Source organism: Pongo abelii, chromosome 11, assembly GCF_028885655.2.
Source record: "Pongo abelii isolate AG06213 chromosome 11, NHGRI_mPonAbe1-v2.0_pri, whole genome shotgun sequence".
Lineage (NCBI taxonomy): Eukaryota > Metazoa > Chordata > Mammalia > Primates > Hominidae > Pongo > Pongo abelii.
The window spans coordinates 67,441,502-67,585,680 of record NC_071996.2 but is presented as its reverse complement, the minus strand read 5'-3'; the positions used below and the strand labels follow the sequence as shown (position 1 = coordinate 67,585,680).

General features: G+C 37.3%; 1 protein-coding gene across 1 annotated transcript; it reads left to right on the top strand.

The window, feature by feature from the left end:
- The first annotated feature begins 83,207 nt into the window (after positions 1 to 83,207).
- On the top strand, positions 83,208 to 143,887 carry SLC38A11 (solute carrier family 38 member 11). Its single transcript, XM_002812531.5, has 12 exons — positions 83,208 to 83,565; positions 84,073 to 84,187; positions 86,033 to 86,107; positions 95,618 to 95,752; positions 96,709 to 96,774; positions 101,807 to 101,913; positions 103,930 to 104,009; positions 125,479 to 125,549; positions 126,180 to 126,341; positions 129,691 to 129,803; positions 132,663 to 132,794; positions 142,937 to 143,887. The coding sequence occupies exons 1-12, from the start codon at positions 83,527 to 83,529 to the stop codon at positions 143,228 to 143,230; spliced, it is 1,389 nt and encodes a 462-aa protein (XP_002812577.2). The 5' UTR covers positions 83,208 to 83,526; the 3' UTR covers positions 143,231 to 143,887.
- The last annotated feature ends 292 nt before the right edge of the window (positions 143,888 to 144,179 follow it).

Here is a 144,179-nt window from a genome sequence, read left to right as displayed (position 1 = left end):
AATTATCAGCAGAGTAAACAGACAACCCACAGAGTGGGAGAAAATATTCACAAACTATGCATCTGACAAAGGACAAATATCCAGAATTTATAAGGAACTCAAACAAATCAGCAAGAAAAAAACAAATAATCCCATCAAAAACTGAGCTAAGGACATGAATAGACAGTTCTCAAAAGAAGATATATAAATGGGCAACAAACATATAAAAATGCTCAATATCACTAATTATCAGGAAAATGCAAATCAAAACCACAATGAGATACCACGTTACTCCTGAAAGAATGACCATTAAAAAAAAAAAAAAGTTGGCATGGGTGTGGTGAAAAAGGTACATTTTTACAATGTTGGTGGGAATGTAAACTAGTACAACCACTACGGTAAACCGTCTGAAGATTCCTTAAAAAATTAAAAGTAGAACTACGTTTTGATCCAGTGATCCCACTACTAGGTATCTACCCAGAGGAAAAGAAGTCATTATATGAAAAAGACACTTGCACATGTATGTTTATAGCAGCACAATTCACAATTGCAAAAATATGGAACCCATCAATCAATGAGTGGATACAGAAAATGTGATTTATATACCCATGGAATACTACTCAGCCATTAAAAGGAAGGAAATAATGGCATTTGCAGCAACCTGGATGGAATTGGATACCATTATTCTAAGTGAAGTAACTCAGAAATGGAAAACCAAACGTCGTATGTTCTCACTTAAGTGGGAGCTAAGCTATGAGGAGGTAAAGTCATAAGAATTATACAATGGAATCTGGGAACTTGGGGGGAAGGGTGGGGTAAAGTATAAAAGACTACATACTGGGTATAGGGTACACTGCTCAAGTGATGGGTGCGTCAAAATCTCGGAAATCACTGTTAAAGAACTTATGCATGTAACCAAACACCACCTGTTCCCCTAAAACCTACTGAAATAAAAAAAAAGAAGAAATCTATAATTAAAAAATTATTTTTATATTAAATTACTCTTATACAATAGAAAGGTTTTTGAAAATCCTTTAAAAAATATATTTAGCAATATATTGTGCCCTGCTTACTGAAGTTCTCTCAAAAAAGAAATATAAAAGTTCAAATAATGTAAACAAGTAATAAATAACATTGCAAAAATTATTATTTTTAGCTACATGCTAAAAATGTTGACCAGTAAATAGGGAACTCTGGAAAATTCACACCCTCTGTCTTTGCTGTGACATTCACATGAGACTACATAAGAAAAAGGAAAAAAAAAATTAAAAACAAATAAGTAATTAAAAATAGGCTATGTTCAGTTTGATAGTTTGATTTAATATAGATCAGAGAAAAAGAAACTTTTATTTTTTTTCCCTTTTTACTCCATAGATATTTATATTTTTAAAAAATGGTAGTCAGTCAAATTGGGTTGACTTGATGTAAAGCCAGAAGCTGGAAACTTTAGCCTTCCACAGGGTAATAGGAAGGAAATGAGTCCAAAATCTACATTTTCAATTAATAGCTCTAGCAATCATTAATGAATCACGCTTTTTAAACCATCTGCACACAAGTAGGCACCAAAAAGAAATAATCCACAGAATGTAATGAATAAGACTAATCCATCTTCTTACCTAGCATAGTAATTCTCTGAAATATTTTTGCTGACATGCCAAATAATAAAAATTCATTTAAATCATTTTTTTGTAAGCCACTGTTGTATAGTCCTAGAGATAAAATTTGTGCACTGGTATAATGACCTACATTCTAATATCTTCAAATCTTGGCTCCAAGCTTCTGGGTTTCTTCAAAATGCAATTAAAATTTAAACAAACTTCTGGGAATAAGCCCTTTTGCTTTTCAGTTTCTGCAAAAGACTGTGGTATGAACAGTCTAATATTCAATGTGCATTCATTTTACAACTTATAATAGCTAAATGCAATTAACTCTAGTAAGCATGGTGAAGTGTTCTCCCACAAGAAACAAATCTCATCCTACAGATCAAGGGATGTAAAATGAACACCAACACTATACAGAAATGTGCTGATTCGATTTTTAAAAAGTTTAATGGCATTTTATTACAATATTAATCCTTACTTCTTTTATTGCCTTTAAATATTTAACTGTCTCCCATCATCATCTTTCCAAGTTCATTGAGCTTGGCCTCAGCACAGGTGGCCCACTCTGTTAGCTCCCAGTTGAATAACTAATGAATAAAGACCATAGGAACAATGATCTGAGGAGTATGTTGAGTTGCTGAATAACCAAAGTGCAATCAGGAGCCAGTCTCAACCTCTCTATGTGCCTATTTCACTCCTAATTCTCTCTGAGCTATTACATAAGGAAGAAATGTGCATTTAGAACACTGTGTTCAGAGCAATCCAGGCCAGGCCACTGTCTTCAAAAACTCTGCACATCATATCTCTCTCTCTGCTGGTCTATCAATCATTATGTTATCTATCTATCCATCTAACATAGCTACCATCAGGGTTTCAATATTTCACACAATTTGCTAGAATGCCTATTATATGACAAGCATTGGAGATACTGAGGTAAATAAAAGTTTCTGCCATACATGACCACTGTGTAATGTGGAAAATCCATGTAAAAAATCTATGATACAATACGATGTAGTATGTATTCGGAAGGTGTAAATATAGTCTTTATTGTCTAGAAAGTATCTTTCTTCTCAACCTTAAAAAAAAAAAAACACATCGTCTATGAAGTCGTCTTTATAAAATAAAAAAGAAAAGTTCTCTCATCTAATGACCCATTCACCTCTCAGCAAGATTTTAATCACTAAACTAAATACATTTATATTCATGGCTGTATTACTTCTGCTCTTGGTTGTTTCATTCTATGTATATTTGAATTATCTAGGTTTTTAAAAAATTATCTAGGGTTTTTGTTTTATTTGGTAGTCTCTTACTATGTATATGTAAAGTATAATATGACAGTTAAGAACTGAGTCAGTCTTGAAGATATATTATCTGGTTTGAATTCCAGCTTGACCACTTACTACTTCTGTTATTTTGGGAAAGTTATGGAGCCTTTCTCTGACTCCATGCTCATCTGAAAGTTTGAATAATAACAATTCCTAGCTCATGAGGGTGGGTATTAATCATGTTTTTAAATAGAGTGGGTATTAATCATGTTTTTAAATTTTTCTGTACTTGATGATGCTTTGATATCCTCAGCCTTGTATACCTGAGAAGGGACTGCCTCTCCCAGACTTGGCTAATTCTTAGGGATGGCAAACAACCTGCCTGTGAGTACATCCTTGATGTGCAAACCACCTAATCTGAGTCCATACCCCCACCCACTTCCTTTTATCAGGCTCCTGAAGTCCTGGACACTCTTCCCTTGCCCTACGTCACCCAGGGCCAGGTACCAAACAACTAGGGACCACAACTATAGGCCAGAGCCCAAGGAAATTATTCAAACTATCCAATCCGAAACATGCTCAGTTGGCTTACCCCACCTTGCCCATTTCTTCCCATGAAGACCATAATAAAATCTGTTCCTTTTGTCTCTTCTTCCTCCTGACTGACCTTGGTGCTTTCCCCTGCATCCTTGAATAGTGTACCTAGCATACGCCCTCCTCTTGGAACTGGGAGTAAAACACTAACTTGTTAGTGGCAGTTATCTCCCGGTCTATTGGCCTCACTATACTTGGATAGTAATAAAATCGACATTTTCAAATGTGTTGTTGTAAATATTCAATTAGTTTTTTGTTTTGTTTTGTTTTGTTTTGTTTTTTTCTGAGACAGAGTCTCACTCTGTCATCCTGGCTGGAGTGCAGTGGCGTGATCTCAGCTCACTGCAATCTCTGCCTCCCAGATTCAAGTGATTCTCTTGCCTCAGCCTCCCGAGTAGCTGGGAATACAGGCACGCACCACTACGCCTGGCTAATTTGTTTGTTTGTTTGTTTTAGTGGAGACGGGGTTTCTCCATGTAAGCTAGGCTGGTCTCAAACTCCTAACCTCAGGTGATCCGCCCACCTCGGCCTCCCAAACCAAAGTGCTGGGATTACAGGTGTGAGCCACTGCGCCCGGCCTATATTCAATGAGTTTTACATACGAATGTCTTAGAAGAGTGCCTCACATTACAAACACTCAAATATCATCTATTTTGTTTGATATTATTTCTATAGAAGTACATGCATATGGGGACTAAATAACCAACACTTTCATTCATTTATTCAACTTACATTAATTGAACAGTCCCTATTGCCAAGCCCTGTGTCAGTCATTGGGACAGTATTGGTGACCACACAACAAACGTTCTTACGTGCATGCTTATAATCTTGTTGATAATTGTAACAATTTAACCCTGCTTCCTCTTATTTCATGGTAGTGACAAAAACTTTTTTATTAATATTCCATGTATACTAACTATTTCTAAATCAAAGAGGGATTACATCTTTCCTCAATATTCTTCTCTTTGGACTCTCTGGGTTATTCTGTTACATTTACTTTTCAAAGTATTAATTTCTCTTATTCACTGTTACATCAATCATTATCTCTTCCACCATTTGAAGATAAAGAAGCCTAGAAGATATATATTATGGTGAATGATGACTATTAGAAATGGTTACATAATATCTTCTTATTAACATAGTCTAGTCACTGAAATTTCAAATGGCAGCATTATAATGTTGACTCATAAGGACTCAGTGAGTATACTCCAAACAATTTGGGGCCTATATTTGTTCCTGGTCAGTCCTTCTCCCTTGCTATGGTTTGCTTTTCATTCTTAAATGCCCTCTGCAGATCTATCTATGAATTTCTTATCTCTGCTTATCTGGTTATTAACATGTTAAGCATACTTTGAGGAATCTGTCACGTCCATGCCCAGTGTCACTAAATCTTTCAATGTCCACAGTTCTTGCTGAATGATCATCACACCCAATATTCCTGACACCTTTAGCCTCAAATTTAAAAATATGATGACCAAATGGTGACCAAACCAATTAGAACTTTTCTCTTCTCTCTCCCTCTCTCTCTTTTCCATCTCACAGATGTAACAACTGCAGCTAGTTGGTGCTGGGCAATAATGCTGTGTAGCTATCACACTGGTAGGTATGTTCATTTATTCAAAAATATTTTCTGAGCACATAAAGCAATAAGCAACACATGCACAATCCAAATCTTTTCTGGTGAGGGAGAATGGCAACAAGCAAACAATTGCATGAGTATCTATTTCAAAAGTCTAGGCTAGGCTTTTTTTTTTTTCTTTTTTTTAATCACCTCATAGCAAAGGAGGACTGTGAAGGAACATGAAAAGACTGACGATAGTATATGCTTGTGCATGCATTGAGTGTTTTGAGGAAAGAAAATATAGAGAAGGAATCCCTCAAGGAAGTAACACTAACCTGCAACTTAATAAATAATTAGTTGGCCATGAAAAAGGGGAGGAAATAAACAGTTCAGACAGGAGACCCAGTTCAAACAGGAGACCCTGCCTCCCTGAGGCAGAGAGGAGTTTGCAACATAGGTGTAATGGAAGGAGAAGCAGCATGCTGGAGCTTGGGGGTGATTGGAAAGAGTGAGGCTGGTCCCTGCTCAAATGGCAGGCAGGTGGCAGATCTGCTCTGTAAGCTCTGCTAAGGAATTGGGATGATGTATAGATAAAGAGAACCAGTAGGAAAAGAAAAAAAAAAAAAAGTGAAGCAAATATAAGAGATCATGGGACCTTGAACAATGCCTTGTTCCTTAAATCTTTCAACTCCAGTTCCCTAATATCTGTGAGCTCTTTCCTCTCCAAACTATCCTCCATGTTGCCACTAGTATTATCTTTGTAAATACAGATCTCACTATACTACTTCCTTGTTTAAAAAATTGTGATGACTATCCATGTCTTAAGGATACAGTCCTAGCACACAATATACTTTTCTAGGACCATTCTCTGACACCCTGTCCTCACACTCTGTACTTCAGTCATACCAGGCTATTATTTCCTGAAAAATGACACATTGCATCATGTCTCCTTGCTTTTGCTTGTGCCCCTTCACTGTTATGTCTTGTCCTCCTTGGGAATTCTCTGCAGACCTCAAAATTCACCTCGTCCATGAGGTCTTCCTGAACTATATTATCTGTACTCAAATGGCTCATTGTCCATGTTATTTATATAAAATATATCATTTTTAGTTGTATTTATATATTTATACCACCCAAATTAGGAGCATTTTGTGAGCATTCCATGCTCAATTCTTAACTGTGCCTAGTTCATACCGTAGGTTTTCAAAAATGTTTAGTGAGTGAAAAAAACATATAACCTCTTAGCTAAAATCAAAACATTTGAAAGTGCTCCCAAAATTGATTGTTTTACATATAATCAGGATTAATGTTTGTTTTTCCCAAAATTGCTTAAGTTTTACATATAATTATGATTAATGTTTGTTTTTCCCAAAATTGTTTAAGTTTTACATATAATTATGATTAATGTTTGTTTTTTTTCCACTAAGTCATCCAGCCACTAGACTTTAAGATGCAACAGAATAAAGAGAGGGCTAGGCCAGGCGTGGTGGTTCACGCCTGTAATCCCAGTACTTTGGGAGGCCAAGGCAGGTGGATCACAAGGTCAGGAGATCTAGACCAACCTGGCTAACACACGGTGAAACCCTGTCTCTACTAAAAATACAAAAAATTAGCCAGGTGTGGTGGTGGGCGCCTGTAGTCCCAGCTACTCCGGAGGCTGAGGCAGGAGAATGGCATGAACCCGGGAGGCAGAGCTTGCAGTGAACCGAGATCGTGCCACTGCACTCCAGCCTGGGTGACAGAGCAGACTCTGTCTCAAAAAAAAAAAAAAAGAAAAAAGAGAGAGAGAGAGGGCTAAATTATGTATGACAAATAGGAAACTTTTATTAGTTATGGATTTTTCTTACCAAAAATATGACTGTATAAATTCTTTGCATATCAAAAAAAAGGTAATATATGAAATATGTTAATGGATTTCCTCCCAAAAAAGGAGGTTCCAGGAAAGGAGTTAAGTGGAAGAACAGCAAAAGATAAAGAGTACCATTATTCTCCTTTTACATTTATTTAATAGAAGCAACAGAAAGTTATAGAGCTTTTTAAAGATGATGAAAAGCTACCTGCCCAAAATAATTTTAGGAAAGTTCTACCCATAGGAAGTAAAATGAAATAAATAGCCTCTACTGGGTCCAGAAGGCCTCTGATGTTCAGATTCTGATCCCTGTTAGAACTGAGAGGTCTTACCTCTGGACACTGTTCTGATCCACACAAAACTCTTAGACCTTGAATTTCAGCTATCTTTCTTGGATTGTTTGTCTATTTGTTAGATGATGGGGTTAAACTAGCAAAATCACTTATATTTCTTATAGTCTATAATTATGCATTTCAAATATTATCTTTTTATAAGAAGATCCAAATATAACCTTCTCCCACTGAAATGTTGATAAAACTGACTTTAGAATATTTTGATACTGTCTTTGATGTAACTATGATATTGTATTAGTCCATTCTCACACTGCTATAAAAAACTTCCCAAGACTGGGTAATTTACAAAGGAAAGAGGTTTAATTGACTCACAGTTCCACATGGCTGGGGAGGCCTCAGGAAACTTACAATCATGGCAGAAGGGGAAGCAAGCATGTCCATCTTATGTGGTGGCAGGAAAGAGAGAGAGAGAGAAAGTGTGTGTGTGCAAACGTAGGAGAAACTACCATTTATAAAACCATCAGATCTTATGAGAATTCTCTCACTATCACGAGAATAGTGTGTGGGAAACTGCCCCCATAATCTAATCACCTCCCACCAGGTCTTTCCTACAACACCTGGGGATTACAATTCAAAATGAGATTTGGGTGGTGACACAAAGCCTAACCGAATCAGATATTTTACGAGATTTCCACTTTTTAACATTGGTCTTCTTTGTCATCATCATTCCACACTCTGCTAGTGTCCACCGGTTATAATAAAAACAGATACACTGGCACTTACAGTATGCTCAAGCAAGCTGCTTCCTTAAGGTTGGCACCTGTGAGACTATGGGCCAGAATTCTACATCTTTTTGGAGAATTCCAACAGCAACATTTCCTTTAGGCTTAGCATCTGACTGACCCCGTTTTTCTCAATGCTGCTTACTGCTCCAGACAGTCTGCTGAAACAATGATTTCTGTTTCATCTTTGTGAAGTTTACTGTTAATGAGAGGTTGGGATGTGCATATGTGCCCCCACTTCCCACAGCCCTTGCAGATATCTTTAGATGATTTTTCACAGAGAATTGCACCAGACCTCACAGTTTTCCTTAGCAGAGGCTTCTTACAGCTGATAATAATCAATTATGGTTGGCATTTGTGATATAACTTGCCACGCTTTGCCAGATGGTCTGCCTCCTTTTACCTTTAGTTAAAACAATCAAAAATAATCAGAGAATAGATTTTTTTTGGATCATCATATAACAATGATTTCCACTGAACATGTCCAGAAATACAATGTAGGAAAAACTAAATCTAGTTTGAACTAGCTCTCCTGGTTTCATTCAGTGGGCATAATTGGAGGCTATGGGATATTAAGAAAGAAAAAAAGAAAAAGGCTATCTTCTTTTTGTTTTCTAACCATGACTCAGTACTAGAGGAAGACAAGACCCAATTGCCTGCGTTATTTAATTTTGTTATTATTGACTATATAATCTATGTGGAACTCATAAACCAAAGGCAGAGTGTCTAATATCTCGTAACGGCTTAGAAAGAGTTTTACAAGACTTGCTCCTTTAAAAAATAAATAACATAACATTTCTTGAACATTTATGTTTTCAGGTCATACGCTAAGCACTTTTGAGATTGTTAACAATCCTATAAGAGAGTGACCAATGTTCCCAGTTTGTCTGGGACTGAGAACAGAGGAGTTTCAGTGTAAAAACTGAAAATGTCCACAACAAACCAGGACCTGTTGGTCACTCTATCTGTACACTAAATATTTTCCCCTATTTCACAAATGAAAACAGTTGAGGTTCAGAGATATTCAGTAACTTATCCAAATACACACTATAAAAAAGTGACAGAGAAGGGATTCATGCTGTGTCCAGTTGTTCCTTAAACAGTATACTATATTCTCTTTCCATCAGAATCAACAAGATTCGTTGTTTTGTAAATTCATTTCTCTAATTTACACACATAGAAATATATAATAATATGAGTGTTATTTTAAAATCTGGAAATAAGAATAGCTAACATCAATGTGCCTTGACTTATTTAATTTTTATGATTCCTCAAAACAGATACTAATGTTATGCCCATTTTACATATAAAGAAACTAATGCATAGATAGGTTAAGTGTCTTTCCCTTGGAAACAAATTTTCAGCACCCAGATTTAACCAAGACAGTCTAGCTTCAGAACCTGTGTTGCTAAGAAAGCCCTTTTGAACTAGATGTTGATGAATGCTGCAAATTTCACGGAATTACTGAATTTGGATTTCACAAAAGATAAAGGGAGATGTCTAAATACTTTTTTATATGCCACTGTCATTTTTGAAGTCTTAATTTTGATTTGTCTTTTGGTTTGCTGATATACATTTTCATGTTACATCTCAAAATATATGGATGATATATTTTCAGACTTTTGCTACCTTTATTCATGATAGAATACCTTGGTTTTATGTAAAATCCTTGGGCTACAATCTTTCCCCCTCCATATTTTATAGAAAATTAGTACAAGTTGATGGTTTCATTACCTTCCTGCATATATAGCAGGGGAGTCATCAGGTATCACCGTGATTTTTTTTTCTGTTACAAATAAGCTGCTTTAATGACCTCAATGCTTTTGAAATATAATGCTACTCTATAGGAATTTTTTTTTTAATTGCCAAGATGTCCCTAGCTATAGGCTTCTTAGTACTATTTTTTGCCTGGAACACAGCTAACTCTTTCAACCAGCATTGTAAATCCAGGAAATTTTTCATCAATTGTATCTTTGGTGCTTCTGATCCAATCATTCTAGTATGTTCCTCAGAGCATGTGTAATTTTGAGATTGGCTTTCCATTTTTGGCATCTCATATCTATGATCTTCCTCCACATCTTTTTTATTATTGTGCTTTTTTCTCTACATTCTGAGAGAACTAATCATTGTTCACATTACCGGTTCAATTTTCTGCAGTGTCAAATCTGTCTTTTACTGTCCTCAACGTGAATTTTAATCTAGATATTGAATTTTTAGCTCTTTTTAATTACTTTTTACTTCAGAAATCTCACTTTTTATCTTATCCTTTCATCTCAGCTCCTAACAAAAATGTCATTGGCATTATACGAGGGATGTTAATCATTTTTCTAAAATTTAATTCTTAGGACTACTTTTTGAGCCCAGGTCTTTCTTTCCCAGGTAATTTCTTATAGTGTCCATCGTGAATTTTTTTTTCTTTTCAGTTCCTCAACATTGAGTAAGTCATCTCTATCCAGATTCTCAACATTTATTATAGTAAACATTTAGTGATAGCAAAGACTAAATTAAACTTTTCCCACCTTAATATGGCTTGGCTCTGTGTTCCCACCCAAATCTTGCCTTGAATTGTAATAATCCCCACGTATCAAGGATGGGACCAGGTGGAGATAATTGAATTATAGGGGCAGTTTCCCCCATGCTGTTCTCGTGATAGTGAGTTCTCACGAGATCTGATGGTTTTATAAGAGGCTTCCCCCTTCGCTCTGCACTCATTTCTCTCCTGCCGCTCTGTGAAAAGGTGACTTCTGCCATGATTGTAAGTTTCCTAGGCCTCCCCAGCCATGTGGATCTGCGAGTCAATTAAACTTATTTTCTTATAAATTACCCAGTCCCAGGTATTTCTTCACAGCAGAGTGAGAACAGACTAACAGACACCGTGTCCTGATACTATCTTCCTCTATGATCTACAATGTTATGACAAGTAAATAAACACATTTTTCGCAGCCGGGTGCAGTGGCTCATGCCTGTTATCCCAGCACTTTGGGAGGCCGAGGCGGGCGGATCACGAGGTCAGGAGATCGAGACCATCCTGGCTAACACGGTGAAACCCCGTCTCTATTAAAAATACAAAAAATTAGCTGGGCGTGGTGGCAGGCGCCTGTGGTCCCAGCTACTTGGGAGGCTGAGGCAGGAGAATGGCGTGAACCCAGGAGGCGGTGCTTGCAGTGAGCCGAGATCGCGCCACTGCACTCCAGCCTGGGCAACAAAGTGAGACTCCGTCTCAATAAATAAATAAATAAAATAAACACATTTTTCACCCCACTGTCAATGCTAGCATCTTTTCAATCTAGTGAGCTTCCTTTCTTCTGAAGTGAGACTTCTATTGCCTCCCACTCACTGGCTCTCTAATAGTCTTCACAGTGCAGTCAGGAACACAAGTCACAGAAAGAACTGATGCCATGACTCTAGGCATCTCTTCCATGGCACTTGACTTGTGCTGACCACATTTTCCAAGATATAACATGCTACTGCCGGTATCTACACCACTACCCTTCTTCTGCCTAATAACCCTTCAACCTCCTTTACAGTGGGTATGTGGGCCGGGGAGCAGGGGTGGATGGTGAAATAGGGGGATCAAGGCTGGGCCATTGAGGAAGAGACACCAAAATCATAATTTAGTCTTGTCTCCGGGTTTTTGTTGTTATTGTTTTGGCTCAATCTGTCTGAACTGTGTGTGTCTGGTGGGAAAGGGTGACAAGCAGATCTGAAGGAGGAAAAGAAATCGTTTTTCTACTCCTTTGAAGTAGACAAAATCAAAATAAAACAGCATAAGATTAGGAGTCTATTTCCTGCACTTTAAAATCCCTTTCCATAGTTCTTGCAGTACTGAAAATTCCTCCCAGATTTTGGCAATGGGTTAAATGTCAGTTTCATATTGCAACTCACTGTGAGAATTCCTCTTGATCTGTATCTTCATGGGTACTGAGAAGTCATGAGGGGCTACAGTGAAAACTAGCTACAGATATTTTAAACCCACTAGAGAATGTCTTCAGTTCAACCAGGATTGTATGCCTTATATTTTTAAAGGACTTCTTGTGTTAAATATAAAATACTTTTCACTTAACTTTCTTCATGATTTTTTATTAGTCTTTGAAGTTGAATAGACTAAGAGCTGACATTGCTTTTGATCTTCGGTGTTGCTGCACAGTGACTCTTTGAACATGCTGGGCTAGATAATTTACATATCAACCTAAATAGCATCAAAGATTCATAAAGCACTTTGAGTGTTATACAGACAGTTTATCAGACATAGCAGGATTGCTTTTGGTTTTGACACCTCTACTGAGTCTCCTCATATGTAATTGGGTTATCTGAAAATCATAATAATGACATTTGACTCTACTGGTATTTTTAATAGGACAGTCAAATCAAAGTAACTTCTACATTAAAATAGACTTTTCTCAATACTATTCCATTTGATGCAGCAATGTTAAACCAGTATGAACAAAGTCATTATAAGCAGACTTCAGGAGTCTGTTTTGCATTGTCAGGAGATGATCTAACATGACATTTCCATCTCTGTCATTACAAATAAAACATTTGCATTAACAATATTATACATTCAGATTTGAAACAAATTCAATTTAAAAATTCATCATAATTGGAGGTATTGTGCTATGAACGCCTGTAATTTCCTTGACATTCTCTACAATTCAGCCTAAATGGTACTTCTAAAATATTGTGACTTTTTCTAAGTCAACTGCATCTACAACACTGCCATTCTTATGATCATCTGATAAAATCTCACCTTCTTGGGAATCACATTCAAACATCTAACTTTGAATATCATGAATATCATGATATATGACTAAAAGATCCTGAATTTTTAATACCATTCTTGGATGATTCTCTCCCTGGTGAGACTGGACAACATTTTCTCCAACTTTCCATTTCACGAACACGAAGTTTCTATTAATTGAGTTCCCAGTACTTCAACTAAGAACATAACATAAATTGTGTCTATGATAATGAATTTAATTATCTTTTCCGTAAATTAAATTGATTGGTATAAAGGTAAATTTTTTTTAAAGAATGTGGAGAAAGGCACATAAATTAATTGTGGTCAGGAGGGCTATATCTTTCTAACAAATAAATGAAATGAAAATTCAAACAGTTTTTGTAATACACTTAATGGTACATATCTGTTGCCAGTAAAAATATTATGAGCATTATAAATTCAGAATTTTTCTAGCTACAACTTTAGAAAACTGAAAATTTTTATATGCATACTACAACACTAAACAGCCTAGGAGACTGAATAAATGAATTTTAAGCAGCATATTCAATGCAAATGTCCGGGTTTAGTTCAAAGAACTATTTGTTCGAAGCATTTCTCTGACTACATCTCTAGTTGATATGTGGCATGTGTGTACTATTTAGAAAATCTGAGGAATAAAAAATAATCACAAAATGAAAAATAAAATCATTGCAGAAGTTAATTACAGGACATAATTAAATGAAGAATTAAAAAAGGTAAGACTATATATGTAAACATAATTCCCATTACAATAATACCTTTGTATTATTAACTTACTTTATATGTATATTGATGGATCTGCAGAAAATTTTACATTTTCTGATTTTTTTGCAATGTTTTAAAGTGCTTCCTATGGTGAAGTAATAATTGGTATGGAGATGAAATGAAAAACTCCTGTGCATTTGTAAGTTTCAGACACGCTTCCCCCTTTTACCCAATATGCTTTTTGCTTATTTACCTCTGCTGCCCAGCTGTTGGGTACTCAGGAAATAAAAGTTAATTTTAAAACTTACCTAAGCAAAACATATTGGAAAAAAAGACCATCAAAATCATAAAGTATGTCCAAAGTGTTTTAGAATTATCTGCTACTATTTTGAATTATATATTTCAATATTTCTCAGAATAGGTATTGTTTCTACCATAAGACAATGGATAGCTTATCAAGGTTTCAAACACTAATTCCATGCAATGTTTTCTGTTTTAGTGGCTCATTTTATCAGCAAATCAGGACTATTTTCACCATTAAACAATAAAAAAGAAGATATTTTATGGTTTGTAGAGTTTTTATCATTACTTTATAAACACATTTTCATTAAGGTTTTATTCATACTTTCTTTCCAACCTCTGTCATCTAAAATATGACTGAGTTCTAAATTTTTGCCTTCATTCCACTTGGAAAATTCAGTAATTTATATGTTAAAATGTTGAATATAGTAAAAGAGTATTACTTTTTACATTAATCGTGGCTTTTTGTTTTCTGTATTTATGATGCTTTCACATTGTGAAGCCTTGCTGGAAGAGACTGTGCCTGGAGATGGCAAACAACTTGCCAGGGACATGCCTTTCTTTTTTTTTTTTTCTTTTTCTTTTTTTTTTTTGAGATGGAGTTTCGCTCTTGTTCCCCAGGCTGGAGTACAATGGCGTGATCTCAGCTCACCACAACATCTGCCTCCTGGGTTCAAGAGATTCTCCTCCCTCAGCCTCCTGAGTAGACTGGGATTACAGGTGTGCGCCACCATGCCCGGCTAATTTTGTATTTTTAGTAGAGATGGGGTTTCTCCATGTTGCTCAGGCTGGTCTTGAACTCCTGACCTCAGGTGATCTGCCCGCCTTGGCCTCGCAAAGTGCTGGGATTACAGGGGTGAGCCACCGCACCCGGCCGGGACATGCTTTTCATATGCAACCAATCCAGAGTTCACACCCCCAGCCACCTCATTATTGGTCTCTCACTGTCTGGGCCACTACCCCCTGTCTTGATCATCCCAGGGCTAGGCAACAGACAACTAGAGACAGCCTCTGCACTTCAGAGCCCACTGAAGTTATTCAAACTAGCCAATCCTGAACCTGCTTACCCTGCCCTACCTGTTCCTTCCTACAGAAACTACAATAATGGCTCTTGCTTTCATTTTTCCCTCATTCCCTCTGCCTCCTGACCAACCTGGTGCTTCCCTGCATGGTCCTGCATGGCATATGCCCCCTCTCTGGAACTGTGCGTAACAAACTATCTTTTCAATGTCAATTGTCTTCTGATGTGTTGGCCTCACCACACTTGAGTAACAATAAGACATACATTTTAAACCATATTTCATTCCCATGGAAGAAGTATTTTTTTAAATAAAAATTCTCTAGTTTTTGAGAGGAACATATGTGAAATCTCGAAAGATCTTTTAGGGGTCATTCTCCAACTTAATTCATTGCCATTAAAAACGTTAGCATTGTTGGTACTCCCTGTCAAAACAAGTGATTCCTTTTCTGTGGAAAGACATATCATGTCCCCACTCTAATTCAGTTCTCTAAACTAGAATTTCTCAACTAGTATGCAGCAAATGGTTATAGCCTGAGGAGACAGGATATATTCTTCAGCCCTCATGGCAAATAGATGAGACCTAGAGTGGCCAGGACTCCTGTGCTGGGCACATCTGGCTACAAATATCCTCCTCAGGCAGTCTCTTCTTGCTATGTAAATATTATTTGTTATGTGCACAGCATCTGGAAAAGATTGAAAGCACTACTTTAAGCCATTAATTCTTAGAGTGCTTAGACCATGGGGTTACTACTTTCAGGTGATTCCCCAGGCAGGTATAAAATGCAAGTAACGCCAGAGAATCCCAGGCATTTCCCATTTTCATTTTAAATATTAATCCACAATAATGTTTACTTACCAGCACAAATGCTCAGCCAGATTTTTTACATACAACTTAAAATCTCTCAAGAATCCTTGAAACTCTTTATCATGGCCAAAGAGCCCTCATGATATGGCTGTGGTTATCTTTGCAGCTGTCTCCTGGCAAGTCCCAGCATTTACCCTTCACTTGACCTATGTTAAATCTCTAACATTTCATAAACCATGTTATTTTTGTCTTTGCTGTCCCATTTGCCCAAATGAACTGCTTCGTTTATTGACCTTGCATAATCCTACGTATTATTGAAGATTCATTGTAAACATAATTATCAAAGCAAACACGTTATTGACAACACCATCCCCATACCCCATTATATACATTCCTGTCACTTCTCATCTCCATGTGTGATGGGTCATATTAGGTGTCAACTTGACTAGATCAAGGAATGCCTAGCTGGTTGATGAAGCATTGTTTCTGGGTGTGTCTGCAAGGGTGTTGACAGAGGAGATTATCATTTGAGTCAGTGGGCTGGAACAGAAAGACCCACCCTCAATGTGGATGGGCACCATCCAGTTGGCTGCCAGTACAGCTAGAACAAAACACGTGGAAGAAGGGGGATACGTAGCTTGCTTGCTGAGTCTGCTCCCTCTCTCTTCCCATGCTGGGCAGAACTCTTGGCTTCCTCTCCTACTGCCCTTGGATATCAGACTACATGTTTTAGGGCCTTTGGACTCTGGGGCTTGCACCAGCAACCTTCCAGGGGCTCAAGGGTCTTCCACCTCAGACTGAGGGCTGCACTGACAGCTTCCCTGGTTTTGAGGCTTTTAGACTTGGATTGAGCCACTCTACCAGCTTCTCTCTTTCCCCAGCTTTCAGAGGGCCTATTGAGGGACTCTGCTTTACAATCATGTGAGCCAATTCTTTCTAATAAACTCCCCTTATATATATATGAAATATATATGAATACACATATATGTTAAAATATACATATATATTATATATGTATGATACACACACACACACACATACACAGGGAACCTGATTAATTCATCATTTTCCTAACAAAGATGGTTTGCCCTTCCCTAAGATCCCAGAGAATCATGTGCAACTTTTATTATTGCATGAGTAACATTGTATTAAAGGTACTCATTTATAAATCTGTTGTCCTTTTCAGAAAGTGTGTTCCTTTATGGGCAGGGACTACATCTAACTTGTCATTTTTCTTAAAGTACTTTGCAAATGATGGGGTAGCATTATTTTTAGTTTTATCTGCTTAGCACTCCTTGCAGTCAATACCACTGCCATTCTTGCTCCCCTGCTCTTCCCTTTTGAACATGTGAAACTGTCATTTCTTTCCTTTCTCTGCTTTCATGTCCACAGGATTTAGTATTTCAGTAGGTATGTGACTCAAGATTACCTTCTGGGTCCTTTTCTGTAATATAAATATTGGTAAATTAGAAGTCCTTCCTTTCTTTTTAACTAGGCAGATATGATCCAGGAAGCTGCTAGAAGTTCTGGGTACGTACACAGAGATAAAGATAGTTTAAGAGGATGAAGCATAATGAGAGAAGTACAAATGAGAGTGTAAGACAAAGTGTGTTGCTGGCTTTCCAGGCCCTGGTTTGGGGTGTTCAGCTCTACCATGGACAATTCCTTTTTTGCTTAAGCTGGTTCAAGTTAGAGTTCTATCACTATCAAAATGGGCTAATAGAGATGGAAATCCACAAATGTAAGTTGAATGACAGAAGAAAGAAAGAACGAGAGAGACAGAGAGAGAGAAAGAAAGATAGAAAGAAAGGAAAGAAAGAAAGAGAGAAAGAGAGAAAAAGAAAGAAAGAGAAAGAAAGAAAGAAAGAAAGAAAGAAAGAAAGAAAGAAAGAAAGAAAGAAAGAAAGAAAGAAAGAAAGAAAAGAAAGAAAGAAAAAGAAAGAAAGGACGGAGGGAGGGAGGAGGGAAGGAAGGAAGTTTAAAACTTAAGTGTGTCAGGAAATTCCTTCAACCTCATTAAACTCACTCAAGATTCAAAGTTTGTGGACTTCTTTTTTTTTTGAGATGGAGTCTCGCTCTGTTGCCCATGCTGGAGTGCAGTGGCGCGATCTCGGTTCACTGCAAGCTCCGCCTCCCAGGTTCACTCCATTCTCCTGCCTTGGCCTCCCGCGTAGCTGGTACTACGGGCACCTGCCACCATGCCTGGCTAATTATTATTATTATTTTTTTTTTTTGAGATGGAGTCTCACTCTGTCACCCAGGCTGGAGTGCAGTGGCATGATCTTGGCTCACTACGTGATCCTCCTGGGCTCAAGTGATCCTTTCACCTCAGCCTCCCAAAGTGCTGGGATTATAGACGTGAGCCACTGCACCTGGCCTATTTTGGATATTTGTCCCCTCTAAATCTCATGTTGAAATGCAATCTCCAATGTTGGAGGTGAGGCCTAGTGGGAGGTGTTTGGATCCTGGGGGTGGAACCCTCATAAATGGTGTGGTGCCCTGCCCACATTAATGAGTGAGTTGTCCTCTATTACTTCACACAAGAGCTGGCCATTTAAAAGTGTGGCACTCCTCTTCTCTCTCTCTTGCTCCCTCTCTTGCCATATGACATGCCTGCTCCACTTCGCCTTCCACCATGACTGGAAGCTTCCCGAGACCTTATCAGAAGCAGATGCTGGTGCCATGCTTCTTGTACAGTCTGAAGAACCATGAGCCAAAATAAAGCTCTTTGATTTATAAGTTACTCAGCCTCAGATATTCCTTTACAGCAACACAACATGGACTAATAGAAGTGGCAATCATGTGTCAGACCTTCTCCAGAATTACATTTGGGAAAAAAAAAAAAAAACACATTGTTATAAATTCAGGGATCTACTATGTAAATCATACAATAATAATTAGAACAGAATTTTAAAACTCCATAGTAAGATATCTGTACATTTCTCAAGTTATTTATACATTCAAGACTTTCAGAATTAAAAAGAGACTGATACAACATGGCTATATTAATTTAGTCACTAGCTTCCAAAAATCTGTGACATTATTACAAGATGAGAAAATAAAAGTGAATTGCCAATTGTGCTGCCTAAATTGACCAACAATTTAAAAGGTTAAAAGATTAAATACACAAAGCTCTTAGTGTCTAAAGGACATTTTGCAGTTCTGAGAAAGATAATTATTCTATATTGGTTTTTGAAAGCTTTGAGTCTAGCAAACTATGTATGGGTTTTTCAGATATATACAAACAGTATGACCTATCTACACTTTGTTTAAAAAAAACTATATTCATTAAGTATTGGTCCTTCTTACTGACCACTCATTATATTTTATCATTATGTAAAATGCAGTAAGAGCAATATGCTAGGTGCCAGCCAGAGCTGCAGATCCAAAGTAATTTTTTAAATGGAAATTAATTCAGCAGTCTAGGGAAATACTATTACAAGCAATGCCCTGCTGAATCTCATTAAATCAATTTGGAAAGACATATAGTTGGAAAGGTAAAAATAAATCAATAAGATTAAAAAGGAAGTCTATGCTTTACAGAAAAGAAAGAGAAAGAGAGGAGTTATATTATCTGGTTGTTAAGTGACAGGATTTAAGTAGGACTGATTTGTCTCCCTTATAGGGGAAAGCAGTTTTGAGGACTAGAGCAAAATACTGTTTGCACATGGCCCAATTTGTACAAACTGCATTTCCCTCGGCAAGACTTCACTCCATCTTTAAAAATGGAGATGAGCTTCCACCAGAGGAGCTATTGCCTAGCAACAAGATGCTAAGAAGGCGAAGGCGAGCTGAGTTCTCTCTATAAAGAGCTCCCTCTCTCTCTCTCTACCACACTGCAATGATTTCCAGTGCAGACTGATGCCCTTGAAGGAGTCACCTTAACAACCAGAAAGCTATAGGAAAAGAATTTTGCTAAGATCACAATAAAGTCTAAGCTTCTTTTGTTTTTCAGCAGACATTCGATGCTCACTCCTCTCTGTGCTTAGCCCTACACAAAGCATTTTCACAAACGTGTTTTTATTTCCTTTAAGCCCCTAGCTGTCACCAGTATTGAGTCATATGACTGACTAGCTGACTAGCTATAGACCTAAGATCTATCTGGTCTTACCTGAGATTGTCAAATGTTTGCTGAGAAGCACTGATCTCCATCATCTTTGCTATTGCCTCAAATGTTAAACTCCTACCCCTACGCTAAAATAGGCAGGGTGGCAAATCCTCTTTTAACCTCTTTTTCACAGTTTGAACAGTTCTCTGCTCCTCCTATTCCCCACTCCCACCATTTTGATAAAGATTCTAAGTATTTATTGTTTGTTTTTTAATGGGCTTCTACTAAGCACATAGTACTAGGTACTAGAGAAAAAATTAGGAACAAGACATAGTTCCCATAGGAGCCTATAGAGGACCGTGGGAGTAAACAGGAGAAGCACAGAATGGCCAAGAAAATCGAGAAGCAGTGGAGAAGGCTGCCCAGAGATGGCACCTGTACCCTGAGACCTGCAGTACCCACAGAAGTCAGTCTTGCAAAAGGATGGGCGTGGCTGGAAAGTGGCCTGGGATGATGGTAGGGAAAATAACATTCTGGGCAGAGAGAACAAAGGCAGTGCTAAGTGACAGGGAGCCTGAAGCCTAGGGAATATGTTACTTTCTATGCTGTAATTCAATAGTAATAATTTTTTCACAATATCCAAATTGACTCACTACCTTTTTATTGCCACCTAGGATACAGCCAAAGAGCATTCACAAATATGACACCAAAGCTATTGTTATTTCATCAGTGTTTTATTCGAACTGCATTTAATCAAAATGTGCTTCTGTATGTTTCAAAATGGCATCAGGGCTTGGACTATGCTCAAAACAATAATTCTTAAGTATATACGACAATATAATAGCGTAATTACTAAGCAAATCTGTTGTCAAATTGTAACTACCCAAGAAAAATTAGAAAACATATTCTGGGCAAACCAGATACAACTCTTGCAAAAGTCTGTATTCACATGTTCTTACCTATTCTTAGATACAGGTCTGATTCTTTTTTTAATAGAACAGAGTAGGCAAATCAATAGACTAGGATTGTTTAAGGAGATACAAACAACGTGTGATTTAATTTTTGAAGAGGTGTTCTGAAAACACTACGCCCAAAATTTGAGCTTCGGGCTCTTCTGATTTGCTATTCAGGGGCTTCTACGCTGCCTCTCTGCTGCCCTCACGTGAAATGACAGTGTGTAGCAGTGCAGAAAATACCTTAAAAACAAACTCACGACGACCTCAACGTAGAACTACGAAAAGGGAGAGATGATGTGATGAGCACAAGCCTTTCTCACAGATTCCAGGAATCTGGATTTGTTGTGACTCAATCACTGTGCAGATGGGTTTCCACTGAATAATATTTTCAGGACTTGTTTCAAAGACAGGAGAGTTTTTTCAACATCAGAAGAGAGCTCAAAATGTATATTTAGAAAGAGGAAGGATGGAGAAGCAGGATTTAATTGGCTAATTAAGTCTCCAACTTGTACAATTACAGAACAATTATTGCCCAGCCAAGAACTAAACCTTCCTACATTTTTTTTACCTTAGAAGTGTTACACCATTCTCTTGCTAGTGGAATGATGCACATCAGGGACTTCATCTAACCTTCCTTGTTTACTGAAGCTAAATATACCTACTTCCTTTAAAAGTAAGCTTAAAAAGTCAACTTGTATTTCATACAAAATATAAAAGAAAATTTCCATTTTTCAGCTAACTCTTCTAGACTGCCCTTCAAATATGCCAATCCTTTCTTTTTTAAAAAATTCTCTTCCATGCATTCGAGATTGTAGTCACTAAGTAGTCTCACAGCTTCATACTCACACTTCTATAGACAATTTGCAAATGGCTTCCCAGCCTCTTATACATTCAACAAATTTTGAATGTCTCTTCACAATTTGAAAATAAAAAGATATTTCCTTCTGTCCTGAAACCTGCTTCCATCCTGATTTTCCTATATTCTCTATAGTCTCATTCATTTTTCCAGGCTTACCACTCAAAAGTTATTTTCTAATCTCTTTTTCCCTTTCCTCCGTATTCACTTTCCAGCTAGTCAATGCTGGGAACCTTGCCATGAATTTACAATACATTGGAGGTTCCTGGAAAAGTAGAGGCTTAATACAGATTTACAGCATGTGTGACTTGATGGATGAATGGAAAGGAACAGAGAGATATTTCATAAGTAATCATAACTTTGAACAAAGGCTAAGAGGGTAAGTATGCTATAACAGGGAAATGAAATCTAATTCAGGGCAAGAGTAGAAAAAGGATAGGCTTCCATGATGAAGTGATTTTAGACCAAAGTCTATAAGACAAGAAATTGGTAACTAATAAAAAGGAGGAGGAAAGCATTCCAGGCAGAGGGAATGGTCTGTTCTAAAATGCTGAGGTAAGAAGGAATTTGACATTATCATAAAACTGCCACATGGGCAGGGAGCATAAAGAATTGGCCAGAGTGGAGTGCTAGTCAAAGTTTTTCTTTCCCTTGTTAAAATGTTTATAATTTGTTCTGTTTCATTTTTTAATTGAATTTGAATGTCTTGTAACAGGAAATACAAATACCACAGGCCTCATCATATTCTATAGTTTTATAAGCAGATGGATCATTCGTTCATGCAAACTGCCTGTTTCCATAAGTATTCGAGGTTAAAATTATGTCTTAGGGTCCACGTGATGAGATTTTATCCTAAGAGCAAAGAAAGCCATGGAAGAGTTTTAACAGGGAAGTGACACATTCTGATTTGAGTTTATAAAATACAGTAAAATTCTTTCCGAACACAGTAGGTGTAGTCCAGATTTTTCACTACCATTAAATGTGGTGTTTTGTTATGGTGAGGTTAACGAAGTGACCTGGATGAGCCTACAAGAACAACAGGTTGTGAGTTATGGGAATCCAGAAGAGCTGTCCAAATTCCTCCCAGTCAGGGTCTGCATCCTGGCTTCAGCCTGGCACCACCTAGTGGCAACTGTTCATTCCAGGTTAAATATTGGTAGATGGTAGGGATGATTCTGGGCTTTGTGGCTGGGATTTCCAAGATCACAGCAGCAATACTGGGGATCTCTTGTTTTGTTGGTATTATGTAGGGAAATTGGACTGGAAGAACACTGGTGGAGTAGAACTTCCTCATCAATTTCCCAAGACAGAAATTCCTGAAATTTCCTCAATGGGGCTTGCCTTCCCCTCTTTGCTCCCCTACCCCCAATCTCCCAGCAAAGGATAAGAACTTTAGCTCACTCCTATTTGGAAATGGGAAAATGATGGGAAATAGCAACCAGTCACAAATCAAATTATATCCCAGTTATCTTAATTACTGGTGGTGTTATGGTCTTTTAAGGTAACAGTGTAGCTGTCATGAAGAACATGGATTGTAGGTGGAAGAGAGGCTGTTTAGTTAGCAAAGCATTAGGAAGCAATCGCAATAGCTCAAATGAGAAATGGAAGTTTTTTTAGACTAAGGTTGCAGCAGCAGAAATGAGTTTAAGATCCAGTTTTAAGATATTTAGGAAGCAAACCTAGCTTCATTCTATGATTGATTGGAAATTGGGGAATAGAAAAGGAAAGTGTTGAGGAAGAGCCATGATTGCCCAGGTTTCCAACATGAAAAAATAGGCAGATGGTGGCTTTGTTGGTTGAAACAGTTGAGAGGAAGAAACTTTGAGGAAAAAAATCATGAGCTCAGTTGTTTTGAGCATGTTGCATTTGAAGTCCTATAAGATGTTGTATATTCATTGGTTAAACAAATGGATGTGCATATCTAGAGCTGAAACACAGTGATGTGGCTGGAGACGCAAATTTGTTACCTATGGCTACAGAGATGGTAGCTAAAGTAGTTATATAAAGATGGATTTGAGGGGAAATAGGGTAGATTAAGAAAAAAAGCATGACTAGGACTCAAGAATGAGGAAAATGAAGAGAACACGGTATTATAGAAGTCAGAAGAAGAAAGTTTCTAAACAGAATGGGTAGCAAACTGTACTGAAAGCCAGTCAAAGGTCAGGCAAGTCAGGATAGAACCATCTGACTTATTGATCTGGACAGCATTGGTGACCTTAGCAGGCATAGTTGTGTGGAGGAAGTGAAAGTAAAAACCAGAACAGAGTAATTTTCTGATTTATTTTAAAAACCATCATTCTCAGCAAACTAACACAACAAGAGAAAACCAAACACTGCATGTTCTCACTCATAACTGGGAGTTGAACAGTGAGAACACATGGATACAGGAAGGGGAACATCACACACTGGGGCCTGTCGGGGGGTGGGGGGGTAGGGGAGGAATAGCATTAGGAGAAATAATACCTAATGCAGATGACAGGTTGATGGATGCAGCAAACCACCATGGCACGTGTATACCTATGTAACAAGCCTACACATTCTGCATATGTATCCCAGAACCTAAAGTATAATAAAAAAGGTTAAAAAAAATCATGAAATGCAAAATGTTTGATTGTATATAACTGAAGAGCTGTAAGCAGCAAGCCTAGATACTTCTTTCAAAAAGCTTAACTTTTGTTTTTAAAATGGCAGAGATTTCAGAATATTTAAAGGGTCCACAATGAGGGAGAAAGTCAGCATAGAGGATAGAGAAAAGATTCAAAGTGTAATAATATTCTTGAGAAAGTGAGAAAGGATGACATTCAGAACATAGGAGAGATAAGTCTTTGATTGGAGTAGGAAGAGTCTACTATTGCAGTCAGAGGAAAAAAGGGGTGCAGATGACCAGAGTCTCAGAGATGCTGTGCTTGGCAGTTCAGAGCATTCCTGTGTGATGGCGTCTGTTGATTCTTTACAATGTCTTCATTCCCACTGCCCTCAATATTTTGGGTTTAGACTATTTTCTTCACCTCTTATCTGCTCACCTTGCATCTGGACTCTCTTCCAAATCAAATCAAATCCACAAAATTCAGCACAGTTTGATAAATAAAACATCATCAAGAACTAATTTAATAATGTCGCATCTCCACTTAAACATCTTCAGTGACTACACAGAAGGATACTGAAGAAGAAGCACTGAATAATAAGACTTAGAAACAGGCCAAAATGGAATATGTGGCCTTAGCTGAGGTTTGGAGTCATCTAAATTCCTTCATCTTCTGTTCCTGTTTAGGCAAACTTTTTCTTCTTTATACATCCTTACTTCCCTGAGCTGATGACACGTATGTCATCAATCTTCAAGATTCACTTATTTTCTTATTTCTTTCATAAGTTACACTGATGACTCCTCATACATAGGGAAGTCCTGAAACACCCATTTGGTTCATTTCATGTATTAATTTATATTGGAATTGAATTTCCCATGGCTTTGCCCAAAGCCTTCAAAGACAGTCACCACATTTCTATTGTTTGTTATATATAAGAGAACCTAGAAGAGTACCTTTTTTATTTTTATTTTTTATTTTATTTTATTTTATTTTATTTTTTTTGAGACAGAGTCTCGCTCTGTTGCCCAGGCTGGAGTGCAGTGGCGCGAGCTCAGCTCACTACAAGCTCCGCCTCCCGGGTTTACGCCATTCTCCTGCCTCAGCCTCCCGAGTAGCCGGGACTACAGGCGCCCGCCATCACGCCTGGCTAATTTTTTGTATTTTTAGTAGAGACAGGGTTTCACCGTGTTAGCCAAGATGGTCTCAATCTCCTGACCTCGTGATCCGCTCGCCTCGGCCTCCCAAAGTGCTGGGATTAAAGGCGTGAGCCACCGCGCCCGGCCAGAAGAGTACCTTTTGTATTACACATGCATAAGAATACATGTAATATTTTGCAATAGTCACAAAGATAGGAAAACAGAGAACAAAACAAGAAGTCTTCAAGAAATTACTTCTGCAACAGCATTGTTTTAAACTTCACAGCCATATTTCTATAGGAATGTTCAATGCATATTTCCTGATTCACTCCATGCACCTTTTGAGTATGTTTCCTCTTTGAGAATCAGAAGAATTAAATTGAGTTTAGTCGTAGTTTGGTTCTAATAAATTGTTTGACCTTAGGCAAGTCACTTCCCCTCTGGGCCCCAGGGTTTTCACTTGCACTGAAGGGGAATTGTCTATGAAACTCTCATTTTTCCTCTAGTTTTGATTCCATATTTTTTTAATGATTCTGGTTGAATAGGCATTTTGTATTGTAGAGATGGTTTCCATAGCGTAATGGTCCTAGAATTTAGCATTTTTTTCTTTGCATTGACTATAAAAGTAAAAAAAAAAAAAAAAAAATGCTGAGTGATGCTTTCATTTTTGCCCTGAGCCATTTCGTCCTTATTGGGGAAATCCTATTTCCACCTTTAGACTATTGGACACGACATGGTGAAACCACAATACTCTCAACTCCTTGCTAAGAAGTGATGTTTGAAGGTGATTATACAGATAGTCCCACAGTATTACCTAACAGGAAAGAAATCTGCTTTTAGATTAGGCTCTAAGGAAAAAGCAATTCTTCCTACACAATCATAATAATGATAATGATAATATCCCTATCATTGGATAGCAAATAATGACTAAAAATGAAATCAATTATTTCATTGCTGCAACTTGTAACAATTTATATTTGTATAAGATAATCAGCTAACATTTTATAGAATTTTTTGAAAACAGCACCACTTTCAGTAAAATAAATTGATAAGACTCAGTTTAATCATTGAATGAATGAATGAAATCATGGAGAATTAGAAAGAGCTCAGCCCTATTCATCAATAAATATTGAAGCAAAGACCAGGATTAGTAATTCTGTGGTCAGAAATTAAAGCCCTCAACCAAGGCAGCAACATCGCAGCTGAGAGTGAGTGACACATACAGCAGCTCAGAAGCACCTGAAGGAAGAAAGTCAGTCTCAGAGTGACAAACATAACAATGGCCCCCTCAAAGATGTCCACAGCCTAATTCCTGGAAACTGAGACTGTGTTACCTTACATGACAAAAGAGACATAACCTTTTACTGCTTCAGATTTTTACTCTCTAAAACAGGACTAATGATTATTTCCTTATGCCCCATATTATTCAGAAGACAATAAATACATAGACGTCACTCATTTCCCTCTCTCTGATTACATGCCAGTGCCCCCCATCAGCTAAACCTAACTGTAAGCCGACATGCAAGGTTCCCTGTTGATGTAGTCCATAAAACCCATCTCCTGTGGCAGAAAAAAAGGGTGGAGAAGGATGGAGGATGAAGAATGGATCCTGGGGGCTGAGGGATAGTGGGTAAAAGAATTTATCTGGTACACGCCTTCAAGTAGGAAGTTCTTAAAGCAAAATGTATTAAAACGTGGTCTTTATATTTGCTCTTCCACCTGCCTAGCTCACTCTTTCACCTCCTTCAGGTCCTTTGGGTCACCTCTTTGGTAAACCTTTTCTCATCACCCTATTTGAAATAGCAACCTGCCTTACTCCTGCCCCTGACTCTCCATCCATCCCCATCCCTCGCTTTGAGTCAGATGGTAGCACTATCACCATTAGACTAAGCCTGTGCACTTCACTTACTTGTTTTACTTGCCTCTCTTCCATATTCCATATGCTCTAAGAGAACAGGAAATAGTTTTTCTCTTCTGGAACTTTACCATATCTTCATTGCCTGTATTAGCAATATCTAATATTTCCTTCATTCCTTCAATAAGCCTATATTGAGCATCCCTAGATGCTCATCAGATCATGGGGAAACTGATGCAAATGTCATCGTTGGGAAGAAAATGCCTGTATTAACTGTGTTTTTAAAATGGAAACCAGCTTATGCATGACACAACTGTAGTGATTTCTTTTTTTTTTTTTTTTTTTTTTTTTGAGACGGAATCTTGCTCTGTCGCCCAGGCTGGGGTGAAGCAGCACAATCTTGGCTCACTGCAACTTCCGCCTCTTGGGTTCAAGCGATTTTTTTTCCCCTTTCAAATTTCTCTTGGTATTTTTCACTACCTAAATGTTATCTCCTAAATCTCTCCTTTTCCAAACGTCACTTTCTTTTAGGCTCAAATATCCTTTTCCATTAGGTTTCTCCTCTTTTGTCTGAAGTAACTGCTCTCTCTGACCAATATCATGTTATTGGTACCACTAGGAGTATTAAACTCCCCCCATACATGTCAGATTTATTTGTGTACATATCTTAACAGCAAAAGTGAAACCCATGTTCTTTGAAAAAAAGGTATGTGATTTACGCTATTTCCATGCTCTACAGCACTGAGTGCACAGTTCCTTGCTTGTCATGTGTTGAGAGCATCAGGACTGGAGTTGGAATCCCTGCCTTCAACTCCTGCCTCCAGTCACTTGCTGTGAGACACTGGCAGGTCATTTAAGTTCTCAAAGCTACTAAGCTATTTCATGAGTTTGCTATAAGGGTTAAACAAGATGATATATTTAAATCATTAGCTAATATATACTCAATAAAATTATTTGTGATTAATATAGTGTGTTCAGTGTTTGTTAAACAAATGAGTTTATAGTAAGTTTTGGAAGAATGAAACAGTGCACAATGAAATCGTTCCATGTTCTTGCTTAATGATGTATGATGTGAACCAGAAAATGACTCAGTGTTAAGAGAATAGCCTCTTGAGTCAGACTTCTAGGGATCAAATCCATCCCTTACTACCTGTGTGAGCTTAACCAAGTATTGAACCTTTCTAGTCCTGAGTTTTCTCTTCTACTTAACTTAGAGAGAACAGAGGCTGGGCATAGTAAGTGATCAATAAACTAATTATAGACACTAAAAACCAAACTGAAAAAAAATTAATCTGACAGGCTGCCAGACATTCACAAATTTTAAGAATTTAGTTTGCACACCAATAAAGAGATATAATTAATCTTTTCAAAGATTCTTATTGCCAGGTTCTTTTCAAGATAGGACTAAACCACAGACATTTAGGAAAAAACATATTTCAAAACAAGCAACATTCCAAACAGAAAAAATATAACTTTAAAATTCCTTTTACGTGTTTGTTAAAAGTCTCAAAGCAGCTGTTATTAAAACTTTCAACTTTCTGTCATCCAACAGTGTTATTTCACAATCATTAATAATTAATCATAGGTCTCTGATTCATTCTTGTATACTCTAAAAATAGGACACCATGAATAGGCTTAGATCCTTAGCAACAGAATATTGAATATTCCACCAGCCTAACCTGGGTACCTAGTCACATTTTGCAAACAGATTTGTCTCAGGATTGCTAAGTTGGAAGGTATTTAATGGCAAAGCTAGACATGTTTTTTCTATTTGCCCTAAGTCAAACTGATCTCAATAAAGACCTCACCATTTCTTCTCTCTCTTTGCCTAGTGGTGGAAAGCAAAAAGGCTTTTGTAACCATCTTGAGCCCTGAAGATGAAGGCTACCAGGCATAAAGCCTACTAAACCACCAGCAATCTGGTTGGTTACTTGATGGGTGCTTGTTTGTTTGTTTGTTTGACAGAATCTTGCTCTGTCACCCAGGCTGGAGTGCAGTGGCATATCACCTCCTCCGCCTGCTGGGTTCAAGTGATTCTCCTACCTCAGCCTACCGAGTAGGTGGAGTTACAGGTGTGCACCACCATGCCCAGCTAATTTTTTTGTATTTTTAGTAGAGACAGGGTTCACTATGTTTGCCAAGCTGGTCTTGAACTCCTGGATTCAAGTGATCCACTTGCCTTAGCCTCCCAAAGTGCTAGGATTACAGGCGTGAGCCACTGCACCCAGCCTGATGGGTGTTTTTGATGTCCACCATGTGACAGGTATTTGAACATGTTCTGATGAATAAGGAAATGGCATGGATAAAGGCAGCATCTAATCTCTTAAAAAATTTTAAGGTTAATGTGTTCAATAAACAGTGTAAGACACTGTTATATACACTTTACAAATAAAAGTTCACTTAATCGTCACTGTAGCACCATGGGGTAACTGATGTAAGCGTTAAGTATCTATCCAAGAATTATACACCCAATAAGGGAAGGCTCCAGTATTCAAACCGAGGAAGTCTGGGTCCTATATCCTAGCCTAAGCCCTAGGCAACCCAGCAGATCAGTAAACCACAGATGTGGTTAACAAGTCTGTATATACCTCCTGGATTAACAGCAGGACACATATGAGGATGGACAAATGTGGATTTAGTATGAATGTGTATGTGTGTGTGTTCCTTAGGTTAGCATTCAAAATATTCAATTCACCAAGTAATATCCTATCCATGGGTTTCACTAATACGAAGTAATAATTAGGAGATAGTAGAGATGTGCATAAATGTATATATTGGAGCCTAATACAAAACAGCAGAGGCAACAAGTGAAGGTCTTTGACACTTTGTTCAAGTAGTCCTGGACTTACCCAAGAGTAAGAAAGCACATTCCCCTTTTCTCCCCCCATCAAAAACCAGTCCCTCTCTTCCTTTCTCAGATGGATAGATGGATATTGATAGATAGCCCCACTTCCTCATTCCCCTCAAATTCCTCTTTTATTCTTTGTCTCTCACCCAAACTAGATAACTTCAAGCTTGAACCATGAATGTCTCTCTGGACACTTGCAGTGTCCAATACAATAGGCATGGACTATATGTGGCCACTAAATTTAAATATAAACTAGTTAAAATAAGCAAGTTTAAAATTTAGTTCCTCAGTCCATTCTCCACATATGGCTGGTGGCTAATACTGGACAGCCCAGATATGGAACATGCTCATCATCACAGAAAGTTCTGCTCTGAAGAGTGATAGGAGCCACTGCTGGTTCTGTCCCCTGAAAGTGGCACTGATTCCTCTTTTTGAGTTCCTCTGTTTTTGTGTCATCACAGAACTACACAATTAAGTTTAAGAAAACCATCTACTATAAACATAGAAGTTATTTGGCAACATTTACTTTATCACACACTTCCCTCAGTCTGCCAACAATCTTTGATCAAAATCATTGGCAAGTTTCCATGCATTTTTCAAGTTTTTTTCTTACATGACATCCTTCCAAGTAGCTAAAAGAAGACAGCTTAATATATGTGAATTTTTTTAATCAAAGAAATACAACTACATAGCTTATTCCATTCTTTACCTAAAATTTTTTTATCTCACCTCATGAATTATTAAGAGACAATCATCTTTACCACATTGTTTTCTATCCTGATATGGGCTCACCTCACTTTATCCTCTCAGAATTATATCCAAGTGAATTAAAAAATTTCTCTATTCAGTTTCTGTAATATTATATCACTGATAGACTATCAGCAATTAAGCCATTGAGTCAGCAACTAAGGAAGTTTAGACAAGGAAAACATGATTTAATTATTTTGTTCTAAATATTAGAATAGCTCCTCCATAATCTCTTTTGCTAAAGCAAGGTGAATTATAATATCTATTAATTCATTTAGCCATTAGCTACTTAGTTATAATTTACTACAAGCCTGATACTGTAATAGAGGTGCCCCCAAAGTTCTTACAATATAATGGGCTCAAACTACTGAAATAAAAAAGTGGTGTTCATTGCCCTTCAACATCCCACAGGGTGATGGTGACTACCTAAATTTAAATCTCTGTTCACATTCTCCAAAACAAACCCACACTGATCCAAAAAGAGAACAAATGAAACTATCTATAATCCATGACTACAGTGTACTTGGGAAATAGACAGTGTGACACACTCCAGTTTACATGTGAGGAGAGACTCAGCAAAGTTGTGGGGCCACACCGGGGCCCATGAGGAGAGGGTGGTGGGACTCAGCAGCAGCAGAACCCAGATAAACAAAAAGTGACTCCCAGAAGGAGGAAATTCTGCCTGGAATGGAGAAATACTGAAAACAGGGATGCGACCTAGTGAATCAGAACCCTGGCTCCTGAAGAAGTGAAAGGAAGGGACAAAAACGTGTGCAGTGCCAGAGGTTGCAGCCTTAGGAAGATATGGCCTGGGAGGGACAGGGAGGTGGAGCCCTTGGAGACTTAGTGGTGAAGAGAAAGTAGAAGGAAGTGTTAGAAATGAAGGAAGATGAAGAAGAAAGCAAAGAGAATCAGAACTGGAAGATATACGTCAACTTTCCTCTGCAAAATGTCCCATCTATCAAAGAAACTGTACTTCACTGTACAGTAGGATAAGGCATTCTCAAACCAAGAATCCCACTAAACCACTCAAGTCTCTCATTCCTAAACATAGAGAGTCAAGGTGATAGAAGAAAAATTTAAATATGCAACAACTCAAGAATACAGTCCTCTTGAGAGTCCTTCTTTAGGAATCTGCTAGAGAGTTTCAACCCATCATTTACGAATGGGGAAACCAGCAAAAAGAAAGCCATCTGGTAGCACTGAATACATTTAATAAATATATTAAATTGTAGATCTAAGACTAGAAGAAAGTGGGAAAAGAGGTAAAAGAATAATATGTAATGTATATATTCTGACAAAGTAAAAAAATACACAACTACAAAATGGGAGCATAAAAGAGAGAGAGAAAAAGTGAAATATACATACTGAATATCATATAGTGATAAAAGAAAATCATTTTAAACTTACCAACGAAACAGTAGAAGCCTAAATAAGGCATAAAGAGACTAACAGCAATATAAAAGGTATTAGTAGAAAAGTAACCACTAGAAAAATACAAACTTTCCTAAATATCAAATTAAATACTGCACCCTCTCCCCATCTCAAAACAAAACAAAACAAAACAAAAAAAAAAACAAGAAAACAAACCACATGGAGAAACATAGTAACTACAACATATATAGTAAACATAAAAAACTATGACACATTGAGAACAAACATATTACTCATATTAATATATGTATATAAGCTTAACTTACCTGTTAAAGAGATTTTCAGATTGGGTCACAAAGTAAAACCCAACTCTATACTACATGCTATAGACACACTTAAAGAGATTCAAGAATGCTAAAAATACATGTATGGACAAGTTATACTAAGCAAATGTAGGCAGTAAAATGGCAGGGTTGATGATCTTGATATTGAACAAGGTATAAATCATGTCCAAAAGTATTAAATGAGACAAGGGGGACATGTTAAAATGAAAAAGATCATATTGTTCAGAAAGAAAATTGAGTTTTTTAAATAGCCATGAATACAACCACCACCTTTATAAAGCAGAAACCACAGGAGATTCCAAGAGAAATGGTCAAAAACAAACCAATATTATGAAAGTTCAATGTATCATTCCCTGGCCAAGAAAATCAAGTGGACAAAAAACAAGGAAGGGTATAAAATACTTATCACTTAGCGAATAAGGTAGATTTTATGAATATATTTTGAATTTTATTACCAATAATATTTTACATACCTCCTTCTCAAGGTCATACGGAATATTTGCATAAATTGACCATATATAATATCACCTAGAAATCTTCAATAATTTCCATAAAGTAGAAATAATTCAAACCACATTTTCTGATCAGAGTACAATATAAACAGAAATTAATAAGAAAAACAAATGAAAACAAAACAAAATAGCTTTTCCAGCTGAAAAATGTAAAAATTCTTTACTAAAAAACCCTTTGGTAAAAAGGGAAATACTAAATGAAATTGCAGATTTCTTTATGTAACAATGATAAAAATATTACATCTCAGAATATATGGGTTATAATCAAAGCCATGATCACAGGGAAATTTACAGTCTTAACACTTATATCAATAAGTGTTAACCTAAATACACACAATAGAAAATAAACAGAGGAAATTAAAAGAGAAAACATCAAAATGTTTTAAGAAACTATTTTTATGGCTGCATAGTATTCCATGGTGTATATGTGCCACATTTTCTTAATCCAGTCTATCATTGTTGGACATTTGGGTTGGTTCCAAGTCTTTGCTATTGTGAATAATGCGGCAATAAACATACGTGTGCATGTGTCTTTATAGCAGCATGATTTATAGTCCTTTGGGTATATACTCAGTAATGGGATGGCTGGGTCGAATGGAATTTCTAGTTCTAGATCCCTGAGGAATCGCCACACTGACTTCCACAAGGGTTGAACTAGTTTACAGTCCCACCAACAGTGTAAAAGTGTTCCTATTTCTCCACATCCTCTCTAGCACCTGTTGTTTCCTGACTTTTTAATGATTGCCATTCTAACTGGTGTGAGATGGTATCTCATTGTGGTTTTGATTTGCATTTCTCTGATGGCCAGTGATGGTGAGCATTTTTTCATGTGTTTTTTGGCTACATAAATGTCTTCTTTTGAGAAGTGTCTGTTCATGTCCTTCGCCCACTTTTTGATGGGGTTGTTTGTTTTTTTCTTGTAAATTTGTTGGAGTTCATTGTAGATTCTGGATATTAGCCCTTTGTCAGATGACTATGCAGCCATAAAAAATGATGAGTTCATGTCCTTTGTAGGGACATGGATGAAATTGGAAATCATCATTCTCAGTAAACTATCGCAAGAACAAAAAACCAAACACCGCATATTCTCACTCATAGGTGGGAATTGAACAATGAGAACACATGGACACCGGAAGGGGAACATCACACTTCGGGGACTGTTGTGGGTTGGGGGGAGGGGGGAGGGATAGCATTGGGAGATATACCTAATGCTAGATGATGAGTTGGTGGGTGCAGCGCACCAGCATGGCACATGTATACATATGTAACTTACCTGCACATTGGGCACATGTACCATAAAACCTAAAGTATCATAATAATAATAATAATAATAATAATAATAAAAGAAAAAAAAAGAAACTATTTTGTACAACTCCATGAAAATAATATAGCGATAAAATAGGAATTTCCCAGTAAATACAATTGATCAAAATTGATCCCATTAAATATAAGTAGCTTAAGTAGACTAATTTTCTTAGGAAAAAATCTATGAAAAAAAGTCACTTCACTAAAAGGTCAACAGGCCCAGATAGCTGCACATGGGAATTCTATCAAACCCTCAAATACCAGATAATCCTAATTCTGCTTAGGTTGTTCCAAAACATAGAAAAAGAAAGAACACTTCGAAACGTTAAGTATAACGTTGCTAATTAAACCTGATGAAGATGATACCAGAGAACCACGGATGGTTTCGGGATGAAACTCTTCCACCTCAGATCATCAGGCATTAGTTCGATTCTCATAAGGAGGGCGCAACCTAGATCCCTGACATGCGCAGTTCACAATAGGGTTCGTGCTCCTGTGAGAATCTATGCCAAGGCTGATCTGACAGGAGGCATCTGACAGGAGGCGGAGCTCAGGCGGTAAGTCAGCTGGACCCGGCTCACCTCCTGCTGTGCCGCCCAGTTCCTAACAGGCCACGGACCAGTACCGGTATGCAGCCAGGGGTTGGAGACTCCTGTTATTGAAAGATCAATCTAGTGATATATAATAATGTAACTGGCTATTTCAGTATCCTAGAGATCCCTGCTACTCAAAGTATGGGCGGCAGAACAACAGCATCAGCATCACCTGAGACCTTGTTAAAGCACCATCTCTCGGCCAGGTGCGGGGACTCACTCCTGTAATCCCAACACTTTGGGAGGCCAAGCCCCGCCCCACCCCCCACATTACTTGAGGTCAGGAGTTGAAGGCCAGCCTGGCCAACATGGTGAAAACCCGTCTCTACTAAAAACACAAAAATTAGCTGGGTGTGGTGGCACGCACCTGTAATCCCAGCTACTCAGGAAGCTGAGGCAGGTGAATCGCTTGAACCCCGGAGGCGGAGGCTGCAGTAAGCAGAAATAGCATCACTGCACTCCAGCTGGAGTCTCTGTCTCAAAAAAACAAAAACAAAACCTAGCATCTCTCAGGCCCAACCTCAGACCCATGGGATCAGGATCTCCAGTACAACATGATCTTCAGGGGATTCGTGTGCACATTAAAATATGAGAAGCAATAGCCTAGGTATCATAAGATAGCATCTGAAAAATAAAAGGTGGATGCAAGAGAAATTGTGCTTCAAAAAGTGATAAAGGTCAGAGAAGACAATAAGGTTTCAAGATCCCGTTACTGAGGGTATGTGAAAACTGGCCCCCCAAAAAACCAGATTCATAATGAGTTTGACTATAGTTACCGGCTTACAGCTACCTTGCTGCTTATTTTCAAAATAATTGAAATTGTTAAATCATAGTAATATTTCAATTTGGAAAAAAAATCAATAGAAATCCTGCTATTATTCCTCGAACTCTCAAAAATTCTAGATGGCTTGTTTTTAATGAAGCCATCCATCTGATTTTCCATTTTCTTTCTTACAATATGGTAGATTTAGAGTCTTTTCCCAAAGTTCCCTTTGTCACTAACCTGGGCATTTCTCCAAGCCCAAAGAGAGTAGTGAAAATTGGAGGCTCTTCCTACATACTTTTCTTTTTTAAGCAACTAGATCTGGTTTCCACATTAGAAAGCCTCAACCTTTCCCTATTTGTAGGTTTTCTTGTGTATGTGGTTTTTTTTTAAACGCAATCGCCTCTACATCCTGATCAAAACAGAAAGCTTTCAGAAGCTGAACTCATTAATGTGCGATTGAAGGTGTTGTTTTAAATACTTTATTAATTCCTTACCAAATATGCTTGGAGTTTTATAAATATCATGCTGGAATTATAGAGATATGAAAGCATCTTAAACACATCTTAAAAATGCCAGCAATCACTAATGTGGTATTGTCAATCTGGTTAATAATACAGAAATAATATGAAGAATGCATAATGAATTAAATAGAAATAGAAACTATATTCATGTTGAAAGTGAGCTCCTCTGTGTAACACAAATGCACAAACATTACTCTCAGAATGCATTACCTTCTTAAGAAAGTTAAAACTAAGAATATTTAGTTGATTTTAGTAATATTCACTCCAATAACACCCCAATAACAACAAAAAATTGATATCTGATATCTAACAAATATCTAATTAAAAATGAATGGTAAACAAAAATCAATGTTTAGAAGTATCTAAGCATTTTTTAAAATGCCTCTTAGAAGAAGAAAAACACACAGCCTAATAATTTTTTTAATTGACATTTCAAAAATTACATAGTCTCTCCCTTTGAGCTCTTAATCTCATAGTTAAAATTTCTAGTCTTTTTCTCTGAAGCTTGCCTATTGCTTCCACACTCATCTCAGGCCTCCCATGTCTATGTTCTTTTCTAATTCTATGTTCATAATCCAGAGAAATACATTTTCATGTGTATCTCTAATTGAAAACTTAATTTCCAAATTTTCTAGTTTTAAAACCTCAAATAAAAATAAGAGTGTATAAAATAAAAATCCCTGAGTGCATAGAGAGCATTCAGGGATTTTGCTGGTCTTTGTGATTTTTCTACATAATTTTATTACATATCTGAATAAAACAGGACACATGCTCTTTTCTCCCTGATGAGTTGAAATGCACAGAATCTTTCTTCATCCCATGCTCATAAATTTTTTTCTCAAAAGTGTATCTGTGCACATTCCTTTAGGATATATTGGTTCAGAGCAATTATGAAGACTACATGGAATATCTCACTTTCCCTTATGCTGATTGTTCAGATTTTAAATTGCTTTTTGGACTATGTTAATGTCTTTGCTTCACAAAAATCTTTGTGGTATGATCTTAGAGACGGAAACTAACAATTCAAACATCTGCATTAGACCTGCAGTCTTATTACAGAATGACAGAGACTATTCAGGAAATAGCTTTAAAATCACAGACAATTGTTACCAGAATAGACTTTGGTTCCAAATTATGCAAAATAATTAACTACACAATATGAAAATCTCAGTGGATTCCAGAAGTTATAATTGGTCAAGGCAAAGAAAAAAATAAATGAGGCAATATTTCCTGGATAGGAGTCTGGGACTTGCCTGTAAGATAATTAATTTTCAATTAAACAAAGGCAAAGCAGTGCTATTGAAATGAAACTAGGTGAATAAGAAAAGATTTCCAAGGTGTGCATTTATGGTAAAATAGTTTATGGTCTTGAAGAATGGGTCAATTATGAATGGGTCATTTTGTATGGTCCAAGATGTAGATATTTCATAAATAAATAATTTGTTATCAGTCTCAGTGGAATGGATCTATATAGAAGTCATTTTCACTCTCTCCTCTTATATCAAATGACATATTAATCTCTACAACTCTGTGCTTACAATGAAATATACATGGTTTTACTCCCATGTCAGAACAACATAAAACTTTCCTAGCAGGTTTAATTTCCTTGGTTCCCCCACTTTAAAGATTCTGTTTCAGTAAATTATGGTGATATAAATTCCTCATTTGGGTTGTTCTTATTTATTTTTCCTACAAAATTGCTTTGTGGAAATTGTCTGGTGTAGAGAGACTTTCAGCATGCTTCCTTAGTGGAAATAAGCATGCCCCTTTTCAGTTCTGCCATACATGCTTTTTAGGGCAGAAATGAACTTTGAACAAATTTCATTTCTAGCAAATGTAATATCCCTCAAAATATATTTTAGCACACCAAAAGAGTTATATTCAAATAAATGGCATTTTAAAATCTTGAAGATCAGATAATCTGCCTACTATTTAAACTATTCCATACACCTGAAAAAGAAAGTTCTCTAATTATTTCATAAAATTATGACAGTCCAAATTTTAAAATCCTGACAAAATACTTTGTAAATTTATAGATAAATTATCTTATGAATACAGATGCAAAATTATAAATGATGCAATAACAAGTCAATTTAGCAGTTACGTTAAAATAATAACATGATAACAAAATAGAATTTTCATTAGGAATAAAAATATTGTTCATCATTGGCATATACAATATACATATAACATAAATATAAGCAAAAAGTCATATGATTCTATAATTAGGCATCCAAAAGTCCATTGAAAAAATCCAACAGTTAGCCCTGTGTAAGAAACTCTAAGTAAAACATGACTAGAAGGAAAATAAGTACGCTAAAGAATATCTGATATAAACAAACTGGCAGGGCATAGTGGCTGTCATCCCAGCTACTCAGTAGGCTGAGATGGGAGTATCCCTTGAGGTCACGAGTTCAAGATCAAACTGTGCAAAATAACAAGACCCCTATCTCTAACATGATTTTTTTTTTTAATTAGCTGAGTGTGTTGGCATATACTTGTTGTCCCAGCTAATCAGGAGACTGAGGCAGGATGATTGCTTGAGCCCAGAAGTTTGAGGCTGCAGTGAGCTATGTTTGTGCCACTGCACTCCAGTCTGGGCAACAGAGCAAGACCCCTTCTCTAAAAAAAATAAAAAGTAGCAAAGGCAGAAAGGTAAAATACTGATATGGTTTGGCTGTGTCCCCACCCAAATCTCATCTTGAATTGTAACTCCCACAATTCTCAGCTGTCATGGGAGGAACCCAGTGGGAGGTGATTGAATTATGGGGGTGGGTCTTTCCTGGGCTGTTGTCCTGATAGTGAGTGAGTCTCACAAGATCTGATGGTTTTAAAAAGAGGAGTTCCCCTGCACAAACTCTATTTTTGTGCCTGCTGCCAACCATGTAGGAGGTGACATGTTCTTCCTTGCCTTCCACCATGATTGTGAGGCCTCCCCAGCCTTGTGGAACTGTAAGTCCATTAAACCTCTTTCTTTTGTAAACTGCCCAGTCTCAAAAGTATGTCTTCATCAGCAGCATGAAAACGGACTAATACAAATACTGAAGCCATTTTAGTTCAAATCCAGAACAATGTAGGAATACCCACTCAGACTATGGTTATTCAACATTCTTTTGGAGTTTCTAGCAATTGCAATACCATAAAAAATAAAATATTTGCTATGAATGTTGAAAAAGAAGAAACGAAATCATCTGTATTTGCCGATATAATTATAATGTGGCTAGAAAACTGAAGAGACTCTATTGAAAAACTAATAGAATTAATAAGAAATTTTAATAAGGGCTGTTTATGAGATAAATATACCAAAATCAGTAGTTTAACTTTTCAACAATACAGCTAGAAATGGAAATAAAATCAAAACATTCGTATAACAATAAAACGTTGACATTCCTGGAACATGCAGGGACTATACAAAGAAAACAATAATATATTATTAAATGGAGAGGCACAAAATGATACTGAATGGGAAGACACCATATTATATTCATATTTTAACCATTCCAAATTAATATACATATTTAATATAATTCCACAGCCATTAAAACTTGCTATGAAGCTGTCAGAATAGTATAGCACTGGCACATGAATAATTTAATCTAGAGAACAGAGCAGCGAATCTAGAATTACATCCAAGTACACATGAGAGCTTTATATATGACAAAATGAGCTTTTAATTCAGTATGTCTCCATTAAAAACCCCATGTGAAAATACAAATTTAGACTATTTATATATTTTTTTAAAGTCCAGTGAATTAAATATTTTTAAATAAACCTATAAAAATTCCAGAAGGAAGCCCTTGGTGAAGATCTTCTCACTTAAGAAAGACAGAAAACAAACCACCTATTTTATAAAAAATGGAAGTATATCTGGCTATGTAAACCATAAGCAGAAAGACAAACTAAAGACTGGAAAAAATATTTACAGTATATATAATATCCAAAAGTTGATCATTTTAAAATGGACATATGCAAAGGCTACGAATTGCCAATTCATAGTAGACGGTATGCAGACCCATCATTTGAAAAGATGCAAGTAGAATTCTTTTTTCTTCTTCCAACAAAATCTAGATGATTCAAATTAAACAAAAATGGCATCATTTTTAACCTTCAGATGAGCAGCAATAGAAAACAAAACATGAACTCAGTGCTGGCAAGAATACAGGGAAATTGACACTGTTATCATTCTAAATCACCATGAATATTTTAGAAAGAAATTAGCAATTATCTATTAAAATGAAAACTGCATATATACCTTTGACCCAGAAATTGTATTTTCAAAAATGTATCTGACAGAAAAAAAAGAAAGCATCAGCATATAGTGATACTTCTACAATGTTTACTGAAATACTATTTATAGTGACAAAAATAAAAACTGAAGACATTCAGATGTCTATTAGCAAAGAAACACATCTGAATAATGTATATTTTATTTTACTTTTTTCAGGCAAGGAAACTTACATACATTTATTTTTGTTTATATATGTTTGTGTGTGCCAAAAAGGATGATAGAAGGATGTTCAGTGCATACTAAATTGGTTACTCAGGAGGGTGAGGGGGTAAGGGGATACTACTAGTTTTTCCTATATTTGTCCGGGTAATTTCTCACTTGTTAAAAGGAACATATACTGCAGAATCATGAAAATTCATGCCTAGAATAGACTTTAAAAATGTCTTGTCCACTCATCTCATTTTGCAAACCAGTAAACTAAGCCCAATATTAAGATACCCAAGGTTACACATCCATGGCTCAAAATTAAGAGTTTTTGACTCTCAGATCAGCATTCTTCCAATTCAAAATACAAAATCAAATTCTGAAAATAAGTAGCAGCTAACTCTATAGTAAACTCCTACTTGAGCCTAATAATTTATGTACTGAATGCTTCCCTTTCAGTCTGTGTGGTTTACATGCACATGTATACATATTCTTTCCCTAAAAGTTTTGTCTAGCATATGATGTGTTTAAATTCAAATGAATTAATTTTTTAAATCAGTACCCCTTTAGGTAAATGAAGCTATCTCTGTTGTCAAAAGATCAAAGACAAACTACATATTTAAACATTATATATTCAAATTATTAACAACTGTTATGATACAGGCACCAAACAATCAGCCCTCAGACACTGGCCCAATCAAAATAGGCAACAGCCATTCTGGTGTAAACATCTGTGGGAAACAAAAATGTCAGCTTAGGCTGGGCTTGATGGCTCACGCCTGTAATCCCAGCACTTTGGGAGTCCGAGGCGGTCGGATCACCTGAGATTGGGAGTCCAAGACCAGCCTGACCAACATGGAGAAACCTTGTCTCTACTAAAAATACAAAATTAGCCAGGCATGGTGCCGCATGCCTGTAATCCCAGCTACTCGGGAGGCTGAGTCAGAAGAATTGCTTGATCCCGGGAGGCAGAGGTTGTGGAGAGCCAAGATCGTACCATTGCACTCCAGCCTGGGCAACAAGAGTGAAACTGTGCCTCAAAAAACAAACAAACAAACAAACAAAAACAAAAGTCAGCCCTGCCCAAAGCTTAAATATGCTGTCATATCTTCAAAAAGATTAGAATATCTTACCTGAAAATCTCATACTATACTAAACTCAATTTCCTACTAATGAACTGTTTGACAAATACATTTTCATTTTTACTATGGGCCTTGTTGTTAATGAATATGACATTATAATATTAATCTGACATAATACTGACATCATAGTTTAACTGATTTGTATAATAAATGGTTTTTTCACATATAGAACAAGAAATATATACATTGACTCCACAAGTGTTTACTGAATGCCTTCTACCTCAGGTATTTCCCTAAATGCTGGGTGTGCTTCAAAACAGATTTGATTCTTGCTTTCATGGAGTTCACGATCTATGAGTGAGACAGACATTAATCAAGTAAACAGGTGATAATACAATTATAAATTGTGAACAGAACAAGGTGCTATAAAGTAGAATCACAGTGTGAGGGGTGTTCAGTCTATAAATTAGATGGTCAGAAATGGCCTCTCTGCTGAACATGACATTTTCATCTGATCAGATTAAGAAGTCAACCTTGTGAAAGTAGGGAACAAGTTTTCCAGCTAGAGCAAGCTGTTTCTTACTAATGCGACTGGCTTGTTTTATCAAAATGAATCATAATGTTTAATTGGTACTTCATCAGTACTCAATACATATTTACTTATTGAATCTAATGATTAGATTCTGCATGCTATTCCATCTCTCTTATAAAAGGGCTTTGGGTACAATTAGGCACTTTAAGAAACAACAAAATATTTTGAAAGTAAGTTCCACATATTTATTTGTCACTAACACACTGACTGTAAAAGATATGAAGCATATATACAAAAATTAACATAACCAAATATATATGCAATTAACCTTTTATATAGCTGTGTCTTTGTGGTTTCCATCTTTTCTCCCCCCACCTCTGATAATGTTTACAATTTGTAATCTCCCTCTCAGTACTGCCTGTAACCATATGGAATGATACCCATCCGGAGGAAGGGGTTGTAAGGGTTTGCATTGGAAGGAGTAGAGTTTGAAAACCTTCCCCAGACATTCAGTTATGCCCTATTCTAGGGCATATCCTTCCCCTCTTCATTTAGGAATTATTCTGGTCTTTTTAGATGTCATACTTCCATAAATCTGCAGACTATATTCATTCATCTCCACTAGCGAAAAGTTCCACATTTTATATTAATTTTTTTTTTTTAGAGATAGGGTCTTGCTTTGTCACCCAGTCTGGAGTGCAGTGGTACAATCACAGCTCACTGTAACCTCAAACTCCTGGGGCCAAAAATGATCCTCCCACCTTAGCCTCCCAAGGAGTTGGGACTACAGGTGCACACTAACATGCCCGGCTAATTTTCTAACTTTTTATAGAGACAGGGTCTTCCTGTGTTGCCCAGGCTGGTCTCAAACTTCTCGCCTCGAGGGATCCTCCCACCTTGGACTCCCAAAGCACTGGGATTACAGGTGTGAGCCACCACACCCAGCTTACATTAATTTCTTCAAATAAAAACACATTTTTATAGGAAAAAAATTATCGTGGGGTTTTATTGATATAGGAGTTAAGAAGAAATTAGTTAGGCAGGTAGTGAGGGTACAGGAGTCCTTGGTAAGGTTTTCCTTTTCATTAAAAGCAGCCCTCAAATCATTTCTTTTCCTAACAAAGAGCAGACTGTAAAATGAAGTTGCAGACATAGGCAAGCAAGGCGGAAGCCTGCACAGGCAAATGCCTGAAGTTGTGCCAACAGGAAAATGCTATCTGGAACTGAGAGGTGACAGCGTGCTGGCAGTCCTCACAGCCCTCGCTCTCTCTCTGCGCCTCCTCGGCCTGGGCTCCCACTTTGGTGGCACTTGAGGAGCCCTTCAGCCCACCGCTGCACTGTGGGAGCCCCTTTCTGGGCTGGCCAAGGCCAGAGCCGGCTCCCTCAGCTTGCAAGGAGGTGTGGAGGGAGAGGCGCGACTGGGAACCGGGGCTGCGCACGGCGCTTGCGGGCCAGCTGGAGTTCTGGGTGGGCGTGAGCTTGGCGCGCCCCGCACTCGGAGCCGCCACGCAATGAGAGGCTTAGCACCTGGGCCAGCAGCTGCGGAGGGTGTACTGGGTCCCCCAGCAGTGCCAGCCCACCGGCGCTGCGCTGGATTTCTCACCGGGCCTTAGCTGCCTTCCCGCGGGGCAGGGCTCGGGACCTGCAGCCCGCCATGCCTGAGCCTCCCACCCCCTCCATGGGCTCCTGTGCGGCCCGAGCCTCCCTGACCAACGTCACCCCCTGCTCCACGGCGCCCAGTCCCATCAACCACCCAAGGGCTGAGGAGTGCAGGCCCACGGTGCGGGACTGGCAGGCAGCCCCACCTGCAGCCCTGGTACGGGATCCACTGGGTGAAGCCAGCTGGGCTCCTGAGTCTGGTGGGGACGTGGAGATCTTTTATGTCTAGCTCAGGGATTGTAAATACACCAATCAGCACCCTGTGTCTAGCTCAGGGTTTGTGAATACACCAATCGACACTCTCTATCTAGCAACTCTGGTGGGGCCTTGGAGAACCTTTATGTCTAGCCCAGGGATTGTAAACACACCAATCAGCACCCTGTGTCTAGCTCAGGGTTTGTGAATGCAGCAATCCACACTCTGTATCTAGCTACTCTGGTGGGGCCTTGGAGAACTTTTGTGTGACACTCTGTATCTAGCTAATCTGGTGGGGAGGTGGAGAACCTTTGTGTCTAGCTCAGGGATTGTAAAGGCACCAATCAGCGCCCTGTCAAAACAGACCACTGGGCTCTACCAATCATCAGGTTGTCGGTGGGGCCAAATAAGAGAATAAAAGCATGCTGCGGAGCCAGCAGTGGCAACCTGTTCAGGTCCCTTTCCACAGTGTGGAAGCTTTGTTCTTTTGCTCTTTGCAATAAATCTTGCTACTGCTCACTTTTTGGGTCCACACTGCTTTTATGAGCTATAACACTCACCACGAAGGTCTGCGGTTTCACTCCTGAAGCCAGTGGGCCCACCAGCCCACGAGGAGGAACAAACAACTCCAGACGTGCCGCCTTAAGAGCTGTAACACTCACCCGGAGGGTCTGCAGCTTCACTCCTGAGCCAGTGAGACCATGAACCCACCAGTAGGAAGAAACTCTGAACACATCTGAACATCAGAAGGAACAAACTCCAGACACGCCACCTTAAGAGCTGTAACACTCACCACGAGGGTCCGCGGCTTTATTCTTGAAGTCAGTGAGACCAAGAACCCACCAATTCCAGACACAGAACTACATGTTCAAAACGAGAGCTCTATCTTCCCTTCTCTTTGCCAGCCACATGTACAGTAAGGAGTAGACAAGATGGCGCTGAGCAAGTGGAAAGCTCATTTGCATAAGATTAGGGTGGGGCAACCAGCCTTCCCCGCGCCGTGTAAACTTCACACCTGATCAAACCAATTTGTGGCCCCCACGTAAATCAGACAGCGATTCCTCAAGCCTGCCTCCCTGCTGCTGCCGGCTTTTCCCTTTTGGTGTCTCTGTCTCTTGTCGCTGTGTCTCTCTCCCCTCCCCCTCTCACCTCTCTCTTCTGTCTCTCTCTCTCCTTTCTCCTCTCTCTCACAAGAGATTGCATTATCATCCAATGTCGTTCAGGAAGCGGATCGTTTATTGTGTACCTTTTACAAGTTCAGCACTGTGCTAGCCTCTGTGGGGATTCCCAAAGCAGAAAGTAGACAGGTGCCATAGGATGCGCAGAAGGGAGCGCTGGTGTAGGTGTGGTCCACAGATGACTGGAAGGGAAACGGAGCTTGCATCGGTGTCATTACCAACAGGTTTGTGATATGTATACATTTCTGGATGCGGTATGGTTAAACAGGGGCATTTAAAAGAGCCCCCACCCCAGACGGTGAAAATATAGACCCAAAAAAAAGTTCATTAAAAAGCAAATTTTCACTAGTGGCTCTGTAACTATGAATTTAAATTTTAAATTTCCCGATAACTTTTCAACCACAAAGACTGAGAGCCTGGCCAAATTATTTGGTTCTCTGCCCAAAGATTGGTAATAGAGTCACGTAGAATAATTTTTTCTCCTCTTTAAAGATGAATCAGAGGATGCTGGGTTTCACTGAACATTTCTGAAGATTTTCCACATCACAAAGCCCTCCAGGCACAGCTCAGCATTTTGTAGACCAGCATTAAATCTTAAAAGCAGTAAAATGCTGCCCTCTCGTGGCCGATGTACAAAACTGATGAAAACAGTATTGTTCCTTCCTGTTATTGAAAAGCAGCCAAGTGCAAAGCAGAGAGCAGTATTTAGATTTTTAATGAGTTTGCAAATAAAAAGACTAGAGTACCTTAATATGACGTGAGTAAACCTTTCAGGAAATAAAATTTTAAATCAGATCAGCTCAAAGTGTTCCAAAATGGGGCTTAATACTGTAATTACCACCGTGACTGCATATATGCAGATTTTCCCCCAAGGTGTTCAAACTTTGACTCAAAATCCAGTAATCTTGAACCCTGGTCTAATCCTTACCATCTAAAGGAAGTACACTTATTTAGAGTAATTGTTCAATAAAAAATCTATCAGGTCCTTCCTCATCCTGCCCCCAGCCGGATGTGTTCTGTTCCTGCTCTGAATTCCAATAAGACATAATGCTACATGTATATGGGTCTCTTTTTCTGTCGGCAAGTAATAGTTTTAGAACCTTTGTGGCCTCTAAGATAGGCATGACACATGGCGCATGCTTAAGAAATGTTTGAATAAATGAATGAATAAATAAATAGGAATTAAATGATGAATACATGTATAGCTATGATAAATATTCCCTATTTCCCTTATTTAAGTAAAAAAAAAAAAATACTATTTGTTGTGCAAATACCAATGCCTGCAAGTCTTGTTGCACTGGCTCAGAGGCCATGCAACATATCTTTGAAAACAGTCAGGAAGGCAAGAGTGGCTCCAAATCAAGCCTGGGTGCATTGCTGTACTTTGTGGACATCAGGAATGGGCACTCTGACTCTGCCTACTCCTGGATAGGCCCAACAAGGATTATACAGATTCTGACACATAAAAGCAAGGGAGAAGAATACCTGAGAAGCAGATTAAGGCAGGGTTCCTCACCTCACTGCCCACAGGAAATTCTCTTCAGTGGGCCACAGAGCTAAATGTACAAGCCAAATGCTTCCTGAAAGGTTGGTGCAGATGTAGTAAACAATAGCCTATGTAAGCACCACTGAACCACATCAGTCTAGAAGTTTCTGTTTCTGATTCAGGCACTGTTCTCAGGTCAGGTGCTCTGTGAGTGCTAGCTGGGAGTGGTGGTGTTGGTGGTGGTTGAGATGTAACAACACATAACAATATTAGATGCCTATTAGGTTCAGGCTCTGAATGACTCCTGCTTGCCCTTGGACAAGCAAGCTGGGAATGTGTGAATGTCAGCAGTGGGTATTTATACTTGGCTCCAAACTTCTCCAGACAAGTTCTTACTTGTTCTCCTCCACTAGTGGTTGCTTGAGCCTTTCTGCTGTTTAGCCTCATTCCTTTAAGCTGTGAACCCAGACTGCTCTTTTGAGTCCTTTTATGGATAACTTGATTCAGTCACAATGCAACAGACTCCAGGACAACATTTTTTGTCTCTATCTCTGGCTCCCAGAACCACAGCGTAAATTAAAAAAAAAAAAAAAAAAAAAAAGACTCGCTGCTGTGCACTTCTTGGGCACTGTGATAGCTGAAGGACAAGCCTGCCTTTCAGCCAGGATTTCATTTCCCTAGAGAATATTAGGTATTGGATGAGATAGGAGATGAGAGGTAAAAATGAACAGTGGCGCGCACACACACGCGCGCGCGCGCACTTCTGATTGCCAAACTTCTCTAAAGGATGCTTGAGGCCTGTCCCACTTTCTTTAGCATTTACTAATTCCTTGACTTCCTCTGACCACAATACCCAGGCCCCTCTCTCATGGAGCTCTAGTGGCCCCTTGCTGAACATCATGGTCTTCTCTCAGTTCTTATTCTCTTTGACATCTTGCCAACATCTGACTTTTCTGACATCCTCAATTGCCTGTTCCTGGAACAGTCTTCTGATTTTCCTCCCAGGACTAATCACAAGTTAGTAAGAATCCAAGCAACTTTTATTTCTTTCATTTATTTATTTATTTTTTGAGACAGAGTCTTGCTCTGTTGCTCAGGCTGCAGTGTAGTGGTGTGATCATGACTCACTGCAGCCTCAGATTCCTGGGCTCCAGCAATCCTCCCATCTCAGCCTCCCAAGTAGCTGGGACTGTGGGTATGTGCCACCATACCCAACTTTTTTTTTTTTTTTTTTTTTGGTAGAGGCAGGGTCTTAATATGTTGCCTAGGTTGGTCTCAAACTCCTGGGCTCAATCAGTCCTCCCACCTCAGCCTCCCAAAGCACTGGGATTACAGGTGTGACCCCTACACGCAGCCCATTTCTTTTAAAGCATCCCAACATTTCCGTATGTTTTAAATATTTATTGCTTCTAAATTAAAAGTTTAATACATATTCACAAAATATAGAGACATGATCTCATTTAGAGATCCAAATGTGAAGCCTGTGTGACTGTGAAGGCCCGCTGTGATGGGGCCATTGTAATAGGTTTCTCTTACCTCTCTACCTAGCTTTCACATCTCCTTCAATAACTCTCTTCCTCTTCTTGCTTCAAGACTGGGTCCTCAATCCCAATCTCTCTCCACTTACTTCCCTTTTGCCTACCAATCCTGCCTTCTAGCTCCAGATGTCTTTTTTTTTTTGAGATAGAGCTTCACTCTTTTGCCCAGGCTGGAGTGAAGTGGTGCGATCTCAGCTCACTGCAACCTCCACCCCCCGGGTTCAAGCAATCCTCCTGCCTCACTCCCCCGATTAGCTGGGATTACAGGTGCCCACCACCACACCCAGCTAATTTTTTGTGTTTTTAGTAGAGATGGGGGTTTCATCATGTTGGCCAGGCTGGTCTCGAACTCCTGACCTCAGGTGATCCACCCGCCTCGGCCTCCCAAAGTGCTAGGATTACAAGCACAAGCCACCGCACCCGGCCCAGTTGTCATTTTTATACTAATGACTACTCAGTTGATGTACCAAACCAAACCTCTCATCCAAGCCTGGATTCCAATATCTCTAGTTGTCTACAGAACATCTAAATCTTACCATTTGCAAACTGAACACATCATCCTCCCTCTGGTTGGCAAACTAGCTTTTCTCTTTTTCCTGTCTCAAATCTTATCTCAGCAGAAGCCAAGGGTTCCATATAGGGCTATCTGTAGAGAAGAGGGTGCTCATCCTATTTCAGCTTTCAGAATTATGATGGGTATGGTGGTCTGAGACAGAGAAATCAATTTGAAGGAATTTGACAGAATCTTATAGCTAGTTATAATGAGATGGATAGTAAGCTGTTAGACCCTTCCAGAAAAGAAGTTCTCGAAGTAAAAGGCAGAGTTCTGACCTTTTATACAGAAACTGGTGCAATGGTTATGGGTGGAGGGGCAGCTGTTAAGGATGTCCAGTTTAGACATCTCTTAGCAAACTGGAAAGCTATCTCCTTCATGCCTATACCCAAGACCCATTTGTTAATTACATGCATGTTGTCTTAGTCCATTTGTGCTCCTATAACAAAATACCACAGACTATTTTATAAAGAGAAAAATTTACTTTCTCACAGTTTCAGTGGCTGGAAAATACAAGGTCAAGGCTCTAGGCATTTGATCTACTGAGGGCCTTCTTGCTGCATCCTTACATGGCATAAGTTGGAAGGGCAACTAGCCGAGCACTGTGTGATGCCTCTTTTATAAAGGCCTTTTAACTCCATTAGCCAGGAAGAGACTGTAAGGCCTAATCACCTCTTAAAGACCATCCTAATACCTATCTTAATCACTTCTTAATACCGTCATATTGACAACACTCAACTTTGGAGGGGACACATTCAAATCATAACATATGTTGTAATAAGCTGTAAAATATAAGTTTTAATAGAATAAACTTTTGTTTACCTCTATCATTTATTCACTCTATGAGCTTTTTTGTAGTAAATTTTTATCCCAATATTATAATGATCTCTCAGGAAACCTCTTTATGGTCTGAGATCATCCGACAGCACCATGTACAATCTGTCCTTCTCATAGGAGCAGATGAAATCAACCAGTGGTATTGATGGTTATCTTAAGCTGGTTATTGCAGGCATCTGTCTGTCTCTTTGTGGAAGACTCCATGCACATTACCACAGGAAGGAGATCTTGTGATGCAGGCAACTTCCTGGTTAAAGCTCTTGTCAGTTTAAACATGATTACTTACTTTCTGACGTTTGCACTAAGTAGAAAAATATGGTCCTTAGAGTCCTAATGAGTATCAACTTTAACCTACCCCAAATGAGGTAAGATCATTGGATATCAGAATTGGAACACAATTTATGTCCTGAAAAAAAATAATGAGAAAGATCAAATAAGAGTTATGTAATCTTACTGCAAAAACCTAGCTGTAGGAAATAGACACCCTCTATCATCTGCCCCAAAAGATGGAGTGGTCTGAGCCACTAATCCAATTCTAGGGATCCAGATGATTCAGGTAATTCATGAATCCCATCTTCAGACAGAAGGCAAGAGCAGTGCATGAGATATCTCAGTAGCATGATATTCCATTTTATAGGAGCTAAGGGGAAATTGAAACTGTGTAGAGTCTCTGTCTCTTAGTGTACTGAAATTTGTCTTTCATTGTAATAAAAAAGATCTGGCCCAAAGGAAAAAAAAAATTGTCAAAAATTCTGGTATTTCTCAAGGCACCTGAACAAATATACCACAGCCATCTAGGGTTATATTGTCACTACCAGTTGTGTAATTAAAACAAAAAAAAAAAACTTTAAAATTCAGTATCAGCAAGATATAATTAAGAAGAAGAATATCCTTTTATGTATGACAAATCAGCATGTAAATACTTAAAGACTAAAGCTAAGTTATTTTTAAACTATTCATTTTTAAATGATTTGTACAAACATTCCTCTAGGATATGACATTTAAAAATAAAATGTGATTCTATTTATGAAGTCTGTATTAAACAGAATACTGTATTAAATAAATATATCTAATATGAATGGAATTAGAACTAAATTTTAGTTTGGACAATAGATATTTGTCCAAAAAACTTAAGATTACAGAAAAGGCTACAATGGCTGATTTCCTTTGGCAAATGGTGGCATACTGCAAGAAAATTTTATCAGAAAATTTTTGTTTTGTCCTTATTTTAACCTGAGAAAGCTTATAATTCAATTCCCCTTACAAATATATCATAATAAAGATTAGGTGAATTTACCTTGTAAGAGGAAAATTGGAAAAGAGGAAATATCATATAATTTGTAACAACATTTGCAAGGAAAATTCTTTAATTAGTATATGCCAAATATATTTAGTGAAACCAGAGTTTATTGTTTACCATGCAGCTAGAAGTCCTAATATATTTTTCTTTGCTCTTTTTTTCCTATTTTTAATATTAATATAATCTGTTCCTAAAAACTGCCCAAGTATTTACCAGCCAACTTAAGGTGATTCCGTGACACCCCATTAAATTATCATTTATCGTCATTGATCTCATCACTTGCAAACTTTTCAAAGATACTGATACTCTATCTGTCCTTCCTAAATTACCATAGTTCCCTTCATCCCAGTTTCTACTACACAAGTCGTTTGAAACTTGCTTATGAAGATTGTTACTAATAACCTAATCCCCAAATCAAACCACCTTTCTCTCTCCCTTTGTCTCAGTCAAGTTTAATCAATATTTGGCCCTATTAATGTTCCTGTTTTTCCCTGAAATTTATTCTTTAGGTGTTTTATTCTAGCTTATCCCCCACATTTCTTTTTGACAGCTCATTTTCAATCTGTACCTCTTCTACACACTAAGGGCTTTTCTTTGGTTCTGACTTTTCCTCTTATTCACAATTGACAGTTCCCATGACCTCGTTCTGTATTTCCCCTCTCTCATTTTCCCAGGATTAAACACCTGGAGAGATTTTCTCTCAACACTCCCCTAAAAATGTGAGTTTATCTCACGGAGATTTAATAAAGCAAATGCTCTCTCCACAAAGAGATATCGTTGGACTGCTAAAAATTCAACACTGTTCTCAACTAAATTTTCTCCATTTATATTATTAAGAGAGACTAATTAAACCCATAGTTCTCCACAATGACAACTGCCCTTACAGATTTGCTTTAAAAAAGTAGTCCATATATTCACTAAAATCTAGGGGATATTTAATAATATGAGTGCAACTCTTTTCTCCTTTAGGATATGGACAGGAACTTTCATTCAAAGTCAAGGCACATGCCTAAAATATTGCAGTAAGACAGTCTTCTCATTGTCTGTAGCATATACAGACACTGCTTACTTCTCCCCCAAATTCACTCTTACAATACTGAACTAATGCTATGTTAAAGCAGAAATATACAAGAATGTACTCTTAATAAATAAGGTTCCTGCTTAGTTGTGGTGGTATAATGTGAGGGAAAACTCAGGCAGTAAACAAGATCAGAGAAAAAAAGGAGGCAAGACAATCATAGTTGACAATAGATCTGTTCTTAGTTTCAGTTGTCACCAATATCTCAGAAACCCAGAAGCAAACGATGTATGGCTAATTCTACCTGAAAACTTCAGTGTGGCTCCATTTTGATGCAATCAAAACTTCAACTCATTTTCCAAGATTGAAAGCAATAGTCCCCCTACATACTACATATGGCTGTCATTGTCATTGTCGTTTCCCCTTAAAATCATTTCATACCCCATTGTATGTTCTATTTATGAATACCTTCCTTGGTCCATGAATCTGCCTTCACTCTCTGTATTCTTCTTCAGACCTAGACAGTATGCTTTTAAGAAGTGAGTAACTTCATTCAGGATATGGCCACTACTATGAAGATGACTTTTGGACAAAGAACTGGTTTTAGGAATCCTGAAAGTTTCTGGGAGACTTTACCAGTCTTATTTCTGCAAGTCATGATTACCACACATTTTGTAGCTAAACAATTGCTGTTCCTACACTGTAAGATCATCATCTTGGTAAGTGACATTTTCATCAATATGGGCTATTCTTTCATTCCATAATATCCTATGACCCAGACTAGGCCTTCAGGTTCTGGTTCACCCTTAGATATTTATGTTTTATGTTCTCCTATGACGGTTAATTTATCTTGAGCATATCTCTGTCCCCCAAAAAATGCTCTAACTTTTTTATATTTTTAAATAACTGTCACAGCAGCATTATTCAGAATAGTTAAAAAGTAGAAGCAACCCAAGTATCCATCAGTGGATTCGGATTAAAAAATTCTGCAGGCAACCAAACTTTTATTCAAGTGAGAGGAAATCAGAAAATGCAAGTATCCATTTACCATTCATGGGGGAAATAATTCTTTGATACTTAAGAAAATACCACAGCTGACTAAAAGAATAAATAAAACTATTAAATCTCAAGAGGTAATATGATATTAAAAATTGATTGTGTGTACTGCACCCATTAAAATTAACATTAATAAATAATTACTAATTTTTAACATAAATATGTTACATAATTCTTCTATCAAATATATTTCTTGGGAAAGAAAATACACAAAATAAAAAAATAATATTTTTAATACCAGGAATTTGACCTAAAAAACTAATTAATTAATACATGTTGAGCAGGAGTAGAGAAGAGGGAAGTAAAAGTGTGATAAGTCTCTTATATAGGAGAATCAGTAACAGTCTTCCATTCTTATAATTGGTTGAAAATTACATATATATGCTAATCTCTGTGTATATGTATATTTTTATATACATATAATATGCATATGTGAATATAATATATGTATATATAACTGTAGAACAAAAATGTGCATTCTACAAATGGGAATATAGAATAAAATTTGTAGAAAAAATAACTAATAGGAAAAAAGAAGAGCTACAATGACATATAATGTATAGGGAAGAAGAAAACAGTAAGCATAAACCACAAAGAATAAAATAAAATGGCAAAATAAGACCATACCTGACTTAGCATAGTGAATATAAATGGCTTAAAAGGTAACAATAAAAGGCAAATACAATCAGATTATATCAAAAGGTAAAAATCTAAATTTGCTAATTATAAGAAGCACATATATAAACAAATTGACAAAGAAATGTTGAAAATAAAGGGGTTCAAAAGCTTCCCTAGTCAAAAGGAATACAGAAAAGTTAGAGGAATAGAGAGGTAGAAATATTAGAATCAGACACAGCATCATGTATCATGGCAAAAAATATGAAATAGATAAAATGATTATTACACACCTGTAAAAGTTACAATGCACAGTGCAAACATAAGCATCACAAACAATCCATACACTGAGGAAATACGTGAAATAAAAACTGTTAGGAAGGAAAGGAAACTTTACATAAAACTTTAACATAACTGTAACAGATACATCGAGGAGATAAAACAATTTCAAGAATGACAAAATATCTTTAATAGGCATGACTAAGCTTTACACTGTACAGAGAATATGCCTTTTTCTGGAACATCCATAGAACAAACAATAAAATTCACTATAATGGTTTTAATAAAGTGTGAGCATTTTGACATCCACCCCAAAAGGGCAAATTCTTTCCACACTCATTGTATAGCCCAGGATGTTAGGAATTAACCAATATTCTTTAGTCCTTGAAAAACCTTAACCTTGAAGACACTCAGAGACAACATACAAATAAAACCCACACCAGCCTCTCTGTGTGCTTTATCTGACTGTAGTAGGCTGAATAAAGGCCTCCAAAGATGTCCCCATTCTAAGCCCTGGAACCTGTGAATGTTACTTTACATAGCAAAAGGGACTATGCAGATGTGACTAAGAATCTTGAGATAGGGAGATTATCCTGGGGATTATCCAGGTGGGCCCTAAATGCAATTTCAAGTGTCCTTATAAGAGAGATTGAGAAGGAAACTTCACCACAGAGCAGGAAAAAAATCAATGTGACCATGGAAGCAGAGATTGAAGTAATGTGGTCACAAGGCAAGGAATGCTGGCAGCCACCAGACACCGGAAGAGGTGAGGAACAGATTCTCCCCCAGAACCTCCAGAGGGGAGACAGCCCTGCTGTCACCTTGATTTTAGTGCAGTGATGTTGATTTCAGACTCTGGCCGCCAGAACTGAGTAAATAAATGTGTGTTGTTTTAATCCACTAAATGTGTGTTTTAAGCCACCTACTACAGGAAACTAATACTCTAACCTCCAGCTAGTTTCTCTCTCTGGCACTCTCCTGTATCAGCAATGGTACTATTACTTTCCTTGTCACCCAATCACCATGAACTTCTTCCCCTCTCACACCTATACCCAAAGTAAGGGGTAGTGGGAATGGGTGGATGTTCATCCCACCTCTTTTTTTAATGAATAAATTAAATAAAAGAGTATCTCCATAAGTTTGCCTACCTATCATTTTAAAGTAAAACCACTTTAGTTTGATTGTTGACCTCTCTGGTGAAATTGCTAGAAATGAAGAAAGTATCTTACCAACCTAAAGGAAGTGGAGATAAAAGAGTTGGAGAAGAAGCATGATGCCTAAGGCAAGTCTTTAAAAAAGAGTTTTTTACATATCTTTGTCTTACCAAACTTTAGGTTGCTAATACATTTATCACTATAATTTGATTTTTAATTGATATTCCTGGTGAAAAATTGATACATTTGATAGATTCAGAGGCTGTAATAAAGTCATCTGTCCTAAGAACTAAGAAGTACACAGAGTGATGTAGTTCACTAAAGGTTTCCCCCACCTCGATTTACATGGGCCTTAACTTTCAAGAGATTCAACATGGCAGCTTTAATAATAATAATAATAATAAAAGAGGATCTTGTGTGTCCTTCAATAGTTGACTGAAAGTGTGGCAGGCCAGGTCTCACTGACAGCTGAATAGGCAGGCCTCCGTGACAACTCTTTCAGCACTGACTGAGTGGTTAAGATAAATATTAAAAACTGATGGGGCCAGTGTCCTCATACAAAGGCTGGAATGTAACATAGCCCACCAAGAGTTTTGCCTAAGTCTTCCCTGGGCCTTGAAGCATGACAAGATAACGAAGGAATTCTTAACAGGATCCATTTAGGATTAAACAAGTTTTATTGGGGGGTCTAAAGGAACTCCCTAGACCTCCACAAGTAAGCTTTATTGGGGACTAAAGGAACCTCCATGATTTAGCAGGAGACAAGATAAGGGTAATCACCCTGGCACCTGGACCCATTTAGATTAAGAAAATGTACTGAGGCTCCAGAGGAAGGTCTTCAGTACTCAGATTTTAGTGATAGATTAGAAGTTGATTACTTGACCGGAAGCGGTGGCTCACACCTGTAATCCCAACACTTTGGGAGGCTGAGGTGGGCGGATCACCTGAGGTCGGGAGTTTGAGACCAGCCTGACCAACATGGAGAAACCCCATCTCTACTAAAAATACAAAATTAGCCTGGCATGGTGGTGCACACCTGTAATCCCAGCTACTTGGAAGGCTGAGGCAAGAGAATCACTTGAACATGGGAGGCAGAGGTTACAGTGAGCCGAGATTCTGCCATTGCACTCCAGCCTGGGCAGCAAGAGCAAAACTCCGTCTCAAGAAAAAAAAAAAGAGAAGTTGATTACTTATGTCTTTAGATGAATGCACACTTACACACTTACACATAGACATGTAGCTTAGAAGGTGTATAAGCTCTGGAAAACTTTGTAATTTTGAGTTGGTCTGGCAATATTTCCCAGCCTTCTCTCTGTACCTAGTTATAGAAATAAACTCTCTTCTATCCCAGTTCATCTGCATCTTGTTATTGGGCCATGAGAATAAGCATAAAACAAACCTTCCTTTGATGCTGGTATCTAAGCACCAAACAACAGATACCAGCATCAAAAGAAGGTTTGGATACAATCTTCTTTCATTTTGTTTGGATACAAGGAGCTAGTTTGGGTCTGCTCAGTTAATGTATCTATGCTCATATTTTCCTTCCTCAATTATAAAATAAATCAGAGGTGAACACTGTGGTTAGCCATAGATTAACCAAGAAAGCAGAAATCATCTCAAATGTTCACGGTGGAAGGAATGGAAAGCAGAGGTGGGTCCATGAAGAGTGGAGAGGTTGAGAATTAAACAGCGGGCTCTAAAATAATCCTGGGAGATTGACGATGCAGGAAGTCTTTATCATTCTTGGGCTGGAGAGACAAAAGGAAAACATGCAATTACTGGCACCAAGGGGACCACTCTAGGAGACTGGATCTCTGGTGGCCTCGATAAAATGGGGGCTGCAGTCACAGAGAAGATAAAGTCACTGGAGAGGCCACCTTAGGCTGAAAACAGGAGGGAGTGTCTTGATCTCCCTCCCCCAATAACCACTCCTCACCCTGCTCTCTAATTTCCCGTGGTTGATATAATCCTGCTGCCCGTTGACTCAATCTTTTCAGAAATTCTCTGGAGCCTGAAAAAGTCACCCTGCCAAGGATCAACTGCTTCCCACCAGAACAAAGCAGAGTAGAAGGATAGATCTGAGTGCAAACAGGTCCAGGACCAGCACACCATATGGTAAAGTGTTTTTATGGTGTTATATAAAAGAATATATCATTTAATTCAACTCTTTCATTTTACAGAGAGGAGCTAGGGTCCAGAGAGATTAAACTGTTTACCTAAATGCATACACACAGCAAGCTTTTAGGTCTAAACACACAGCATGCTTTTATTAGGATTGTATTAGTTATGACACTGCTTAAGCCCTATTATAAAGTGCTTGGGAGCTGAGTCATTTCATAGACATCCCTAGTACCTGACACAGCATCTGGTGCTTAGAAAACTCTCAATAAAACATTTATTGAATTCATACAGATTGAAAGAGAAAACATAGCCTATCAACTGATCTAAGGTAGCTTTAGAAAATTTCCAGTCATAGAAGAGTGACTGAGCAAGTTAAACAAAGACTGCCAAAATTATGCTTCTTAAATGTTTTAAAAGGAATCATACATTCTCACTGGCCTGTGACGGTTTAAGTTTTCTATGATTCAAAACAAGAACAAAGATATGTTCCTTTTAACTATCATACTAAACTATCATTTGAAATAATAAAAAGGATGTCAGCAATGAAAAGCTGTACAGCTTGTACAGAACAGATTGATACAAATAAAAAGCTAATAAATATTTATGTGGCCATGTGTGGGAGGTGTTGCCTGGAGTGTTTCCCCCACATCCCTGACTATGGAGTGAAAAAGGAAAACTTAGGAAAAAATATACCCAAAGAGGGAGATTTAAATAGCACAGTGGGCAGCGGGGGAAGTGATGACTAATATTGCTGTTAGTAGTGGTTTAGGAACAAAAGAGACAAGTCAGCTGGAAACCTTCTGGTGTCTTCTGCTAGGGCTCCTTGCTAAAACTGATGCTGGAAAGGAGGAAGGAAGGAAAGACGGAAGGAAAAGAGGGAGAGAGGGAGCGAGGAAGGAAGGAAGGGAAGTCATTAGAATGTAAGTTGAACACCCATTTCGTGCTTTTGGTCAAACAATAATACACATGTTTAAAAGTTCATTTTGGTGGGAACCCAACTTAAGTAGAATTAATGAAATTCATACAGAACTTGAAATTCACTATCTAAAATTATTCATTAAAAATGCAACATGTGTTGAATTAATGTAGCAGCACCTGAAGGAAGTCAAAGAAACTCCAGTTTGAATTTTGGGAGAAAAGAAAGTATCATTTAATTTGAAATAAATGAAGAGAACCTAAAAGAGCGAATGGCTGAATAAGTAGAAGAGGTTTTTTGCAACCTATAATTACTTGGGGATTTTTTACAGGAAGCTTCAGGAAAGAAGCTCTGACCCTCAAATTAGTCATTCGTCACCCAATCACTGGCTGCTAAATTAGAGGCCAGGAAAAGGAGATCAAACATGTGCAAGAAGGAAGAAGAAGGAAGAGGAGAAGAAGGAGGAGGTGGGGGAGAAGGAAGAGGAAGGGAAGGAAGGGGAAACAGCTGTCGCTTTTTGGTTTCAGCGAAACCATACAGGGCAAAATCCCATTAGAGCTTTCTGAGAAGTTATGTCTGGGACAGATCTGATGGTAGGCTTGAAACTTTGAACAGAGTCCAAGAAAAATCCTTTTTTTTTTTTTTTGGTTTTGTAGAATTTATAACTATTTTTCTAGGTGGCTGAAATAAAATAAAATTTTAAGTAGTTGAAATGTTAAGTAAGTTGTTTTCAACAATTTGCAGATTTATGTCAGAATATATATTATGGGATTAAACAGATAAAATAATAATATTAAACATCAAAGTAAGAATAGTGTGAGAGATGAATAATTTAAGGCAATTTTCAGTTGCATCAGGTTTTTTTTCTTTTTCTTATGAATAAGAATATAATTTTATTACTCTGTAGAGAGGTAAGTAAACTAGGAGAAACTCAAGAGCGGAAATGTAAAACATAATAAAATAGAATACATTCAATTTTAAAAGAATGTCTCTATTTCATTTGAGTGCTGGCCAAAAGATAATGGCATTTCTTGGAAGAAAAGCAGTTATCAGAATTTAAAATTTCAAAAACCTGTTTTAGGAAGACACATCATCACTTATGTAGTATGTAGTATTCTTGTCAACAATATTTTATCTAAATCTAATCATGATGAAACAATCAGAAAAATCCAAATTGAGAACAATCTGTAAAAGGAATGGTCTTTGTTTTGTTACATATATACATATAATATATATGTAAATATATATCCCCAAAGCCAACCTTGAGAAGGAAATTCACTGAACCATTCCTTATGAGTGTTCCCAGGAGAAACAGGAAAGTGAGAGGTCAAGTTGGTCCAAGAAGAATAAAGAGGCCAAGCCCAGTTGCATATCAGCAATCTCACAGAGAGAGCTGCCTCAGTCCCTCGAGGGCAAGTAGATGACCTCAGAGTTGTCCCATCAGTTGCTGCTTGGGAGCCACACTTTCAGCTCATCCTTGCACTTCATGCAATCTGTGAGCCCCACAGGCAGAGCAGGTCCTGGCTGCCTGAGGTTATTCCCTATGAGAGAAGCAGATCTAGGTTCCCACAGCACAGTCTCTGCTGTAACTACATAGAAGCCTTCATTCATGATTGGCTTAGGGGGAAGGGCAGGATGGGGGAAGGGCAGTTGGCTATAAAGGTTATTACTCAGACAATAAGGACAATTTTTAAATGAGCTGTACATTAAATATTTAATTTTATTGTTGTTAAATTTTGAATGTGATAATTATGTCATGCTTATGTAGAAGAATATCCATGTACTTATAAGATACATACTGAAGTATTTAGGACAAAAATGCCGTGTCTAAACTTGTCCTCAAATAGCTTCACAAAAAAAGTAATGTTGATGTGTATGTGTGACTATATGAATGTATATATGCACATACATGTATACATACATTTAGTATGTATATGTATACATGTACATAGACAGATTAAAATAGAGGAAAATATGGAAAAATGTAAACAAATGGTGACTCTAAGTAAAAAGATATATAGATATTTATCGTACTATTATTTTAACCTGTAAGTTTAAAATTTTTCAAAACAAATAGTAGGAGAAAAAAATTAGCACTTGTCATGGTAACTTTTTTTCAAGAAAAGTTGTATTTACGATCAAACCAGGTGCGGTGCTTCATGCCTGTAGTCCCAGTGCTTTGGGAGGCCAAGACAGGAGGATCACTTGACCCCAGGAATTTGAGACCAGCCCTGATAACATAGTGAAACCTGTCACTACAGGCTTGAGAGGTCGAGGCTGCAGTGAGCCATGGTCATGCCACTCCAGCCTCAGTGCTTTTATAAGTGTTCTTATATAAGCAATAAGTAAATTGCTTTTATAAGTGTTCTTATATAAGCAATAAGTAAATTGCTTATGTAAGATTTATATAGCTATTTTTTTTTGAGATGGGTAGGCAATACTCTAGTAACAAACCATCCACAAATCTCAGTGAATAAAAACATAAAATCATTGCATATTGCATTAAGTTGCATTGAAAACCCAGTAGGAAAATTGTTGTAAATAAAATGAAATAAAAATGGGAAAAATGAAGTCCTTAAGATCATTATATTAGGAAAAATTGTCCACTGACTTCTTGACAGCAACTGGACTTATTTATTTATTCATTTTACTTATGTATTTATTTATTTTTTGAGACAGCGTCTCTCTCTGCAGCCCATGCTGGAGTGCACTGGTGTGATCTTGGCTCACTGCAGCCTTTACCTCTGGAGCTCAAGTGATCCTCTCATTTCAGCCTCCCAAGTAGCTGGGACCACAGGCACGCCACCCCACCTGGTTAATTTTTGTATTTTGTGTAGAGACAGGGTTTTGCCAGGTTGCCCAGTCTAGTCTCGAACTCTTGGGCTCAAGCCATCCATCCACCTGGGCCTTACAAAGTGCTGGGATTATAGGTGTGAGCCACTGCGTCCAGCCAGGACTTCTGATTTCTTTACTGTTTATTAGAGGGTGGACCCTATTCCCTCCAATCATAACTCACTTTTTAAAGCAATGATTCTCAGCCCTTTTGGTTTCAAATTTTTGGTAGCCTATTTAAAGAAGAGGTTTAAGATACCCAAAATATCGCCAATCAAGTCTTGAATCATTACAGCGCACATACTTCCACCATATAATTCTGTCCCAGAGTGTCTGAAAACAACTGGTCATAACAACTGGTCCATAACAACTGGTCAGCTCCATGTAACTAACTGCTTCAGTGGAAATGATTATTGTCTTGACCTCATTCCTTTATACTTAAGACAAATTTCTCATATGTTCCAAAAAATATGCCATCTTTATTTAGCACTATGCAGCTCATCTCCTACTTGTAGCAAGTTGTACCCAGTCTGCATAATTTCTATAACCTACTACTCCATCCAGCAGTTATTTTTGACCAGCATTGCTGCAATAATACATATACTTGTTTAAGCAGAAGTTAATCTTACACATTGGTTTTGACAATACCACTGTTTCACAGATATTTCCTGTTCTGTCTCCTTACATCCATATGGTAAGATTGTACATGCTGGTCCCCTTGTGGTGGGGTTAGGTGACCAGTTCTAGCACTTGTCACCCATAAGTGATGAGTAGAAGTGACAAACCACTTCTGGGCCAGAGTATTTACATGTTGATGGCAAACCCACCACATTTCTCTTTTGCTTCCAGCGCAGTGACCCATGATTTTCAAGGTGGTGGCTGCTTTGTCAGATGAATTCCAGAGTGACCATAAGCAGAGATCTCCTAACCACCCATGATGGGTAGTGTGAGCAAGTATGAGCCATCTAGTGGAGCAAGAAATAGTGCCTATATAAGCACTGAGATTTGAGGATGGTTTGTTATCAGAGAATTGCCTACCTTATCCTGACTGATAATCAGATTTAATAATATACCTCTGACTGGTGTTGGCTCCATCACACACCAGGGAAACAGCTGTTGTCTAGTACTTACATTGCTTAAATATGTAACTCAAAACCCCTGGTTTAAATGAACTCCTGAGCGCATTATGCATAATATTTGTATAATTGGCTTTCGTAAACAAGACATTGCTATAGTTCTTTACAGAATTATGCTAATATTAGATAGATTATTCTTCATTTATCTTTATCTGTTCTGAGCAACTGAAAGGAAAGATTTGCTATGAGAACACGTAAATATAGTATCATTAAAGGAAAAGAAAAAGCTCTGTTTTGTGGAAGGCATTAGTCCCCTTTGTTAGTCAAATGAAGAGAGACTATTTATTATACTTTAATCTTAAGGAATCCAAGATTGCTAAACTAACGGATAACATGTGACTAAGGAATGAATTAGTTGAACTTTTATTCTATGAGTTGCCACCATGAACTGTGTAATTATAGCCAGGTCCTTTAAATGCTTTGAATGTTTTCCATGCGCGGATAAGATTATTTCAGACCCACCAGGCCTTGAAGAAGGTTCAAAGTCTTGTCAGACCTTTTGCCTAAAATTGAAAATATCATGTTACTTGGATGATTTATTTATCCCTGCACCTTGTTTCAAAAAGGATTTTAAGTAGATGGCATATTATTATTTTTTAACACATTAAAAAAACCCGTAAGAGGATTATACAGTTTTTCCCTATCCTACTTCTCAGAGTGTTTTAAGCATACTGTAGAATTTATTCACTCATGAATTTGATACAAACTAAAGTGAAAATCTCTTCTCTAGAACCTCATAATGCTTAGAAAGCATAGTAACACGTTCAGAGAAAGAGGAAGATCAAATTTAGAGGAAGCTCTTGTTTGAGTTTCTGCCACAATGAGTTTTCCATTCTAGATATTAAAATAATAGTATGTACCCCAGATAAAATACTCAAGTTTCTGTAAATTAAGGATTATGACTTGATTATATGTATTTTAGATTTAGAGCATGCATAAAAAATGATATCTTTTTCACCAACTAGTAGAAAAAAATTCAAGATAATCTTATGATTTTAATCTTCCATGATATGTATGTAATCTAAAATATCAAAACATCACTGACTTTGCATTATAATTAAATATAAAAGGTGACTGACTTAAGCCAAATTTTAAAAAAAATTGAGACAAGGTCTCACTCTGTCACCCAAGGTGGTAAGCAGTAGTGCAAACACAGCTCACTGCAGCATTGACATCCTGGGCTCAAACTCTCCTCCCATCTCAGCCTCCCAGGTAGCTAAGATCACAGATACACACCACCACACCCAGATAATTTTTTTTATAAGTAGGGACAAAATCTCACTATGTTGTCCAGGTTCCAAATAAATTTTAACAGCTTAATTTTAACTATTCGAAAACTAAGCAAATACCTGAAAATTATTTCTTCTGAAAAACACATACTAAATAAAAATCTACTATACTTATGGATTTTCAGAGGTCTTCATAAATATTAACTCATAAATTCTTGTGGCTTTCCCAATTGTCACATGTCTTCTTTCATGAAATATTTTGTAAATTTTTACTATGGTATTGGACAGAGCATGAACCTCAGAATTGCCCAAATCTGAGTTCACTGACTTAATCAAGCACATATTATTAATATATAACCTTGGATAATTTATCAATTTAAACTGAAGAGCTTCATCTTCAACATTTCTAAATTATGGGTGTTATAAACAATAAATCAGGTTATTCCTTTACATTTAATAACTAGCACCCCACACTGTAATAAGTGTCAGTAATGCAACAGTACAGTAATATATAGGCAAAGCACCAATCAGAAATTAAGCATCTGTTGAATTTCTCTCTACTTTCCTTTTCCCTCAACCAATTCCTGAATAAATGTAGGGAGAAACAGGAACATTTTAAGAAATCTTCTTCAACTAATATGAAATAGGATATCTGAAGACTCACACTTCTGTCTTCCTAGTCTACAGTTTGTTCCACACCTATTTTTGTGACTAAAGATACCAAAATTAGACATTACTTTTATCTCTAAATTTCAAGGCAGTTGGTAAGAACTATGATTAAACTACCAAAATAAAGAAACGTAGAGGAATGATGAACATTGACTACAAACTAAATGGATTGTCACATATTCTATCTGGTGATTTGAGAGACTGCTTCTCATACACTGTAATTCAATGGAAAAAACAGCATATACAAAATGATTACTTAGTAAGAAAAATTCAAACTTAAAACGAGTTGTCAATGTGATGTGCCATGTTAGAAATGAGTAATAAAATGTGTGCGAAGGGCTAAGTAAGGCATTTTTCCCTTTTTCTCTTTTAAAAAGTACTACAAAAGAGCAGTTTTTTTGGTTAAAAAAGTTAATCAAAATTGCTAAATCAATGATGCTTTCAGAAGTTTCCTGTTTTTGACATCAGAGTCATATTATAATGCTCTATTTCCTGTTTCCTCATCTAAATAGAATTTTGCTTCAGGCAATTTTTTATCTGAACTTCTGTTTGTAGAAACCAGGGACATTTATTGAATTGTTTCTTGCTGGCTATTTGATCTTAACAAAGCATTTAAATGGTACTGATGCCCTGGCTTGAGCAACGGAGCATCCCAGACTTTCAGTTAGTTGCACCCAGCACACACACAACTCATTTGAGTTACAGCTAAATGCAATTACAGGCCTCAGAGCTAATATATAGATCACTTCTTATTTAAGGCAATTCACCTTTGAATTGGTTAACCTTTAATTGTTTATAAAATAATAAGATGGGAAACAAAGTTGCTAGCTAATATGTTAGTTTCCCCAAATAAACACTTATTTAAAGGTTCATTTGTTAATCAAGTATCTGGAACTTGAAATACATTTTTATGAAAGGAAATAAATTTTAGGTGATGATTAGGAAATAAATTTTTAGGTGATCAAGAGCTGAAGTTTTTAATAATGAACAGGGAGAGATACTGTGGCAAAACAATAACTGAATAAAACATACATTCAATAAAATGATATGAAAAAATCAATGTTTCACATTTATCCTGAGTCAAATATAAAGAGAATTAAATTGAGGATGACAAAATGTAGTTTCTAATCATTGTTCCACCACTATTTGACCTTGAGCAAATTGCCTAGAGACCATATTTGGTAGACAGATGAGGATGTACACTTTCTTTTAAATACTTGAGAATTAGCTTAAGTGCTCTCATTTGACAACTTGCTCAGTATTTCATAAATGCCAGGAAATTAACTCAAATCCTTTGATGAGCTGCATTTTCTGTGTTCAATTTGTATAAATTCAATAAATATTTATTGAGGGTCTTCCATATGCTGGGTATGTGTCTTAGCAAAATAGTTTTAAAGTACGTTATGAAAGATCTGATGCTCAATAGTATATCATTAGTGAATTGCAAATTAAAATCTAAATGGGATATCACTATATATCCACTGGATTGTCTAATATTTTAAAGTTGTCAGTATTAAATATTGGGAAAAATGTGGAGCAGCTGGAACACTCGTACATTGCTAGTGGGAGATTAAAATGGTGCAGCACTTTGTAAAGCTAAACATGTATTTACTATACTACCCAATAATACCACTAAGTATTTACCAAGAGAAAACAATTTTCTACACAAAAATTTGTAAATGAATGTTCACAGCAGCTTTATTCATCATAGCTAAAAACTGGAAACAACTCAAAAACATATAAGTAAATTGATGAGCAAATTGTGGTATATCAATTTAATGGGATACCATCCAACAATGAAATAAATCAATGAATGATAACACTGATTGACATGAATCATCTCAAAATCATTATCCTATGTTAATGAAGCCAGACACAAATGAGTATTTCATATATTATTTTATTTGCATAAAAATTTATAACAGGAAAATCTAATCTATAATGGCAAAAAGTAGATTCGTGGTTGTCTGAGCTAAGGGGTAGAGGAAGATTGACAGACTGCAAAGTGCAAAAGGGAATTCCTTGGGGGTGATGGAAATAGTCTATATTCTGATTAGCAAGATGGTTACATGCACGTATACCTTTCTCAAAACTCATAGAACACACACTTAAAATGTGCAGTGCTGGCTGGGTGCAGTGGCTCACACCTGTAATCCCAGCACTTTGGAGGCTGAGGCGGGTGGATCACCTGAGGTCAGGAGTTCAAGACCAGCTTGGCCAACATGGTGAAACCCCATCTCTACAAAAATACAAAACTTAGCCAGGCGTGCTGGCAGGTGCCTGTAATCCCAGCTACTTGGCAGGCTGAGGCGGGAGAATCACTTGAACCCAGGAGGTGGAAGTTGCAGTGAGCAGAGATCACGCCATTGCACTCCAGCCTGAGCAACAGAGAGAGACTCCACCTCAAAAATAAACAAACAAACAAATAAATAAATAAAATGTGCAGTGCTTCAGTTTTCTGAAGATTTCCAGGAGCTTCAGAGGGATTAAACAACCTTTGAGGTAATGACAGGAATTTGAGTTGAGAAACCATGAGGGATGTCACAGAGGGATTTTCGGAACCCATGAAATCAGTTCACAAGAGAAAGGGAACACTTTCATCTTTTAAGAAGTCTGCTTACAGTAATACCAGTCATGCATGAACTTGAAAGAGAGGCTTTTCCCAGACTTTCAAATGCCAGAGCTGCCAAAATCTGAGTTCGGCAAAAATGAGGAGGGCAGGGGGTCAAGTAAGAGATGTGAAGCCAACCAGCCTTCCCACTGCCTCCCAGACTGCAGGTTCCCACCTGCTTCTCTGCAAAGCTTTAATTACAAAATTGAGACCCTCTGACTATATTGCCTAGTGGTCATGGGGGCTGTTGGAAATGTCATTCAGTAGCAGGAAAACGTTTCCCCATTGAATAAATTTTAAAGGGAAAAGTGAGAGAGAAAAAAAGTAGTGTTTTAATTACACTATGTTTGCTATGCTAGTGCAACTTCCAGACAAACAAGTAACACCACCAATCACCTTCACTCTCCTCCTCTCTGGTTCCAATTGGATTGCCTAAAAAAAAAAATGTTGATGCTGCCACCATCTCAGTCAATCAATTTCGTAAAAGTGCAGATGCTGGTGCTCCTTGCTTTGAAGGCTGTATGTGGGGAGGGGGAGATGTTACAAATTAAAATGGTGAGGAAGGAGTTTTAAGAAGAGCAAATAGAAACTGTGCACATGTAAATACATAAGTAGCAGTTAATAGTGTTAAGAAGCATCAGCCTTTCCTTGTTCCACTGAGCACAGTGATAAGGACCTAAATCTTCTGACATGAAATAGTAAAGACTCAATACCACTCCATCCAAAATGGAATCCAGTCTTTGGGAAGAAAGAGGAAGAAAGGATAGATTGAGGAAATTGATGGATGGAAGGGGTGAAAAAGGAAGCTAGCAAAGAAAGAAAAAGAAATTCCTAGATTTCCATCTGAGAAAGATTCTATTTGGGCTAGCTGGTGACATGATGAAAAAGTTTTTAAATGTTTGCACCATTTTCTGGACCCCAAATGCCACTCTCCAGAGATACTGTGTAGCCCAATTGACCAACCCAGAAGATCTGAGCTCTTCACAATACTGATCCTGGAACCCGGACTTCCTGTTTCGTGAAGGACCAGAACTTGGTATCATGCATATGTATTATTAAGCCTTTAACTACTAAAGACCATGTTTCTTGTGAATATTTTTATTATCACTGAAATCAATGAAGGAGTTAAGTTGCCTCCTTTGAATCTTATCAGATTCAAATAATGTCAGTTAGTAGCTTAACAGAAAAGTAACTAGAGATAATTTGAACCAAGACAGAACCTATAACAAATGAACAGTAATAATTCCAGAGTTTGCTGCGGAATAGAAAATCATTTCAAAAGAAATTTCTAAGAGGAAAATATTTCTTCTAACTAGGGCATAGAAAAATATACAAATGAAAAGTTTTTTTTCTCTCTACCTGAATCTAAAAGGAGTTATGGTGCCTTGATAGCCACTGGCTATTTAAGCTAAAGGAAACCGTGTACATGGTTTATTTTCACTCTTCTCCAGCATTTAAATTCTGTGTGAGTGTGTGTGTGTGCACATATGTGTGTATGCATTAGACTTGTTAGATTGCTCTTATTTTCCCCAAAAGGCACCAACTGGTAAAATGTACAGGCTTTTCAGTAGGACACACCACCTGATTCTTACAACACACACACACACACACACACACACACACACACACACACACACCCTCCATACTGTCTTCTTATGGTTTGGTTTGGATTTTGCTACTTTTAAACATTTCCAATCTTTCAGTCTGTAGCTTCTTTCCTTTAGATAATTTACATTTTATTGGCAATATGTTTTACATTATTTAATCACCATTTTTTAAGTCATTGTAGTAGGGACATTTAAGGCCAGGCCAACCTCATGCATAAAAAGATTCAGTAAGAGATTTGCTGTCCTGTGCTTCCCACCTCATCTGGGTCAGGCCCCTGTGAAGCAAGGTCATGGGAATGTGGCTGCTGTCTGAGTTGTTCCTTTTCTAGCCCTTAGGGACATGAAGGTCCTTTTGGACATTGAGTTGAAAAAGGTAGTAGTATTTATAACAAATCTAAATGGATTCATATCATTCTTACCTACACTATTTTAAAATTTCTTTTAAAAGTCAGGCTGAGCTCCTATGGCAAGTGGTCACTTTGTTCATACTGACGTTTTTTAGAAAATACCTTAGGGTCTCATGTTAGTAAGAAAAAGATTGCAAGAACTTTGAGAAAGGAACACAGCTAAGGAAGGGGTAAAAGAAAGATGAACTGAAATTAAAAGCAAATGTTTTCTGTAAAATTTTTTTAAAAGATAGAGATACCAAGAAATCAAGGGGGAGACATGCATTGTTGCATTCTTGCTTTCACTTCATTTTCTCACATGGATGATACAGAGAAATCAACCGCTAATAAGAATGAAGCCACTTACTATGACATATTATTTTTAACTCATGAAACATTCATAGTGCTTCACATCTCAAAAATATATTTTACATCTTTGCAAATTGAGCACCTTTGCTACTGTTTGTCTAGCAATAGGCCCGTGGTACCCCCAAAGTTAACAGAAGGAAAGCATGTAATAAAAGACAATATTATAAACTAAAAAGTAATGAGAAATGATAATAAAACTAATCAGAATCTACCTTTATTTGGTTCCAAAAACTCCTTTCTCCTTACTATTTTGTTTACCCCAGTGATACATGTTTCTTATTCTCCATATCAGGAATTGTCATATTCTCCCTGAAATGGTTAGGCTTTGTGTCCCCACCCAAATCTTATCTTGAATTGTAATCCTCATAATCCTCACGTGTCATGGGAGGGACCTGACGGGGAGTGATTGAATCATGGGGTGGTTTCCCCCATGCTGTTCTTGTGATAGTGAGTGAGTTCTTACTAGATCTAATAGTTTTATAAGTGTCTGGCATTTCCTCTGCTGGCACATTCTCTCTCCTGCCAGCCCGTAAAGAGGTCCCTTCTGCCGTGATTGTAAGTTTCCTGAGGCCTCCCCAGCCATGTGAAACTGTGAGTCAATTAAATCTCTTTTCTTTATAAATTACCCAGTCTTGGGTATTTCTTCATAGCAGCATGAGAACGGACTAATACCCTCCCCTTATCTCATTTTTAATGATAAGGTCGAATTCTAATCCTACTAGTGAGAGACAGGACTAGCTGGATTTCCTAGGCGGACTAAGAATTCCTAAACCCAGCTGGGGAAGATGACCACACCCAACTTTAAACACAAGGCTTGTAACTCAGCTCACACCCGACCCATTAGGTAGTAAAGAGAGCTCACTAAAATACCAATTAGGCTAAAAAAGAAATAGTCAAATTATCTATCGCCTAAATGCACAGGGGGAAGGAGAATGATCAGGATATAAACCCAGGCATTCAAGCCCCTTTGGGTCCCCTCCCGTTGTATGGGAGCTGTTTTCACTCTATTAAATCTTGCAACTGCACACTCTTCTGGTCTGTGTTTGTTCCAGCTCAAGCTGAGCTTACACTCACCGTCCACCACTGCTGATCGCCACTGTCGCAGACCTGCCGCTGACTTCCACCTCTCCAGATCTGGAAGGATGTCCGCTGCACTTCTGATCCAGAGAGGCGCCTAATGCTGCTCTTGATCGGGCTAGAGGCTTGCCATTGTTCCTGCATGGCTAAGTGCCTGGGTTCGTCCTAATTGAGCTGAACACCAGTGGCTGGGTTCCACAGTTCTCTTCCATGACCCACAGCTTCTAATAGAGCTATAACACTCACTGCATGGCCCAAGGTTCCATTCCTTGGAATCCGTGAGGCCAAGAACCCCAGGTCAGAGAACAAAAGGCTTGCCACCATCTTGGAAGCAGCCGCCACCATTGTGGGAGCTCTAAATACAACGACCAACGGGTAACACTACCATCATGGAATTGAGGAATTACAAGTGGTAGAGGAATTTTAATGCCATCTAGTGTTTCCATGTGTATGAACCATACTGCAGGCCACTGCTCAAACCCACCTTTAGCTCAAGCTGTTTTCTTCATTCTCACTCTCCATTGCTTTGTAGGGAAGCCACTGTAGCTGGCACAATGGCCCACTGACTGGATGAGGGATTGGTAACTAGCCCAAGAAGAGCTCATCCCTACGCTGTGTTAAAATAATTAATTGGGAAACCATCGAACTGAGGTGGCTCTAGCCCCCTGAGTTCCTACATGCGAACTCAAACCCAATTCAGAGGGAATGGTCATAGCCTAGGAAAATGGAACTTAAGCTTAACCAATCAGAAACTGCCAAATAACCTCTAACTAGGGACTTTAAGGCTACTTTAGCCAATCAAATATTTTCTTTGTCTTGCTTCTGACAACACCTAATAAAACTTTTTCCCTTATTCCCCTTCAGTGGAGCCCAACCTGGTTGTGGTTTGGCACTGCCAATTCATGAATCACTGTCTGCTCAAATAAACTCTTTAAAATGTTAATGTGCTTAAGTTTATCTTTTAACAGCTGGCAGCCTCCTAGGAGGAGGTGTGGTTCAACAAGCTGTGCTCAATGGAGGCAAAGGTATGTAGCTAAGCCTGTCAGACTCACTTGTTCTGGAATTTTCCCCAGAGAACTCAGTGACTAACCAGTCCGTTGCAAGAGAATAATGAAGTAGACCTACAGATAAAAGCTGAGATTCCAAGAGAAAAAGATCACGCTGGCCATGATAGAGAAAATAAAAATCTAAGGATACCTGGAATCTTGACAAATTTTCTAGTCCTAGATTCATTACAAAAATTTTTCTAATCACCACTTTCCCCATTCCTAAAGAAGCTCAAGTAGGTTTCTGTTTACTCACAAGCAAAGGAGAACACCTAGCATCCTTTCTATCCTTCATCATCCCCTACAGCGTCCTTGCCCAGTGGTCATGCTCAGGTTAAATATCTCTAGTAATAATTTATCACTCAGTTTATCCCAAGACATCTCTAAGTAATTAGGTTATAAAGCCATTGGTTATATTGAGTGAGCCTTTCAACCTCTGAATCTTTATTCTCTGGCTACTTAAAGCACTGTGAGACTCAGTATCCTCTCATTATTCTGATCCCTCTCAATTGTAAATGTCCCAGTTGATCTGTAACTTTCCTCAAATTGTGGCTTCCAGAGCTGAAAACAATAGTCCATGTGTGGTGTGACCAACACAGATGGCCTGGATTATCATCATCCTTGTTCTGTGTAATTTATTACAAGTACTTTACCTGACTGTGTTAGACTTTTTTCTCAGCCCCATTAAATTGTTGCATTATTTAAACTTCTTGTTAATTAAAAGCAGTATTAGAAATGAGTTGGAGATAACCCACATGTTCTTACCTTGCACCTATACAGTTGGTTTTTCAGATTCAAGATCAGGATGTTATATTTGTAAGTTAAACTTCATTTTTGCTAGGCTGAATTTTACGTTTCCAGCCTTCCATCAAATATCACTGACCACCCACCCCACCCTCCTATGATCATCACTTCCTCTAAATTGCTCCAGCAAATATATCTATTTCACTCATTTGGTACATCTCTTATTCTACCTAATTAAGTTAGTCATCTTGTAACGAACATTGGTTCCAAACTATAGAGCATACATATCTTGTTTTCAGAACCTATAGAATGCCACACATACAATCTTTATTGGTAACTAGTAATAATCAAAAATGAGAAATGTAGGCATATTCAGTAGATCCTACATTGCTTTTCTAATCACAGCCTGTGAGCTTTCAGATATGTTACTGGGGCAATTTCACCATTGGGTCTGATTTGTGAAACCTAGTACATCCTTTCCCCTCCTTATAGAGAATGAGTAGATAATCCTTTTGAAATGTGAGTGGATAATGTATAACTTCAATTGCTAGTCTTTTGGGTGTCCTTAGCATCTTTTTAATACATTTCTACTAAACACTTCTAAGATAGACAGTGTCTGTCACAGGCAGTTGAGAAGGGCCATTTGGCTTGAGCTTTCAATGTTTGAAAAGCCTCAGATTAGTGATGTTATACCTATGAAACCACCTTTGCAAAAATTGTATCAGTAAGAAAATACTGGCAGTGGGGGAGATCCAATGTAGCCACCCAGCTTTTGCCTTAACCCTTTAAGCTGTCCTTAGTTATTCCTGGACTTGGGCGAAGCTAACTTTGGGAAATATTTAGTTTACAGTTTAAGTGATAATAGTCCTTCCCATAAACTCAACTGCCTTTGTAAAGCAAAGGAAAGACCACCAGGCTAAGAGGATAGAAGAGCCTGAATTCTGCTAACGTGCAGACATAAAGGATTGCTAGCCATTATTCTGGAGATTACAAAATATGCAACTTCCCCAATTACTCCAACAGATAGCCTCACTACTGTAGAACCTATGATTGGCCTTTTGAGATATCTTTTCAGGTTTTTTTGCATGTTTCATAACCAATGGCCCCACCTAAACCCACCAAAAACTAGCTTCTGTGGCCCCACCCAGAAGCAACTCAGTGCACAGGAAGACCATTTCCACATCCCTATGATTGCACCCCCAGCCAATCAGCAGCAAGCACCTATTGCCTCGCCACCCCCACCCTTTCCCCAAAACTACCTTTGAAAAACTCTAGCCATAAAATTCTTGGAGAGATTGAGTTGAATAATAACTCCATCTCCCGCATAGCAATGGCTGGCCTCATGTCAATTAAACTCTTCTTTTACTGAAATGCCATGGTCTCTGTGAATTGATTTTGTTTGCGTAGCAGGCAGGAAGAACCCACTGGGCAGTTACACCTACAGCAGCATAGATACACTAAAATTAAAACATGTCACTCTTAATCTTAAACTTATGACACATTATAACGCCACCCCATTTTAAGCATTATAAATAAATATATTTTAACACACCCTTTCATTATTGTATGAATAACAATAATACTACACTATGTTTGGGTTTAAAAACAAAGTGTTAATTTGTCAAATGGTTAGAAATGTGTCACAATTTTGTGTCACTCTTTTCTAAAATCTATTTTTCAAAATATTCTGGTTGCATTAGTAAATGGAGATGAGCCAGGCTTTTCTGTCTCTTAGAGGCTCTAGAGGCAAATGAACATCATAATTTCATTACTTGAATGTTCTCCTGATAGTCCTTATTGCTGTCCCCATGAAACTTACTGTCACTTAACAACAAGGCTTTTTAGTTGCTAATTCCTGTTTGGATTGTTTCTTCCATTTGGAACATTTTTAATGAGCAGCAGTGACTGTGTGAATCACTATGCTACATTCAGTGGGAAAAAAAAAATTCTTCATCAACAGCAACATAAATGTGATCCTTTCCCTCAGTAAGCTTACCATTCCCACAGATACGACCATACTTAGATATGGCATGCAATAAAGGATCAGGTATTGTATTTTAGGAGTAAACAAAATTACCTAAGACCAGAAAGAAAAAGACTTAAGTCAGATTCAGAGATGTGGGGAAAGTTTGCCAGCCTCATATTTCTACACTATGGGCAATCTTGGCTCTAGCCACAAAGTCTTTTTGGTCCCTTTGCTCCCACTTCCTGATTTTAGCACCACTGTCATTCTTTGTGGCAAAGAGTATTTCTGGCAAACATCATATATGAGAAGGCACTGCTGTAGCTGGGAGAGGATGCACAGTCACAGTTGTCCCTAATACTTCTACTGCCAAGGTTCCACCCCACTCTGTGCCCCAGGTTGCATGTTCTTTAGTTGTCTCTGTCAAGTGTACTATCTTGCCAGAATCTGGTCCTCCTGGCCAACCCATCCTAAGGGTATACAATGTCCTTTGTCCAGGCCAAATTGAACTGATACAGGGATGACATAATGCAAATGGAACTTCATTAAAACAAAAGAAAAAAGATCAAAATCGGTAAATGAGCTCTTACTTATTCTAGTGTAACCTTCATAGATCACGTTGACTAAAAGATACTAAAGGGTACCAAGCCCCCAATTTTGGTTCTTCTACCCTGTCACTTTGGGTGTGTTTCGGGCATATTCATTAGTGAGTGATAAAAGCTGATATTATATGAAGATAATCACAGTTTGCTTACCCACTGTCTTGCATTGTGTTATTTGTGTTATAGCTGGCATGAAGATGTTACAGAAAAGGGGTACCAATCCAGACCCCAAGAGTTCTTGGATCTTGTGCAAGAAAGAATTCAGGGTGAGTCCACAGAGTAAAGTGAAAGCAAGTTTATTAAGAAAGTAAAGGAATAAAGAATGGCTACTCCTTAGAGCAGCCCTGAGGGCTGCTGGTTGCCCATTTTTATGGTTATTTCTTAATGATATGCTAAACAAGGTGTGGATTATTCATGCCTCCCCTTTTTAGATCATATAGGGTAACTTCCCAATGTTGCCATGGCATTTGTAAACTGTCAGGGCGCCGGTAGGAGTGTAGCAGTGAGGACCACCTGAGGTCACTCTCGTGGTCATCTTGGTTTTGGTGGGGTTTACCTGGCTTCTTTACTGCAACCCATTTTATCAGTGAGGTCTTTATGATCTGTATCTTGTGCCGATCTACTATTTCATCTTGTGACTTAGAATGCCTTTACTGTCTGGGAATGCAGCCCAGTAGGTCTCAGCCTCATTTTGCCCAGCCCCTATTCAAGATGGAGTTACTCTGGTTCAAACGCCTCTGACAAAATGACTAAGCTGTAACAGTCACCTCCTCCAGTTTCTGGAGCCAGGAAATGGCACATGATCTTACAAAGAAAATATTATAAGCTGAAAAAAAGAAGGATCAAATTTCAGTTTGGATTTCCAGTAGAAATACTTTTTTCCACACAGACTTTAAAATTATATTCTCTATCACATATGCAGAGAATACAGGCCGTAAAGTGAAAGGTGCTGAGAGTACACTCAAGTCAGTCAGAGCTTCAGTTTTGCTGGGCCAGTCCTCACGTTAATGATCAAAGACTAAGAATTATCTGTAGATCCCAAAGTAAACCTTTGACAGTCATGCTGACCAGACACTTAAGGATATATGGATGAGACCAACAACACAGGACACAGAGAAGGATCCATACCATATTGGAGAGAGAGAGTATTATCCTAGATATGTTATCCAAGATTTCTTAGCAGTTCATTAGTGAGACTAAACTAAAAATATCAGAATCCAATGATTTATAGCTTATTATATTTGCATATAATGGTAAACCAGATATATTTACCAATACAGCATTTAATGAAGCACAAGGAACTCTCCTATTACTTCCATAAGAAATTCAGTCAAAGAACTTGTTTAGGTCCTGTTCTAGAGAAATATCTAGATGGAATGAAACCTTTTTGACTATTATATCAGTCTTGGTACCCAGCGGAGGTGTATTAATCCAGGTCAGATTTGTCCATAAATGGCAGAATGCCCCAAGTAACAGCTATTTAAGCAAAATTGAAGTTTATTGCTTTCTCATATCTCCATGAACACCCAGATCTGGGTGTTCAATAAGACAGAGGGACCCAGACCCCCTCTGTCTCATTACTCAGGCATCTTCAACATGAAGTTTCCAACAGGTGGTTGCTTCAGGGAAAAGCTCCAGCTGCAGCCATCATATCTGTGCATTCTGGCCCACGAGAAGGAGCAAAAGAAAGGTAAGGCATTATTTTCCTTCTCATTAAGGACTTACAGTTCACCTGCATCTTCTTCTCGGTCAAACTTAGCTGTATGACCACAACCAGTTACAAGTAAGGATGTACATTTCAGTTCTCTTTCCAGGTAGCCACAGTCAAGACCAAAATCAGAGTCTCTCTCAGGATGGAGGAAGAGAAAATGAATATTTAAAGCCAAATATCAGTTTCTCTTGCAGTGACCAAAACTCCCTCTATCTTATATGATTTTGGCCTAACAAAGTATTTTTCTGTTTGGATATATCAGCAGAAAACATTAATGAGAGCTTATTATAGGCCAAGCAAATAACTAAATACTTTAAAAACAGTATTATGGATTAAATTGTGTCTCCCTGAAAAGATATGTTGAAGTCCTAACCCCTACTACCTCAAAATGTGACCTTCCATGGAAACAGATGTAGGTGCACGTGTAGTCAAGTTAAGGTGAGGCTATTAGGGTGGGCCCTAATCCAATATGATAGGTATCCTAATAAAAAACAATGGAGGGGATAATTTGAACTCAGATACAGACAAGACATTCACAGAGGGAACAGTGTGTAGAGACACAGGGAAAATGCCATGTGAAGATGGAGGATTGTAGTGTTGCATCTACAAGCCAACCAAAAGAAGCTAGGAAGGAGTCTCCCTTGTAGGTTTCAGAGGGAGCATGGCTCTGCTGGTGCCTTGATTTGGGACTCCTGGCTTTCAGAACTCTGAGACAATAAATTTCAGTTGCTTTAAGTCACCCAGTTTATGATACTTTATTATAGCAGCTTTAGGAAACTAATAGAAGTCTAGGTCATCTCCAAAGTTACTAGATAGAAGCAATAAGTTCTAGTGTTCTATTTTGCTGTGGGGTGGATATAGGTAACAATGTATTATCTATATTCAAAAATATAGAAGGGAGGATTTTGAATGCTCGTAACACAAATAAATGATAAACGAGGTGACGGATATCCTAATTATCCTGATGTGATCCTTACACATTGTATACATGTATCAAATATCACTCTGCACCTCATAAATATGTGCAATTATTACGTGTCAATAATTAAAAAATTAGCTTATCTCATTTAATTCCCACAACTACCACTTCGAGAGAGGTACTCTTAGTTTTCCTTTTCCACAAATAAGCACATTAAGGCTCAAAGAATAAAGGAACTTGCCAAGATCACTTGAACTTTGATTCAGACCCAGTTTTTTTCTGATTCCAGAGCCTGAGCTCCCAATACACTATACTAACTAAATAACCCAAAGCACGTGTTTTTAAGATCTGCATCCTTTCTCAGCTTGAATACCACAAGAGATAACTGTGAAGTGTTATGTACATATTAGGTGAGATTAGTACCCCATAGGTCCCCCCATCCTACCCCATAGGTAGCATGACATTGGAACCTATCATCCAAACAGGGACACTTCTGAGAATGACAAAGATGCTTGATATAGTTTGGATGTATGTACCCACCCAAATCCCATATTGAAATGTAATCTCCAGTGTTGCAGGTGGTGCCTGGTGGGAGGGGATTGGATCATGGGAGCAGATTTCTCATGAATGGTTTAGCACCATTCCCCATGGTACTGTCCTCGCCATAGTGAGTTCTCTTGAGATCTGGTTGTTTAAAAGTGTGTAGCAACTCTCTAGCTCTCTTGCTCCTGCTTTGCCTTCTGCTATGACCTTAAGCTTCCAGAGGCCTCCCCAGAAGGAGATACCAGTGTTATGCTTCCTGTACCTCCTGCAGAACCATGAGCCAATTAACCTCTTTTCTTTGTAAATTACCCAGTCTCAGGTATTTCTTTATAGCAATGCAAGAATGGATTAATACAATGCTACTTATGATTACATTGGGACAGGAAGCCTAAATGACAACTATCTTTGGCAAACCAGGGCTTACTCACACGCTAATACTTACCTTATTGCTCAGTGCCCCATCCACTCTGACTCCTAACCAGAAATGTCACTGTAGCAGACTTACAGAATTCTAATAATTACAGTTAGAAAACATGAAAATACCTTAATTATGCAATAATAATAATAATATGGTACCACACAAATAATATATTATTTCATGAGTAATATATAGAGCATATAAAATAATTACAAAAATGATGTTTAAAGTGATGAATCCTAAAAAAAGATATAGTTTGATTATTTAGCTGAACATATTAGAGAAGACTTCCCAACAAAGATTGAGGACGCCTACCTCTGGAAAATTTAAAAAGAGAGAAAGTAAGGTCTAGCTTGTTTGAAACTCTAAATATTGGTGCTCTGTTTGTTACAGCAATGAAGCCAATAACTCAATACTGTGGAGAATGCCATGCATCCAGTTTTTCACAAAAAACAAAAGTACTCCTCTTACAGATTCATTTCTAAGGTGGAGGAAAAAGTCACTCTTTCCCAGAGATATGTACTGAAAATTATTATCTCTAGTCTCATCCAAATTTGGACTTTAATAATATCAGAAAGGAGTCAGATTACACATCAGGAAGAGCTTTCTAAATTCGAATTTCTGCCAAGATAGAGCCTTCTTTTATTATTTCTAAGAGAGCTGGGTACCCTTGGAAGTCACCTCGCCTGGACTGTAACCTAATAATAATGAAACATAATAATTCTACAAAGGCTTAGCATATGACCTACATAATTATATAATTTGATAAAAAGCTCAAATTAGGGTTCTCTGTATTTGTGAAAGTCCAGTTCCCATAGCCTCTGTCTAGGGCTAAAACAGACTCAATAAAACTATTTTTGCACATGTGAATATGCACTTCAACAAACTAAATACTGTATAATCTGACTAAACTGTAGGGTTCTAAAATGTTAACTTTATTTACCTCTGCATGGGAGGATTGTCAGTGATTTTATGTCTGTCTCTTTCTTTGTTGAGTTTTCTCATTGAGAATATAATATTTTGAAATTATATTAAATATTTATGAAATTAAGAAAACGTTCTTTAAAAAAGATCATCAAAAATATGTATAGAATGAGCCTATATCAGTTACCTATTGGTGTAAAACAAATAATGCCAAAACCTAGTGGCCTAAAAAAATAAATTATTATCTCACATTTTTGTGGGCCGAGGCTTTGGGAGCAGTTTGGTTAAGGGGTCCTTGCTAGGGTCCTTTTTGTTTTGAGACAGAGTCTCACTCCGTCACCCAGGGTGGAGTACACTGGCACGATCTCGGCTCATTGCAACCTCTGCCTCCTGGGTTCTGGGGATTCTTCTGCCTCAACCTCCCGAGTAGCTGGGACTACAGGTGTATGCCACCGCACCCAGCTAATGTTTTGTATTTTCAGTAGAGATGGGTTTTCACCATGTTGGCTAGGCTAATCTTGAACTCCTGACCTCAGCTGACCCACCTGCCTCAGCCTCTCAAAGTGCTGGGATTACAGGCATGAGCCACCACACCCGGCCATTGCTAGGGTCTTTTATGAGGTTGCAGTTAGGATGCTGACAGGGGCTGCAGTCACATGAAAACTTGATTGGGGCTGGAGGATCCCTTTTTAGTATAACTCACTCACTTGGTATTGGGAAGAGGCTTTACTTTCTCACCATGTGGGCCTTTCTTCATAGGTGAAAAACCTTTCTCCATAGGTTTCAATTTCCTCATGACATAGCAGTTGCTTTCTCCCAGAATGAGTGGTCTGAAAGGGAACAAGGCAGAATTCGCAATGAATTTCATGACTTAGTATCAGAATGTACACACATCACTTCTGTCATATGCTGTTCATTTGAAGCAAGTCACTAAGTCATACCTGTACTCAAAGGAAAGGGAATTAAGCTCCACTTCTTGAAGAGAGGATGTCAGAGAATTTGTGGATATATTTTAAGACCACCACGGAGCCTATATCCACAAAAAGTAAAAAGAACAACACATACATACAGAGACACATATAATATTAGGCTGGTGTAAAATATTAGGTTTTGCCATTACTTTAATAGCAAAAACTGCAATTACTTTTGTACCAACCTTGATATATTGAAAAAAAATCTTTAAAATAAAGTTATCACTGGGAGTGGAAATAACTGAACATTTAAAATTTCTCCTTTTTATTTTATTTTCTACTTAAAAAAACCCAAACATTTTTCTTTTGTAATTAAACAAAAAGGAAAGGTTTGGACAGAGATCTGTGGTCAATGGGATGGTGAAAATAACTGTATTAATCAATAGATCAACTTGGTCAGATTTGATATCTTTAGAATAATTTTTCTGATTCATGGATAAGGTATATCTCTCAAATTTATTTAGGCCTTCTTTAATGTACCTTGATTGTTATATTTTTCTTTGAAGAGATTGTGTACATTTTTCTCTTTGGTTGGATTTATTCCTTAGTATTAGATATTCTCTGACACTATTATATACTTTTTAATTACAATATCTAGTTGTTTGCTGTTGCTGTAGAGAAATTAATATATTTTTAGTCTAATCTTATACTAATCAGCTCTCTAAACTCTCTAATTTTTTTCTCTTAGATTGTTTTGGATTTTTCTAAATAAACAATTTTATCATCTAAAAATGATGACCATTTTATTTTTAGCTTTCCAGTTCTCATACATCTGATTTCTCTTATTTCTTATTACTTTAGGAACTCCAATATCAAGCTAAATGAAAGTCACAATCATTGATTTTTTTCACTTCTGATTAAATGGGAATGCTTCCAAAATTTCCCCATAATGAAAATACTTTGCTATAGTTTATCACTATCAGGAAGTTGTATTATATTTTTGATTTACAAAGCTTTTTCAAAATCAAGCATTCAACATTATCAAGTGTTTTTCCTGAATATAGTGAAATAATAACATGGTTTTTTCTTACCTGCTAATATTGGAAATTATATTTATAAATTTTTTGTTAATTAAACCATCCTTTCATAGTTGGACTATATTCAACTTTTTTATGACATTGTTAACTTTTCGTGAACAGATAGATTCAATTTGCTAATATTTTCCTTGGAATTTTTGCATATATATATTTTTGAGTAAAATAGGGTATAATTTTTCCTTCTCAATGCACTTGTATCAGGATTAAGATTACTAATATTAAAACTGTAACTTCACAGAATTAAAAAAAATTTGAAAGAGAGAAGATGGGAGAAGATATGTACAAAACATATAACTGATACAGGGTTGCCACCCCAAATATATAAATTGTGCTTACAAATCAATAGAAAAAATTCACAACCAAAATCAAAAGGGCAAAAAAAATGAAATTCACAAAGAGAACAATGGAAATATTTAATTACTATATAAAAGATCTTCCACCTCAATGTAAATTAGGATAAAATACAAATTTATACAATAATTATACACCACTTAAAAATCCAGCAGAACAATTAAACTTAAAAAATAGATTAAGTAAGTCCTGGTGTTGCAGACAATGTAGAAAAACAAGAATTTCACCTCTGTTGGTAGAAGTGAAATTCATGTTATCAATTTGCAAAGCAATTTAAAAATATTTAATGAAGGCCAGGCACAGTGGCTCACACCTGTAATCCCAGCACTTTGGGAGGCCGAGGAGGGTGGATCACCTGAGGTCAGGAGTTCAAGACCAGCCTGGCCAACATGGTGAAACCCCATCTCTACTAAAAATACAAAAACTTAGCCGGGCGTGGTGGCAGGCACCTGTATTCCCAGCTACTCTCCTGAGGCTGAGGCAAGAGAATCATTTGAACCCAGGAGGCAGAGGTTGCAGTGAGCCCAGGTCACACCATTACACTCCAGCCTGGGCAACAAAAGCAAAACTCCATCTCAGAAATAATAATAATAATAATAATAATAATAATGAAGTTGAAAGTGTGCATGACCTACTACCTAACACTTCTACATCTAGAGAAACTGTCACTTTTATGCTCCGGAAGAGTGTAAAATGAGAAACAACCTTAATATCTTTCAGTAGGGGAAGGCTGACTTAACTGTTAGATAAAATGAAAAAAAAAATCTGCATATATCTACATCATACATGCTGAAAACAAAAATGCCAGTGGAAAAATAACATGTACAATATGGCACCATCTTTGTAAATGTTGAAAACACAAAAGCCAATGTTATATATTGTTTACAGCTATAAATGAACGGATTAAAATACAAAGCATATACAGCAAAGATAACACTAACTTGATGAACCAATGACTCCAGGCCTGAAGGCCTGGGGAAAGGAATGGAGAAGGCCAAGGGGGTTCCTATTGTGACATTGTGTTTACTTTTACAATTTGAAGAAAAGATGACAGCATGTTAACATTTGATGGCAGAGTGTATATAAAGTTTATAAGTCTTTTGTTTTCCCACGGTTTTTAACTTTTTCATAATTATAAGTAAATATGTATGAAACAGAACCTCTTTAATTAGGTACAGTTGGCCTCTATATCCCCAGTTCTGCATCCATGCATTAAACCAATCCCAGATCAAAAATGTAGTTAGGGCTAGGATGGATGTGTCTATACTGAACACATATGGACTTTTTTCTTATTTCCTAAACAATACAGTATAACAACTAGTTAAATAGCATTTACATTGTATTAGGTATTATAAATAATCTAGAGATTATTTAAAGTATGCTGGAGGATGTGCCTGGGTTACGTGTAAATACCATGCCGTTTAATATCAAGGACCTGAGCATTCCTGGATTTCAGTACCTGCAGGGGTTCCAGAACAAATCCCCTATGGATATCAAGGGAAGGCAGAATTTGGTAAGTATGATGGCATATCACCCTGAAACTGTTGTCTCATGCATTCTGTCTCTGATATTGAATACTCTCTGGGCTTGTTGCTTCATCTGTAATGTAAGAGGACTGAATAGGTGTTCATTGAAGATTCTTTCTAGCTCAGACACTGTAGGTGCCACCCTTTTCCCAAACCCTTGTACTCCTCTTTCCCTTTTCAAGGTTCATTACCTGAATCCAGTAACAATCCACCTTCATTTTCTCTATCGCTTTTTCTGAAAAGTTACCGGGAAGCGTTTGACCAAAGCATGCTCAGTAGTCAAGTTTGCTAAAACCCTAGGAAAGTTTTTTGTTTTGCTATTCATTTTCTTATGAGTCTTTCCATTTCCATTTACAATAAAAGTCCCAAATTTTCACTCGTCGTCTCTGCCATTGACGAGGGGTAGCGAGGAGGAGTGCTAATAGGGAAGATGTCCCATGGGCCCAAGGGTGCTTCTGCGTTCTTACCTGGGCTTCAGACTCCAGCAAAGGAGCAGCTAACTTAGGAACGGAGTGCAACGAGGCGGTCATAACTCTGTGAAATCTGGGCAGGGCAGCGTGGGTGGAACAAGTTGTCCTCTGCAGCTCCGGGGAAGAGTAGCTCTCCCTGTTCTCTGAGGGAGGCGGGGGTGTGGAGGGGGGAGGCGGGGATACAGGGCTGCCCGGATCAGAAACATCCTGCAGCATCTCCGCATCCGGAGGAAAAATATATTTGTCTGGGCGAACTCCGGTGGAAAAGCGCCCCAGGCTGCCACAGCCTAGAGATCTTGGGGCTGCAGCCCTTGCGGCCTGCCGAGGGAGCCGGGGGCGCCGGTGGAACTGGCTTCCCTGCAGCTCTGCGGCTACACGCGGACCTCGGCTGTGTGCGAGGTGGCGGAGGAGGCTGGCCGGGTGCGAATCCGTACCCAGCCCCAGCATCTTCAACCTGCTCAGGACCACCGCTCAGCCATGGGCTACCAGAGGCAGGAGCCTGTCATCCCGCCGCAGGTAAAACTAGCGACTGGGCAGGTTCTGAAGCCAGTTTTCCGGAAATTTCATTCACCTTGCAACAGGTCAGGTCACCTACCTTCACCTGGGCTCTTGGTTTAGCACCGCGAAAAGTTCTCTGGGAGAAAAAGCTCTTGGTTTAGCACCGCAAAAAGTTCTCTAGGAGAAAAAGTTTTGCCTTAATCTGACTTTTTTTTTTTTTTTTTTTCCTTAACAGGCGCTTTAATTTCACAAAATCACGTCACTGAATTCCTAACAGATCCTGTATTTAGCAGCTGGGGCAGCTGTAATCTGGAAATTTTAGGATGGAGTTTGCTTACCAAGCTCTGTTGAATTACTAGCTATTATTGTTATTCTTTATTTCTGTTATCCCGGCATTATTTTATTTTCATTAGTGACATTACTTATTATTACTAGAAAATCGTGCGAGTATCCTGCATTACGTATTTGTTACTTTTCTAATTTTCTGAACTAGTATTTGCTTATAATTGCTATTTTATCTATTAGAGAGATCTAGATGACAGAGAAACTCTTGTTTCTGAAGATGAGTATAAAAAGAAAACCTGTCAGTCTGCTGCTCTTTTTAATATTGTCAACTCGATTATAGGATCTGGTATAATAGGTAAGTGTATTTTGTTTTGGTTTAAATTTTAAGTGAAAGGGCAAATTTTAAGACTCGCTACACTGCTAGCGTTCATTAATTATTTTTAAAGAAAAAAAGACTTAAATAAGAAAATTGGGAATTTTCTTTCATAAAAGCCTTCCTTTTTTTCTAGTGTAACAGTATGTATGCGTGTCTTTTATGCTGAAGATGGGGCTGTAATTCACACTGTTTCCACAGTTGAGAGCATCTTCCACATGTGGTAGATTAAGGTGACACTGCATATGGGTGGTGGTGAATCATTTTTCTGTAGGCTGCGTGGTTGATTGCTAGTGTTACCGAATGTACTTTTTCCACTTACTGAAGGGTCCATCATTATTTGAATCATCTTTCTTTAACTTTCTAGAAGTATAAAACTTCCAGATATTTGTAAATGTTGGAGGTGAAAAGTTTAATATGAAAACATACCAATCTTACGAAAAATTAAATTCATACATTCTTTACCTATCTATACAATGTTAAATTTTAAAGTACAAAATTATTACAATATATTAATTTTAAATATCATTTAGTCAACAATGCAAATTTGTTAATTGAAAATGTGTATAATTTTCGTAATAAAGGAGCCATACAATCAGAATTTAAATAAATAGCTCAGATTTTCCCACTGTATTAGAAGCAAGGGAAATTTACTGAAAAAAGTTAAAAGTACATTGCATTATAGTAATAAAAGCAGCTATACTTTCAGTGGTTATTATTCTTTTTGGTATCTGAAAACACTCTATCTCAGAAAAGACAAGAAGAAAACAAAATCCTGCAAAATGCAATACTTTTTGAGAATACAATGTTTTATAAAGTTGCAACATTTTTGTTTCTGTCATCACCTTCTGAAAATTAAACATTTATCTGGATTGAGTTACTTTTCTTACTCTTGAGTTACTTTGCTTACTTTTCACAAGTTAATATGGTTCTTGATTTTACATTTTTCTATGGATAGTCTTTTTTTTTTCTCCAAATGAGACATAAAATAGAGTTACCTGAGGTAAAGTAGAAGGAAACAGGGACAAAGACTTGTTTACAATTCTACCTCCATGTACCATGAAGATATGAGCAGCTGTGCTTAGAAGAATTCTAGAGCTAATTCCTGATGTGAACTTGTTAAGCTAAGCCATGTCAGCAGTGCTACACAGTACCACTACTCAGCAGCTTGTTTTCTTCTCTTTAAGGGAAAACTTTTCAGAGAATAAAAATTCTGACTGCAAATATGTTAACTGTGTTTATTTTAAATATTTTATTGTCCATAATCTAAAGTTGTCAATTTCCCCCAAAATTATAAGAAATAATTTATGTACCCCTTTGAGCATTATAAAAAATACTTTCGCCTTCTCATTTTTCTCTCATTTTTTTCCTGCATGGTAGCCCCATTTTGACTCCAGAGTCTGTCTTTCTTAATATTTCATAACCCTTCTGTGCTCCTTATTATCCTTCTGTTTTCTTGGCTAACAGGTAAGGAAGGATTTGAGGTAATGACTTTCCACATATTGCAGGGCTATGTCACTCTTACCCTGAAGTAAACGTTGTTTGTGTGAACTGGCATTTGTTTTTCATTTGCTGCTTTCTAATTCTTATTCTGTCACCTCAGAAACTTGCTCTCTTAACTTGTCCCTAAGCTAATTACATTTTATTCTGAAATAAGTATTAATACCTAACATTTAATATTAATACTGTCCTATGTGCAACTTACAAATATGTCATATAAGTATATAAATTGACTTTACCTATTATATGCAGAAATTGAAGGGGGGAATTTCTGTGTTTCTAGCTTTCTTGTTAATGTGAAGGGCGGGGCATTTTATGTTTTTTCAGGATTGCCTTATTCAATGAAGCAAGCTGGGTTTCCTTTGGGAATATTGCTTTTATTCTGGGTTTCATATGTTACAGGTAAAATACTATATAATTTCTTATTTCTGCAACTTCAACTGTGCAATAACTACACACATACACACACACACACACACACATGCTGCAACTGAACTTCCTAGTTAATTAAAAAGTACATCAAAGAATCCTAAAGAATTTAAGCATTTATGCCTGAGGAGATTTACTTTTCTTACTAATCCTTTAAACAGATTAGAAAAAGTAGAAGAGCATTATATATTACCAAGCCTAAATCCTTTTCATGTGCCTTTTTCACTTTTTGCAGAGAGTAGTAGATGGGGAAGTCATTTTAAAGCTTCATTAAGGCTAAGAGAAGACTGTGCTCTGAAAGCGCAGATAGCAGGTCTTCGTGGGCAGGTGCGTGTGAATGAGCAACCTTATTCAGCTGTTGTTTGTGCAGGTAGAAATGAAGCTCTGGTGATCAACCAGCAGGGCTCATCAAGCCTCTCCGCCTGGCTTATGCCTGCCCAAACTCGCTGCCTGCTACTATCTTTAAATGCAGCAATAAGTTGCTTCTGTATCACATCTTCTCTTCTGCTTCCCCTTCTTCATGTAAATAGTTCATTCACACCCACGTTTTGTCACTCTCCCATTTAAATGCAGGCTTTACAACTCATAATCATCTCCTTTTTTTGTTGTCCTCATCCCCGCCTTGTCATCCCACCATCTCACCTTATGACAAACACGGCGTCTTTCCTCTACCTTAGGATCACTGTGAAAGAGGTGGCAATGATCAAAACCAGACACCTCTCACAGGAGTTGCTGCTGTGGTGGATTAGATGCCCTTTTACCAGCTAGTGCAAAACACCTCAGCTGCCCTCTGCTCTGGAGTGTTGCCCTGGGCCTCAAGGGGGTCTCCTTGCCTCCACGAGGGACCAGTGTGTGGTACAGTTGGAGCTCCAGGGCTCCACCACCGCAGTACTTGCTGAACTCTTTCCCCTGCCCTGTCCTCTCATTCCCCTTCTTCTGGAGCACTTCATCCATAGACCCCTTGCCCAAGAATGTCTGTCTCAGCTCTGCTTCTAGACATCCTGCCAAGTTGCCATCCCTCGTAAAACCTCAGGCTTCCAAGACCTGCCCAACACTCAGCTATTTTTTCTCAGGCTGACAAAGAGAGAGTAAAGCATGAAATAGTTTTCAAATTCAAAGCTAGAGAGGCATTGAGCTCCCTGTCTTCTTTCTACCACCTCCACCCTCAAGACCTAAACTGCTTCTAGTTGTTACAGCTCTTAATTTATAACTTAAGACCCATAAATTAGCAGCATGGGACCTGTAACTTTGTGCTTATTAAGAGTTGCTGGTGTTTAAAAATTGCAGTCTACTTATTGGGGCATTTATTACACTAAAAAAAAAAAATCTCATTCAAGGATTTGTCCCTGTCATTCTTAAATTTCCTGTTTCCCATCAGCACTGACAAATAATTAATTTCCACCATAATCACTATGGTTTATTTAAGTGCATCGTAAACATTTACATACATTGTAAAGAGGTAGGTAGAAAAAATTTAAAAATATGCATCATCCACAAGTTCAGGACTTGAGAATGAACAGTATACTAAAGCCAAGTCGTATTATACATAAATAAATCATAATGTGAATAACTTTTTCAACTAATGCCATATATAAACCTATAACAATAACTGTGAGAAGTCCTTTGCAAATTCACATATTGCAAATTTACTTATTAGTGGAAATTACTAACTCATAAATTTACTTGCATGATCCAAATTCTGAAATAACTGATAAATAAAGGATGACCACATAAAAGTGAAAAAAATATAGGCTGATTCATTTTTTTTCTTAATTAGGCTTTTAAGAACAAAATCTACATGTAGGGTATAATGTTGAATTTTTCTTTAGATTGGAGCTATAATTAATCAGTGGTTTGCCTCTAGAATTATTATTTTGCCTTTTAAGGCCACTAATGAGGTATGTTCAGTTCAACAGCAAGTTTTTCTAAGTTCTGTTTTCGTATTGTGAAATGTTGGGGAACAAAAAGAATTATAAACATTTACAGCAAATAATTCTAATTTGCTTTAATATTTTCAAATTTGTTGATTAACATAAAATAATTTTTATTGTCTGAGCATACAAAATTATTTAAAAGAAAATTCCTCTGTTAAGTAACAGATTCATTCATGAATTTTTTAAAAAGTTGCATACAATATATTTAAAGGGAGATCAAAATATTATAGTGATTAATACTTAAGATACCTAAAACTTTTAAGGGAATATATTTGTAGCCTGTACTTTATAAGCAAATGAAAGCATTTACATTTATTATTGACTAAACTCTTAACACATTTTTACCTTTAAGCGATCATTTTGAACTTTTATAAAATGCTCAGTGTTCTCATCCCAACCATACCCTTCTTCAGCAAGCCTTCATACCATCTCTGAAATTGGTTGCCTCCTCTCTGTGACATAAGTATATAAATTGTATATAAATTATATAAGAATCAATGAGAATCAAGGAGGAGAATCAATGCCAACTCCGTTGCCAGTAACTTCAGACCTTGGCTAAGCCATTTTAACCTACTGAAGTCCAAATTTTCTCCTCCAAAAAAGTAAAACATGAACACCTATCTCAAAAAGATTTCACATTATCGCTGCATTATTCTCAGCATCTAGCTCTTTGATTCTCCTTGGCCAGGGACCTGCTGTTCAGTTTTCCTGCTTCCAGCATCTGTCTACTTTCTCATCAGTCCTCCATACTGCTGCAAGTTATTTTTATAAAACCTCAGCCTGAACTCTGTAAACTCCCCTAATCAAAACATTCCGAGACTCTGTAAGGACAACAACAACAAAATATTGCATTTAAATTCCTTCATAGTTTGGCCACAGTCTGCATTTTTAGTCTCATTCCAATTATTCTAACTGCTCTCTCACTCTGTGACCAACAGTCACATGCAGACGTTCTCAGCCATCATGGAGAATTCTGTCACCCAGAGAGAGAGGATAAGCTTTCACACCATCTTCCCATTGACAGTCCTTCTGCCTGACATTCCTTTTCTTCTCTACCTGGTGAAACCTTGTTCTTCCTTCAACGCATTATTCAACTTTTTTGTGAAGCAGTTCCTAATTTTAAGCAAAGGAAGTAGAATTTATTGATGTCTCCTTTGTGTTTGCAGGATATTTTAAAATCTATTAATACTTCTTAGGACTGGGCACGGTGGCTCACCCCTGTAATCCCAGCACTTTGAGAGGCTGAGGCACGTGGATCACTTGAGGTCAGAAATTCGAGACCAGCCTGGCCAATAGGGTGAAACCCTGTCTCTACTAAAAATACAAAAATTAACTGAATATGGTGGCTCGCGTCTGTAGTCTCAGCTACTCAGGAAGCTGAGGCGGCTGAGGCAGGAGAATCGCTTGAACCTAGGAGGCAGAGGTTGCAGTGAGCTGAGATTGCACCACTGCACTCCAGCCTGGGCAACAGAGCGAGACTCAGTCTCAACAATCAATAAATAAATTAATTTAATTAAATAAATAAAAATATATTTATTAGGTCATTTATCACATCAAATTAGAATCCGATGGGTAAACATATAGCAATCCTGCTATATTGATCATTGATTCATTCAGCAAATATATACCGATCACCAGTGTGCCAGCTATAGCAATGAGGAACATTATGCCTGCCTTTTTGAAGGTCACAATATAGTGTGTCAAGCAGAAAAAAAAAACAAACCATAATTATACCACTTTATAAAAAATCCCTCTCCCTCTCCCCCTCTCCCCCTCTCCCCCCTCCCCCTCTCCCCCTCTCCCCCTCTCCCCCTCTCCCCCTCTCCCCCTCTCCCCCTCTCCCTCTTCCTCGTCTCCCTCTGTTGCCAAAGCTTGACTGTACTGCCGTGATCTCGGCTCACTGCAACCTCCCTGCCTCGGGCTCCTGTGATTCTCCTGCCTCGGCCTGCCCAGTGCCTGGGATTGCAGGCGGGCGCCGCCACGCCTGACTGGTTTTTGTGTTTTTAGTGGAGACGGGGTTTCGCTGTGTTGACCCGGCTGGTCTCCAGCTCCTGGCCTGGAGTGATCTGCCCACCTCGGCCTCCCGAGGTGCTGGGATTGCAGACGGAGTCTCGCTCACTCAGTGCTCAATGTTGCTCAGGCTGGAGTGCAGTGGCGTGAACTCGGCTCACTACAACCTCCACCTCCCAGCCGCCTGCCTTGGCCTCCTAAAGTGCTAAGATTATAGCCTCTGCCGGGCCGCCACCCAGTCTAGGAAGTGAGGAGCGTCTCTGCCTGGCCGCCCATCGTCTGGGATGTGAGGAGCCCCTCTGCCCGGCCGCCCCGTCTGGGAAGTGAGGAGCGCCTCTGCCTGGCCGCCATCCCGTATAGGAAGTGAGGGGCGTCTCTGCCCAGCTGCCCATCGTCTGGGATGTGAGGAGCGCCTCTGCCTGGCCGCCCCATCTGGGAAGTGAGTAGCGCCTCTGCCCGGTCGCCCCGTCTGGGAAGTGAGGAGCGCCTCTACCCGGCCGCCACCCCGTCTGGGAGGAAGTGAGTAGCGCCTCTGCCCGGTCGCCCCGTCTGGGAAGTGAGGAGCGCCTCTGCCCGGCCGCCCCGTCTGGGAAGTGAGGAGCGCCTCTGCCCGGCCGCCCCGTCTGGGAAGTGAGGAGCGCCTCTGCCCGGCCGCCCCGTCTGGGAGGTGAGGAGCGCCTCTGCCAGGCCGCCACCCCGTCTGGGAGGAAGTGAGGAGCGCCTCTGCCCGGTCGCCCCGTCTGGGAAGTGAGGAGCGCCTCTGCCCGGCCGCCCCGTCTGGGAAGTGAGGAGCGCCTCTGCCCGGCCGCCCCGTCTGGGAGGTGAGGAGCGCCTCTGCCAGGCCGCCACCCCGTCTGGGAGGAAGTGAGGAGCGCCTCTGCCCGGCCGCCCCATCTGGGAGTGAGGAGCGCCTTTGCCCGGCTGCCCCGTCTGGGAAGTGAGGAGCGCCTCTGCCTGGCTGCCACCCCGTCTGGGAGGAAGTGAGGAGCGCCTCTGCCCGGCCGCCCCGTCTGGGAAGTGAGGAGCACTTCTGCCTGGCTGCCACCCCGTCTGGGAGGAAGCGAGGAGCGCCTCTGCCCGGCCGCCCCATCTGGGAAGTGAGGAGCGCCTCTGCCCGGCCGCCCCGTCTGGGGGGTGAGGAGCGCCTCTGCCTGGCTGCCACCCAGTCTGGGAGGAAGTGAGGAGCGCCTCCGCCCGGCCACGCCATCTGGGAGGTGAGGAGCGTCTCTGCCCGGCCGCCCCATCTGGGAAGTGAGGAGCGCCTCTGCCTGGCTGCCACCCCGACTGGGAGGAAGTGAGGAGCGCCTCTGCCCGGCCACCCCGTCTGGGAAGTGAGGAGCGCCTCTGCCCGGCAGCCCCGTCTGGGAGGTGAGGAGCGCCTCTGCCTGGCTGCCTCCCCGTCTGGGAGGAAGTGAGGAGCGCCTCTGCCCGGCCGCCCCGTCTGGGAGGTGAGGAGCGCCTCTGCCTGGCTGCCACCCCGTCTGGGAGGAAGTGAGGAGCGCCTCTGCCCGGCCACCCCGTCTGGGAGGTGAGGAGCACCTCTGCCTGGCTGCCACCCTGTCTGGGAGGAAGTGAGGAACGCCTCTGCCCGGCCGCCCCGTCTGGGAAGTGAGGAGCGCCTCTGCCCAGCCGCCCCGTCTGGGAAGTGAGGAGCGCCTCTGCCCGGCCACCCTGTCTGGGAGGTGAGGAGCGCCTCTGCCCAGCCGCCCTATCTGGGAGGTGTACCCAACAGCTCCAAAGAGACAGCGACCATCGGGAGCGGGCCATGAGGACGATGGCGGTTTTGTTGAAGTGAAGGGGGGGAAGCGTGGGGAAAGGAAGGAGAGATCAGATTGTTGCTGTGTCTGTGTAGAAAGAGGTGGGCATAGGAGACTCCATTTTGTCCTGACTAGGAGAAATTCTTCTGCCTTGGGATGCTGTTGATCTATGGCCTTTCCCCCAGCCCCCTGCTCTCTGAAACATGTGCTGTGTCAACTCAGGGTTAAATGAATTAAGGGCGGTACAAGATGTGCTTTGTTAAACAGATGCTTCAAGGCAGCATGCTCTTTGAGAGTCATCACCACTCCCTAATCTCAAGTACCCAGGGGCACAAACACTGCAGAGGGCCGCAGGGACTTCTGCCTAGGAAAACCAGAGACCTTTGTTCATGTGTTTATCTCCCGACCTTCTCTCCACTATTATCCTATGACCCTGCCATATCCCCCTCTCCGAGAAACACTCAAGAATGATCAATAAATACTTAATAAATTAAAAAAAATAAAAATAAAAAAATAAAAAATACCATAATAAAAATATGTACATGATGACAGAGACTGGCATTTAACCTAGCCTGAAAAGAGCAGGAATGTTCTAGGGAGGAGGAGATACTTCCTCTGAGTATTTATCAAAAAAAAAAAAAAAAAAGTGAGTTAGCAGAGAAAATGGAAGCAGATGGAAATGTGGGAATGCAAAATGCAACTGAACAAGTGATTTAGTCTGGCTAAAGTGTAGGGTTGGTGTTTGCAAATGGAGAGAGGGGAAGTTGGAGAGGTTTGCAAAGGCGGATAGGAAGCCTCTCATGTAATGATAATCATTACCACTTCCTGAGCTAGATGCTGAGCATAATGCGGTCGTAATGTGAAATCTTTCTAAGGTAGGTGTTCATGTTTTACTTTTTTGGAGGAGAAAATTGAGACTTCAGTAGGTTAAAATGACTTAGCCAAGGTCTGAAGTTACTGGCAACAGAGTTGGGATTTTAATTAAGCTCATGGATTTTGAGGCCAGACTACTACGGCCTAAGTCCTGATTCTTCTTCTACTACTTCTGTAGAGATCAATTTACTTAACCTTCATGCCTCACTTTTCTCATCTGTTAAATGGGTATGATAATAGCGCCTACCTCTGGTTGTTGTGAAGATTAAAAATAATTAGTATTTTTAAAGTATTTGGAAAAAGACCTGTCACACAGAAAAGCATTGTGTAAGCATTTGCTAGTAGTTTGTGGTTGTTATCATTATTATCTGACTCCAAATACAATACTTTTCCCACCGTCACATGCAGCTTGTCAAAAATAAGTAGAAATAGCGTTAGTTCCCACTCAGCTTTTATAAGACAGTAGGCATTGCGGTGGACATTAAACACCATGATCCTCACACCACTCTTCAAGGGTGCCATATTGCCTTTCTTTACAGATGAGCTCAAATCTTTCACCCAAAGTCACACAGCTAATAAATAATTTTTATCCAAAGGCATTAGTGGGTCTCCCTGAAATATTTTAAGCAGAAGGCACAATTAGATTTATAGTAATCTATGGCAAGATCCACCTAGTGGAGGGAGAATGTTGAGAATGTCTTGGTAGGAAGGAGAAATCAAAGGTGTCTTGGTTGGGGGCCAGATTGGTGGGTAAAAGAACTATTAGGGGGTTATTGCAGTACTCCAGACAAGAAATTATGAAGGCCAAAGCTCTACCACAAGGCAAGTTAAGATTACAAATTAGGGGCTACATTTGAATATTTCTGATGCAATAGTTAATAGACTTAGTAACCACAGGAATATAGAAAGTAATGAAATAATTTAATGATTAATAAGATAAGTCTGGGGAAATTCTCAAGTTTCTGTTGATACTAATTACAGATTGGAGAAATATGGATAGAGAATCAAATTCCAGAACCAATAACCAAATTAGAATTTATATATTTTAAAATTAAGATGCCTATGAGATCTTCAAAGCAAAATATTTATTAGGCAGCTGGCTGTAGAAGTCTGAAGTTTTGAAGGGAGTCTGAGCTGGCAACACAAATTTAGAGGGTACTAACATCTAAATGAAAATTGCAACCACAGCATAAGTGAGATGACACTAGTACATCTTGAAGGGTGAGAAAAAAGGCCGGGCGCGGTGGCTTACGCCTGTAATCCCAGCAATTTGGGAGGCCTAGGCGGGTGGATCACCTGAGGTCAGGAGTTCAGGACCATCCTGGCCAGTGTGGCAAAACCCCGTCTCTGGTAAAAATACAAAAATTAGCCAGGCATGGTGGTGGGCACCTGCAATCCCAGCTGGTCAGGAAGCTGAGGCAGGAAAATCATTTGAACCCGGGAAGCGGAGGTTGCAGTGAGCCAGGATGGCACCACTGCACTCCAATCTGGGTGACAGAGCAAGACTCCATCTCAAAAAAAAAAAAAATGAGAAAAAAAAGTCCAAGAATCCAGGACTTGAGCAGAGTAAAAGAAACTGGTGAAAAATTGAGTATAAATGACCAAAAAAGTAGGAAGAAAACCACAAGAAAGAGATATCACAAAGGCCAAAAGAGAATGGTTGAGAATAAAAGGAATGATCAACAACGACAACGAAAAACAGTGTTCCAAAAGAGCAAATAAGAGTAAGATCTAGGAGGTATCAATTGGATTTATCAACTTGGAGATCATTGATAATCGTGTTGAAAGAAGTTTCACTGACATGGGAATCAGGGGAAACCATATTGCAATGGCTTGCATTTTAATGTATTTCCATATTACTTAATGGATAAAAATGAGAAAGAAAAAAGAGAACAAGTATCTCACATTGTGCGTAGCTGTGCACCAAATACAACTGCAGTGTCTTTCTGTAAAAAACATTGAGTTAAATGAAAACAATGAGGGCAACTGACTTTTCTTATGTAATTTCTGTATATATCTATCTTTAACTTCAATTGAAGTTTCTTAAAATGTAAATTTTTTTTTTTTTTTTTTTGAGAGGGAGTCTCACTGTGTTGCCAGGCTGGAGAGAAGGGGCAGAATCTCGGCTCACTGCGGCTTCTGCCTCCTGGATTTGAGCGATTCTCCTGCCTTAGCCTCCCAAGTAGCTGGTACTACAAGTGTGTGCCACCACACCTGCCTAATTTTTGTATTTTTAGTAGAGACGAGGTTTCACCACGTTGGCCGGGATGGCCTCCATCTCCTGACCTCGAGCTCCGCCCACCTTGGCCTCCCAAAGTGCTGGGATTACAGGCGTGAGCCACTGTGCCGGCCGAAAATGTAAATTTCAACAGCAAAATTTCATAGAGTGTCTCTTTCTTAACCGTAATAACTATAAAATAAAGTTACTAATTTTGTTATATTATAAAACAAATGCTCTGACTCTCCTAAATGTATTGTTTTCTAAATGCTACCACACCTTTAATTCTGTCTTCACATACTGAATACCCATTAAATACTTGATTACCTACATCCTATTCCTTGACAATTGAGCTTCAACCTGATAATATTTGCTGCATTGGTTACATCAGAAAAGTAAAATGGAACACTGGCAGTTTGACTCGAGTCTGTTTTCTTTTCTGTCCTGTTCTTTGCATGATTATGTTAAGTATATATTTGCATCTTGATTGAAAAATATGTAACTGGAAACATTACTGTTTAATAAAAGGTAATGTTTTATGAAAAGAAAGTTAGCCTGGCTCTGCTAATACTGCAGCATTAAATTAAATGCTTCTTTAAAATTTCCCTTTTCCTCTATGGTAATTAAGTTAAAACATGAAAAATATTTGTATTACATGTAATCTAACATTTAATTGATGTTCTTGCCACAGACTTTTCCCTTGTTTTATTGATAAAAGGAGGGGCCCTCTCTGGAACAGACACCTACCAGTCTTTGGTCAATAAAACCTTCGGCTTTCCAGGGTATCTGCTCCTCTCTGTTCTTCAGTTTTTGTATCCTTTTATAGGTAAGTTGACTGTGAAGATAAATATTGCAATTATGTGCATAAGCATATGGTCATTTCTGAATAAAATACTTTTAATAGTCATTAAAGAATATCACTATAGCAGTTGAAATCTTTCCTAAATTAAATGTTTACTTCTTTAACCATTTTCTTCCTTATTTTCTGGTCCTTTTGATTTATTTTCTGACTATTTCTTTTAAACAAAATGAGGGTTATTTTCACTGGGTTAATGTTTGAGCTTTCTGTACTTGGTAAAAAATTAAATTATCTAGAATAAAGAGTGAACAAGAGAAATAACACATTTCTAACAAGGCTCAATACTTTAAAAAAAAAAAAAGCAAAGGATTTGTGGAAGCTGTGTACTAGGCCAATGTGCTATTTAAAGTTTATACCATAATGGTGAGAATGTCACCTAGCACTTCTTAAAAAATGAAATGTTAATATTCACTAATGGCCAAATTGACTTTATTTTTAAAAATCAGTACTATGGAAGGTATTGTTCAAACCACTAGTTCCATATGTCTCCACAGAAGGCTAAGAATAAATTTCCCAAAAAAGTCTTACTTTTTTAATGGAGGGGATATATTAGTGTCTTCAAATTTTTCTATTATTATTCCTCACTTTATGCAGTACATGTGTTCCTGAAAAGGGGTTTGGAAACTGAACTTTAACAACAAAATAAATTGCATTTTTAATAACTACCAAAACTTGCTACTTAAAGGTATTCTGAGATGAATCAACTTGTAAAGAGAAAATCTTTTTTTAATACAAATTGATACTCTACCATAGATCTCTCGTCCAGTTATCTTTAAAGTTGTCCAAATTGGTAATCATAATATACGTTTGAAAGCAGTAGGATTATGCCAATATTTGGGAAGTAATAACTGATTGCTTTCAAAATATTTAGGATGAAATATGAGATGGCTTATTGATGACTGTTATTTTAATTATGTTTTTAGCGATGATAAGTTACAATATAATAGCTGGAGATACTTTGAGCAAAGTTTTTCAAAGAATCCCGGGAGGTAAGTCAAAATAAAAATTGTGAGGGTTTAAATATATTTATTTTATATAGTTATTTATAGTTAACATGGTTCATAATAATTTATAAATAAAAAATTTGAAAGTGAAATTATTGGATTACTTCAGGTATCTCACAATTTCCATGATCCATTCTGATCTTAAAGTTTTGATCTACTTTTATACATAATTTAGTTCTTATTTAGCTGTTTGAAAAAATGTTGTTACATGTTGTTACTATTTATATATTTAGAATACTTTATATTTTAAATTTTTTATGCTTCATATCACCAGCTCTCTGGGCTAACATTTTTTCATGTACTATTTAAACTATGTGATTTCTTAAATAAGCAAGCAGACTATTTTCCCCAGTATTTGTATTAAGGTGTAATTTAATACAGTAAAATTAACCCTTTAAAATCTATATTCTGTGGCCAGGCATGGTGGCTCACGCCTATAATCCCAGCACTTTGGGAGGCAGAGGAGGGTGGATCGCTTGAGCTCAGGAGTTCAAGACTAGCCTGGGCAACATAGTGAAACCTCGTCTCTACAAAAGGTACAAACATTAGCAGGACATGGTGCCTATACCTGTGGTCCCAGCTACTTGGGAGGCTGAGGTGGGAGCATCACTTAAGCCCAGGAGGTGGAGGCTGCAGTGAGGTGTGATCGTGCCACTGCCCTGCAGGTTGGGCAACAGAGTGAGACCCTTTCTCAAAAAAAAAAAAAAAAAAAAAAGAACCAAAAAACTATATTCTGTGAGTTTTGACAAAGGCATATAGTCATATAAGCACGGCTGCAATCAAAATACAGAATGACAAGCCAGGCACAGTAGCATGTGCCTGTAGTCCCAGCTACTCCAGAGACTGAAGCAGAAGGATTGCTTGAGCCCAGGAGTGTGAGCCACATAGAGAGATTCTGTCTCTAAAAATAATAAAAATAATGCAGAACAATTCCATCACTCCCTCCAGTTTTCCCCATTTCCCTTTGTAGTCAAACCCTAATCTCCAGCTCCCCCTTCAAACCTCCTGATGAGATTTCTCTCCCTACAGTTTTGCTTTTTTCAGAATGCCAGGTAAATGACATCATACCATATGTAGCTTTTTTGAGTCTGGCTTCTTTTGTTTAGAAAGGTGCATTTGAGATTCAGCTGTGTCTTTAGATATATCAGTAGTTTGCTCTTTTTAACAAATTATTTCTGAGAAGCATTTCATTTTATGGATGTACAATAGTGTATCTATCACCCAGTTCAGGGACATTCGTGTGGTTTCCAGTTTAGGGTAATTACAAAAAGCCAGTGTGAACATTCTCAGGCAGACCTTTTCAACATATTGCTACAACTCCATTCCCTGTTCAACTTTTCACTATGTCATGGTTTTTAGAATAATTCAGAGATCATGTGTCTTTTTGCTTTGAAGAGCTTCTCATCCAAGCTACATAATCCCCATTTCATTGTGACACTCTCTATGGTTGCTATTACAGTTGAGGAGATTGATGCAAAAACACCTTTCCTCTTAGTGCTTGAATCACTCATTCCAGAGAGATACAAAACAAAATGAAACAAAACCTAGAGCTAGAAAGTACACCTATTCCTCACATAGGGTTTAGTGGAACTTGAGATCATGGAGACATAGCTATCAAATCACAGACCCACTAATGACCAGTTTTGTGACCTTGAGAAGGTTAGTTGTCCTCTTGGAGTTCCAGTTTCCTCATCTCTAAATTATGAATCAGAATATCATGTGCTTCATAGAATAGTTGTGTGAAGCAAAAGAGGTGAGACAGGTAGTTCCTAGCACACAGTAGACTTACCCAGTACTATCAGCCATTATTATTGTTACCCTGAACTGTCTGTAGCTTCTGTGCCAGCCCCCAAACCCCAAAGCATGAATGCATAAGCTGAGGCCACATGAGTGGATAGAATGCTAAGGGAAAGTGGTCAGAATATAACACAAGACATACAATTTAATCTAAATTATGTAAATTTTCTATTTGCATATACAAGTAAGAAAAAATAAGAAAGAAATACATTTACATATAAACTGTGGTTATCTTTTAATCCATGGGATTTTTGTGGGGATTTTTCTTTGTTATTTTTCAAGGTTTTTCTTAAGGGTTTTTCTTTTTTTCTTTCCTTCTCTCTTTTCTCTTTTTTTTTTTTTTTTTTTTTTTGAGACAGGGTCTCACTCTCTCACCCAGGCTAGAGTGCAGTGGCATAATTGGCTCACTGCAGTCCTGACTTCCCGGGCTCAGGTGATCCTCCCACCTCAGCTTCCCAAGTAGCTAGGATTACAGGTGCACACCACCACGCCCGGTTTTGTAGAGATGGGGTTTTGCCATGTTGTCCGGGGTTTTGCCACGTTGTCCAGGCTTGTCTCGAACTCCTGAGCTCAAACAATCTGCCCACCTCAGCCTCCCAAAGTGTTGGGATTATAGGCATGAGCCATCTCACCTGGATTGCAAGGTTTTTCAAAAGAAGATTACTAATTTAAAAATGTATTTTATTACTGTATTTTCCTATTCAAAAAGTAGCACCGATTTATTTGAAAAATATTAGAAAACACAGACAAGCAAAATGGAGAAAATAGAAAATACTAATAACTTCTTCCTCTTGAGACAACCAAGTGGAAACCATCCTTTCAACCCCCTCCTGTTTTTCCTCGTCCTTCCTTCCTTTTTCCTTTTTAATGTATGCTTTCAGAGTTTTAAGAATACATGTAATTTCAGATATTCATAAGAATAATATAACATCGTACATCTTGTTCTATAACATGCTTCTTTCTCTTAGTAATATTTTAAGAACATATTCTCATATCAAAACATAAATATATATATACTTTAATGGAAGTTCAGTATTCTTTACAGTACCTACTGTACAGTTAGAGTGACCATAATTAATTTAGCTTTCCTTGATAGAAATATTTTGATTCTTAATTTTTATTGACTTTTAATTATACGAACAACGTATGAATAACACTCTTCATAAGATATTACGGAAAAGGCTAATGGTCCTTTGAAGCCCTCTTCCTGGTTATCAATTTTGTAATAATCAAAAATGACTTTTAAAAATGTAGGTCATATGGCAAAGAACACAACTTTATTCTTACAGCATCTTCACCATTTTGGGGTGTGACAGTTTATAATGTTCACTCTGTTTGTATATCTTGTGAGGCATAACATTATGCAAGAGTATTTTTAGAAGTAGATACTATAAAATTCTTACCAAAGCTCTATTTTTATTCTGAAATATATCACTAATGTCTTAAATTGACAAGTAGGCAAATGCTTATACTTTTCTCTGGTAGCCAAAACCTTGGCTCTTGATATAAGCCAAAGTAACAAGAAATGTTGGTATAAAAAATAGTATGTTTACATGCTTTTAAATTTTTTCAAAAATTTTATTTTCAAAAATTTCAATTTTCACCTTTCATTACTGTTGTTTAAACATTTAAAATGCATACTTGGATGCATTTTTGATAGATCCGTATAGGTAATAGATCTCATCATTAGAGCATTAGTGAAAAACGTCCTTTATGCATATGGGATCCTCAGTTATTAAGCTCCTACCTGTTGATCATAGCACCCTGTGTCAGCATTTATCTAGCCCTTAGCAACTTCCCAGTGAAGCAAAAGGTTTAAAGGGTAAATAGAAATAGATACACAAATAATTTGGTTCCAATTATGTTCACCACAAATATGTAAATAGTGAGTTCAGGGATTTTGGAATTGATTTTCCTGTTTTGTTGTTTTAATTCTTAATTTTATAATGACTATTTAGTTATGGCTGATTTCAACTAGTCCATTAATGTTAATAATTAAATATTCCATTCCATATATAATATATATACACACACATACACATATATACACACCATATACATATATATACACTACATATATAGAAAATACTAATAATCTAATAATCATATATATAATACATATATGTGGTAAAAATTTATGTCATTTTGAAATTTCTTTCTTGAAACTTTCTTGTAAGTTTATTAGCCATCTAAGAAAATTAGTGTCATTGTTTAGGATAATAGCTTTTATTTTCTTACCACAATCATTCACTTATTTAAGACTGGATCTTTATAGACTTTAGACTATGCAGAAATTGATGCACAATGACTTGGTACCACTGAAGACACTGTAACAATATAACGACATGATCTCTGAGTGAAATTTAATATGAGCTAAAAATTTAAACAATAGTGTCTTCATTGAAATAGATATATAGCTCCTTAAGTGACTATTTTAATTAGCAGAGCTTTTAAAATATATAAATCCTTGTATGTTTCATTTCATGTTTAAAACTTCTGTTTATATGTGATTATACACACAACACATAATTATATATATGATATATATGTATATAATTTTCTATTTGTATTTCACCATAGCCAAGAATCTGCAGTGTCTCAGCTGCAGCAGCTTCACTGTGACTTCTTCCCTATCCAATATGTTGCTTCTGCCATTCAGGGATACCACTTTTTTCTTGACAAAAGTATAGAAATATATTAAATATTTTAATCTAAATCTTTATTTTTGAAATTTTGTTAGAGTATTACTGTCCAAGTCTCTTGCGTATAGGAAAAAAAAAAAACCTTAGAAAATGCATCATCCTCCTATAGCTTACTTTCTACCTGAAGGATTTTGTCATTAAAGAGTTTTGGGCAGGGAATGACATAATTTTTTTACCTTAGAAAAGGGATTCTGTAGTTTCTGGGTTAAGAGTATACTCTAAGAAGACAAAAGAAGGCAGAAGCATGAAAACTGTCAAGGAGGCTAGTAAAATAATTTCAATGTGAAATATTATAACATCATTTGAAGTATAAGTCATCCTGAAGTTTTTTTGTGTTTGTATTTTTGTGGTTTATTTTTATTTTTACATGTTTTTATGGAGAGTATTAACTCAAAATTATTGTCATTGAGGTAGTATTTATGTTTAAGTAATTTTTATAATTAAATGCTGGGCTATTTAGTGTGTCACCAATGTGTTACTTATACCTGTAACATTTAATAATATTTATTGTGTTTTAGTTGATCCCGAAAACGTGTTTATTGGTCGCCACTTCATTATTGGACTTTCCACAGTTACCTTTACTCTACCTTTATCCTTGTACCGAAATATAGCAAAGCTTGGAAAGGTAATTTTTACACTTTAAATGGGCATAGAAATGTACCTTGTTGCCTGCATAATCTACTGTCTGCTTGGCAAAGTTCTTAATTACGGTATTCATCTTTAGTATCTCCTGGTTTACTTAATGCTTATGCTAGAGTGAACTGTTTGAATCATTAGTTTGTGAGAACCGATGATTAAATAGTTGATGAGTGTTAACTAAATATATTCTTCCTTTTTCTTTTTTAAGGAAGATACCCTGATGTCAGACAGCACATTTTAAATTTAGAAAATATAAAGAACTATATTTAAAGCAAATCTAATTTATTGGAAAAGTATTCCATCTTTTGTGTAGGTAGTTTAAACAATTTAAAATTAAGAAGTAACAATGAATAACTTTAATGGCTTAAAATATATTTATTTGTAAATTACAATGTCTATTGTGCTTATTTTTCATCCAGTGAATTTAATTTTCAATGTGTTGATTGATCAATTTTTGAGAATTTTGCCAATATTTATGATTCATATTACTAAAGAGAAATACTGAACTCTTCTAATGAAAACAATTAAATAATTATTCAGTTCACTACAGATGCTCATTTGCACTTACTCTCAAGGAATATTTGTATTTTACCCAAAATATTATTGGTACTATGTCTGTGTAATGCCAAACATTCTGACAAGATATTTTTTAAAAGTTATTTATATAATATTTTTATATTCTATTTTGAAAAATCCAACATTTGGCTGAATTTTACTTTTCACTGTGATGTTTGATGTTGTGTATCCATTTATGAAGTTCATCCTTCCAGGTAGAGCTGAGGGTAGACATAATATTTCAAAGTATTCTGACCATCTCTAATAGTCATCTGGAAACAGACAAGACTGTATCAAAACATGCTTTTCTGTGAATCATATAAAATGATTGAACTATTTTCCATTTCACATATTCAGTGTACACATAAATGTTATCTTCTGAGCAGAGAGTGAGGCATTCATAAAAGGAAGGCTATTAACATTCTGTCATATTATTAATACCTGAGCATTTTTTCCTAAATGCCCCTTAAAAGTGTCATATTGAGATATCTAAATAAATCACTCCATGAGCAAAGCAGAGTGGTTAGGAGCCCTAATCTGGAGTCAGGCTGCTTGTATTTGAGTTCCCTCTCGGCCACATTCCAGCTGTGTGACCTTAGAGATGTTGTTTAATCTCTCTCTTCCTCAGAAGATAAGCCAATTCATAATAGAAACTTCTTTCTAGTTAAAAATTAACAACTTAGAAAACAAGGTTAATGAGACTCACATAAAATACAAGCAGTTTTATATTTATTTTTTCTTATCAGAGAAAGGATCCATAATGTGCTTATTCATTTAAAAAAATTAAGACTAGACACACAAACCTAGCATAATGAGTGCACAGGGCACAGACACACACAGACCAGTTTATATTTTAACCAGTTGACATAATGACAGAACAGAGAGGAAGAAGCAAAACAGGCCTAGAAACACAGACCAAAGGGCAAAACCAGGTAGGAAAAGTAGAGCTGGAGAGCAGAGAGGAAAAAGCTGAGGTACCCCTCCTCAAAAAAAAAGGAGGAGGAGGAATGTGTGTGGTGTTAGAAGGAAGAGAGTAAGACAAGTAGAAGCAGCAATTGTAGATAGTAAAAAAGCACATGTCAACACTAAAATAAGACTTGAAGAAAAAAGGAAACATAATTTCACTTTTACTTTCATAAGCTAAAATCACCAGTTTTGTATTCCATGCATGAGCCACTAAAAATTTTTAAAGCCATATTGCATGGTGATAACAGTCATATATAATACTTGCTCACCTACTTGGGGTGGGTGCGGGGAACCAAGACTGATCTGATAAGAAGTTACCTTCCTGAGATTATCAACACCAAGCTGCAAGAATAACCTACTAAAGAATTAGGCAGAAAAATCTATATGTAAGTTTACCCAATTAAAAATGAGAAAGACTTAACATTTTAAATAAAATAATTTCTGTCCTAAACCGGCAATATCCTTGTATTTTCTTTTACAGGTCTCCCTCATCTCTACAGGTTTAACAACTCTGATTCTTGGAATTGTAATGGCGAGGGCAATTTCACTGGGTCCACACATGTAAGTTTTGTTGTTATATTTGTTAGTCTTTGGTTTATAGCCTTCACATAGATATTTAGATGGCATAAATGCAGAAATATAAAGTAACTATGGTATCAGAAACATCATTTATCTTTGGTATTTGACAAAATGAGGTAAAATGATTACAGATCAGCAAACATGCATTTTTCATTTGAACCCTACAAGGCTGATAGAATTAAACCAGGTTTACTTATTATTTTAATGGTCCAAAGAATTAGAGTAAGAAAGAATTAGAATAAGAAATGAATTTTGAATAGTTGAAAAGAGGAACAAAGTTTCACTAGTTTAGACTGAAATAAGAAGAATAAGAGATATAGCGGATGTTTTTATCCATTAAACAAAATGTGAACACTTTGAAAACTACCCTTTATTCTCTTCTGATTATTTTCCTTAATTATTTTGTGTTAAAATACTCCATCATTTGTGAACTAAAGATAAAAACTGATAGTGGTGTTTGTTTCTTTTTAATGTTATTATTTGGTGAGGTAAAATGTTGACAAATTGGTATTAGTTCCCCCAATTTTAAAAATGTTACTCATTCATGAAATTTAAAAGTGTGTGTATTGTCAATCTAAACTACACTGTTTGTATGCTTTGCTTATACAGTAGATTCCCCAGATATGGACTGGGCAGTTTATAGTCACAGTCCCAAGAAAATGCTAGAATGAAACCAGGTTAGATTGGCTTTAAACACTGAATTGGATTTCCACAATTCACAATAAGTATTAGTTGAATAAATAAATAGTGCATTAAGGAGTTTCCAGGGTACCTTAAATGTTTTCTCTAAAGAGGCAAAGAAAAATTAATTTAAGATGTAATATTTAGCACAATGCAAGGAACACTGGGTTTTTAATGAATGGCATCTGTAAGAAAAAACATAAAAGGAAACCTAATAAATAGCCCTAATTGTTAATGCAGTGGCCAAGGTAATTTATGTTTTTTCATTGATTAATTTTTGCTCTGCAAAATTAATTCATTTTCCACTGATAGGCTTCTTAGTTTATCAGGAAAATACCAAAAAAAAAAAAGGCCTCAAGCTAATTGGGGGAAAAGCATGAAATATCTATTAAATATCCAGTCTAAGTGCATTTGATATAGCCTTTTCTTTGAAAAGGCAAACGCCTATTTTTAAAGGATTGAAATAAAGGAGAGAAAGCATAAATATCTGTAATGTTTATATTTTTTTTTCTTCAAATAATTTAATCCTGATTCGCAGTTGTATTGGTCATCTCAGAATGTCATAACAAAAAAACATAAACCACGTATTGTTAAATGACAGAAATGTATTTTCTCATGGTTCTGGAGGCTGGAAGTCAGAGATCTGGATGCCAGCATGATAGGGTTCCGGTGGGGGCTATCTTCCTGCCTTGTTGAGGGCAGTCTTCCTGCTGTGTCCTCACATGGCAGAGAGAGACAGCAAGATCTCAGATGTCTCTTCTTATCAGGGCACCAGTCCCACAGTGAGGGCTCCACCCTTCCCTCATGCATTTATCTAACCCTAATTATCTCTCAAAGTCTCCCAAAGGCCTCAACTCCAAATGCTAGCACAGTGAGAGTTAAGGCTTCAACATATAAATTTGGAGGGACACAATTCAATTCATAGCATTAGTGTTTTTTTGTTTTGTTTTTACTTTTTTTTAGAGACAGGGTCTCATTCTGTCACCCAGACTAGAGTGCAATAGTGCAATCATAGCTCACTGCAAGTTGAACTCCTGGTCTCAAGCAGTCCTCCTGCCTCATCCTCCTGTGTAGCTGGGACTGCTGTCATGTGCCACACCTGGCTAATTTTTTCTTTTTTTTTTTGTAGAGATGGAGTCTCACTATGTTGCCCAGGCCAGCCTCAAACTCCTGACCTCAAACAATCCTCCTGCCTCAGCCCCCCAAATTGCTGGGATTAACAGGTGTGAGCCACCATGCCTGGCCTACATTAGTGGTTTTGAAATGCACCTGTTTCACTTCAATATGGCCATTTATTCATTCACTTTAGTAAACACTTATTGAGTTTCTATTGTTTCCAGTGATTGTGTTGTGCCCTGAGAGAAAAAGCAGAGAGAGGCCTGAATTAGCACCTGCTGCCAATTATTCACAATCAACAATGGAGAAAGGGCTTATTTTTTTAAAAAAAAAAAAAAAAAAGGAAGAAAAATCAATGACAGTACAAGGTGATAAGTGCAAAGCAGAAGCATGAAAGGGAAGCCGAGACAGTGCCAAAGTAACGGGTGCTTAATGATCTATCCCCACCAGGGAAGGTTTCCTGGAGGAAGAAAAATGTGATCTGTGTGTTTTAAAAGAGGAATTACAATTTTTCCAGATACATAGAGGGTATGAGTGTATGTATTACAGAATAAGGGAAAAGTATGTATAAAAGCACAAAAACATATACTTAATTCTACTGATATTTATACTGATTCTACTGATATTTATTTAGTGTCTGTTATGTTGGTACTGTATTCAGCTCTGGTTTTTAAAGCTGAATTCACAGTAACAGAAAGCTAATAAGTATATTAAGCAGAATACTATAAATGATAATTTGGGCTAAAAGTTTTAATTGTATAAGACCAAACTGTTTTAATTGATAATTTTTATTATAAAAAGTGTTTACAGGGAAAAAATCACTGGGTTGTAATAAAAGTTCTTATAGGTTTGCTAAATATAGTATTATGAGGCAATATTGAGGGGGAAACATAGCTAAAGTAGGAAGTAAATTAATCCTCAGTTCCACCACAGGAGAACAGTGTAAAGCAATGATTCTCAACACTTGTTTCACATGAGAATCCTCTGAGTAACTTTAGAAAATACTGATGCCAGAGCCCCACCTGTAGAGATTCTGAAGGAATTGATCTAGGGACCAGGCAATTGGATTCATTATTTCGCCATTGGAGATTCTATGAACAAAGAGTCTAAAGCCCTTGGTTTAAAGAGATTAAAATCATGAGTACATATTTTTAACTGACACATTGTTTCTAAAATTAAACCAGAGATTTTGTGTTACTTTAGTTACTGTTTTGTGATCATTTTTCGTGATGCATTCTCTGCTTGTTTTTTTCAGTATTTTTTATGTACAAAATGTCATGTGAAATACTGTCATGAATACATACAGAAATAAAATATCTCTGCTTTCAAGGGGCTCGCAGTTTAGTGAAGAAGACAAAGCTATACAAATGACTATCATATAAGCAGTGTACCTTGATATAGAGAAAAAAGGAAGGGCAGTCCACTTCCTGGTGGGGCTCAGTGAACTGATTTTTATGGCCAGATAGCTATTTAGTTCTGTCATCAACAAAATGTGGCCTACATCTGTCTCACCTTCCTCTAGTAGCAATATAATATTTTATCTGAGCCTTTGAAATTTAATAGCAAGGATTATTTACTTAACTCTTTCAATATTTAGATGTTAAAGAAGTATGTTTTTTAATACTGTGCCACCTTTTATGTCTGTTTGAATACTACTGCAAACAACTTCTGTTCATCCTGATTTACAATCAGGCTAATCAAATCCCAAGTTCAGGAGTTGGCATGGTAGCTAGTCAGGCAGGCTTCTTTCTGAAAATATGACAGCGATGAATGCTTGTAATCCATAAAACATGAGAAATTCAATACTCCATGTGTGGTTTGCTTCATTTTCGGTTCAGATGAATGATCAGAAAATCTGTGGTTTTTTCATAGGTCTTTTAAAGTGGTGTTTGAAAAAGATCTTTAAACCCAGTATCAGAAAAGGCGAAGGTCTGTAATGGCTACTGGTATTGACCTTGTTACTATGGAAACACCATTTTAGTGGTTATGTTTTAAAAATAACACGCAATTCAATTTCCTTTTCCATAACTTGTAGGGCCATAAATTCTGCTTTTTGATATGATTTCAGATATCTCACAGTCCAATGACTTTCAGGTTTTTTGGAAATTATGTTCAGTTTTATGGTATTTTCTAACCTTTTGCTTTCTAAAAACTGAGGTGGCAAGGAAATTTAATTGCTTTTCAGAAAGTGTGCTAGTATAAAAATGCAATAGCAGTTCTCCCAATTTTTTTCTAACTAGAATCAGAGGCATTATCACTTTAAAAAAAACTTCATTTAATGCCTTATTAATATTCAATTCTTTACATTCAGAATGGAAATTATAACATGCAGTCCAAATTTACAACTATTTTCCCCTCGTATGACATCTTTCTTACAGCATTTTAATTGTGTGGTATTCTAAACGAAATTCCAAAAAGTAAGTCCATACTTTAAATAGGCATTTATACATATAAAATGTGTCTTCCCCAAGGATCTCAATGCACATTAGTTTCCTTAACCCTTATACATTCAAACCCTGAATTCTGCAGTTTTATGCTACACATAAAGAAGAACTAGAGGGGGTTAAGAAAAGGATTTTTAAAAATGGGTAAAGACAGAGGAAGGCTACATATTTAAGGAAAGAAATGATTCATTCTGACAAATATTAGCCACTGAATTTTTATTTTAAGTTCAGGGATACACGTGCAGGTTTCTTATATAGGTAAACTTGTATCATGGGTGTTTGTTGTACCGATTATTTTGTCACCTAAGTATTAAGCCTAGTACCCATTAGTTATCTTTCGTGATCTTCTTCTTTCTCCCAACTTCTACCCTCTGATAGGTCCCAGTGTGTGTTGTTCCCCTCTCTGTGTCCCTGTGTGTGATCTTTTAGCTCCCACTTATCAGTGAGAATATGTGTTCTTTACTTTTCTTTTCCTGCATTAGTTTGCCAAGGATAATGGCCTCTCCAGCTCAATCCATGTTCCTGCAGAGGACATGATCTTTTTTATGGCTGCATAGTAGTCCATGGTGTACGTGTACCACGTTTTCTTTATCCAGTCTGCCATTAATGGACATTTAGGTTGATTCCATGTCTTTGCTATTGTGACTAGTGCTGCAATGAACATAACGCATTTACATGTTTTTATGATAAAACCATTTATATTCCTTTGGTATATACTCAGTAATGGGATTGCTGGGTCAAATGGTAGCTCTGTTTTTCAGATCTTTGAGGAATCACCACACTGTCTTCCACAATGGTTGAACTAATTTACACTCCCACCAATGGTGTATAAGTGTTACTTTTTCTCTGCAATCTGGCCAGCATCTGTCATTTTTTGATTTTTTTAATAATAGCCATTATGACTGGTGTGAGATGATATGTCATTGTTGTTTTGATTCACATTTCTTTAATGATCATTGATGCTGAGCTTTTTTTCATATGAATGTTGGTCACATGTATGTCTTTTGAAGAATGTTCATGTCCTTTGCCTACTTTTTAATGGTTTATTTTTTTCTTGTAAATTTGTTTAAGTTCCTTATAAGATGCTATATATTAGACCTTTGTCAGATGCATAGTTTGCAGAAATTTACTCCTATTCTGTAGGTTGTCTGTTCACTTTGTTGATTCTTTTGCTGTGCAGATGCTCTTCAGGTCGAGTACATCCTATTTGTCAATTTTTGCTTTTGTTGCAATTGCCTTTGGCATTTTCGTCATGAAATATTTGCCCATTCCTATGTCCAGAATGGTATTGCCTAGGTTGTCTTCCAGGGATTTTATAGTTTTGAGTTTTACATTTAAGTCTTTAATCCATCTTGAGTTAATTTTTGTATATGGTGTAAGGAAGGGGTCCAGTTTCAATCTTCTGCATTTGGCTAGCTGGTTATCCCGGCATCATTTATTGCATAAGGAGTGTTTTCACCATTGCTTGTTTTTGTCAGATTTGTCAAAGATCAGATAGTTGTAGCTGTGCAGCCCTAATTCTGGGCTTTTTATTCTGTTTCACTGATCTATGTGTTTGTTTTTTTATCAGAACCATGCTGTTTTGCTTACTGTAGCCCTTTAGTGCAGTTTGAAGTTGGGTAGCGTGATGCCTCTGGTTTTGTTCTTTTTGCCTAGGATTGCCTTGGCTATTCAGGCTTTTTTTTGATCCCATGTGAATTTTAAAATAGTTTTTTCTAGTTCTGTGAAGAATGTCATTGGTAGTTTAATAGGAATAACATTGAATCTGTAAATTGCTTTGGGCAGTGTGGCCATTTTAACGATATTGATTCTTCCTATTCATAAGTGTGGAATTTTTTTTCCATTTGTTTGTGTCATCTCTGATTTTTTTTTTTTTTTTTTTTTTTTGTGGGTGGATCAGTATTTTGTTGCTCTCACTGTAGAGATCTTTCATCTTGCTGCTTAGCTGTATTCCTAGGGATTTTTTGTGTGTGGCAATTGTGAATGGATTGCCTTCCTGATTTGGCACTCTGCTTGACTGTTGTTGGTTTATAGGAGTGCTAGTGATTTTTATACATTGATTTTGTATCCTGAAGCTTTGCTGAGGTTGTTTATCAGCTTATCTTTTTTGGCTGAGACTATGGGGTTTTCTAGATATAGGATCATGTCATTTGCAAACAGGGATAGTTTGACTTCCCCTCTACCTATTTGCATGCCCTTTATTTCTTCCTCTTGCCTGATTGCTCTGGCCAGGACTTCCAGTACTATGTTGAATAGGAGTGGTGAGCCAGAGCATCCTTGTCTTATGCTGGTTGTCAAGTGGAATGCTTCCAGCTTTTGCCCATTTAGTATGATGTTGGCTGTGGTTTAGTCACAGATGGCTTTTATTATTTTGAGGTATGTTCCTTCAATTCCTAGTTTATTGAGAGTTTTTAACGTGAAGGGGTGTTGAATTTTATCGAAAGCCTTTTTGGCATTTATTGAGATAATCATACCGTTTTTGTCTTTAGTTCTTTTTATGCAATGAATCACATTTACTGATTTACATATATTGAACCAACCTTGCATCCCAGGGATAAAGCCTACTTGATTGTGGTGGATAAGCATTTTGATGTGCTACTGGATTTGGTTTGTCAATATTTTGTTGAGTATTTTTGCATTGATGCTCACCAAAGATATTGGCCTGAAGTTTTTTTTTGTTGATGTTGTTTCTCTGCCAGATTTTGGTATCAGGATGATGTTGGCCTAGTAGAATGAGTTAGGGAGAAGTCCCTCCTCCTCAATTTTTTGGAACAGCTTCAGCAGGAATGTACCAGCTCTTCTTTGTACATCTGGTGGAATTCAGCTGTGAATCGCTCTTGTCCTGGGCTTATTTTGGTTGGTAGGCTATTTATTATTGATTCCATTTCAGAGCTCATTATTGGTCTCTTCAGGGAATCAATTTCTTCTTGGTTCAGTCTTGGGAGGGTGTATGTATCCAGGAATTTATCCATTTCTTCTAGAGTTTCTAGTTTATGTGCAGGAAGTGTTCATAATATTCTCTGATTGTTATTTGTATTTCTGTGGGGTCAGTGGTAATATTCCCCTTGTCGTTTTTAATTGTATTTATTTGGATCTTCTCGCTTTTCATCTTTATTAGTCTAGCTGGCTGTCTATCTATTTTTGAATTTTCAAAAAAAAACAGCTCCTGGATTCATTGATCTTCTGAATGTTTTTTGTGTTTCAAATCCTTCAGTTCAGCTCTGATTTTGGTTATTTCTTGTCTTCTGCTAGCTTTTGGGTTTTCTCTTGGTTCTTTAGTTCTTTTAATTGTAATTTTTGGTTGTTAAATTGAGATCCTTCTAACTTTTTGATGAGGAGCCACTGAATTTTTTGATGATGTATAAATTATCATCCTTTATGTTGCAAATGTAAAGAAACATAGAACCTTAACTGGTTGAAGCAAAAGAGAATTTACTCCCTTAACTGTAAGTTCAAGGTTAGTCCTATTATTAGGTATGCTTGGATTTAAGAGCTCAATTAATGAAATCAGACATCGTCTCTCTTTTACCATCTCTTGCCTGTGCTTCCTGTTTTGGCTCTAGTTTCTGAAAGCCTTTCTCCCTGACAAGATGGTAGCAGCAATCTCAACCTACATCAATTCAAGTTCAAGTCCATAGAAAGAGAAAGAATTTTCTCTTTTAAGATACCTCCAACCTCACTCACAGAATTAGTTCTGATTGGCTGTAACAAAGATGTATGATGATTACAGACCCTATCATCATGGCCTATATTGAGTTGTTTGCCTTTAGGTTACATGCCCACACCTGGATCTAGGGATAGGATGAACCCAACTAAAGCACTTGAAATAAAAATGGGGAAAAGGGTGTCCCAAAGGACAGTGATGCCAGCAGAAGGGGGAGTAGCCATTGCAGGGTGCAAACTACATATGTCCACTTCAGTGATGGGAATTTCAATCAAATGGTATGGGTGGAAGCCAGGTTAGAGAAAATTAAGATGTAAATGAGTGATAGGAAAGTGAATTTGCAATATCCTTCCTCCTATTTTGCCCTCCCCTGCCCTTCTCTTCTTCTTTTATGAAGAACACCTATGAATGAAAGTAACATGGCAAAACAGTGACTTGAGAGAATAAGAGCTCTAAAAAAACACCATATTTTTCATGGGATATATTGAACATGTGACATAGACTAAGCCAAAACTTAGAACCCAAAGTCCTCTATGAGATGATGAAAGGCTAGACTTTAGGATACAGTTAGGGTGATCTTGGAGAGGAGCTAAGATACTTTGTCCTTTTGAAACAATAGGATAAGAATATAAGGAGTAAATTGTGAACACATTCTAAACATCAGTGAAGAGAATTTGAGTATTCATGCCTGATAACCTATATTTTTTCAAAGATGAGATGATTATCTGAGAGTGCAGTAAATAGGAGTAGGTTCGGAACATGAATATTCTGGTTGGTTAAATTTCCTATTGGTCTCACCATAGGAAGTGAGAAGGGATCTACACATAGAAATAAAATAATAATGTATTTGTTAAATTATCTTTAGTTATCTTCTGTGTGTTTTCTTCTATGTGTATTTTCTGTCTCTCACTATATTGTAAGCACTGTGAGAAAAGAGATTACATTTGCTTTGTTCACACTATATACCCATTACTCAGCAAAGTGTCTAACAAAGAATTAGAATTCAGCAAAGAATTGCTGAATCATCAACTGGATGCATGAATGAATCTATGTGCCTTCTGGTTTTAGTCCATTCAACTTGGGGATTAACTGACCAAAATTTTGAAGTAATGAGACAATAAAACATTGTCTTGAGACAAATAAAAATTTCACACAAACACTGTCAAAGAAAATTTGTCTAAGGCTACTTTCATGCTGGTAAAATTTGCTAACTAATTTGCTAAAATACCAATTGACTCCAGGCTCTGCCGCACTCACTGTTAGAGCTAGTGGTATGTTTTACCAGGAAGACTGCCTACATGAAAGAATGCATAGAACTATTGCTTTATCTGAGTCTACATAAAAGTAGGAAAGATATTTGCAAGATAATATATGCTCAGGGAGGATTAGCCTAGTCCCTGTGTTAGTGGAGCTGAGGAACAGCCTAGGCTTCTCAATATTAAGTACTTATTTCACCCACCTTAGTTATTTTATAAATGGAATCCATCCACAAATGGATGACCCTGTTCTTTGAACCAATAACATTTTACTAAATGTCTAACTGATGCCTGTCACTCTTCCAGGTACTGGGACTATAAGATGAAGAAAGCACAGTCCTTGACCTCAGATCCCTATAGTTTGTGGAACAAACTTATGAAAGACAATCTCAATATAATAAATAATAGAATTATGAGTAAGTGCTATGGAAACAGAGGAAGGGTCCTTAGCCCAACCTGTGCAGGCAGGTAATATTTCAGGATAAGAAAATACATGGCTTTTTGCTTTAAAAAAATAAACAAGCATAAGTTGAGTCAAAAAGGGACATGGGGGACGGGAAGTTGGTAGGGACAGGTTGGAAGATACTGTTGGCAGAAATGTGTGTGATGCAGAGATGAGATACATATAACAGCAGACGAAGTTTGAAGTTCTAACATTAGGAAGAAGTTGGAGAAGAGGGATACTTTGCCATTCGCTGGGGGAGCTACCATATAAAAATAAAGGCCCTCCTTTGATAATTTTCTCCAAAACCATTTTTTTACATTGCTTCTCAAATGCATTTTATCGTAGTTTTAACAAGTGTCATATCTCCATATTATCTCTTTTGAAAAACTGCTGAAATTGGTTCTGTTCTTACTCAGTCTTTCTATGCTACAGTAACAAAATAACACAGACTGGGTAATTTATAAAGAATAGAAATTTGTTTGTCGCGGTTCTGGAGGCTAGAAAGTCCAAGATCAAGGCACTAGCATTTGAAAGTGTCTGGTGAGGGCTGCTCTCTCTGCTCCCAAGATGACACCTTGAACTCTGCTTCCTCTGGAGGGGACAAATCCTGCATCCTCACAAGGAGGAAGGGATGGAAGAACAAAAAGAGGCTGAACTCACTTCCTCAAGCACTTTTATAAGGGTTCTAATCTCATCTATGAGGGCTCTGCCCTAATGGCCTAATTACCTCCTAAAGGCCCCACCTCTTTTTTAATTATTATTATTATACTTTAAGTTCTAGGGTACATGTGCACAACGTGCAGGTTTGTTACATACGTATACATGTGCCATGTTGGTGTGCTGCACCCATTAACTGGTCATTTACATTAGGTATATCTCCTAATGCTATCCCTCCCCCGTCCCCCCACCCCACAACAGGCCCTGGTGTGTGGTGTTCACCACTCTGTATCCAAGTGTTCTCATTGTTCAATTCCCATCTATGAGTGAGAACATGCAGTGTTTGATTTTCTGTCCTTGCGATAGTTTGCTCAGAATGATGGTTTCCAGCTTCATCCATGTCCCTACAAAGGACATGAACTCATCCTTTTTATGGCTGCATAGTATTTCATGGTGTATATGTGCCTCATTTTCTTAATCCAGTCTGTCATTGATGGACATTTGGGTTGGTTCCAAGTCTTTGCTATTGTGAATAGTGCTGCAATAAACAAACATACATGTGCATGTGTCTTTATAGCAGCATGATTTATAATCTTTTGAGGCCCCACCTCTTAGTATTGTTTCACTGGGGATTAAGTTTCAACCTTAATTTTAGAGGGGATGCAAACATTCAAACCATAGCACCCACTGATCCGACTTCCCTATCACCACAAGCTATACAGCTTCTGTATTTAGAAAGTAACTAGAGTTTTGGTGATTCTGAGCTGAAAGTTGTGCCAGTGTATAAACGGAAATAAGCCTAGAGAGTTTGGCAGAGATGAAGATGGAGGAAAGCTTTACATGTGGTGGTGAGAAACTTGGATTTGTTCTTTAGTTGATAGGGCATTGAAAGTTCTTAAACAGGTGAGTAACTAGATCGAGGGCATTGAAAGTTCTTAAACAGGTGAGTAACTAGATCGAGTCTCAATTTTAATTGGACTTCTCTTCCAGTGGAGGCAAGGACAGATGGGAATATAAAGACCTGGAAGGAGGCTATCTATAGCAAGCCAAGCATCCAGGCAAAAGGATTCCATTTGCCAATGGAAATGATATAAGGATAAGACTGGTAATGAAGAGGAGGAGAAGCTCAAGTAATTTTAAGCTGGTAAAATCAGGAGAACTTAGTGACTGATTGAATGAAGGCACTAAGGGTACAGGAGTTACCCAGGGTGATACCAAAGTTTCCATCTTGGAGAACTATATAGGTAGATGGCCCAGAACTCACTGCCAAAGGAATAAAATAGAAGAGTCTGCCAGCAAACTAACACTTATTAAATGTCTACTGGGTAAGTCACTCTTCTAGGTACTGGGGCTATTAAGACCAATATATCACACTCCTTTTCTGAAGACCTCTTACAGCTTATTAGAATGTGGGGTGGGTCAAAGATCACATAAGAGGTAACCTCAGTGAACTATTTAATAGAATTATGAATATGCTGCTAGGGAGACATACAGGTGTCTACCTTCTTTTATGTTATTTACCAGGATAGGAAGGGAAGATGATCTGGAAAAAATACATAGTATGTTTTAAATATATCCTCATTTTGTGGGATCCTTGTGGGAAGAGGAGTAGAAGTCACCCAATATTTTGGAAATGCAAGTCTGGATTTCGGAGAGGGTGATGTGGACAAAACTGTACAGGGACTGCATATAAAGTGAAGAGAGTCACAATCCAAGTAGAACCCTAATGACAAAGAATTATCTGGACATCACATCTGAAGTTACATTTATTTTTAGTTTAAATTCACATGGTATTTTAATTGTTTTGTGAAAAAGCACAATGAAGAACCAAAGCGACACCCATAATTCTCACAAGTTTTCATCATATTAAAAAAGTGAAATCCTGCCCCCTCCCACCTATACTCTGCCCTTTTAATCCAAACCCACAGAGGTAAACACAGTTAACACCAATTTTAAAGTGTTAACAGAGGAATTAGAGACTGCCCAGTAGGTGACAGAATAAGAATTAAAAGAGACTGGTGTCCCAAATGGCAAAAATGAAGTATTTGTGATGTTTATGGTGCCAAGCTGGGCTAGCTTTTTATATGATTCATATTTTAAAAATTTATATTTCAGGCCGGGCACGGTGGCTCACGCCTGTAATCCCAGCACTTTGGGAGGCCGAGGCGGGCGGATCACGAGGTCAGGAGATCCAGACCACGGTGAAACCTCGTCTCTACTAAAAATACAAAAAATTAGCTGGGCGCGGATACAAAAAATTAGCCGGGCGCGGTGGCGGGCGCCTGTAGTCCCAGCTACTCGGGAGGCTGAGGCAGGAGAATGGCGTGAACCTGGGAGGCAGAGCTTGCAGTGAGCCGAGATTGCGCCACTGCACTCCAGCCTGGGCAACAGAGCGAGACTCCATCTCAAAATAAATAAATAAATAATAAATAATAAATAAAATTTATATTTCAGCAAAAAATTAGCATAAAGTTTTATGTAAATTTTAACTAGAAATCAGCTTTTTAATAAATTTATTTTTGAAGAGTTTATTTTGGTTTAATGAAAATTTGATCCATTGTCTTTTTTAATTAGAAATGATTTGCATCAAGGTTTTCTTACAGGTTGTACAGGAACTAATTAGAATATATACCTTTTAAATAATTTCAACTTGTATTTTATATTCGGGGGTACATGTGCAGGTTTGTTACATGGGTTTTTTGGATGACACGGAGGTTTAGAGTACAAGTGATCCAGTCACCTGTACAAATGATCCCGTCATTACTATGGTAGTGAGCACAGAACCCAATAGGTATTTTTTCAACCTTTGCCCCCTCCTTCTTTCCCTTCTTTAGTAGTCTGTATTCCCAGTTCCAGTGTCTGTTGTTCCCATCTTTATATCCACATGTACCCAATGTTTAGCTCCTACTTATATGTGAGAACATGTGGCATTTGCTTTTCTGTTCCTGTGTTAATTTGCTTAGGATAATGGCCTCCAGGCTGCATCCATGTAGCTGCAAAGGACATGATTTCATTCTTTTTTATGGCTGCATAGGATTTCATGGTGTATATGTACCATATTTTCTTTATGCAATCCACTGTTGATGGGCATCTAGGTTGATTTTACATCTTGGCTATTGTGAGTACTGCTGCGGTGAACATACAAGTGCATGTGACTTTTTTGTAGAGTGATTTATTTTCCTCTGGGTGTGTACCCAGTAATGGGACTCCTTGGTTGAATGGTAGTTCTGTTTTAATTTATTTGAAATATCTCCAAACTGCTTTCCACAGTGGCTGCACTAATTCACATTCCCACCAATAGTGTATAAGTGTTCCCTTTTCTCCACAGCCCCACTAACATTTGTTTTTTTTTTTTTTATTTTTCAAGACAGGGACTTGCTCTGTCATCCAGGCTGGAGTGCAGTGGTGCAATCATGGCTCACTGCAACTTTGACCTCCTAGGCTCAGGCAATCCTCCTACCTCAGCCTCCTAAGTAACTGGGACTACAGGTGTGTGCCACCACGCGTGGCTAATTTTTTTTTATTTTTGTAGAGATGGGGTCCCAGTTACCTTGCCCAGGCTGGAAGCATCTGTTTTTTGTTTGTTGTTTGTTTTTACTTTTTAATTATCGCTATTTCTACTAGTGTGAGATGGTATCTCATTGTGGTTTTGATTTGCATTTCTCTGATAATTAGTGATGTTGAGCATTTCTTTGTATGTTCATTGGCTGTTTGTATGTCTTCTTTTGGGAAATGTCTGTTCATATCTTTTGCCCACCTTTTAATGGAGTTATTTGGTTTTTGCTTGTCAAATTAAGTTCGTTACAGATTCTGGATATTGGAACTTTGTCATATACAGAGTTTGTAAATATCTTCTCCCATTCTGTAGGTTGTCTGTTTATTCTTTTGATAGTTTCTTTTGCTGTGCAGAAGCTTTTTAGTTTAATTAGGTCCCACTTGTCAGTCTTTGTTTTTGTTGTGATTGCTTTTGAGGCCTTAGCCATAAATTCTTCGCCAAAGCCAATGTCGGGAAGGGTATTTACTAGGTTTTCTCTAGGATTATTATAGTTTGAGGTCTTACATTTCAATCTCTAATCCATCTCAAGTTAGTTTTTGTATATGGAAAAAGGTAGGGGTCCAGTTTCATTCTTCTGCATATGGTTAGCCAGTTATCTCAGCACCACTTATTGGCTAGGGAATCCTCTCCCCATTGCTTATTTTTGTCGACTTTGCCAAAGACCAGATGGTTGTAGGTGTGTGGCTTTATTTCTGGATTCTCTATTCTGTTCCATTGGTCTATGTGTCTGTTTGTGTACTAGTATGATGCTTCTTTGGTTACTGTAGCCTCATAATATAGTTTGAAGTCAGATAATGTGATGCCTCTGGCTTTGTTCTTTTTACTCAGGGTTGTTTTAGCTAGTGGGGCTTTTCTCATTCCATACAAATTCCAGAATAGTTTTTTTCTAAATTTAAAAAATGATGTTTGATAGGAATAGTGTTGAATCTGTAGATTGCTTTGGGTAGTATAGTCATTTTAATGATATTGATTCTTCCAATCCGCAAGCATAGACTGCTTTTCCCATTTGTGTGTGCGTGTGTTTTTAAATGAATCGGTTTTAATGTTCAGAGTGATTCCTGAGAAGAATTTTCCTGAGCAGCTTTATATATTAATGTAAACCATGGTTTTGTCTATAGAACAGAATCGGAATACAAGTGAGCTGAGAGTGAGCAAGTGACAGAGCTTTCAGTGGATGCAGGAGCTGGGGGAAGTGGTCAGATCTGCTTGTCATTAATAGCTTGTGGTGTGACAGGCAACATGGAGCCTTTGTTTTGTGTCATCCAAAGCACTTAACTCCCGGATGTGTCTGACTAAAAAGGCTAATACATGAGGCTCTTATAACAAAAATGTAGGCTCTGCCGGAATTGTATATTTGAAAGTGCCTGTTTAGCTAAAAGAGTTTGGGCAGGTATCATAGAGAGGCATGATGTTTTTTCATTCTCCTGGTCCAGAGGTTTAAGTTCTGAGGCTCCTTTTTCTCAGTCTGTAGAGACTGGAGCTCCCTTTGATAGGACTTGCTTTATGCTACATTGCCTTATTGTTATTCACCTGTTATAAAGATAAGAGTTTGTCTTTCAAACCAGGATAAAATTTCAGAATGCAAGAATCCAAACTGAGATAATATTGCAAAATGAATTTAACTCCCCAAAGCTCTCCATCTCCAACCACAACCCCCATAAACACAAACGGTTTATTAAAAATATATAATGAAGCATTTGTTTAGATTTTCCAGGGTAAGGGAAGCAATTAATTTTAAAAGTGTTTGCTGTTCTAAGGCTACAAACTGCTATAAGCCAGTCCCTATTTTTGTTAGTACTAAAATATTTTGAAACACTTGGATCATTACTGTTAAAATGATCTAAATTTTACAGTAACCTTCATTATTTGCCTAGATCTTTTTAAAGCTTTCTAAGGTATTGTAAGGAATACTGCTTCTTTTCAATGTTACTTTTATGTGCATTTATTCAATGTGTTTATTTTTCTCAAAAGAATACATTCACAGGCCAGGTGAGGTGGATCACACCTGTAATCTCAGCACTGTGGGAGGCCAAAGCAGGAGGATCCCTTAGACCAGTGGTTCAAGACCAGCCTAGACAACATAGCAAGACCCCCACCTCTACAAAAAAAAAAAATTAAAAATATAGCCAAGTGTGGTGGCATGTACCTATAGTCCAACTTACTTGGGAGGCAGAGGCTGGAGGACCTCTTGAGGCCAGGAGTTTGAGGCTGCAGTGAGCTATGATCATACCACTGCCTGGGGTTACAGTGAGACCCTGTCTCACAAATAAAATAAAGTAAAATAAAATAAAATTTATTAATTTGATTTTATAAAATCAAAGATTACAAATGGCTTTTAATGAAATAGAGTAGCCTCCTACCAAAACCTTTTTTATTTCAACCCTTTAAGCCTTATCTCTTGGCATTCACATCTCTATTTCTAAGTAATATGATTCTAAGTGCCTTTTTTGGTGTCTCACTGTTATCTTCTCTTACAGTAGATGAAGATTTAGCTCTCTCAAGCTATCTTTCCTCTTCTTAAATACATGGAGAATACCACAACTTTTAAAATTAAGTTTATGTTTCTCTTCTTGTACACTTTCCTTTTTTTTTTCTCTACAATTACCACTTGATTTCAGTTTTGTGTTTATCTGGATGTCCAGTTTAGCTTTTGAATTTGATCATTTTTGTTACTTCTTTTCCAGATGCTCAAACGTATGATCTATAATTTTATTATTTTTCCTGAACACATCCATCCCAGAGCCTTCTGTTCTGCCCTCCATTCTAGATGGATTGCTTTCTCACTTTGCTCCCCCATGATCCTCCTAGGACTTCCTTTTACCTCCTCTTTGTGTTGTATACCCTCTATCCATGATCCCAGATCTTCTGTTTTCTTTCCTTTCTCCTTTTGTTGGAGCATTCTCGGTAGCTTTCTGGTATCTCTGAGTCCTGCACACACAGGGGTTTTGCAAAGTGAATCACCTCTTTCTCATCATGAGCTCCCTCTACATGGTTGCAACATCTTCTACTCTCAATAGTCACCACAGAAGTATCCAGTTTCGTTTTCACAGAGTGTCTTCTCCTCGGATATCTCTTCTCCCACTATCCTCTCCCTCATGAATTTATTCCTCTTTTAAATTTCTTTAGTAGCATTTTAGTGGGGTCTCAGAAAAGAGAAAAGATAAACTTATGTGGCCCATCTACACATGTTTAATTGGGTGTCCAAGTTTAACTTTTGATTATTAATTTGCATGGGGGTTTAAGTTAAAATTCAAACATTTTATTTAAAATATATTTTCTGCCTTAGGAAAGTTCTTTCTTTCTTTCTTTCTTTTTTTTTTTTTTTTAAACGGAGTCTTGCTCTGTCACCCAGGCTGGAGTGGAGTGCAGTGGGGCACAATCTCTGCTCACTGCAACCTCCACCCCCCAGGTTCAAGCAATTCTCCTGCCTCAGTCTCTTGAGTAGCTGGGATTACAGGTGCACACCACCATGCCCGGCTAATTTTTGTATTTTTAGGAAAGAAGGGGTTTCACCATGTTGGTCAGGCTCATCTAGAACTCCTGACCTTGTGACCCACCTCCTTAGGTCTCCCAAAGTGCTGGGATTACGGACGTGAGCCACCGCGCCTGGCCTAGGGAAGTTATTTCATTTGGGCAGGGGGCATACACTAGGCTGTAAATAGAATACCTTGCAAGGTTATATCTTGGAACATACACCCTATAGATAAGGGGGGAGTACTGTGTATATATTGTATACTATTTCTTGATCATGGCCCTCTGTATTCATAGCTTCTGCATGTGCAGACACAACCAACTGTGGACAAAAATACTGGAAAAAAATTAAAAATAACAATATGACAATAACGATACAAATTTTAAAATACAGTATGACAACTGTTTACATAGAGTTTACATTGTATTAGATATTGTAAGCAATCTAGAGATAATTTAAATTATATAGAAGGATGTGCTTAAGTTATGTGCAAGTATTAAACCATTTTATATCAGGGACTTGAGCATCCATGGCTTTTGATATCTAACGGAGGGTCCTGGAACCAATCCCTCCCACGTACCAAGGGACAACTGTGTATGCATGACCAATGTCATCTTCCAGCTTTTAGCTTGCCTTTGTATTTTTAAATGTGTATATAAATAATTTTATCATATGGATGTTTTATATTTACCTTCCATTGATTTTATTGTTTATCTTTAACTTTATTATAATTTTAATATTATGGGTTTGAGTTTTAAATTTCTTTTCCTCCTTCAATATTTTATTTATTTTATTTTATTCATTTTGAGGCAGGGTCTTACTCTATTGACCAAGCTAGAGTGCAATGGGGTGATCATGGCTCACTGCAGCCTCAACCTTCCAAGCTCAAGTGATCCTCCCATGACAGCTTCTTGAGTAGTTGGGTGTATAGGCACACACCATCATGCCTGGCTAATGTTTTTATTTTTTGTAGAGCCTGGATCTCCCTGTGTTGCCCAGGCCAGTCTTGAACTCAAAGCAATCCTTCTGCCTCTGCCTCCCAAAGTGCAGGGATTTCAGGCGTGAACCATCATGCCCAGCCTCAATGTTGTATTTTATTCTTTGATTTCTTTTTTTCTGTATTTTATTATTTGAATTTAAAAATTAATTTGGGGTAAATTGATGTTTGTATGATATTGAGTCTTCCCATTTGTGTGTATGGATATGGTATATTTCTCCATTTATTCGTGTCTTTCAATAAAAGTTTAACATGACATTAAAATCATGCACATCTTTTAAAGTATTTAGTGTTTTTGTTGTCACTGCCACTTAAAAAAAATTTTAATTGGTCGTTGTTTGTGTACATCAGCCCACTTGATGTTTTGTGTATATTGAACTTGTATCCAGTAGCCTTGCTGAATATTCTTATTTTCCATATGCATAAATTTTCCATATGTGTAATTATATTGTGTACAAATAATTTACACAATCTTTTCAAAGATTACACATCCCTTATTTTATTGAATTAGCTAGGAATATCAATAATATATTCAGGATGCAGTGATATTGAACATCCTATCTGGTTTCATCCCTTAAGTAGAATATTTCTAACTTTTCACTTTTAAGTATGTCACTTGCTATAGGATTTGGTGGACATTCCTTATCCAGTAAAGGAAGTTCTATTTTATTATTAGTTTGCTCAGCATGTTTTTCAAAATAAATACTGAGTTGTATGCTTTTCTATATATTTTGAAATGGTCATAAGCTTCTTTCCTTCATTAATCTGTTAATATGGTAAATTACACCAATATCTATTAATATAACAGCTATTAATAAATATTGACTACATTAATATTTTGTTATTAAACTCCCCTTGCATTTATTGAAAAAAATATTCATAGTCATAATTCCTTATCTTATAAATTGCTTGATGGCATTTGATTTCATATTTCAGCATTTACAGTTTAAAGTCAAAAGGTCTATAACTTTATGTTTTCATCCAGGTTGAGTATCAAAGTTTCAGCAATCTCATAAAATATACCCAAGAACTTTCTTCTCTCTCTCTTTTTTTTTTTCCTGTACAACTGACTGTATCTGGAACTCAATCCTAGGCTATTTTATAAATGATTGGAAAGCCATGCTCAATATCTGTTTCCTTCTCTTTCCCTAGATTTAGACATATGCATTTTCCTATCTGTAACATCTTTTTTGGCACTTTCCATCTTATAAAAATCATCATCATTATGATGAACAGAGAAAATCCAAAATTATCTCTAGGTATTGTTTCACACTCCGGGAATATACCCAAGGAACCATATGGACCCAGGGAAAAAATTTAAATGGAAGAGAAAAAATGAAAATGAAAATTCTACATTTTATTACTAATATAAGATTTAAAAAGTAGGACACCACCACAATCTGTACTGGGGTTGGGGAGTAAGGGTGAATATTTTCCAAGTGCAAAAACCGTAAGAGGGAAAGCATACCATTTAAAACATATTGCAAAGTTAGAGAATCCTCAAGTTTCTACAACTGTTAGTGCTGCCTGATCGAAATCATTTTCTAAGGATCATGTACAAAATACGTATTTTTTCACATTGACATTGGAATTTAACAGGTATGCTGCTTTTAATGTCGACTGCTTTTAGAGTAGTGGAGGCAGCAGGTGGCAGTAGTTCCCACTCCCAAAACTGGGAATTGGAGCAAGTCTTGTAACAATCCGTGGCCTCCCTTGCAGGCCAGCCTTTCTGTGAAGTTTCTTTGTGTCTATAACTGCTCGTTTCATATATGGGAAAAAGGATGATATAATGCATAAATCCCGCAAAGTGTGGACAACAAACAAGATTTTTTTGTACGTACCTTCTTTACGTAGAGGATGAATAAACAAACTTATGAAATATATGGGTCTTCATCTTTAGAATTTTTTTTTATTGAAAACACCCTGTCCCTTTTCATGCTTCCTAGGAACATCCCTGTTCCATTCTTCAAGCATTGTTTTGAGTCTCACTCAAGCCTTCCATTCCCAGGGAAGTTGGCCATACTTTTAGACTTTTTGCTGCCTTTATTAATAATGCTGGATAATAACATTAATATTAATGACTGTTTATTGAACATGTGCTATGTGATAAATTCTCTTCCAGAAGTTTTACATATTTTATCTCATTTAATCTATACAGTCACTTAATGAGTTAGATACTACAATTATCCTCAATTTATAAATGTTGAAATTGAAGCACAGAGAGGTCCTGTAACTTGCCTAAAATCACACAGCTAATAAGTGGAAGGAGGCCAGAAAAACAATTTAAGCTAACTGACCTTAGAGCCTCTGCTGTTCATCATTATTCAGGATGTGTTAGCCAGGTAGACCTATCACTGCCAGTATCAAATATTTTAATTCCACTAGGATGTAGCCTGTTTCAAGCTGTTTAAAGTGCATATATTTCTAAAATTACCTTGAGAAATACATCTACAGGTGGGAATTTGAGGCCACTGTCAGATGGTTCCGCCTGGAAAAAATATGGGAGTGAATAAACCAAGAAGATAAATCTCAACTTCTTCACTCATTATTTGTGGAAGCTTGGCAAGTTATATCACCATCCAGAGCTTGATTTTCTTCATGTGTTAAATGGTGATAATAATACTTAAGTGTTATTTTGAAAATTAAATGAGATAACACAGTAGAGTTTCTAGAAGATAGTACATCCTCAATTAGTATTAGTTCATGTTTACCTCCCTCAATAAATTTTAGTGCTGACTAAATTTTTCTTGGGTAGGTTAAGCCTGAAAAAAATAAGAGCGGAATGAACAGCAGTAACTGGGCATTATTAATTTTTGTATCTCCCTCAAAAGGTAGCTCAACTGGTAGGTGCATAATCAATGCTGTCTGTTAAATTGATGAGCAAATAAACAAATTCACAAAATTACATAGTCTGGATATTTTACATATGTAAAAATAGAATTTGTCCAAGTATTTGACATACATTTTAGAGGACTGGGGTTAAGAGATAACACTCATGCTCCTGGGAAATTTATTCATGATTACACAAGATTAATGGGAGCCCCTTATTAATTTCTGGCTTAAAGACACTCAGTTTATATTTGTGATACCATTTATTGTTATCTGATATACTGATGCTTGAATTTATTTAATAATTTATCAAGTTAACTGATTTTTCTTCTAGACCAAAAACAGAAGACGCTTGGGTATTTGCAAAGCCCAATGCCATTCAAGCGGTCGGGGTTATGTCTTTTGGTGAGTATTTGGTTTCAAAGGCCCTTTCTCAATGTGAAGTTCTCTGTTCCACGAAAAAGTGCTGTGTTTCATATTTATGTCTGGATAGCAGATGTCCTAAGTTTTAGACTTCCTATTAGCAGCATATGATCTAGTTTGTGCCAATATAAAATTAGGCTCAAACTTTTCTCACTCATCACTAAAATTTGCTTCAATTTGGAGAAATCTATTTCTCATGCAGAAACTCATTACAGTCATCTTGTTTCTTAACTTGGAAGGCTAGCAAGTGTTATGGACTTCTTCAAACCTTTTATTATGTCCCAAATGGCAAAGGAAGCAACAGAATGAAAACGATGGTATTTAGATTTCCTTAAGATGGGAAGGGTCATTAGGAAAAGGAAAATGAGAGAGAAGGTTGGACTGGCCTGGTTTATATCAAGAGTAACATGAAAAGACCATATAAGCCTGATGTGAATGAATGGTCTCATTTCTAGAACTATTAGAAAAATTATTTTCTGACATATTAATAAATTTGTATGTTTAAACTTCAGTTCATTGGCATCTAAAGTAGTATATATCTCTGAGTTTCAGAACTAAAAAAGAAAACCCTGGTGCTTGCTTTAATAATGCTCTTTTTTTTTTGTATTGCAGCATTTATTTGCCACCATAACTCCTTCTTAGTTTACAGTTCTTTAGAAGAACCCACAGTAGCTAAGTGGTCCCGCCTTATCCATATGTCCATCGTGATTTCTGTATTTATCTGTATATTCTTTGCTACATGTGGATACTTGACATTTACTGGCTTCACCCAAGGTAAAATGAGAGATTCAGTTATAGTGTTCATGTGCATTGGTACAGGTACACTGAATGTTCTACTCATTATTGTTAACGGGTATGCCCAGTGTTCTATTTCAAAGATTACTCTCTTCCACCCATTCTCTCTACCCTCCTGCCCCCCTGCTGTCTGTTTCCTAATTTTTACCTTTTTAAACTGCTCAATTTAGTTCTGTAGCCCATACTCTCTCCTTCCACACACTGTCACTTCCCAGCACATGATTTTTGGCTGTCCTCCACTGCAGCTTCATTTTCAAAGGTACCAGTGGCCTCCCAATCTTCAGAGCAAATAACCTCGATTTGGATTCTCCTGAATCTCTCTGAATCACTTAACAATACTGAACTTCCTTTCTTTGCTCAAATTTTCCTCCCTTAGGGGAAAGAGTATTACTATATTATCATTGTTATTCGTTCTCTCTGTTAATTTTTTTTCTCTGTTTTCTTTTTCTTTACCCTCTCTAATCCCCCACTCCACTCCGTCCCACACCACGCAGATAACGGGCTCAAGCATATTGTTTGCTCTTCTCTCAAAAAATTTCCAGATACTTTCATTGTTTTAATTCTAACCCAGACCTTTCTTTTTGTCTCCAACCTGCTGCCTGTAGGACGTTTCTACTCAGTTGTTCTATATTTGTCTTAATCACAAAACATCATGTTTCCCTTAAAACCAGACCTTTTCTTCCTCCCTCCAAAGATATTTCTCTCTTTTTTTGCACTCACCCAGGCCCAGCAACTGAGCAGTCCTCTCTTCTACTTCCCTTGACCCTTACATTCAATCATCAGTGTAGTGTAGTATTCAGGGCAGTCCAGCAGTAGGCTGTGATTTACATATTTCACAGCTCTTGCAGGTCTATTATCTCATTGACCTTCAAACAACCCTTTGAAGGGAAGTGGAATAACTAGTTTTACCCCCTGATTAAAACACAAAGAGATGAAGTAACTTGCTCATGCTGGCTGATGACAAACCAGAAAACAAGTCTTCTGACTCTTAAGTTCAGTTTTCTTTCCATCCTCTTTCTGCCTGCCCTGTTTTGGTCAACCATGACCCTCTGAAAGTTGTCCCTTTGCCTCTAGCTCCCATTAGCTTAGTTTTCTGAAAACTTGGGTGCTCTTGGGAGGATGGCTGCCTTATTCTGAACAGAGGTTACAGATCACTATGACTTTAGGCAAATATTTCTCAGGAAATGAAGAAAGATGGCTTCAAAAAATAATGATCAACAAAATTCAAATGCATTCAAAAATATAATACAGGCATGTGCCACTAGAGTGCAGTAACTAAGTGACCTTGAAAGTTCTGATAAGAATTGTGTTCCAAAGCATTGCTATGTATCACTATTGCTACATAGTTTGCCAATGCAAATGGCCTGTGGGCTCTGGTCTGTACAGGATCTTGGTTTTTAAATGCCTTTTCTGTAAGACATAAACCTTTTTTGTTAGTTACATCTTCCTGGAGTTTTTATCAGTGGTAATTGCTCAGATATAATTAAATCTTTATAAAACAAAGCTGACAGGTTTTTAATGCCGTTTTCTCCCTAGCTGTAATTCTTTAAAATACACTTAGATTCAAGCCGCAATAAGCTGACATTGTTTCTCCAGGCCACCTCTCCTTAGGTAAATCTAGTCTAATTTGTGCATACTGCATTCTTCTTTTCTAACCTCTTTCAGTAGATAAATTTCAACTTGAGAGGCAGTGGGAACTCTAGATTCTCCTTGACATTTCTAGTGACTTTTGAAAAGACAGTAGGGCTCATTTTTTTAGTGGAGGTTAGTGAACGAGGAACTTCAGTCCTTTTTTCTTAGAGTGCTGGAATCTTTTCAGTCAACCTTGAAAAAGGTTTCTGCCACCTTTACTTTGTGTTTTAATCCCCTCCTGCCCAAAAGGGATGTTCTAAAGTAATGTAGATTTGTTCTAGTTGATGGGGGGAGGGGAAAGAGCCACTTAAAGTAAATCTTGGGAAGAGGCAAATTATTTAGAATATTCAGCTTTGTAATGAAAAAAACAGTACAGAGGTATTATAGCTTTTCTTCTTTTTAAATGGTGTAGTATTGAGTATTGATCTAATTTTCAATTAAATTTAATTTTAAAAAGGTAACCACAATTTTAACATTTAAGCATGTTATATTCAGAAGATAAGCAAGCCCAAATACTCTGTTTCAGCATTAGTCATTGTCTTATTTTTATTTTTTTATTTCTTCCATAGACTACTGTAGTTGTAGGTAATTGTTTTTTGATGACATGACATCTGTGCCCTAGTTAGATCCCTGTATTTCTTCATAGACAGCTGAGAAATATACTCTGTAAATAAGAATTGTTTCAAGGTATATTTAGTCCATCATTTGTCTGGAACTTATTAAATTTAATGTTCTTTATGGGACATAGCCATATTTTCACAGTTTTGAATCACTGCATTTACACTTGGGCTCATGAGGTGCCATGAAAGGCAACATATGTTTGGAATTTCTCGATGTGGCCCCAAGGTTGTGATGAAACCCTATAGCATGATACACAGGAAATTCAGCTCCCCAGATGTACTGGTCTACTCTTCCTTTCAGGATTGTTTTTGATCTAAGAATAGCATTTCAAAAGGAAATTTGTTTATTTTAACAGACATTTTTAAAAAATAATGAAGTCACTTACTCACCAGAAACAAAGACCAGAAACCAGTTTACAAAGCCAGTGCTGAAGAATTTAGGGAGTCGATTCTGATGTAAGAAGACAATGGATAAAGTATTTTTCAGAAGTCAGTACAAATTGGCAGCAAATCTACCAAAAACAAATAATAAGAGAAAAACTATCAGTGATGGATTTATCTTCACATGGAGCATGTACTGGTTTAAATCAGTGAATAACTACATAGTTATTGAATTCAAAAACTTTTATTTAGACCTGGTCATCTATTCTCTTAATTAAATGAAATGAAGTTTATGGAGATTCACTTATAAGTCATGTGTTGCTTAATGACAGGGAACATTCTGAGAAATGCATTGTTAGGTGATTTCCTCATTGTGCAAACCTCATAGAGTATACTTACACAGATCTAGATGGTAGCACCTATTACACACCTAGGCTATACGGTATAGCTTATTGCTCCTAGGCTATAAACCTCTACAGCATGTTTCTGTACTGAATTCTGTAGGCAACTGTAACAGAATGGAAAGTATTTATGTATCTAAACATAGAAAAAAATACAGTAAAAATACAGCATTATAATCATATATGTGGGCCATTAGGTGATGCATAACTGTAATATCTAATATTTAATTTACTAGATAGTTATCGCAAACATTTAGTATCTAGTAAATAAACTTATTTTATATTATTATCTAGGGGACTTATTTGAAAATTACTGCAGAAATGATGACCTGGTAACATTTGGAAGATTTTGTTATGGTGTCACTGTCATTTTGACATACCCTATGGAATGCTTTGTGACCAGAGAGGTAAGCGCGGTTCCTTCCCAACGCTTTACCCAGGTGATCTCTCTGCCACATTTAATTTAGGAAGATTTATAAATAATACAGTTTGGCAAATTCCCAAGGGCATGACAAATGGTATAATTTGTAAGATTTTCTTTTTTGACTCTAAAATGTCAGAGTTTAAAGATGAATTTATATTCAGATGTTTACAAGACAATTTTTCAAAAGTTCAGTTTGAAAATTAGGTTTGGTGGATTTGGCTTATATTACAGTGAGCACAAATATTTATACAACTGCATTCCAAAGTGACTGCCAGCCTTTAGCGACAGCCAAACTAAAGTTGTTGCTTTTAAGGCATTCTTACAAAGAAATTAAGTACCAAGGTTTAAAACATGTTTTACAAAACTATCTTTTTGCTTAGATGTTTTATCAGTCAACATGTATTAAAGGCACTGTAGAATCTACACATTCTAACTGGTTTTGTTATTTTTTAAAAACTAAAATATCTTATATTCCATGGAGAACCAAAATTCAACTGAACTTTTAGTTTTACAGATATATTTTATTTATGTATTTATACATGTAGATGTATATATTTACAACTATACATAACATAAAATAATAATATAAATAATAACATAAATATATAGGATATTATTTACATATAAATATATTATATTGTCAAAGCTCTAAATTGGGTTATATATTCCACTTGGATTTGTAGAGAAATATTATCTGAAACAGAATTCATTCTCTTGGTGTAAAATTGGATAACATGGCCTGTCAGGAATCCCTTATGCTGTCAGCTAAAAATCCACTGTACCAGTCAGCAGTAAAACATGATCTTGCTTCACAGTGGGTCTTTCAGGGACCACACTGAAAAGGGCTCAGTCATAGGATCTGTTCCTAGAGGCTGTTTATACAGTGCACCATGTGAAAGGGTCTAATGAGATAAGTGAAATATCTACAGAGCTTTAAATACACTAAATAATCAGCAGGCTTCTTGAGGCAAGCCAGGGCTTACTTTAAGTCAGTCCCAGGGATAAGGAACTGACTGCACGGGGAAACAGAAGAGGGAAATGTTTAGCACTGTGTATGTCCTTTACAACTAGCACTTCTCTCCCTCACACATGTACAACTCACAGGCCATTTCTCTACCTTGACTATAAAGGAGAAATAGACTGAACTAATTTTTTTTTAATTTAAGAGCCTTTCGAAACTTTACTAGCTATTGTTAGATGCAGGAAATGGTATTATTTTAGCCTCTGCTCAGTACGTAGGTTCAAATCTAATCTCTAGATCAGCAAGTAAGAACAGATGGTGCATTCTCATGTGGTTGCTAGTAAACTGCCTGCCTGCAGACGATCTGAGTCACTTCACCTGCACAACTTCTGTGTTTAGTACTTGAAACTTGAGTTTCCTTTCTAGCTGCTGTGGCTGGAAGACAGAACTGAATCAAGATCTCTGCCACAATAGCAAATACTCAGCAGAAGAATCGTGTCTATAACTTTCCCTTCTCTTACTCTTCATTCTGCATGCACACACACGTACACACACAAATGTATGACTGACAAAAATATAATCAAACTGTTTCAATTCATAAAAGCACTAAAAAGGCGTCTACCCTTAATAAATATCTCTTACTACCTGCCTCACTAAGTGATTTTTCACTCTCACAATTATATCATAGAGGCATCTGTAAGAATGGATCTTAAATATGATAATATTTGGAGAGACATTACAACTTATGTTATTAATATCACCATTAAATTATTAGCAAAGTCATGGCAGTATGTGACACATGGGAGATGTTGCATATCCAGGCAGCACAGCTTACAGAGATGGCTTCTTTATGATACCTCAGTATCTGACCTTCTCTTATTTCCAACTCTTTGTCTCACTGTTCTTTTGCACAGGGTCACTACTTATTCAGACTTTCATCTCTTTATCCTCCATAGGTATTGTTCCTGTTATTACCTCTTTGCTCTTTTTCACGCTCTTGTCTCAGCCTGTAATTCTGCTCCAAATCTTGTGCATGTTTCAAGCCCTACCTCAAACCAAGGTAGGTCAAGCATATTTCAGGGATGCTTTAAAGGAGATTACTCTAAGGAGGCAGCTCTAGATACCTAAAGCTCCTTGTAGTCCTAAATTCTCTTTGATCTTTTTTGTCTTGTTATAAATTGATCTCTACTTGCTTTTTTAAGTTTCGTTGTATGCCTCCAAGAATTAATTCCTGAGAATAGGAATCATTTCCCTGACATTTTATCTTTGCAAACCATATCATAATATGGGACACATTAAGTTGGTAATTTTTTATTGCTTTCCTGATCTGAGTAGTCATGAAAAATGGTGATGAACTCTTCCCCATTTTTGTTGAGGAAAGGCAAGATAAAATAGACTTAAATTATAACAAATAGGAATTAGTTTATGCAGAATTAATTTCTTGCTAGTAAAGGATATTACACATCCAGTATTAATAAGGGAAATGTGACAGCTACTTCTTAGAGGCCATGCAAATAATCTAAATAGCATGTTTAGTTTGTTTTAATAGTAACCTGTTGGACTCAAGAAAGAAGGATAAGATAACTTTCCAAAGTCTCTCCTATACTTGAAAGATACGTATATTGAAACATCAGTATGCCACAATATAGGTCTGTAATATAATCCACTGACTAATAGTTCAACAAGGAATACTTGTTATTGATATGTGTGTCTGTATGTAAGTAATTTGGAAAAGATAGAACATTCCTAGTGACTTGAGATTTGATTAATAGCCTTGTTGGTAGTATTTTATATATTCCTGAATACTATTGTGAAATTCTCCCTCAATAAATCCTGCATGCCTTTAAAAGTCCCTCTCAAAATAATCTGTTTATTCGGCAGGTAATTGCCAATGTGTTTTTCGGTGGGAATCTTTCGTCGGTTTTCCACATTGTTGTAACAGTGATGGTCATCACTGTAGCCACGCTTGTGTCATTGCTGATTGATTGCCTTGGGATAGTTCTAGAACTCAATGTGAGTATATGCAAAGATTTACCCCTTCACTCTAAAATTCTCTTTAAAAGATAATGATTACATTGAACATAAGATGCATTTTCCTTAAAAAAGGTGTCACTTTTGAAATGGAATGAAAATACGTTTGTAATAGTAAATATTTTCAGTGACAATTGTGTGCACTTGATGGGACTATACAGTTTTAAAGCAGTGGTTGTTTAGAGACATAGGGGGTCGTCACAACTGGGTAGGCAGTGCTGTTGGCCTCTAGTGGGTAGAGGCCAGGGATATACATCCCACAGTGTGCAGGCCTCTCACAGCAAAGAATTATCTGATCCAAAATGTCAGTAGTGCTGAGGTTGAGAAACCCTGGTTTAGAGTACTTTTGCGTATCTCACTTACTATAACACATAAATGTTACTAAAAATGTCTATAAATTAAGTGGATTTGGACTTTTCTTTGCTGAATAATAATAAATCTAGTGAAATTTATGAGAAATATGAAAGGATTCAAGTTATATCCATTCACTTGCTATGACACAATTTCTTTTTCTTTAAATATTTTTCTCTCTCCAGACTTTTCTTTTATAGTCTGCACTGCCATCAACCAAATAGAAGTCCTCATAATATCACAGTTGAATTAATCCCAGCTCTGTTTCACCTATCATGTATTTAAGTTCTGCTTTCAGTTTATCGGCATTTTCCTACCAGAGCAAGTATAAATTCTGTTGCTTCTACCGTCTTGTCTTCTGTATAAAACTATTTCCCATTTACTTCCCAAAATCTATGTTCAGCTCTGGTCAATCTTATTTTTTGCCCTGTGAATAAGCCGTATCAATTCTTTCCATTATTCTTTGTCCTATCTGCTTTTTATTTCCCATAATGATTATTTTTCTTTCATTTCTGTCCAAATTTTACAAAAACTTTAAGATCCAGTGCAACTTCTAATTCGTTTATTCACATTCACTGATCATACATTTATTGAGTAATTACTATGTGCCACACAATAGAATATAAGGATGAATGCAATAAGAAAGGATCTATGCATTCTCACAAATAAACATAAAAGTTCAACTGCAATATAGGTGATGAAGACAGAGGAGGCCAGGAACAGTGGCTCACACTGTAATCTCAGCATTTTTGGAGGCCAAGGTGGATGGATTGCTTGAGCCCAGGAGTTGGAGGCCAGCCTGGGCAACACAGTGAAACCCCATCTCTACAAAAAATTAGCTGGGTTTGGTGGCATGTGCCTGTAGTCCTAGCTACTTGAGAGGCTGAGGTGAGAGGATTGCTTGAGCCCAGGAGGTAGAGGTTTCAGTGAGCTGAGATGGCGCCACTGCACTCCAGCCTGGGCAACAGAGTGAGACCCTGTCTCAAAAAAAAAAAAAAAAAAGAAAAGAAAAGAAGACAGAAGGAAATGGATGGATTCCCAAAACACATTTTTCAGAAAAGATCGGCATAATTTGGTGACACAGATTCCATTGGGAAGACGGGGGCAGAATGACTTCTTGGTTTTATTTTGTGGAACTAGAATAATGATGTCATTTGCTAAGACAGGAGTGGAAGTTGTTCTACCGCTACAAAGTGGCTAATCTTCTACAATCCTTACAGAATTTCTCATCAGAATCACCCACCAGTTATTGGTCATGCACCACAGGGAGGGCAAACCCGTACAGATGGGATCCCAAGTCATCATTTACTCATTTCATTGAGAATTGAGGCATAGGTGAAGGTATTAGTGTCAGTGCCCAAGTTACTATGTCATCCAGATGCCATTTTGATTTGAAATTCCATACAAAGGCAGGAGGGAATTCAGTCAGGGACCCTACTGGGGACTTTCTTGTAAATGGAAAGTGGGGAGTAAGCAGTTTCCAAAACCTCAGGAGACTGGTAATTGTCTATTCTACCAACAGTGGAAGGAAAGCTCATAGGAAAGTAAGCAAGTGTCAAAGGTAACTTTTAACTTCTTCCCAATTTTGCATAGGCCAAAGACTAGTAGGGCCACTAAAAATCATTTCGCATACCAATCTTGATTTGTGTAGATGGATCACTACTACATTAATGCGCTGACTTAATTTATGTATTATCTCGTGTCATGTATTCTTGAAGCTGTCCATAAGCTTGCCTTACCTAACAATTGGTAAGGTCTTTGAAGACAAAAATACTTAACCACCTCCTCCCTCCTCCATAGTATTTGGCACAGGGCTGAGAACACAGTGCTGAAATTATTGCATGGGTGATTGCACCTTGGGACTACAGTTCAGGATCTATTTCTATAAATATTCTTAGACATAAGATGCTTTCTTTAATGTAGTACCAGGAAATGAAGTGTTATAAAAAATGGTTGCTGTTGACAGTAGTAGTAATCTTTCACCTATGCTGTGGAGATAATCAACATAATGATTTCCAAGCCCTGTTTTTTCCTGTTTTGTGAAATATCTTGTTTGAGTCCACAGATTTGTTTGTTGATATTTTAGGATTTTGTTGTAAGACAAAATATGTTTATTATCTGCCTGAACATTCACTACATAGTGATAGCCCAACAAATTTTTTTTTCTTGTTTTCAAGTTAATCAAGTGCACACATATTGCTCATTTTTCAGGAATGAGTATTTTTTTGTAAATCTAGCCATTACTTTCTGTAAAGTTAATTGCTAATCTCCGTGGCATTTGCACAACAAAATTGTAGGCATATAATCATATTAAATATTCTTTATTATACTTATATTGAAAACTTTTTTGGTTAAGACAGAATTCTGGTATTAAAGAATAATCATAGAAGAATACATTGTGAATATCTATTTTAAAGTCAAGATCTGAGCTGGCCCTGGAGGACTATTTTTAAAATTTAAAATATGATTCAAGATCTTTAGATTTTTTTAAAACCTGATTATATAGATATACATTAAAAATTAGAGTGCTAAATTGTCTGTTATGACCTAATAGTCCAAGACAATTACACTAGTTTTAAAGCACTTTGTAAGAATTAATAAAATCTAGGCTCTCCTTTCTCAGACCACCTGAGAATAAGTGTTTTTCACATCAGTACATATTTTGGTGTGTGTAAGAACGTATTCAAATCTTTACTCAACTCCTTTTTGTGTGGACACTTACCATGTCTAATAGAGCCAAATCAAGCATCATGTCTGTTAGTAACTAATACATGCTGGATCATGCAACACTTTAGAAGTAACTTAAAGCATGCTGTGTTCCACTTCATAATAATAATGTGGGCAGGGTGCAGTGGCTCGTGCCTGTAATCCCAGCACTTTGAGAAGCCAAGACAGGCGGATCACCTGAGGTCAGGAGTTCAAGACCTGCCTGGCCAACATGGTGAAATCCTGTCTCTACTAAAAAATTTAAAAAAAAAAAATTAGCTGGGTGTGGTGGCATGTGCCTGTAGTCCCAACCACTCGGGAGGCTGAGACAGGAGAATTGCTTGAACCCAGGAGGCAGAGGTTGCAGTGAGCCAAGATTGCGACAGTGCACTCTAGCCTGGGTGACAAAGCAAGACTCCATCTCAAAAAATAAAAAAAAAAGAAGAATAATAATAATAATGTGAGCTACCATGTATTGAGTACTTACTCTGTACCAGTTGCTTTGCAGTATCATCTCCTTTTATCTATATTAAATTGATAGATGAAGAAACTGAGGCACTGCATGATTAAATAGTCTGAGGTCATACTAGTTACAAGTAAAAAAATACAGATTTGAACACAGGCATTTGGACCCTAAAGCTCACATTTTAAATCGTTACACTACTCTGAGATTTCCTAAGCATAAGATTTTAAGTTATGTAAAATAATTATGCTCATTTCTCTATCCACTTTCTTAGGTTATAAAATCTATGCATTGAGTTTATCTGTAAGAAAGGTTAAGAGTAATCTGTGATACATATGGATAGACTTTAATAATGGGTTAAAACATACCAGGAGATGAAATAAAATGGAACGGAAAAGTTTTTGTCTTAATAATTCTTAGTTAACAACTTTCATCTTAGTAATTGTAGTACTTTAGAAATGTAGTTAATAGCTTTTATCTTAGATAACAATTTTAGTACTTTAGAAATTCTTTTTTATTTTAGCTTCTGAATAAGTAGAATAATGAGCTTCACAGATGAGATGAATCAGATCATGCAAAGTTAGGGAAATACTACTATTTGGTATCACCAAATAATATAGAATAAAATGAATTGAGGTAATATTAGTTATTAAATTCAAAAATAGAACCTTGCTTTCCTTTTTTTTTCTTGTTTTCATGTCAGTAGACAACAATGAAATATTTTTCCAAAGCAAACACACACTAAGTTTTAAAGGTTTCATTTTAGAAGCAAATCAAATAAATATAAGCACTATTCTTTGTAACAAGAATCTAGCGTCTTAGCACTAATGTTGCTATTGGAGAAAAGAGGCATCTGCAGTAATTGGGCCCTATGGGTTTCTACTCGCAGCAGTACAAAGAGAGAAAATGAAGCAGCTGGTGCCTGTGCCAGCATAACCAGCTCAACAAGCATTGTGTGTGGTTTACAGTGGAAGGAAGAAAGCACGCCAAATACCAGCAAGAACCCAGATAAAGAAATACAGTCTTTGGGGTGAGCAAGCCATAACCCCAGTTGCCAAAGACTTCCTGAGCAAGAGAGAGTTTCTTTTTGAAGTATTGGAGTGAATTTCATGAGTTTAGATTGATTACAAGGTAGAAATTTAAAAGATGTATAAGCATTATTTTATTTAGTTTCCAGCTTCCTTGCATCATTTGAGAAATTTCTATTCAGGTAGGAAAATTCAGGCACTTTTTCAATCCGTACTGGCAATAAAAATGTTCAATAGCTTCTGTCCTTTCTCTCCAGCAAACTTCAAAATACTCTGACATCCACAGTGTTATTATCAATTAATAAGAACTGTCCCGTCTTTATAACTTAGACTATATTTTGTTGTCTTTTTAATAAGCAGTTATGATTTTACATCCTGTCAAGCAATTTCAAAAATTATTCCAAAGCCAGTGGTATATCCTTAGGCAAGTCTACATTAAATAGATCAAATCAGCTCGACTAATTCATAGGGAATAGATCAGATGCAACCACACTATTATTTTACTGATGATCTTGACTTCTAGCAACAACCTTTAGTAAGACTGAGCTTTTAAATATCAAGAAAGTAGCTGGTATCTAAACAAGATACTCAGCTGGAATCCTTCCAGTAGAAATATGAGCTATATAGTCTTTCCTCTAATTGCTACTTTCTCAACACTTAAGAATTATAACATAAATAGAACACCCATTGCTTTGCACTGCCCAGCAAGTTAAGTTTGGAAGAGTACCAAAAGGCTGACTGATGACAGCTTCTTAGCAGAAGCTGGGGGTGTTTTTTGTCCTGATAGTACTTTCACAATCTGCAGTTCCAGATGAATTAGCCACATGTTTGTGACTACAAAGAGGAGACTACAACACACACAGACACATACACAGACACACACACACATTTGTATTTGAATTACTGTTTGTTGTTTTCATAAATTGTTATTTTAAAGAAATCAGAGGGTAATACTTTTTGTTATAAATACAGACCAAGTGTTAACAGTATCTTCCATAACTTAAAAAGCACTGTTAATTCCAAATATTATGATAGAATCTATGGAATCCATAATACATTTCATTCTAGTCATATGACAACTAATCGTTTATTTTTTGTGTACCTTTGTAGATATTAATTTGTATTCAGGTGCTATGAATGGCAAAAGTATATTTTCCATATATTCTAAATTAGAACATGATTTTGGTATTTTTTAGTATTTTCTCATTCTTATGTTTCTTACTTTGGAAATATTTTCCATGCAGTGTGGTCCCTACCATTCTTTCTCTGGACACTTTTGTTTTTGTAAAAATTCAAAAAGTTACATAACTGGGATCATAGTCATAATATTTCTGGTATGGAGAGATTGCTTTGTATGAAACACACAGCAATTTTATTAACTGGTGTGAGAATATAGTTATTTTAAAGCTATTTTAAAGGTACAATTTATAATTTTACATCATTCAACTTCGAATTTATTTTGCTGTTATTTTCCCAGGAGAAAATTTACCAAAATAATGTGTCAAAAAGCTTTTAAACCATAGGTGATAGTTGCATAGGATTTCATTTACTATTCTTTCTACTTTTGTGTATGCTTGCAAATTAACTTTTAAATTTAGAAAAACATAGTTTATGAAAAGCTTGCATTTAGTTGTAAAGTAATATCACATTTGTTACTGATTTTATATATTAAAAACTTACATTTTATTATTTCAGAGAACAACATTTGTGAAATGTCATAATAAGAGAATGAAAACTAAAACCACATCAACAGCTGGGTGCAGTGGCTCACACCTGTAATCTCAGCACTTTGGGAGGCTAAGGCGAGAGGATCACTTGAGCTCAGGAGTTTGAGACCAGCTGGGGCAACATAGTGAGCCCTCGTCTCTGCAAAAAATTAGCCAGGCATGGTAGCACATGCCTGTAGTCTCAGCAACTCAGGATGCTGAGGTGGGAGGATCACTTGAGCTTGGGAAGTCAAAGCTGAACTGTGATTATGCTAGTGCACTCTAGCCTAGGAAACAGAGTGAGACCCTATCTCCAAAAAAAAAAAAAGAGAGACAGAGAGGAAACAAAAAACACATGATTATCTCAACTGATGCAGGAAAAGAATTTGACAAAGTTAACATCATTTCTTGATAGAAACTCTTTTAACAGTTTAGAGAGAGAAAAGTCCTCAACATAATAAAGGCTATTTATGAAAAACCTACAGCTAACATCACAATTAATAGGGAACAACTGAAGGCTTTTCTACTAAGATCCAGTAAAAGGTAAGGATACCCACTGTCACCACTTCTCTTCAACATAGTACTGGAAGTACTAGCAAGAGCAATCAGACAACAAAAAGAGAGATATACCTAATGCTAGATGACGAGTTAGTAGGTGCAGCGCACCAGCATGGCACATGTATACATATGTAACTAACCTGCACATTGTGCACATGTACCCTAAATCCTAAAGTATAATAATAAATAAATAAATAAATAAAAGAATTTGTTGTTGGCTAAAAATTAAATAAATAAATAAACAAATAAATAAAATAAAATAAAATTTGACATGGAAAAAAAAAAAGAAATAAAAGGCATCCAAATTAGAAAAGAAGAAGTAAAGTTATTTGTATTTGCAGATGACATGATTCTATATGTAGAAAACCCCAAAGGTTCCAAAAACAGTGTTAGAACTAATAAACTAATTCAGTAAAGTTGCAGGATATAAAACCAACATAAAAAAATCAGTAGCATTTTTATACACAAATAATAACCTAGCAGAAAAAGAAATCAAAAAAACCATGTCATTTATGATAGCATCAAAAAGTACTCTGGAATAAATTTAACCAAAGAGGTGACAAATTTGTATACTGAAAATTATAAAATCTTGATGAAGGAAATTGAAAAAGACACAAATAAATGGAACATATAAATAAATGGAAAGATATCCTGTGGATGGAATTGATATTGTTAAAATGGCCATACTACCCAAAGCAATATACAAATTCAACATAATTCCTATCAAAATTCTAATGGCATTCTTCAAGGAAATAGAAAAAACAATCCGTATTGAAAAGAAAAATAAAGTTGAAGGCATCACACTTCCTGATTTCAAATGATATTACAAAGCTGCAGTAATCAAAACGGTATGATACTGGCATAAAAACACAAATATAGACCGATGGAACGTAAAAGAGAGCCAAGAAATAAATTCAAACATATAGGGTCAACTAATTTTCTACAAGAGCACCAAGAGGACACAATGGGGAAAGGATAGTTTTCAATAATGATGCTGGGAAAAATGGATTCTCAAATGCAAAAGAGTGAAATTGGACCCTGATCTTACACCATACACAAAAATCAATTCAAAATGGATAAGATACCTAAATGTAAGGCCCGAAACTGTAAAATTCCTAGAAGAGAACATAAAATAAAAGCTCCTTGACATTAGCCTTGGAAGTGATTTTTTTGAATATCACACTAAAAGCTCAGACTATAAAACTAAAAATAAATAAATAGGACTACATCAAACTAAAAGGCCTCTGCAGTGTGGCGGGGGGCGGAGGGGGCGGGAAGAAAAAAAAAGACAACGTACAGATTGGGAAAAAATATTTGCAAACCATCTAACTGATAAAGGGTTACTACAAAAAATTTACAAATAATTCTAATAACTCAATAGCAGAAAAATGATTAACTTGATTAAAAAATGGGCGAAGGACCTTAGCAGATATTTCTCCAAAGAAGACATGAAAATGGCCAACAGGTATACAAAAAAGTGCTCAACATCATTAATCATCAGGAAAATGCAAATTAAAACCACTAGGCGATATCACTTCATACCCTTTAGGATGGCTATGATCAAAAAGACCAGAAATAACAAATGTTGACAGAAGTGTGAAGAAAAGGGAACCCTAGTACATTGCTGCTGGGAATGTACATTGGAATAGTCAATATGGGAAACAGAATGGAGGTTCCTAAAGAAATTAAAAATAGAACCATCATATGACCCAGGAATCTCTATTCTGGGTATATACTCAAAAAAGATGAAATCACCACCTCATAAAGATATCTGCATTCCCATGTTCACTGAAGCATTATTCACAATAGTGAAGAGATGGAAACAACCTCAGTATTCATTGATGTATGAATGGATACAGAGAATGTCATATAGATCTGTCTATAACATGGAATATTATTCAGCCTTGAAAAAGGAGATCCTGCCATTAGCCACAACATGGATAGACCTGAAGAACGTTAAGTGAAATAAGCCAGACACATAAAGCAAAATAGTGCATGATCTCTCTTATACATGGAATATTTTTTTAAAATGTCTAATATATAGAGTTAGAGATAAAAGAATAAAACTGTGATTACCAGGGGCAGGAAACAAAGGGAGGAAATGTAGAGAGGTAGGTCAAAGAATTCAAAGTAGCAGATATGTAGGATGAACAAGTCTACAGATTTAATGTACAATATCAGGGCTGTAATTTATAAATTGTATTATATTTGGGACTTTTGTTAAATAAGTAGATATTAGCTGCTCTCATCACCAAAGAAGTAATTATGTGAGATGAATAGATATGTTAGTTCAATACAATAACCATTTTACTATCTGTATGTATTCTATGACATCATGTTATAAACCTCAAATATACACAATAAAATTTATTTTTAAAAAGTGTATGTTTTGTGGTTTAAGAGAATATTTGTCATAAAATTTTAATGTATGTTACATTGTTAAATATACTATAATTAAAATTTAACACAATTAGAAAAACCTATTACCTAAAATGCATTAAATGTTAACATTTATATTATTTGCTAAGTTTCTATTGCAAATTAGTCCTATTCAAGAGGAAAGTCTCTTCCTTTGACATCAATAGCTGTTGGTATTTTTATAATAGACAATTCTACCACCATTATTTTAAAGCTGACATTCCTCCTTAGGTTGGGTTTATTCCTAGCTAATGTGGAGAAGGGTGAATGAGTAATAGTCATTTAGCTCTGCTGTCAACTTTCTCAGTAATTAATGTGCTTAGTTTTATTTGAAAGAGGATTTAGAAATGCTATTTCATGTTAACTGCCTTAGGGTTGTAGTTTTTCTTTCTCACACAGGTAGGCACATCTTCAATACAAGCTCAGGTAAAGAAGAAAGACATTGTGGCCCCTATACAATTTCCCAAAATTTCCCTCTTATACACAAATGACAAATAGACCATTCATGTTTGAAGGGCATAGTGGATACACAGTAGTTTTAATGAAGAATATAAGGAAATACGATGAACTGAAAATACAGGAAATTTCAAGAGTGCCAGAAGTCAGTCCTATTATCTGCTTTATATTCTATATTATTTTGTGATAATATTTTCTTAAGTCTGATAAGCTGTTATACTATTTCATTATTTTCATTTGTAAATATGCCAGTGGAAAAGGTAACGCCTATCTCTAAGTCTTTCTTAGAACTATTTTTCCTCCCTTTGTTTGATTCAACTGAACCTATCACATGTTTAACATGTGCATGAAAAGCACATTTTGTAAATGCTTTTAAAAGCTGTCCGAAGAATGTTTCCATCTAGTAACATTATCTTGTTTTTTGTTTTCAACATGCAGGGTGTGCTCTGTGCAACTCCCCTCATTTTTATCATTCCATCAGCCTGTTATCTGAAACTGTCTGAAGAACCAAGGACACACTCCGATAAGATTATGTCTTGTGTCATGCTTCCCATTGGTGCTGTGGTGATGGTTTTTGGATTCGTCATGGCTATTACAAATCCTCAAGACTGCACCCATGGGCAGGAAATGTTCTACTGCTTTCCTGACAATTTCTCTCTCACAAATACCTCAGAGTCTCATGTTCCGCAGACAACACAACTTTCTATTTTAAATATTAGCATCTTTCAATGAGTTGACTGCTTTAAAAAAATGCATGTTTTCATAGACTTTAAAACACATAACATTTACACTTGCTTTAGTCTGTGTTTATATTATATAGAATTATTATTTTGGCTTTTATCAAGACTTGGCTTTTATGACTAGTGCAATATAAAAGATAAAGAAAAGAAAAATTGAATGTATTTCACCTTTAACTGGAACAAAATAAGTGTTTTGTTCTAATGACTGCACTACACTAATGCTAATTGAAGAAGGGAGAGTAAAGCCTTTAGCATTTTCTGCCATCCCCGTTTTATTTAATATGCAAACCAGTATATTGTGCTCCAAAATAAGTAGGTGATTGTGGGTTGGAATTTTGTGTAGATGTCTTTTGGTGGGGGGGTGTAGGGGGTGGGCATTTTCTTTGTCCTTAAAAGTCTGTGGAACTGAAGAGAAGGGAAACCCAAAACTATTGAAAAGAAGACATATCCCAAGAACAAAGAGGAGCTCTCCATTATAATTTCAGCAGCATCCCTTGTTTAAAGGGAAGTGGATCCCTGGAGAAATGAGCAAAGACCTCTCCATGTGAGGAAGCCTGCATCATAGACTGGCTGTGAGGAGCAAAATGTGTAAAGAAAAAATCACCTCCCATCTTCTGATGCTGTGGGAATACAATGGTAGCGCCATTCTAAAACAGAAAAAAAAAAAAAAAAAAACAGTTGTTCTGTGGCGACAACCTAAGAGATTGGTGATATGGACCTGCTGAATTTTTAGTGCTGTCAGGAATGTACAACTGGAAGCTGAACTTTGAAACTAGAAACGTGTAAGAAGAATCAGGGCTACAGAAGAAGCTTTCTCAGTCCACTGGGGGTTCCTCAGAGAGATTTCTGGGAGCTCTTGTTGACTGGGTCTTTGGGAGCAGATAGTGAGATGGAGTTTATCATAACTAATGGGAGACAGGGGAAAGCAGGATTGGTAGGGA

Bases quoted from the DNA above. Each gene is read 5' to 3' on its own strand.
- SLC38A11 (XM_002812531.5), top strand. From the start codon at position 83,527: ATGGGCTACCAGAGGCAGGAGCCTGTCATCCCGCCGCAG. The intron at 84,188-86,032 runs GTAAGTGTATTT...ATGTTTTTTCAG, and splicing joins TATAGGATCTGGTATAATAG to GATTGCCTTATTCAATGAAG. The intron at 96,775-101,806 runs GTAAGTCAAAAT...ATTGTGTTTTAG, and splicing joins TTTTCAAAGAATCCCGGGAG to TTGATCCCGAAAACGTGTTT.